At 45.0% G+C, this 133,561-nt stretch overlaps 2 protein-coding genes across 11 annotated transcripts; both read left to right on the top strand.

Moving 5' to 3' along the window:
* Nucleotides 1–45,798: 45,798 nt before the first annotated feature.
* Nucleotides 45,799–68,717, top strand: TIAL1 (TIA1 cytotoxic granule associated RNA binding protein like 1). Of its 10 annotated transcripts, none has more exons than XM_055424538.2 (14): nt 45,802–46,276; nt 48,420–48,469; nt 48,910–48,968; nt 52,952–53,048; nt 59,125–59,274; nt 59,515–59,569; nt 59,724–59,811; nt 61,709–61,784; nt 63,625–63,733; nt 64,061–64,156; nt 64,272–64,356; nt 64,572–64,695; nt 65,038–65,177; nt 66,015–68,717. In XM_055424538.2, the coding sequence occupies exons 4-14, from the start codon at nt 53,037–53,039 to the stop codon at nt 66,139–66,141; spliced, it is 1,062 nt and encodes a 353-aa protein (XP_055280513.1). In that variant the 5' UTR covers nt 45,802–46,276; nt 48,420–48,469; nt 48,910–48,968; nt 52,952–53,036; the 3' UTR covers nt 66,142–68,717. The 10 variants fall into 10 exon arrangements, with proteins under 10 accessions (XP_055280511.1, XP_055280512.1, XP_055280513.1 ...); XM_055424540.2 differs by having other exon boundaries at nt 45,804–46,276; nt 59,176–59,274; XM_088842367.1 differs by lacking the exon at nt 45,802–46,276 and adding an exon at nt 46,696–47,091.
* A 22,338-nt stretch (nt 68,718–91,055) lies between these two features.
* On the top strand, nt 91,056–131,189 carry RGS10 (regulator of G protein signaling 10). The gene is made up of 6 exons (XM_055424542.2): nt 91,056–91,074; nt 91,596–91,694; nt 104,449–104,567; nt 105,741–105,827; nt 116,275–116,418; nt 130,838–131,189. Exons 2-6 carry the CDS (start codon nt 91,646–91,648, stop codon nt 130,982–130,984), a joined length of 546 nt encoding a protein of 181 aa, XP_055280517.1. The 5' UTR covers nt 91,056–91,074; nt 91,596–91,645; the 3' UTR covers nt 130,985–131,189.
* The last annotated feature ends 2,372 nt before the right edge of the window (nt 131,190–133,561 follow it).

The raw sequence follows: 133,561 nt of genomic DNA, 5'->3' as shown, positions 1-133,561 counted from the left end.
AAAATTTTGTGTGCTTAATGAAATGGTGGTTGTACTTGTAACCTCCACCAAGCACCTCAATTTCTCTGGGAGAGAGAGACAGTATGGCCCCAGAGGTGGTATGTTGGGAGGTCCCATTTTAGACTTTTATGCCTGCAGGCTCATTCCCTTCCCCAGAAACATTTTTGAGAAGATGCCTTGGGCAAAAGTAATATTGGGCCCAATATTCCAACTCAAATGCAGAGGACATTCTGGAACCCTCAGAAACACTTTTTTTTGGTCTCGTCCCACCCTCAAATTACTCCTTTTGGAGCAAATGCTGAAGAGACCTGCCAGTCATTTTCAGTGGAATGGGGTCTCACTTACATAGGTCTACTCATCAGCTTTAAAGTACAAAAACTCAGCTTTGTGAAAACCCAGAGATGTTTAAGCCCCGGTACTAGGTTAGTCTTTCCAGGAGGCACAGAGGTAAAGAATCCACCTGCCAACGAAAAGATGCAGGCTTGATCCCTGGGTCAGGAAGTTCCCCCTGGAGAAGGAAATGACAACACACTCCAGTATTCTTGCCTGGAAAATCCCATGAACAGAGGAGCCTGGCAGGCTGCAGTCCATGGGGTCACGAAAGAGTCAGACATGACTTAGTGACTAAACAACAATGACTGACTCAAGTCACCACCAAATACACAAGAGACTGAGGTATAAACCCATGTGCTAGTGCACCAATTTACCACAAGAAGTATTATTATTGAAAGAGCTGGGCCCTCAAGTGCACTAGTCAGTGGGCCTGTTTTTTATTTTTACTTTTTGGTTGCGCTGGGTGGCATGTGGGATCTTAATTCAGTGACCAGAGCTTGAACCTGTGTCCCCTGTATTGGAAGTACAGCGTCATAACCACTGGATTGCCAATGGCTCTCATATTTTTCCTTATTTTTGAAGCCTTGAGCAGAAGGTTGGGCCCAGAGTCCATACTCAATAAGTATGGCTTATTGAAGGTTGATTCCAAGGTGAATGTTTATTTGTATTTTCTTCCTTTGCTCGATTTCACTACAACTACTACATTTAAAGACAGAACATTCTTTGCTAGTGTTAATGTTTGTTTGCTTTTTTGTTAGATTTGCTAGAGAAGCAGGGAAGAAACAGGTTCCTCTGGGATTAACATACCGCTTCTGAGAGTTATAGCCCATCAGGGGTTTCAAGTGGGTTTGTCTACAATGGAGTCATAAATCTTGGAGAACTGTCTAAAAGAAGCTCCTTTAAGCCATGCTGAATAATGAGGCACATGTCTACTCTTGATGGCTTTTTCTTCTTCTAGATCTTAGGACACTCATTCCCCAGGGGCTATAGACTGAATATTTGTGTCCCCCAAAGTTCATATATTGAAACATATTCCCCAATGTGATGCCATTTGGAGGTAGGTCCTTTCGGAGATGCTTAGGTCATGAGGGTGGAGCCCTTATGAATGAGTTTAATGCCCTTATTTAAAAAAAAAAAAACCAAAGAGCTCTCTCCCTGCTTGCTTCCACCATGTGAAGGCACAGTGAGGAGATGGCTGTCCTCTGGCACCTACCAGACACTGAATCAGCTGGTGCCTTGATCTTGGAATTCCCAGTCTCCAGAATTGTGAGAAATACATTTCTATTGCTTATAAACCCCCTGGTCTGAGTTAGTCTGGTATAGTAGCTCGAATGGACCAAGACACAAGGCCTTCTGCAGTTCATTTGCCTATCAGAAGCTGAAACATGACCCTGAATTTCCATTTTTCTCTTTCCATCCCATCATCGAGTCTGTAGGTGGCGTCACCCCGGTGCTGCTTGTTTATGGGGATCCTCTCTTTCTTCAGCACCACCAGCCTAGTCCAGGTCATCCTGGTCCATCATGTGGACCCTGGAAACAGCCTCTTAGGTTGTTCTTGTCCAATCCATTGCCCAAATGGTGGCCAGAGTGACCATTTTCAAGCACAAATGGGCCATGTCCTTTCTCTGGTTAGAACGCTTGAATGGCTCCCCATTGCCCTCTTTATCTCCAAATCCAACACTTGTTGGCCTGCTGTGTAAAAGACCCTTCTTCCGCTCTCTCTGATGCCCACTTTCTTTGCTGGCTCTGCTGGACTACATCATGAGCACAGTCTCTCCTCAGCTTTCTTCGCCACTGCTGACAGCACCCACACCCTTTGCCTGGCTGACTCCTCTCCATCTCCAGGTATCACCTTTGGTATCACTTTCCTTCACCTTCCTAGTCTGGGTCATGTGCCCTCTCTAGATGCTCCCATACAAATCCTGGGGCACCCTATCAAGTGCTCTGCATTGCAATTGCTTGCCTGATGGTCTGATTTGCTATGCACTGAGTTTCTTGAGCCTAGGAGCAGAATCTTGATCGACACTGAGTCCCCAGCCTCTAGCACAGTGCCTGACAATTAATAGTTGTAAAAACAATGATTGTAATGGTGACCAAGTGGCAAGCATTTACTGAATGCCAGGTACTGTGGTATGAGCTTTATGTGGATAATCTCGTTTAATCTGTGATAGTGACTGTAATCCCCTTGCAGGAATGAAGGATCTAGATGTTGAAAACACTGCAGGAAACCAATCACCAGCGTCCTTTGCAGACTGACTCAGCTGATGAAAATTGCCTTGCCCAAGATCACATCTCTTTCTCGGGGCAGCCTGGATCCAGTGACTGTTTGACCGAGGGGGGTCAGGACCCTGTCCTTTGGGTTCGACTCGAGGCACTGCAAATGCGCTCTCCCAGCACCAGAGCGTGCCCCTGGGGTGGGTTGCTACTTGCTTGGGACTGCATCCCAGCTCAGCTTCTCCCTCTGCCCAGTCCTGCTTCCTGCTCTCACTTTTACTGGTGTTACTCTTAGGAGGATCCCTTCATAAAATCCTGTTGGCCAATTTCTCTCTGCCATCTGCTTCTCAAGGAACTAACCCTGGAACAATCCTCCCAGTAGCCTAATGGATACATATTACTAACATTCTCCTCAATTAAGGTTTAAAGACACTAGGTAACCTGCTCAGTGTCCCAAAGCTCATGACTGGAGAGGCGGGATTTGAATTCAGTCAATTGACTCTAGAGCCTATGCTTCTAACCAGGCACTCGATAAATACAGTCAGTGAATTGATGGCTTATTTTCCACTAGTCACCAAGGTAAAAAAATTTAGTTCCTATCTTCCCTAGTAGCTAAGATGTAAAAAATTTGCCTGCAATGTGGGAGACCTGGGTTCTATCCCTCAGCTGAAAAGATAACCTGGAGAAGGAAATAGCAACCCTCTCTGGTATCCTTGTCTGGAGAATCCGTATGGACAGAGGAGCCTGGCGAGCTACAGTCCATGGGGTCTCAAAGAGTCGGACACGCCCGAAACAGAGCTTTGTGCATATAATCTTCTCAATGCCAAGGAAACCAGGGCAGCAGCAGACGGCTGTGGATGATCACAGCCTGTCCTGTCAACGGTGTGGATGGGCTTGGCTGACTCATTGTGCAGGTCACCGAGAAGGGACTCAAGCCCAGCTCTAATGGTGAATTCTAAATGAAAATGTCACCTGAAAGATCTCCGAGTCTGGATGATTTAATCCATTTCTAATGGAACACATGAGCTGGCGTAGAACAGCCAGTTCTCCCCGATCTGGGCAAAACGCTGATTATCCCAGGTTGTTTTTGTTTGCTTTGGGATGTGTTCAGAGATCAACACATGCAGCCATGCACAGCTTCACCAGCCAGGGCCTCCCAAGGGGACCCTTCCACTATGGGCAGCCTAGACTAGGGGAGACCAGGGCCATTAGGAGGGAAACTCTGGCCTCTTGGAATGTCCTGATGGTCAGGTTCACTGGGAGGGGGCCACAGGCAGTCGGTGGTCGAGGGGAGAGAGGAATAGATACCTGCTGGTCTGGTTCTGCTGTAGAGACCTCGAGAATAAGCTCTAGATATATGTCCTGCAGAGGGGGAGGGGAAATCAATATGGTTTAGCTCAAAGTTTCAGATTTCAGCAATAACTTTGCATCTGTTTGTTATTAAAAGTTAAAGTCTGTGCCTGCTCCAGCCCAGCCGCCCTGTGCTCTCTGACCTCCTGAGGCAGGTACATCCTGTTCCAGGCAGCTGGGCCTTTAATCATAAACTATTCTGTTTTGCTGTTTAACTGTCTATGCTCTTCCCTGAAAGGATGGCAGGAGCCTTGGAAATGGGGACTCTAGTGTTAAAGTCTAATTTTTTAAAATATCAGGCACTGGTGCTAAGCACCCCAGGACCTGATCTTATTTATTTCTCTCAGCGATTCTAGGAGGCATGAAGTCCATTGCACAAAGGAGGACACAGGTTTAGAGATGGTGAGTAACTTGCCCGTATTCACATAGTTGATCGGCAGGTGGAATAAGGATTTGAAGTGAAATCTGTCTGATTCTACAGCCTGTGCTTCTCCACCCTCACTGAGACCCTGTTGAGCAGCTGTGCTGGGTTGGATAGGTGGTAGTTGGTGGTTTTGTCCCTTAGTTGTGTCCAATTCTTGTAATCCCATGGACTACAGCCCTCCAGGCTCCTCTGTCCATGGGGTTTCCCCTGCAAGAATACTGGAGTGGGTTGCCATTTCCTTCTCCAGGGGGTCTTCTAGACCCAGCGATCAAACCTGTGCCTACTGCACTGCAGGCAGCTTCTTTACCGACTGAGCCACCAGGGAAGCCCAGCTTGGATAGTGTTCCTCCCAAATTCATAGCTAGCCAGAACCTTGGAATGTGACTTTACTTTGCAGATGTATTCAAGTTAAGATGAGGTCAGGGGATTAAGGCAACCCTTAATCCGATGACAAGTGTCCTTATAAGAGGAGAAAAGTGTGGATACACAGGGAAATCACCATGTGATGCTGCAATGGGAGTGATACCCCCACAAGCCAAGGACTGCCAGCAAACACCAGAAGGTGGGAGAGGTAAGGAAGGATCCTGTCCTGAGACAGTACATTTCTGTTGTTTTCAGCCATCTAGTTTGTAGTGCTTAGTTAAGGCAGCCCTAGGAACCTGACATAGCAGCCATGCTCTGTCTCTATTGCCTGTCCCAAACGTTGCTTCTGTAATCCATAACAAGAACCACCCTTTGGAGCGTAACTGACCTTGTTTCACTTGTCCCTCGTTAAGAATAGCCATGCAGGCAGGAAGACATTCTTAACTCCTTATCGTCCCAAATCAGCTTTCCTTGTCTGAGGAATTAGTTCCTTTGTTGTTCAGTCGCTAAGTTGTGTCCAACTCTTTGTGACCCCATGGATTGCAACACACCAGGCCTCCCTTCTTGTCCTTCACTATCCCAGAGTGTGCTCAAACTCATTGAGCAAACTGTTTATTGAGTCAGTGATGCTATCCAACCACCTCATCCTCTGTCACCCCCTTTTCCTCCTGCCCTCAATCTTTCCCAGAATCAGGGTCTTTTCCAGTGAGTTGGCTCTTTGCATCAAGTGGCCAAAGTATTGGAGCTTCAGCTTCAGCATCAGTCCTTCCAATGACTATTCAGAGTTGATTTCCTTTAGGATTGACTGGTTTGATATCCCTTGCAAAATACTAAATTCTCAATTCATTTGAAGTGAAACACTTGAATGTATTTTGAGTTTCTGTATATTTTTATTATTATTATTATTTATTTGGCTGTGCCCAACCTTAGCTGAAAAAGTTGGATTAAAACTCAACATTCAGAAAACTAAGATCATAGCATCTGGTCCCATCACTTTATGGCAAATAGATGGGGAAACAATGGAAACAGTGACAGACTTCTTGGGCTCCAAAATCACTGCAGATGGTGACTGCAGCCATGAAATTAAAAGACATTTTCTTCCTTGGAAGAAAAGTTATGACCAACCTGCTGCTGCTGCTAAGTCACTTCAGTCGTGTCCGGCTCTGTGTGACCCCATAGACGGAAGCCCACCAGGCTACCCTGTCCCTGGGATTCTCCAGGTAAGAACACTGGAGTGGGTTGCCATGACCAACCTAGATAGCATATTAAAAAGCAGAGACATTACTTTGCCAACAAAGGTCTGTCTAGTCAAGGCTATGGTTTTTCCAGTAGTCATGTATGGATGTGAGAGTTGGACTATAAAGAAAGCTGAGCACTGAAGAATTGATGCTTTTGAACTGTGGTATTGGAGAAGATTCTTGAGAGTCTCTTGGACATCAAGGAGATCCAACCAGTCCATCCTAAAGGAAATCAGTCCTCGATATTCATTGGAAGGACTGATGCTGAAGCTGAAACTCCAATACTTTGGCCACCTGATGCAAAGAACTGACTCATTTGAAAAGACCCTGATGCTGGGAAAGATTGAAGGTGGGAGGAGAAGGGGATGACAGAGGATGAGATGGTTGGATGGCATCACCGACTCAATGGACATGATCTGAGTAAACTCCGGGAGTCAGTGATGGACAGGGAGGCCTGGTGTGGTGCAGTCCATGGGGTTGCAAAGAGTCAGACATGACTGAGTGATTGATCTGAACCTTAGCTGTGGCATGTGGGATCCAGTTCCCTGACCAGGAAAAGAGCCTGGGCTCCCTGCAGTGGGAGTGGGAGTTTTTGCCACTGGACCACCAGGGAAGTCCCCTAAGTGTGTTTTTAAATGAGATTTTTTTTTCTTTTCCTTTCACCTATCAAATTCTCCAAATCTTAGGGTCAGGTTGCAGTGATGTTATTCTAACCATCAATGAACTGATAGCTTATCAAGCCAAAAACAGAATAGAAATGGAGGAAGGGGGTGAAAAATGCCTAGTTACCTAATTATTCATTCACTCTACCAAACACTTGAGGGCCAGTCTCTAGGATCATAATGATGGATGAAATGTGGGCTCAGTCCCCTTTGTGGAGGTGAGAACCTCATGAACAGTTAAGTCACATCACAAAACAGTAAAATGCTGTGGCAGAGAATAAAATGTTCTAAGAGCTAGAAATTCTCCAAGCCAGGCTTCAGCAATATGTGAACCGTGAACTTCCAGATGTTCAAGCAGGTTTTAGAGAAGGCAGAGGCACAAGAGATCAAATTGCCAACATCCGCTGAATCATGGAGAAAGCAAGGGAGTTGCAGAAAAACATCTATTTCTGCTTCATTGACTATGCCAAAGCCTTTGACTGTGTGGATCACAATAAACTGTGGAAAATTCTGAAAGAGAAGGGAATACCAGACCACCTGACCTGCCTCTTGAGAAACCTGTATGCAGGTCAGGAAGCAACAGTTAGAACTGGACATGGAACAACAGACTGGTTCCAAATAGGAAAAGGAGTACGTCAAGGTTGTATATTGTCTCCCTGCTTATTTAACTTCTATGCAGAGTACATCATGAGGAACACTGGGCTGGAAGAAGCACAAGCTGGAATCAAGATTGCTGGGAGAAATATCAATAACCTCAGATATGCAGATGACACCACCCTGATGGCAGAAAGTGAAGAGGAACTCAAAAGCCTCTTGATGAAAGTGAAAGAGGAGAGTGAAAAGCTTGGCTTGAAGCTCAACATCCAGAAAACGAAGATCATGGCATCTGGTCCCATCACTTCATGGAAAAATAGATGGGGAAACAGTGGAAACAGTGTCAGACTTTACTTTTTGGGGCTCCAAAATCACTGTGGATGCTGATTGCAGCCATGAAATTAAAAGATGCTTACTCCTTGGAAGAAAAGTTATGACCAACCTAGATAGCATATTAAAAAGCAGAGACATTAGTTTGCCAACCAAGGTCCGTCTAGTCAAGGCTATGGTTTTTCCCGTGGTCATGTATGGATGTGAGAGCTGGACTGTGAAGAAAGCTGATCGCCAAAGAATTGATGCTTTTGAACTGTGGTGCTGGAGAAGACTCTTGAGAGTCCCTTGGACTGCAAGGAGATCCAACCAGTCCATTCTAAAGGAGATCAATCCTGGGTGTTCATTGGAAGGACTGATGCTAAAGGTGAAACTCCAATACTTTGGCCACCTCATGCAACGAGTTGACTCATTGGAAAAGACTCTGATGCTGGGAAGGATTGGGGGTGGGAGGAGAAGGGGACGACAGAGAATGAGATGGCTGGATGGCATCACCGACTCTGTGGACATGAGTTTGAGTGAACTCTGGGAGTTGGTGATTCACAGGGAGGCCTGGCGTGCTGTGATTCATGGGGTCGCAAAGAGTCGGTCACAACTGAGTGACTGAACTGAACTGAACTGAAGAGCTAGAAAGACAGAGAAATCAACCCAGACTGGTGAATCTGAGATGGCTTCAGGGAGCTTTGGGCATTTATATTGGAAAAAACATTATTTTTTAGTGGGTAATACGTTTGCCTGCTTACACACCTCCAAAGGGTACCCAGGTAAACTATTTTCATTTGCTAGGGTTGCTGTAACAAAGTAGTACAAACTGGATGGTTTAGAACAATGGAAATGTACTGCCTCATAGATCTGCTAGCTAGAAGTCCTAGATCAAGGTGTCTGCTGGGTTGATCGCTCCTAAGAACTGCAAGGGAGAAAAATCTGTTCCCATGCCTCTCTCCTGGCTTCTAACAATTTGCCGAGAATGACTTCAATCTCTGTCTTCATCATCAGTGTTTTCCGTGTGCCCGTCTGGGTCCAAACGTTCCCTTTGTGTAAGGATACATGGCCTATTGGATTAGGGGCCCATACTGCTCCTGTGTGATTTCATCTTAGCTAATTACATCTGCAGTGACCCTATTACCAAATAAGGTCTTGTTTTGAGATACTGAGGATAAGGGCTTCTGCAAATAATTTTTGGGAGTCACAGTTCAGCCCATAACAGTATTAAGAAAAAAGGTAAATCTCATTATTTTTCTCAGATGTTCCCAAGTCTGCTGGGTTTTGGTTCCCAAGTCTGCTGGGTTTTGGTTCCCAAATCCCTGCAACCAATGTCCCCAGGGGTCCTCCATGCATTTCCCATCATGTATGTGTATTCTTCCCACCCACAAATTCTAGCACATCACACGCACTGGCAACCTCCTTATTCTTTTCACTTAATACCCTGCAAAATTTTCCACATCAGTCCACACAGACCTTCCTTATTTCCTTAAGTGGCTGTACAATAGGCTATAATTTATTTCACTGGAACCCTGTTAATAGACCTTTAGAGAGCTATTGCAAACAACAGCACAATGTATATTCTTGGGCACACGTCATTTTGCATGAATATACAAGTGCATCTATTAATACCTGGAGGTGGAAGTGCTTGGTCATCGAACCAGTGCATTTTGAGATGTTTTACCAAATTGTTCTCCAAGGAGGTCAGAAAAGGTCAGCCTTGCCCCAACTGTGTTCACAGTGCCTGCTTCCCTGCAGTGTGTACCTTACTTTCCGATCTTTGCCAATCTGATATATTCCCTTTGTACTTTAAATTTGCATTTATATTATTATGAGCAGAATCGAGCATCTTTTCATCTGTTTAAGAGATATTTGGTATTCTTTTTCTTTGAACAGCCTGTACCTATCCTTTGCCCATTTTTCTGCTGGAACTGAGGAGGAATGAAAAGAATTTTTACAGATGTGGAAAGAGGGAATTTTAAAAGGGACTGGATAATTGTGGGGCACAGGAAGATGAGGACTGGCATTGAAAAATAGCTTGAGGACCTACCACCTCTGCAGTTGCTTGAGATATCTGGGCCAGGCCTTTCCTCCTCCTCCAGCCTGAGTGACAGCCTGCTCAGGTACCGAGGGGAAGTCTGGAAATTATATTCTAGGTCTAGAATTGCAGATTTGAGCTTGGACTGTGAATTGTCTGAAAAATCACTAGGGCCCTCCTCAGAGCCTGGTTTATCTCCAGTGGGCTGATTAAAGTTGGTCGGGGGGGAGGTGGGGGCATAAGAGGTTGGAGCTCGTGGCTTGAATTAGTAACCGATTTAGGAGAGAGGTAAAGCCTGAAACAGGACTGTATATTGTAACAGGACAGTCACAGGCCAAGTTCAGAAATTCCTCCCTAGGCCACAACATGCTTCTGTGTTGTTGTTCTTCTGTCTTTGTTTTCCTGGAAGGTATGACTGAGGATGTCTGAAGAGCTGTTTTCAGAACAGAGAAAGGATCAAGCTATGCTTTGGTGTCTCTGCAGTTACGTGGTTTGTACTCTGGGAATCAGGCAGATGTCAGTCACACACCCTCTATTGTTTCTAGAAGGTGCATGAGGTGGCTTCCAGAGGGTCTGTCAGGTATCATTGTTCCATTCTTCCATTCTTGGTGGATATATTGACAGTAGTCCCTGGGCTTGGCCCTGTTCCTACAGACTCAGACATGTAGAAGCTGACCTGTGCCTTCCAAGCTGTTAGACCCTAATTAGAGGAATAACAGTACTGTGATGGTTAATTGTCTGTGTCAACTTGGCTTGGCCACAGAGCCCAGATACTTGGTCAAACATTCTGGATGTTTCTGTAAAGATGTGTCTTGGATGAGATGAAGGTTTAAAAACAGTGGACTTGGAGTAAAGCAGATTGTCCTCCATAATGTGAGTCGACCCCGTCTAATCCACTGAAGGTCTTAATCAGAACGAAAGATGATGTCCCCCTGAGCAAGAGGGAGTCCTGCAGCAAACTGCGCTTGGACTAAAACTCTTTACTGGGCCCCCAGCCTGCTGGCCTACCCTGAAGCTTTTGGACTTGCCTTTCCACAGCCGTGTGAACCAATTCCTTAAAATAAATGCCTTTCTGTCCCTCTCTCCTCTGTCTCACTCTAGGTAGATAGATAGCTGGGTAGATGGACCCTGTTGGTTCTGTTTCTCTGGAGAACTCTGACTAATGTAATGACTGGTGGGTTGTGTGAGCCTCCAGGCAGTATCTGACTTAGCCCAGGTGGAAAGAGATGCTGATGGGAGGGAGGAAGTGAAGGCCTCAGCAGTCAGAGAGGGCCTTGAGCAGGACCTGGAGAACTGAGGAGGATTCTGAAGCAAGGTCAAGTCTGAGTAGGTGCAGGAAGGGGGAAGGGCCTTCTGGGAGGGGAAACAGCAAGAGGAAAGCTGTGGCGCGAGACCCAAGCAGGAGACACGATGGAGACACAGGAGCTCTTGGCTCCAGGTCCCTTGTCCTCTGCAGCTGTCAGAACTGAACTGGATCTTCTTAGTGGAAGTACATGCTTAATGTCTGACTCCATCTTAGGCCGGAAACTGGTATTTTCTGAGCATGCGTCTTCCCCATGCCTGCCTAGATCCTTCACGAGTCAGTATTAAATAAATATTTATAGAGTGAAGGCATTCACTTTGTCCTCATATTGAATTATAATCTATGGAAGAATGAATTTCCAACCTTGTTCCAAAAGGGGTCAAGGAATTGGCAGTGATGGTTAAGAGAATTACTTTGTCCCAGTGGGGAGATAATTTTTTTCCTTTCTCTTCAAAAAACATACTTGTGAACAACTCAGACAATGCAGACAAATAGAAAATAGAACTTCTGTAGTCTCGCTGCCTGGAAATGAGATGGAAATTAAATAACATTAAATCACCCTTAACTGCCAAAATAATGCCATTTGCAGCCACATGGATGGTCCTAGAGGTTGTCATACTGAGTGAAGTAAACCAGAGAAAGACAAATATGTATCACTTACATGTGGAATCTAAAAAATGGTACAAATGGACTTATTTACAAAACAGAAATAGGCTCACAGATGGAGAAAACAAATTTACAGTTACCAAAAGGGGTAAAAGTGTGGGGAGTGATAAATTGGGAGATTGGGATTGGCATATACACACTAATATATATGAAATAGATAACTAATAAGGACCTACTGTATAGCACAGGGACGTCTACTCACTACTCTGTAATGACCTATATGGGAAAAGAATCTAGAAAAAGTGGATATGTGTGCAACTGATTCACATTGCTGTACAGCAGAAACTAGCACAGCATTGTAAATCAACTATACTTCAGTTAAAAGCAAATATTGTTTTTGGCCACGCAGCATGTGGGATCTTAGTTCCCTGACCAGGGATCAAACCCAAGTCCCCTGCAGTGGAAGAGCTGAGTCTTAACCACTGGACTCCCAGGGCAGTCTCCTCTCTAACAAACAATTTTTTTAAAAAATCACCATTCTTGTTATTATTGCCACATTGTCAGAACTTTCCTTGCTCTTGAACCAGGTCTGTCATATTTATTGTGCACCTACTGCTGTGTGCTAGGGACTGAACACCGAGGTAAAAGACAGACACAGAGTTTCCCTGCCTTCCAGGAGGGTTGGGCAGATTAGGGAGAGTCCCACAGAATCAGAGCCTTTCCCAGCTTGGGTGTTCCTGGGCCGCCTCTTGGCTGCTGCACACACGGTCTTTTGTTGTTGCTGTGCTTGAATACACATTTTCCTTTCCCTTCCACGGCTGTGGGGAACAGACCTCTCAGGGCAACTCTCTGGAGCCATTTCCATTTTATACAAAATGGGGTGTTCAATTTGAAGGACGCTTTTCATTTTTTTCCTTAGATCTCTTTGGAAACTCAGCCTCTTTAGTTTAATGTTTTTTGGGGGAGGGTATTGTTTTTGTGTTTAAAGGTCAAATTCTTCTACAAGGCAGCAACTATTCACCCTGACAGGCCAAACTGGTTTAGTTTTTTTTATCACTCTTCACTCACCAAAAGATGCATTATCCTTAGTAAATAGAGGGGAATAATTAGCAGCATTTCCTTTGTTTTTGTTTGGATTTATTTTAGTGGTGTTCATTTTGGGTACATCAATAATAAATAAGAAAATGTGCTCATGTATAAATGGAGCATTTCACCCCATGTCTTAACCTGTTATTTCTTGGCATTCTTTAGGGTTGTTCTTACAGGTGTAGGCTAGAGCTTAGCCCACTTGTACCTAGCAAAGGGCTTCCCTGGTGGCTTAGCTAGTAAAGAATCTGCCCGCAATGCGGGAGACCTGGGTTCAATCCCTGGGGTGGGAAGATCCCCTGGAGAAGGGAAGGCTAACCACTCCAATATTCCGGCCTGGAGAATTCCAGTCTATACAGCAGCCCATTGGGTCACAAAAAGTTGGACACAACTGAGCAACTTTCACTTTCACCTAGGAAAAATCTGTTTTAGTTTTCCAAAATTTTTTTGTTTCCCAGGTTAATTTTATTCATTTTACCCATCGAGCTATTCCATACTGTTTGTTGGCCACAAGATACCAAGACCTACTTGGGAACTGAAGCAGGCAGTTTTTACCTTCACAGTATCTGCAACCAATACTCTCTGGAATAGGCCTGGTGGGCCCCTGGGAGTCCATACTGTGTTCCTTACCCACAGCGCTAGGCTGGTAAAGGTGCATTTGAAAACTGGGAAAGGATTTCCCTGGCAGTCCAGTGGTTAAGACTCTGAGCTTCCAGCGTAGGGGGCGCAGGTTCCATCCCTGGTCAGGGAACTAGGACCCCATATGCCATGTGCTGTGGCCAAAAAAATCCCTTTAAAACAAAACGAAAAACCCAAACCACTTTATAATGTAAAAAAATAACAAATTTTAAAATATTAAAAAAATAGAACGCATATTAAAAAAAAGAAAGTTGGGAAAAGCATTTGCTAGTTATTAGCAGCTCATGGTCCCTGCCAACAGCAGGCAAGTCCCAGAAACAAGGGAGGCCAAGCTATGCTCAAGCTGGACTCCATCTCCAACCTCATGTGGGAGAGGAGGCCAGCAGTTAGGTTTCTTTCTTGTCCGTATAAAAAGCAGAAGGAAGAAAAAAAAAAAGCAGAACTAGGTTTTGTGATTCAAATTTTAAAATTTGTATTATTTTCTCTGTAACTACCCAAGCAATTTATATAACTCTGTAAAAGCTGGGAAGTACAGAAGTCTCAGAGGAAAATGAACATCTCAGGGAGGGATGGGAACTTTTAAGGAGGCAGGGTTAAGTTTGAGATGGGGAAGAATTGCTCACAGTTAGGCGTGAGCTCCTGGTCACTGACAATGTGAACAAGGAAGAGGATTGAACAGACAGCCTCTAAATGACTTGCCTGCTCTGATTTTCCAATCGGGCGGTCTGTCCTCAGACTGCTGGCTTCTAGACAATGTGTCTCCTCTTCCTCACCGCTACCAACACAGAGCAAGAGAGGCCAAAGTGAATCAAGGCTCTGAGAATGGCACGGGCAGAAGAGGGTTAGTTCCCAGGAAATGCCACATCTGTTCATTCATTCACAATTCTTGAAATATGTATTGAGTAGTCATTATGGACCATGCACCACGCCAAGGATGTTCCATGAACAACACAAACTCTAGACCAAGTTCCCACATGGGCAGGAAGGTTGTACAGATAAGAATTTAGTCACAATTGTTAACACCAAGAAGGAACAGCCATCCTAGCCCAGAAGTTAGGAAGGCATCTTAGAGGAAGTCACCCGTCAGCTGGTCCTTGCTGGATGAGTAGGAGTTGGCGGGGCTGAGGACTGTGGAGGAGCCGTGTGTGAAGGTCTGTGTTAAGGAACCTTCAGGAAAGGAAACAAGGCCAGTGTGGTAGGTGCGTGGTGGCATGGGGCTCCGCTGCGAAGTGAGCTGGGCCCGATCTTGCAGGGCCGTCGAGGACTCCCTAGGGTGTGGGACCTTATGGTAGGAACAATGGGAGCCATTTGCAGAATTTTAAATAAGGAGTAATATGATCGGACTTGTGTTTATTTACTTATTTAGTTTTGGTTGTGGGACCTTATGGAGCCATTTGCAGAATTTTAAGTGAGGAGTAATCCGATCAGATTTGTGTTTATCTATTTATTAGGGCTTCCCTGGTGTCTCAGAGGTTAAAGCGTCTGCCTGCAATGCAGGAGACCTGGGTTCGATCCTGGGTCGGGAAGATCCCCTGAAGAAGGAAATGGCAACCCACTCCAGTATTGTTGCCTGGAGAATCCCATGGATGGAGGAGCCTGGTGGGCTACAGTCCACAGGGTCGCAAAGAGTTGGACACAACTAAGCGACTTCACTTTTATTTTTTGGTTGTGGTAGGTCTTCATTGCTGTGCAGGGACTTTCTCTAGTTGCAGTGAGTTGCGACTTTCTCTAGTTGCGACTACTATCTCTAGTTGCAACTCTTCCTTGCATTGTGGTAGTTTCTCTTATGGAGCACGGGCTTTTGGTGTACAGGCTCCATGGTTGCAGCCTGTGGGCTCTAGAGCACAGGTTCAGTAGTTGTGACACTTGGGCTTAGTTTTTCTGAGGCATGTAGAATCTTCCCAGATGAGGGATCGAACCCGAGTCTTATCCTTTGGCAGCGGATTCTTAACCACTGGGCCACAAGGAAAGTCCCAGATTTGTGTTTTTAAGAAATCTTTCGGCTGCCATATGGAGACTATCTTGTAGGAAGGCAAGGTTGGAGGTCAGGGGACTAGTTAGGAGGCCAACATGAGCATTTAAGTGAGAGATGGTGCTGCTGGGCCTAGAAGAGGGATAATAGTAATGAAAATTAGGTTTGATTGAATGTATAACTAAGTACCAGGCACCTGCATGATTCATTCAAGTCTCACAAACGCCTGTGAAGTTAGGTGTCATTATTATTGTTGTTGCATTTTTTTTAAGATATTATTTGATATGGACCATTTTAAAAGTCTTGAATTTGTTACAAAATTGCTTCTGTTTTGTTTTGGTTTTTGGCCCCAAGGCATGTAGGGTCTTAGCTCCCCAACCAGGGATCAAACCCGCACTCCCTGCATTGGAAGGTGAAGTCTTAACCACTGGACTGCCAGGGAAGTCATTATTATTGTTGTTTTATAGAGAACACCGAGGCTCAGAGAGGTTAAGAAAGTTGCCCAAGGTCACACCATCGGTGAATGGATAGTCAAGATTTGAACCTGGGCACTTTGAGTCAACATTTGAACCTTACCCAAGGTCACAGAGTAGAAAGTGTCAGAGTCAGGATATAAGCCCAGGCAGGTCCGTCTGGTCAAAGCTGTGGTTTTTCCAGTTGTCATGTACAGATGTTAGAGTTGGACCATAAGGAAGGCTAAGCACCGGAGAAGTGACGTTTTAAAATTGTGGTGCTAGAGAAGACTCTTGAGAGTCCTTTGGACTGCAAGGAGATCAAGACAGTCAATCCTAAAGGAAATCAACCCTGAATATTCATTGGAAGGACTGATGCTGATGTTGAAGCTCCGATACTTTGACCACCTAATGCAAAGAGCTAACTCATTGGAAAAGACTCTGATGCTGGGAAAGATTGAGGGCAACAGGAGAAGGGAGTGACAGAGGATGAGATGGTTAGGTAGTGTCACTGACTCAGTGGACACGAATTTGAACAAGCTCCAGGAGATAATGAAGGACAGGGGAGCCTGGCGTACTGCAGTCCACGGGGTTGCAAAGAGTCAGACACCACTTGGTGACTAAGCAACAACAACAAGCTGGCTGTTAACCATACTAACAGAGGGCAGGCTCTTAACCGTGGACCATGCAGCTTCCAGGAGCTTCTACAACATACTGGTCCTTCTACCCAGGGCCAGGCTTCAACAAAGCCACCCTCACTCCAAGTGAAAGCCCAGAAATAAAATTGGCCCTCAGACACTTAAAGTATAAAACTTGTGACTGGCATCTTTGGACCTAAGTTCACTTACGTAGGAATCGTGAATCTGCTATAAGCTGTTTATTAGCATGGCCTGAGCTTCTGAAAGCATTACTTTCCAGACATTATTTTCTGAATTGGTTGGGAGGCTTTTTGTAGAAGGAGGACAAGTTATCTGATGAGGAGTCCACAGGGAAACTTTTCTCAGACTTCTGATGACATAATTCCATTATGGAGAAGTGGCCTTCTTGGTGTTGAAAAAAAGCTTTGCTTAATTTGGATGCCTATAGAATTATATTTGGAGCAATTGCTATTAAAGGAAACCAGTGGAAGGGCAGTTCCTTGTAAGCATGGATATCTCTGTATAATGGAGACCACAGCTCTCCTCAAAGCATACACAACCCCTTGTGATCTAGAACCTGAAGGAGGTGGATACTCCTGTGCTTAAGTGTTAGTCGCTCAGTCATGGCCAACTCTTTGCAAACCCATGGACTGTACCCCTCCAGGTTCTTCTGTCCATGGAATTCTCCCAGGCAAGAATACTGGAGTGGGTTGCCATTTCCTTCTCCAGGGGATCTTCTGGACCCAGGGATTGAACCTAGGTCTCCTGTAGTGGCAGGAAGATTATTTACCATCTGAGCCCCCAGGGAAGGTCATGGGTTTAAACAATCATTCGAAGGAAACATTATCCCCTGGAGGCACCCACAGGAGTCATTCCTATTTCAAAACCTTCCAGAACTTCCCACCACTCTCAGGGAAGAACCCAAGAACTTCACTGAGGCCCCAGACCTGTTTCAGCCAAACTTGCCAGATTCTCTCCACCTTCCAGCCCCACTACAGTCTCACCTTCCCCCCAAAATATCCTATACGGGTCCCTTCTTGCCAGAAATGGCCTTTTCTCTTCTCTTCATCTGGATCCTCTCCATCTCATCCCTCAAGATCCTGCAGAAGGGTCTTAGGAAACTTTCTTCACTTGACCCAGGTACTACTAACATAGCTTTATTATTTGTTGTTGTTATTTAGTTGCTCAGTCATGTCCAACTCTTTTCGACCCCATGGACGACAGCCTACCAGCCTCCTCCATCCTTGGAATTTTCCAGGCAAGAGTACTGGAGTGGGTTGCCATTTCCTTCTCCAGGGGATCTTCCCGACCCAGGGAAGGAACCCAGGTCTCCTGCATTGCAGGCAGACGCTTTATCATCTGAGCTACCAGGGCCAATAGGATATCGCAAAAGACAGGGTGTGTGACTTCCAACATAGAACATAAAAGACATTGCAGATTCTTCCTTGGTCTCTCAAATCAGTCCCTTTGGTAGAAGCCAGTCACCACACTGAAGACACTCAAGTATCCGTGTAGAGAGGCCCTTACAGAGAGGAGCTGACCAGTATCAGCTTGTGTGTGAGTCATCAGCGAAGTGGATCCTCCTGCCCCAGTCAAACCTTCAGGTAACTGCAATCCAGGCTGACATCATTTTTTTTTAAATTGGAGGATAATTGCTTTACAATATTGTGTTGGTTTCTGCCATACATCAACGTGAATCAGCCGTAGGCATGTATATATGTATATATGTCTCCTACCTATCGAACCTCCCCTGGCTAACATCTTGACTGCATGAGCCCAAACCTCCAGTCAAATTGCTCTCAAACTCCTGACCCATAGGCACTAAGTGAGATAATAAGTGTTTCCTGTTGTTTTAAGCCACAAAATTTGTGAATAATATTTATGCAGCAATCAGTCAGTTCAGTTCAGTCGCTCAGTCGTGTCTGACTCTTTGCAACCCCATGGACTGTAGCACACCAGGACTCCCTGTCCATCACCAACTCCCAGAGCCTACTCAAACTCATGTTCATTGCATCGGTGATGCCATCCAACCATCTCATCCTCCGTCATCCCCTTCTCCTCCCACCTTCAATCTTTCCCAGCATCAGGGTCTTTGGTCTTTTCAAATGAGTTAGCTCTTTGCATCAGGTGGCCAAAGTATTAGAGTTTCAGCTTCAGCATCAGTCCTTCCAAGGAATATTCAGGACTGATCTCCTTTAGGATGGACTGGTTGGATCTCCTGGCTGTCCAAGGAGCTCTCAAGAGTCTTCTCCAACACTGCAGTTCAAAATCATCAATTCTTCTGCGCTCAGCTTTCTTTATAGTCCAACTCTCACATCCATACCTGACTACTGGAAAAACCATAGCTTTGACTAGATGGACCTTTGTTGGTAAAGTAATATCGCTGCTTTTTAATATGCTGTCTAGGTTGGTCATAGCTTTTCTTCCAGGGAGCAAGCATCTTTTAATTTCATGGCTGCAGTCACCATCTGCAGTGATTTTGGAGCCCCCCCAAAATGAAGTCTGTCACTTTTTCCACTGTTTCCCCATCTATTTGCCATGAAGTGATGGGACTGGATGCCATGATCCTAGTTTTCTGAATGTTGAGATTTAAGCCAACTTTTTTCACTCTCCTCTTTCACTTTCATCAAGAGGCTCTTTAGTTCCTCTTTGCTTTCTGCCATAAGGGTGGTGTCATCTGTATATCTGAGGTTATTTATATTTCTCCCTGTAATCTTAATTCCAGCTGGTGTTTCATCCAGCCCAGCTTTTCTCATGACGTACTCTGCATATAAGTTAAATAAGCAGGGTAACAGTATACAGCCTTGACATACTCCTTTCCCTATTTGGAACCAGTCTGTTGTTCCATGTCCAGTTATAACTGTTGCTTCCTGACCTGCATACAGATTTCTCAAGAGGCAGGTCAGGTGGTCTGGTATTCTCATCTCTTTAAGAATTTTCCACAGTTTGTGGTGATCCACACAGTCAAAGGCTTTGCCATAGTCACTGCTGCTAAGTCACTTCAGTCGTGTCTGACTCTGTGCAACCCCATAGACGGCAGCCCACCAGGCTCCCCTGTCCCTGGGATTCTCCAGACAAGAACACTGGAGTGGGTTGCCATTTTCTTCTCAATGCATGAAAGTGAAAAGTGAAAAGTGAAAGTGAAGTTGCTCAGTTGTGTCCGACCTTCAGCGACCCCATGGACTACAGCCTTTCAGGCTCCTCCATCCATGGGATTTTCCAGGCAAGAGTACTGGAGTGGACTGCCATTGCCTTTTCCGCCATAGTCACTAAAGCAGAAATAGATGTTTTTTTGGAACACTCTTGCTTTTTCGATAATCCAACGGATATTGACAATTTGATCTCTGGTTCCTCTGCCTTTTCTAAATCCAGCTTGAACATCTGGAAGTTCACGGTTCATGTATTGCTGAAGCCTGGCTTGGAGAATTTTGAGCATGACTTTACTAGCGTGTGAGATGAGTGCAATTGTGCAGTAGTTTGAGCATTCTTTGGCATTGCCTTTCTTTGGGATTGGAATGAAAACTGACCTTTTCTAGTCCTGTGGCCACTGCTGAGTTTTCCAATTTGCTGACATATTGAATGCAGCACTTTGACAGCATCATCTTCTAGGATTTGAAATGCAGCAATACAGCTAACTAATACAGCTTTTTGTTGATCAACAATAAAAATTTCTTTACAATAAAAATTCCCTGTGTTGGCTTGTGTGTAAATACTCACTGTTTACTCACTGCTGCCTTGTGTCGTTGGTAGGTCTCATCCACATTCTAGGGACAGCCTATGCCCTGGGATTAGCAATTGCTCCATTGGAACCATAGGGCTTCCCTGGTGGCTCTAACAGTAAAGCTGCCTACAATGCCGGAGACCCAGGTTCGATCACTGGTTTGAGAAGATCCCCTGGAGAAGGGAATGGCTACCCACTCCAGTATTCTTGCCTATAAAATCCCATGGACAGAGGAGCCTGGTGGGCTACAGTCCATAAGGTCACAAAGAGTAGGACATGACTGAGCAACTGAGCATGCAATCCCAATAGATTATGTTGAAACATTTGCATTAATACATGGATAAAAAACTTTTTGCAATTCTTTTACATACATTCACGATCAGTAGGGTTTGTTTACTGAACAAATGTTTATTGACTTGCTACTATGTGTAAGGAGTTAGAAAATATACAGAAAGGAATCAGAAATTATTCTTGCCATCAAGGAATTTATAATCTAGTGGGAGCATTATAACATGTATATAGGGACTTCCCTGATGGTCTAGTGGCTAAGACTTTGTGCTCCCAATGTAGGGGGCCCAGGTTCAATCCCTGGTCAGGGAACTAGATCCCACATGCCACAACTAAGAGTTTGCATGCTGCAACTAAAGATCCTGCATGCCACAACTAAAACCCATACTGGCCAAATAAATAAATAGATAATTTTAAAAACGTGTATGTAAATAACTAAAATACCAAGTGGAAACTTCTAAAATCCTAACACTTGGAACTGAGCACTGGCCTTCTCCTGAGTGTTGCATTAAAAGGATGTGATATCTATAAGGTGGCGGTGGCAGGGGGGGGTTTGTATTTAACTCTAACACCTGTGACAGTACTTGGCACACAGTAAATATTTCTTCAGTGAATCTCACGGAGTCCTCACAGCCATATGAAAAAAACAGAGTAGTAGAGTAGTTATTAGAGCCAGACATCCTGGATCAAGAAGTCAAGTGGGCCTTAGGAAGCATCACTACAAACAAAGGTAGTGGAGGTGATGGAAATCCAGCTGAGCTACTTCAAATCCTAAAAGATGATGCTGTGAAAGTGCTGCACGCAATATGCCAGCAAATTTGGAAAATGCAGCAGTGGCCTCAGGACAGGAAAAGGTCAGCTTTCATTCCAATCTCGAAGAAAGGCAATGCCGAAGGATGTTCAAACTACCGCACAATTGGACTCATCTTACATGATAACAAAGTAATGCTCAAAATTCTCCAAGCCAGTCTTCAATAGCACATGAACCAAGAACTTACAGATGTTCAAACTGGATTTAGAAAAGGCAGAGAATCCAGAGATCAATTTTCCTACATTCGTTGGATCATTAAAAAAAAAGCAAGAGAATTTCAGAAAAAATCTACTTCTGCTTTACTGACTACACCAAAGCCTTTGACTGTGTGGATCACAGCAAACTGTGGAAAATTCTTGAAGAGATGGGAATACCAGGCCATCTTTCCTGACTCCTGAGTAATCTGTATGCAGGTCAAGAAGGAACAGAACCAGACATGGAACAACAGACTGATTCCAAATTGGGAAAAGAGTCTATCAAGGCCGTATACTGTCACTCTGCTTATTTAACCTATATGCAGAGTACAGCATGTGAAATGCTGGGTCGGATGAAGCACAAGCTGGAATCAAGATTGCTGGGAGAAATAGCAGTAACCTCAGATATGCAGATGACACTACCCTTATGGCAGAAAGTGAAGAGGAACTCAAAAGCCTCTTGATGAAAGTGAAAGAGGAGAGTGAAAAGGTTGGCTTGAAGCTCAACATTCAGAAAACAAAGATCATGGCATCTGGTCCCATCACTTCATGGGAAATAGATGGAAAAACAGTGGAAACAGTGTCAGAGTTTGTTTTTTTGGGCTCCAAAATCACTACAGATGCTGATTGCAGCCATGAAATTAAAAGACGCTTGCTCCTTGGAAGGAAAGTTATGACAAACCTAGACAGCATATTTAAAAGCAGCGATATTACTTTACCAACAAAGATCCATCTAGTCAAAGCTATGGTTTTTCCAGTAGTAATGTATGGATGTGAGAGTTGGACCATAAAGAAAACTGAGCACTAAAGAATTGATGCTTTTGAACTGTGGTGTTGGAGAAGACTCTTGAGAGCTCCTTGGACAGCCAGGAGATCCAACCAGTCCATCCTAAAGGAAATCAGTCCTGAATATTCCTTGGAAGGACTGATGCTAAAGCTGAAACTCCAATACTTTGGCCACCAGATGCAAAGGATTGACTCATTGGGTTAGACCCTGATGCAGGGAAAGATTGAAGGCAGGAGGAGAAGGGGATGACAGAGGATGAGATGGTTGGGTGGCATCACCGACTCAATGGACATGAGTTTGAGCAAGCTCCAGGAATTGGTGATGGACAGGGAGTCCTGGCATGTTGCAGTCCACGGGGTTGCAAAGTGTTGGACACGACTGAGCCACTGAACTGAACTGGGAGTAATTTTTGCATAGAATCAGTCTCCTGAATTTGGATCTGAGCTCCATTACTTGCAGGGGAGTGATCTTGGAGAAGTTACTGGCCCTCTCCATGACTCCATGACTCAGTTTCTTGACACAAAGAGTGAGGGTCATCAGGTTGTGCTAAGTCACTTCAGTTGTGGCCGACTCTTTGCAATACTAAGGGCTGTAACCTACCAGGCTCCTCTGTCCATGGGATTCTCCTAGCAAGAATACTGGAGTGGGTTGCCGTGCCCTCGTTTAGGGAATCTTCCTGACCCAGGGATGGAACCCACGTCTCTTAAGTCTCCTGCATTGGAAGGCAAGTTCTTTACCACTAGCACCACCTAGGAAGCCCAAGGATCATCACAGGCATCTAGTTATATTACCTAATCATGCTATCTCACAGAGTTATCCTGAGGCTCACAAGAGATAGTTTGTGTAAAATACTTGGAACAGTGCCTGACACATAATAAGCGCTAAAAGGTTAGCCCCTGTTAGAATCACTATGATGATGTCTGTTTTACAGACAAAAAAATGGAGGCTTAGAGATGTTAAGTAAGCAGAGGTACATGCTTTTAACTGTATCACTCTAATATTTCCACAGAAGGTGTTAAGGGATGGTAGACCAAGATTAGTGTCACAATATTTTCTTGTAAAGTAAAAAGGTAAAAGAGAGTGAGGGGTTAAGACTCTGAGCTTCCACTGCAGGAGGCGCAGGTTTGATCCCTAGTCCAGAAACAAAGATCCCACATCCCATGCAGTTCAGACTGGGGGTGGGGGATGGGGAGGAGAGTGAATTCTCATCTAAAGAGGAGATAATCAAGTTAATGGAGCAACTCTTCTGAAAACAATCTGTTCTAAACGAAGGTCACTGGATTCTGGCCACAAGTTACTTTTGCTGTTATGACCTCCCTTCTCAGGCAGCTGCTTGTTTCAGAGAAGACCCCTGGGGTTGGGGAGTGGGAGCCTAGGCTGCAAAGCCGTTTTTTGCGCAACTCACCAGGCGGTTCGCAGCACAGCTGAGAAACACCAGGGAAAGCAGGATTGCTAATCACGCTGTCTGCTGATGTAAACTCTATTTGGATCCGATAATGTTTTTAAATAACCTCAAACACAATTAGCACCCTGAGTGGGGGGGATGGTTGAATGACTAGAGAAATATCATTCAGATGGTTCATTAACTAATTACAGCGCCCCACAAACAGTGTCTGGGAGGCAGGGGGCTGTGAGCTGAGTCACAGGGCTGAGTTAGGGACCACAGTGAGCTTCAGCACTAGCATCAGGAGGTGGCTTTTTTTTTTTTTAATTTGGCTGTGCTGGGTCTTAGTTGCATGTGGGATCTTTAGCTGTGGCATTCGGGATCTAGTTCCCTGCCCAGGCACTGATCCTCAGCCCCCGCACTGGAAGCGCAGAGTCCCAACCACTGGACTACCAGGGAATTCCCAGGAGGTGGCATTCTTAGTTGACAAAGAGGAACTCTTCCTTTCTTGCTAGCTATCTCCCTATCATCAGTGGGAAGCTGGTAGGGGAGGCCTGGAAATACTTCCATGCTAGGGATACAGGGCTTCAAAAGCTCTGTTCCTCTCCATGCTAACTCCCTGCATTCACAACCCAAGTCAGACTCTCAGAGAGCTTAGACAGGGCAGGCCAGTGTCGGGTCACTCTTTCGGTTAATGAATCTGTTGTCTCCTCCTTCTTGAGCACTGGGTGGAAAAATGTATCCCGGGGAGAACAGGGCACCGCTGTCCTCCTGCAATCTTGCAGCCCGAAAAGCTTGAATTCTCACTGCATGGGACAGAGGTGGCCATGCAGAGGCAGGGCTGGTTGTATTGCCACCATGGAGAGGTTAAAAAAATTGTTTGAAATCGTAGAAAGTGTTTGCAAAGCACGTACGAATGCCTGCAACTTAGGACAGGCCACTCTTTCCACACCCTCTTTTGACTGGGTTGGATCTTTGTTGCCCCATGCAGGATCTTTAGGGCTTCCCCAGTGGCTCAGCAGTAAAGAATTCACCTGCAATGCAGGAGACGCAGGAGATGTGGGTTCAATCCCTGGGTCAGAAAGATACTCCTGGCGAAGGAAATGGCAACTTATGCCAGTATTTTTGTCTGGAAAATTTCATGGATAGAGGAGTCTGGTGGGCTAAAGCCCATGGGATTGCTAAGAGTCAGACACGTCTGAAGAAACTGAGGTGCATGTATGCAAGATCTTTAGTTGCAGCATGTGGATTCGAGGTCTCTCACCAGGGATCGAACCCAGGACCCTTACATTGGGAGTGCTGAGTGTTAACCGCTAGACCACAAGGGAAGTCCCTGAGCAGGCCACTCTTTGAATCTTGGTTTTCTGAGCTGCAAGGGAGTTAGTATAATAATCTTCAAAGAGTCATCGGATCAAATCATGTAAAGGATGTAGAGATTTTAGCATGGTGCTTGGCAAGAAGCCAGGACTGAGTCAGTTCTCCTTTTTGTCATTTGGTCAGTTGCCCGCTGTTACTCACATCCTTCGGAGGAGAGCAGATTCAGACCTCGGCTCCTTCCCCCAGGCATTCTCCTCTAGCATTCAGTCAGCATTCAGACTCCTGATGTTTGGCCAGCCTTGTGATGGAGCTAAAGACTGACTACTCACAACTCTTTTTCTGAATTAAAAAAAAAAAATCAGTGTCAGTAGCAGACTATTAAAATTGGCAACCTCCTCCCCCAGCTTTGTTTTGAAAACAGCATTCTTTTAGAGGAATATAATTAAGCCAAGCTGGCTATACGACCCTATTTTTCTATTTTCCTCCAAAGAGGAGGCCAGATATTTCTGGGGCCAAAGACAGGATTAACATTTCTTAGCCTAGTAAACACACCCATCTGGATGCAGCATGGGGAGCATTAGCACTCCAACCGTTTCCTGTAATCAGCTTGAACGATCCAGGCCACAAGCTTGGAAATTGAATTCTAGAAGTGATTTTCCCATCGTGGAAGCTATTTCAATTACGGCTTCTGCAGATGAAACTCAGATAAGCCGCAAACACAAGCCTTGCACACTTATGTAACATGTCTACCCAATGGGAACCTTGTGCTGCACAAGGAAGAGGCCACCTGGAGGTTCAGAACACAGGTGCCGGCCAGGGCCACCTGCCTGCTCTGAGCGGCCGTGGCGAGCCAGGTGTCAGGTGAGACTCTCTGAGCAACCGCGGGTGACCCGAACTCGGGCCCCATCCTTAAATGCTGGCAGTGCAAAGGAGAAGACGAGATTCACTGCAGGAAGTTGGCATGGCGGTTAACTCTGGTGCCGTGAAAGCAGTAGCTCAGCTTGGAGTTGAGGGTGTGACATCTGAACTTAATTCCCAAGGGAAGGGAGGGCATTTCAGGCAGAGGGAAGAGCAAACCCAGAGGTATGAAACATGTGTGTGTGCCCGTGTCTCCAGGCCGCCCCGTGTTCAAGTTGGGGTGGCAGGAGACTAGCTTTGCCCATCACCATCATTTTTAGCCTCAGAAAGTCCTTTAGGAACTGCCCCAGGAGCTTATGTCCAAGACACCAGACTTCTAGGGCATGAGATTCAGAGCTCCATGAGCCCTCCCAAGAAATGCAGAGGCCACGCTGCTGCATTTCCAAGCTGGATCTCTAGAAGGCCTGATCTCTAGAGTGCTGGATCTCTAGAGGACTATGGGGCCTGAGCATTATTAGTATCAGAGTCTGTGGGTGCAACAGTGGCCAGTCCATGGAGGCTGAGGCACCAGAGCCCAGGTGGAAATTCTAGGATACAGCTGTCAGCCCGGGAAGGTCTCAGCTGTAGTTGGCAGGAATAAGATTCAGGGCAGTTTCAGAGGTCATTAGGCAGGTGGCCCTTGGGCGATCTGGGAGCAGAGGCCAATTTGCCCAGCGATCCTTCAGTGAAGAAGACTCGAGAGCAGACAGAGGCCGGTTCGTGAGGTGGGGGAGCCTTGCACTTGTTCACTTTTTGTGTCCTACACAATTTGGATGAGGGATGCTTTGTAAGGGGATTCCCATGTGGCTCAGTGGTAAAGAATCCACCTATCAATGTAGGAGACTCAGGTTCGATCCCTGGATTGGGAAGATCCCCTGGAGAAGGGAATGGTGACTCATGCCAGTATTCTTGCCTGGAAAAGTCCATGGACTTTTAGGTTATAGTCCATGGGGTTGCAAAAGTCAGACATGACTGAGCGACTGAGCCCGTGTGCTATGTAAGTAGTGCTAAACCTATGAAATTTGTGACACCTGGCTACCATCAGCTCATCATGGGAAGCCCACAGTGGGAGTTCAGAGGGAAGCAGATAGACCTAAATTCAAGTCCTAATCTTGCAGTTTGCTGTGGGCCTTAAATTACAGAGTTTCATGAAGTGCCAGATTCCTAGGTGTTAAAATGGGGTTTAGGGAGTCCAAGGGTTATTGTGAGTGTCAAATGAAGTGTTAGTGGAACATCTGGCATCATGGTGAATATTGGACGGTAATGGGTTTTATCCAGGTGCCCCTGGGTAAAAGTTTGCAGCCAGTAGCTAATCTTGCATTATTTAGGGTACTGAGAGACAGTGTTAACCTTCAGTTTTGAGGCCTCCTTACTGTCACTCTCATGGCAGTGGGGTCGATTCATCTATAATCACACGCTAAGGAAACAAGATTCAGGGGCTCCTGAAGGGCCTCCCACTGGCCTCTCCTCTTTCCTGCTCCCACTGAGACCCTTCTGATCACCTTCTCCATGCAAGGCTGCTGGGAAACAGTACATGCAGTGAGAAGTGATGCAACTTGAAATTTCACTCACTGTCATAACAGAACTTGTTGGGATTGAACCTTTTCACTGCCCTTCTCAGTTTCAAAATCCAAGAGGCAAAGATTTTATGAGAGAAATAATGTAGATTCAAAGTTAAAAAAAAAAAAAAGAACCTAGGACACTGAAACTGAGTTGCTTTTCTGCTCCTGGCCTCAGTTTCCTAGTCTGTAATTGAGAGATCATAGTAATAGCTTCCTCTTAGGGTTCCTGTGGAGAGTATTGAAAAATGCTTGGTGCAGGGACTTCCCTGGTGGTCCAGTGGTTAAGATTTCATCTTCCAATGCAGGGGCTGCAGGTTCAATTCCTGGTGAGGGAGCTAAGAGCCCATATGCCTCATGGCCAAAAAAACCAAAGCACAAAACAGAAGCAATACTGTAAAAAATTCAATAAATATTATTAAAAATGATCCACATAGAGAGAGAGGGGAAAAAATGCTTGGTGCAATGCCTGGCAGAGAGCAAGCACCTCACATATGTTAATGATAGTCATCATAGCCATTCTACTCCCAGACATGATGGAAGGTCTCTTTCCAGAAATACTCTGTGCTTACAAGAAAATGTATCTGCGTACACATCCACACAGAGAGATGTTACACGTAATGCTCTGCAACTTGCTTGTGTTCTCTTAATAGGCTTGGGCATGTTTCCACGTTCAAGCATATTGATTTCCCACATTCTTTTTAAATAACTGGGCACTATTTCATTGAATGGTACCATAATTTATATGACCAAAGGAGAGCATTTAAACTATAATGCTTGAATTATAGTTCAAGAGACACAAGAGACATGGGTTCGAACCCTGGGTCAGGAAGATTGCCCGGAACTTGGGGACTTCCCTGGAGGTTCAGAGGTTAAGACTCAGCGCTCCCAATGTAAGGCACGCCAGTTTGATCCCTAGTCAGAGAATTAAGATCCCACTAGCCAAAAACTAAATTAATAAATAAAATAAGCTATTTCCAAGCTCTCTGTAAAAATCTTTATTAATTGAAAAAAAAATTTAAATAAAATATATAATTATAAACTTGTCCAGAGTTTCTATATTTGAACATACATGAAAACAACCATTTGAATAATTCAAACATCCTCGACAACATTTACAAAATCTTATAGTTTTGACTCACATTGTGTACCCAGAGTGGGGCAGAGAGACAAGCTGGAACCTCAGGTCAAAAGCGCTGTAGACTGGTCTGGACATGCCTAATGGGGCTGCTTAAAAACTGTAAAGTTGCTATATTTATTCCAGGTTAATTTGGAACAGAATCAAGATTAAAAGAAGTGTAATAGCTGTTTGTTTACACTTTTAACGACAATGTAAAAGGACCAGTGGTTTTAGTGTTATTTTTCCATTTGGCTTCCTGGCACTTCGAAATTCAATCAGTGTCCTGCTGTTCAGAGGTATTTTGAAGTGTGCCAAGTCTTAATTGAAGTGGAAGTGCCTGAAACCAGAGTTAATACTGTGAGCAACAGGGAGTCAAATTTATGGAGGTAAACTGTTGCTGGCTCTGCATTTCAACTCCTTCTTGGCTCCTGGGGTCCATTTAAATTTTGAGAGTATAACTGGATGGTCGGGAGCTGGACTGAGCCAGAGCAGCAGCTCTGGTGATTCTGCTGAGCTTTGGGTTATCTTCGATTATAAGGAAAGGGTCTGCGACAGGGCCCAGGGCAGACCTCAACCTGACATGTGAAGCCTACTGAATGCACTGGGCACTGCACTGAGAGCCAGAGACGCAGTGGACAGAAGAATGAGACCAGCTCCCTGTCCTGTGAGAGTCTAGCTGGCGTGTGTGCTAAGTTGCTTCAGTCGTGTCCAACTCTGTGCAACCCTAGGGACTGCAGACCGCCAGGCTCCTCTGTCCATGGGATTTTCCAGGCAAGAATACTGGAACAGGTTGCCATTTCCTACTCCAGGCAAACTTCCCGACCCCGTGTTCGAACCCATGTCTCTTGTGTCTCTTGCATTGACAGGCAGATTCTTTGCCACTGTGCTACCTGGGAAGCCCTGGAACCACTATTGTACTAATTGATTCAAGGAAGAATCATCAATGAGAGCTAAAACCACTGGCAAAATAATGTTGGGGGAAAGGATATTTACATCCACTCAAATGATCACATCATGAATTACTTAATAATTACAAACAGTAAGAAGTGTCTTTCAAAGGAGAAATCTGGTGGACATCTTCACCAATTATCTTCTTCACATCTTCTTTAATATGGCCAGTAATGGGACAGATCAACACCAGGACACAGCATCACCTACAAGGAATTCCTACCAAAAATATTTAACCTGAATGTAATTATGAGAAAATAATGAAATAAATCCAAATTGAGGGCCTGAATACTTTAAAAGTGTCAATGTAATTAAAGAAGAAACAGAATTGTGATAAATTAGTACTTGAAAGCAGAAGTGAATGGAAAAAGACTCAGCCTAAAGCCTCTTGATGAAAGTGAAAGAGGAGAGTGAAAAGGTTGGCTTGAAGCTCAACATTCAGAAAACAAAGATCATGGCATCTGGTCCCATCACTTCATGGGAAATAGATGGAAAAACAGTGGAAACAGTGTCAGACTTTATTTTTTTGGGCTCCAAAATCACTGCAGATGCTGATTGCAGCCATGAAATTTAAAGACGCTTGCTCCTTGGAAGGAAAGTTATGACCAACCTAGATAGTATATTAAAAAGCAGAGACATTACTTTGCCAACCAAGGTCCATCTAGTCAAGGCAATGGTTTTTCCCGTGGTCATGTATGGATGTGAGAGTTGGACTGTGAAGAAAGCTGATCGCTGAAGAATCGATGCTTTTGAACTGTGGTGTTGGAGAAGACTCTTGAGAGTCCCTTATACTGCAAGGAGATCCAACCAGTCCATTCTAAAGGAGATCAATCCTGGATGTTCATTGGAGGGACTGATGCTAAAGCTGAAACTGCAATACTTTGGCCACCTCATGCGACGAGTTGACTCACTGGAAAAGACTCTGATGCTGGGAGGGATTGGGGGCGGGAGGAGAAGGGGACGACGGAGAATGAGATGGCTGGATGGCATCACCGACTCTGTGGACATGAGTTTGAGTGTACTCCGGGAGTTGGTGATGGACAGGGAGGCCTGGCGTGCTGTGATTCATGGGGTCGCGGAGAGTCGGACACGACTGAGTGACTGAACTGAACTGAGTTTAAACTACCCCTTAATTTAAAGGAGTAGAGATTGGATGAGAGAAGAGGGAACATATGGATAGAGAAACCTGGGGGTGGGTAATATACTAATTCTTAGGTGGGGTGGTAAGTATTCACTTTATTATCCTTGACACTGTCATATATATTACATTCTTTAGTATGTGTTACATATGACATCATGTTTTAAAATGGTATTTTGGTGATGACTTGGGTAGGATGAGGGGATGGGAGGGAAGCTCTTAGAAAGGTGGGATATATGTATGCATACAGGTGATTCATGCTGTTATATAGCAGAAAATAACACAACACTGTAAAGTAATTACACTCCAATTTAAAAAAAATAATTTTTGAAAAGTGGAGAAGCAGTAAAAAAATTTCAACTTAAAAAAAAGGCATTTTAGTTAGGGCAAGTCCAGAAGTCCCAAATTCTACCTTTGGCCTATCTTCTCTAACTAGTGAAAGTGAAGTCGCTCAGTCGTGTCCAACTCTGCAACCCCATGGACTGTAGCCTACTAGGCTTCTCTGTCCATGGAAGTTTCCAGGCAAGAGTACTAGAGTGGGTTGCCATTTCCTTCTCCAGGGGATCTTCCCGACCCAGAGATAGAACATGGGTCTCCTGCATTGAAGGCAGATGCTTTACTGTCTGAGCCCCCAGGGAAGCACTCCTCTAGCTAGACCTAGTTCCAAACAGAAGGCAACAGCAGGTAAGTGAGAGGCCAAGGAATCATTGACTGTTTGATCTAAACCCCATGGCAGAGAAAGGAGTTAAGGCGGGCTGCATGGGTACTGCCCCTGTTGTCCGTGTTGGTTGGACCCCAAGGCCTGCTTACAGGTTCTAAGTCTAGTATTTCTAGACCAGAACTTAGATTTGAGTGTCAGACTTTGCAGTCGTGATAAGAGGAAAAGTCAGCTTTCACGCAGATCATCAGGGAGAAATGCAGCCAGTGGCAAGAGCGAGGGAGCCAAGTGCAGAGCTGGTGCAGGTCTGGAGAAGAAAGGGGAAGGGAGGAGAGGTGGTTTGGTCACGGGCTCTTGGGGAGGGCACAGGCCTGCCCTCTCCTACTCCTGCTATCCTTTCACAGGAAGGGACAGAGGCAAGAGCCACAAGGTCCCTTTAACTGAGTAACTGTCCACTGGCAGGTGTGGCCCATCTTGAGTTCCAGAGAAACGCCTCTTGACCTCGGTGGAATCAGGCGTAGGGCCAGAGGAGGACAGGAAGGACACTGAATTCCTTCTCTTGGGGGACAGTCCACTCCAAAGAGAGCAGCTCCAGTTTATAATATTTTATAAGCAAAATTGACAGAGTTCTGGAGCCTTCATAAATGTTACATGGCTTCCTTTCCCCTCTCCTCCAGGAGCTCACAATCCCCTCTGTCCAAACCTTTCAGATGGGGAGAAGTATTGTTACCCTTGCTCTCCACTGGGTCAGCTGGCGGGGACAGAGCTCCCTCTGCTGGCTCACACGCTGGAGACTTCCAGATGTTGAACAGAAGCCTTCCTATGTGACATCAACTGCAAATAATTGTCATCATAACAATCTGTAACAATTTGTTTATTATCTAGTACAAGTATCTATTGCTGTAGAAGAATACTCCAATATAAAGTATAGCAAGGACTCTGGAATCAGTTCCGAACCTTTAACTGTGACCTAGTTCTTAATTTCTGAGCCTCAGTTTTCTCATCTGTACAATGGGTATAATAATACTGGCTTAGGATCCAGTCAGCAAAACAGAAATTACATTAGTTGGTTTAACAAAGAGAAGTTGTTACACATGTTGGAGGACTAAAAAAGACAAAAATATGTATTTTGAAGCTACAGATAATAACCACAAGCAGCAGCTACCATTCCTTCGGTGGAGAGAAGAGGTTGGGGTCATCAGAACTGCCTCAGTCATCTATTGCTGCTCAACAAATCTCCTCAGAGCTTAGAGACTTCACACTACGTGGGCTGGCTGGACAGTTCTTCTGAGGGTCTCGCCCGGGCTCACTCGTGCTGCAGTCTTTTGCTGGAAAGCAGGCTGAGACATGCTGATGGGTTGGCCTGCCTCTCTCGCTCTCTTTGTTCATCCTCAAGGAAGCTAAATGGCGCTTCCTCAGGGAAGCCTGGCTTGCTATAGTCCACAGGGTCGCAGACTCAGACACAACTGAACAACGTCCTGGTGATGGTGGCAGCAACAGTCCAAGAGAGTGAGCCTCAAAGTGCAAGTTCTGATCCATCCTCCTGTTAGCTGATATCCCACCAACCACAGCAGATCACTTGGCCTAGCCCGAGTTACAGTGGAGGGGACTCCACGAGGGCACTGACCTCAAGAGGTTATCATCCCTCAAGGGTCACTGGTGTAACAATTGATCGCAAAGACCTATGGGATCTCCAGCTACCGCTCAGGACCTTGGAGGAGGGCCCTCATGGAGCTGGGGTGTAGACAGCTGAAAAGTGGGTACCACCCAGCCATGCTGGGAATGTGGAAAGAAGTTGGGAGTTGGAACCATCAGCTGTTCCCGGCAAGCAAATAGGAAGAAGTCCCTTCTACCTTCCACACTCCCCCTTGTGGCCCTTTTTTGGCCAGCTGTGAGAGAAGAACTGTAGCTTGCAGAATCCCGGTCCTGGCATGAATCAGAGCCAGGGCAGAAGGGTGGGCACTGAAACAGCACCTCCCTCTCCTCGCCGGCGTGGTGAAGACGGGTACTGTCTGCACAGCCCAGAGGAAATGTTCAATTCTGGGTAACTACTTTAAGATGTTTTCTTGATGTGGACCATTTTTAAAGTCTCGACTGAATTTCTTATAATATTACCTCTGTTTTGCTTTGGCTTTTGGCCACGAGGCACGTGGGATCTTAGTTCCCAATTGTTGTTGTTCAGTCACTAAGTCGTGTTTGACTCTTTGTGACCCCAAGGACTGCAGCACTCCAGGCTTTCCTGTCCTTCGCCATCTCCCAGAGTTTGCTCAAACTCATGTCCATTGAATTGGTGATGTCATCCAACAGTCTCATCCTCTGTTGTCCCCTTCTCCTCCTGCCTTCAATCTTTCCCAGCATCAAGGTCTTTTCCAATGACTCAGTTCTTCGCATCAGGTGGCCAAAGTATTGGAGCTTCAGCATCATTCCTTCCAATGAATAGTCAGGGTTGATTTACTTTTAGGATTGACTGGTTTGATCTTTCTATCCAAGGGACTCTCAAGAGTCTTCTCCAGCATCACAATTAGAAAGCATCAATTCTGATGCTCAGCCTTCTTTATCTCACATCCATACCAGGGATCAAACCCATACCCCCTGCATTGGAAGATGAAGTCTCAACCACTGGACTGCCAGGGAAGTCCTGGGGATAACTATTTTCATGTTTTTAATTCTTTTTTCATCTTTCTTGAGCACAACTGCTAAACTCTCACTGTACTAAACTACACTGTACCAAGCTCTCACTGTACTAAGTACTACACAGTGAGATAAAATTTAGAGATAGCTGAGGTTTTTGTTTGATCACAGTATTGTGTTACTGCCTTGTGGCCCTTATCAAATGCCATGATATTTATCATCTCAAGTTTCCCAGGTAGCTCTAATGGTAAAGAATCTGCCTGCCAACGCAGAAGGTACAAGAGACATGAGTTCAATCCCTGAGTCAGGAAGATCCCCTAGAGGAGGGCATGGCAACCCACTCCAGTATTCTTGCCTGGAAAATTCCGTGGACAGAGGAGCCTGGCAGGCTACAGCCCATGGGGCCATGGAGAGATGGACATGACTGAGCAAAACAAAGGCTATTTATCATCTCAGGCCAGAGTGTGTCAGGAACTAGGGCTGTCATAGCAGTTCACAGAGCATCTGAGTGGATTTTTCAAACATGTAAGACACTGGTCTTGAGAGCTACACTTTTCAGTTGCAAGAGCTGGGTTTATTGAGAGAGGAAAGATTTCCTAAGGTCTCAGAGACCAAGAGCCTGGAAGGACTCAGAATACAGAGCTCATACCAAAAGGCACAGAGAGGAAAGGAAGCCATAAGGTCTCTGGAATAGTTTTTTTTGTTTTGTTTTGTTTTTTTCCTGCTCCAAAGGAGATGGTAGCGACAAACTACAGGAGAGAAAGAATCAGAGGGGCTTAAATGGATCTGATATGTGGGGCTGCAGGAGAAGCCCTGTACTCTGGCCTTACCAGGAGTCATAAGGGTTTACACAAATTGCCATGGGAATGTCAAGGATAGATTTACTTATTCTGTCTCCAAAAGCCAGGAACAGCCTCATATCTGCAGGACACAGACAACACTCAAACTGGGAAACTGAAATGAATCAGGGATCTATTTACGAAAGTGTGGGCAGGGTTTAGTAGCAGCCACAAGGAGGAGTTGCTACAGTACCCTAGTACTAATAATAACTGGGAGCTATCAACTGCCACTTTTAGGCCTGACGGAGCAAGAGGGAGGACCAATTACTAGAACCTGGTGAGCTGTATGTTGAAGCTGCTGGTTATGTTTTAGGGGACATGACCAGCTGAGGGTAGCAACCCAGTGGGTAGGAAGTTGCGGAAATAAATACTGTCTTTTCTTTCTTCCAGCCTCCTAACCATAAGGGTTGCTAGATTACATGGGAAATACCTATGCTAAAATATTGCTGAAATTCAAATTTAACTGGGTGTCTTGTATTTTATCTGGCAAGACTAGCCAGTACTCCCCATTGGCTGAACCAAGACAGAAGCCAGAACCCAGAAAAAGCTACTGATGCAATCATGGGTCCCTTGGGGTTTTATTTTGTAGACAATAGGGATAGTGGTAGATTTTCAGGAAAAGGATAAATATTAAGTAATACTTTCTTTAATATTCACAGCAACACTACTTGTGAGAGTATAGTAAACGTGTTAGTCGCTCAGTTGTGTTCACTCTTTGCAACCCTATGGACTGTAGCCTGCCAGGTTCTGCTGTCCATGGAACTCTCCAGGCAAGAATACTGAAGTGGGTAGCCATTCCCTTCTTTAGGGCTCTTCCCAACCCAGGGATTGAACCAGGGTCTCCAGTATTGCAGGCAGATTCCTAACCATCTGAGACACCAAGAAAGCCCAGTGACAGCATAAAATGCACATTAATGAAAGAATGAATAAACTGCAATAGTCACAAAGGGGAATGTAACACAGGAGTGAAAATAAACTAAAGACACAAGCAACAACACGGGTTTTCTGTTGTTTTTAACCATCTCAGTTTATTGGTATTTGGATTTTTTATAAAAACATCTTTAAAAATAGCTAAACAAAAACTAAGTATATTTAACTTATGTAGGGTACATATCTTAAATTTAGTGTACATATTATTTTATATACATATTGTCTTATGTTGATATCCTAACCAAGCCTGAATAATCATTGGAAGGACTGCTGCTGAAGCTGAAACTCCAATACTTTGGCCACCTGATGCGAAGAGCCGACTCATTGGAAAAGACCCTGAGGCTGGGAAATAATTGAAGGCACAAGGAGAAGAGGGCACCAGAGGATGAGATGGTTAGGTAGTATCACTGATTCAATGGACATGAAGTTGAGCAAACTCTGGGAGACAGTGGAGGACAGAGGAGCCTGGCATGCTGCAGTCCATGGGGTCACAAACGGTCGGACAAAACTAAACAATTGAACAACAAAAAGTTTTTTTTTAAATTGTATTTATTTATTAATTTTGGCTGTGCTGGGTCTCTTGCGTGGGCTTTTCTCTAGTTGCAGAGAGCGGGGGCTACTCTAGTTGTGGAGCATGGGCTTCTCACTGCGGTGGCTTCTCTTGGTGGGGAGCACGGGTTCCAGGGCTTTTGGGCTTCGAAGCTGTGACTTGTGGGCTCAGCAGTTGCGGTTCCTGGACTCTAGAGCAGGCTCAGTAGTCGTGGCACACAGGCTTAGCTGCTCTGAGGCATGTGGGATCTTCTCAGATCAGGGATTGAACCCGTTTCTTCTGCATTGGCAGATGGCTTCCTAAGCACGGAGCCACAAGAGAAGCCCAACAATTATTTTTAACATAATTATTATATTCCAGATTCATTCTCAACTCTATGTATCATTAAGTAGGAAGTTTTGTGTTACCATACAGTTTCTTTTCAGTAATTTTCTTTACATGATTTCCTCTTGTGCATTTTTAGCATATTTTTATGATGGTATAATTATTATGCAGTCAAGTAACTATGACAACAGATGAGGAAACAGTGGAAATAGTGACAGATTTTATTTTCAGTTCAGTTCAGTTCAGTCGCTCAGTCGTGTCCGACTCTCCACGACCCCATGAATCACAGCACACCAGGCCTCCCTGTCCATCACCAACTCCCGGAGTTCACTCAAACTCATGTTTGGGGGTATCCAAAATCACTGCAGATGGTGACTGCAGCCATGAAATTAAAAGATACTTACTCCTTAGAAGAAAAGTTACGACCAACCTAGATAGCATATTAAAAAGCAGAGACATTACTTTGTCAACAAATGTCCATCTAGTCAAGGCTATGGTTTTTCCAGTAGTCATGTATGGATGTGAGAGTTGGACTATAAAGAAAGCTGAGCAGTGAAGAATTGATGCTTCTAAACTGTGGTGTTGGAGAAGACTCTTGAGAGTCCCTTGGACTGCAAGGAGATATAACCAGTCCATCCTAAAGGAGATCAGTCCTGAGTGTTCATTGGAAGGACTGATGTTGAAGCTAAAACTCCAATACTTTGGCCATCTGACGTGAAGAGCTGACTCATTTGAAAAGACCCTGATGCTGGGAAAGATTGAAGGCAGGAGGAGAAGGGGATGACAGAGAATGAGATGGTTGGATGGCATCACTGACTCAATGGACGTGAGTTTGGGTAAACTCCGGGAGCTGGTGATGGACAGGGAGGCCTGGCATGGTGCAGTCCATGGGGTTGCAAAGAGTCAGACACGACTGAGCAACTGAACTGAACTATTACAAAATCAAGCTGTAAAGCAATTCTATTATACCCCCAAATCTCCACAAACTCTTTTACAGTCAACTCCTCCAGCCCTCAACCTCTGGCAACCACTAACCTTCTTCCATTCCCACAGTTTTGTCTTTTTCAGAATTTCATATAATGGAGTCACACAGCATGTAGACTTTGGAACCTGGCTTCTTTTGAATGAAAGAATAGAGCATAATGCATTTGAGATTCATTCCTGTTGTTGCACGCAAATTTCATTCCTTTTCATTGTTAAGTGGGATTCCATTGTACGAATAGTGTATCAGTTTATTCAGAAGTTTAAGGACATTTAGGATATATATCAATCAGGACTGATATGTGTCAATCTCCAGAAAAACAGATCCAGTAGGATACATACGTGTGTGTGTGTGTGTGTATATACATCTCTATTTCTCTCTTGCTCAGGTGTATCTCTTTGTGATTCTATGGACTGTAGCCCACTAGGGTCCTCTGTCCATGGAATTCTCCAGGCAAGCATACTGGAATGGGTTGCCATTCTCTTCTCCAGGGGATCTTCCTGACCCAGGAATTGAATCCAGGTCTCCCACATCGAAGGCAGATTGGTTACCATATGGGCCATCAGGGAAGCCTATATACACACATATATATGTATATATATTTATATATATAATACATGCAAATATACATCTATCTATCTATCATCTGTATCAATATCTGCATCTGTGTCTATCAAGAAAAAGAATTCATTCTGAGGAATTGGTTCATATGAGTGTGAGACAAGTCCAAAATCTGAAGGGTAGGCCAGCAGTCTGGAAACACAGGCAGGACTTCTATGTTACATTTTCAAGGCAGAATTTCTTCTTCTCTGGGAAACGTCAGTGATTGCTCTTTAGACCCTCAAATGATTTAATGAGGCCCACCCACATTATTGAAGATGATCTCCTTTACTTAGTAAACTGTAAATGCTAGTCACATGTACAAAAATATCCCCACAGCAGCATCTGGACTCATGTGTGACCAAACAACTGGGTACTGCTGTCTAACCAAGTTGGCACATAAAATTGTCACAAGATATGTCCAGTTTTTGATGACTATGAATACAGCTCTATAAACATTCCTGATACGGGTTTTGTGTGGGTATAAACTTTCATTTCACTTGAGTAAATAAATCAGAGTGGGGTGGATGGATCATATAGTAATTTTTGTGTTTAATTTTATAGGTAATTGCTAGATTTGTTTTCCAAAGTGGTTAGAGGTGAGAAATTAAGGTGGAGTCTCTTAACTGATGATTGTGTTCAAGTTAGGGTCCTGATCTAACAGACATGAGATGGGGGAGCGAAGGACTATAGGAAAAAGCATCACGTTAAGGACTCTGGAGAACCTAACAGACCCTGGTCCCCACTGTCACAGACCACAGACTTGAGGACCCTTTTCATCAGATCAGAGGTTGGTGGCTTTTTGAAATTGTTTCTAAATGACTTTGCACACAGCAGAGGCTGAGACTGCTATGGGCTGGTTTTTCAATGGGTGTATGTTCCTCATTTGTCTGATTTTAACTTAGACCAGCCTTTTGCTACATGTTTTAGTTGCTTGATTTTACAAAAAGTAAAGGTCTTTCATCATATACACCACCCTCTTAGGTCTAAGGCTTAGCACTGGGGAGGAGAAGGTTAATTTTTCCATTGGTCCAACCATGCTGATGCTTTATTTTCTTTGTAGATGAATTCTAATTTTTATCAGATCTATATATGTAGTATTTAAAATATTAACATGTATAAGGCTTGTCAGGAAACCAGAAATTCTGGAACCTGTTCCATTTCTTCTTCCCAGAATCATCATTTTCAGTATTTACTCCCTATCTTTAAATAGCTTGACTATATTGCCATTTCCCGGTTCCTCAGTTCTAGGTATTATCTATTGACTTCGGCTATAAAAGATAAGAATTTATCTTTCACCCCTCATCTACCACACAAACACATATTTTGCTGTAATATAATTTTGGTTAAATCAATTTTCAGTGCCTTTATCATTATGACCATGTAAATGTTATGCACAGCTGAGCCAAACAATACAATTACTTCTCCGATCCAATATAGCTTCCTTTTCATGAGATGGTAGATGTCTGATTTTCTGTTCACTTGGTCTTTCATGTAATTATTGACATTATCTTCCAATTCTCCCTCTGTTGTTTGCTCTCCTTTCAGTAAGAGCGAACAAACCAGGTATTCATTACATGTCAAATTCCTGACAAAATCTCTCTCAGACTCTTAAAGGATTGCGGTAGAATATATATAACAAAATTTACCATCGACACCATCTTTAAGTGTACAGTGCAGTGGCATTAAGCACAGTTGTTTTATACAACCATCAGCGCCATCCATCGCAGCAATGTTTTCATCATCTCAAACGGAGACTCCATCCACACTAAACACCGGCTCCTCCTACCCAAACCCCCACCTCACCCTTCTACCTACTCTCTGAATTTGACTGTTCTAGGTCCCATGGATGGAGGAGCCTGGTGGGCTGCAGTCTGTGGGGTCGCTAAGGGTCGGACACGACTGAGCGACTTCACTTTCACTTTTCACTTTCACACATTGGAGAAGGAAATGGCAACCCACTCCAGTGTTCTTGCCTGGAGAATCCCAGGGATGGGGGACCCTGGTGGGCTCCCGTCTATGGGGTCACACAGAGTCGGACACGACTGAAGTGACTTAGCAGCAGCAGCAGCAGCAACAGCAGGCCCCTCCTAATAAGTGGAACTGTACAATACTTGCCCTTTGAGACTGGCTTATTCCACTTGGCAGGATGCCTTCAAGGTTCATCCATGTTGGAGCATGTGTCAGAATCGCCTTCCTTTTTAAGGCTGAATAATAATTTCATTGCATGTATCGGCCACATTTTGTTTATGCATCAACCATCAATGGGCATGTGTGTTGCCTCCACCTTTTGGCTGTTGTAATGCTGCTATGAACACGGGTGTATGGTTTCTCTTTGAGATCCTACTTTTAATTTCTTGGGGGTATATATTCAAAAGTGGAATTGTTGACTCATATGGTAATTCTGTTTTTAATTTTGAGGAACTGCCATACTGTTTTCCACAGTGGCTGCACCATTTTACATTCCCATTACGGGGCCCAAGAGTCCCAATTTCTGCTCATCCTCACCAATACTTGTTATTTACTTTTTCTGGCATTTTCCATAGTGTCCATCCAAATGGGTCTCGGGTAGGAGCCCTTCCTTCTGACTGATCTTTATCAATTTTGTAAGGTCGTTTCTTTGATTTTCGTTATGTGTTACTGTCCTCTCACATTCTCAGCCCTCCTCCCTCCCATACCCTCCCCAGGGGACGCTTTCTCTCACCTCAGACCTCAGTTACACCTACAGATATCTCACTCCCATAGCTAGTCTGGGTCCCTGCGCTCTAGACTTCCATATCCATTTGAATGCTGGGCAGCTTTAGATATGTGTGCAATCACGGAGAGCAAAACCAAACGCACTTTCCCTAAAACCTGTGTTTCCCTTCCTGTGTTTCCTGACTCAATGAAAGAATTCACCATCTGGGAAGATAGGCAAGCCATTAACACTGGAGTTCGCTTGGTTTGTTTCCCTTCTCCCGCCTTACTGCCGCCCTGTTATCTTATAACTTTGTCTTTTTCATTGCTACTGCCCAGTCAGTTCAGTTCAGTCGCTTAGTCGTGTCCGACTCCTTGCAACCCCATGAATCACAGCACACCAGGCCTCCCTGTCCATCACCACCTCCCGGAGTTCACTCAAACTCATGTCCATCAAGCTGGTGATGCCATCCAGCCATCTCATTCTCTGTCGTCCCCGTCTCCTCCCGTCCCCAATCCCTCAGTCTACTCAATTTGTAACTCCTTTTCTCTGACTTGTTGAAATTTAGCCCAGAAGCTCTCTCAGCCTGAAATCTTTCATCCCTGTGATAATCTAGACACCTGCTTGAGTTTTCCTGCTCCAGTATAGGCCTGATACTACTCCTCTACTTAAAACCTCGGAACGTATGTGGAAGAAAACCCTGGTTGGCCCAGTGGTAAAGACACAAGAGACCCAATCCCTGGGTCAGAAAGATCTCCTGGAGTAAGAAATAGCAAGCTACTCTACCCGATTCAGTTAGTATTCTTGCCTTGAAAATCCCATGGACAGAGGACCTGGCAGGTTACAGTTCATGGGACTGCAAAGAGTCGGACACAATCGAGTGACTGAGCACAAAGGGACTGAGAATAGATGGATTCTTCTAGAGAAAAGCAGAAAGGGGAAGACTAACCCTATGATTTGAACTTCTCATGAAGATAAGAGTTTTGTACTGACAACAGGCATAGACTAGAGAGCCTGGAAACAAACCTGTGCATGCCAGAAACTCTGGCATAGGACTCTGGTAACCATGAAGGTTCAGTTCAGTTCAGTTCAGTCGCTCAGTCGTGTCCGACTCTCTGTGACCCCATGAATCACAGCACGCCAGGCCTCCCTGTGAATCACCAACTCCCAGAGTTCACTCAAACTCATGCCCACAGAGTCGGTGATGCCATCCAGCCATCTCATTCTCTGTCGTCCCCGTCTCCTCCCGCCCCCAACCTTTCCCAGCATCAGAGTCTTTTCCAGTGAGTTAACTCGTCGCATGAGGTGGCCAAAGTATTGCAGTTTCAGCTTTAGCATCAGTCCTTCCAATGAACACCCAGGATCGATCTCCCTTAAAATGGACTGGTTGGATCTCCTTGCAGTACAAGGGACTCTCAAGAGTCTTCTCCAACACCACAGTTCAAAAGCATCAATTCTTCAGCGATCAGCTTTCTTCACAGTCCAACTCTCACATCCATACATGACCACGGGAAAAACCTTAGCCTTGACTAGACGGACCTTTGTTGGCAAAGTAATGTCTCTGCTTTTGGTACCTTATTCAAAATTCCCTCCAAGAGAACCTGGGGCTAGGAGCACAGTTAGTGGACAACCTCTAGGTCTTGCCCAGATTTGAAGACAGCAATTTTACAGCCATGGCAGCATTTGTGTACAGACCATGCTCTCTCCCAAGGCTGCTTTGAGCCAGTGACTGAGACAGCAGGGGTACAGGAGCGGAGCCATTTCTGTCTGACATGGGTCTCCACTAAGAGGCAAACTTTTCTCTGAAGGTCTCCAGTGACCTCGTCAATTTTATCTCCGAGTTGCACCAAGTTGGAGGCAATTCCTAGCCAACCCTCCTTGCCCACTTCCCTTTTCACAAGTGTCCAACATGTATTGTGGGATTTTTGCCTATTCCTGTCCTATTTCACCCTTTACAAATTTTCCTTCAGTGCATCTTGATCTTCTAAGGACCCAAATGACACGATGACACAACGAGCATGTCAGGTCAAATGGGAAACACTGTGTGGAACTGTTCAATGAATGGAATTTTAAAATAATGATTATAAATGTGGAAAAATATGAAATTGGATCTCTACCCTATATTTGTAGAAAACTTAACTCCAGGTAGCTGAATGACTTAAATTTCAAATATTAAGTTTAAAAACTTTTAGTAGACTTCATGGATGAGTATCTTTTAGAATCTGTGATTTAGAAGCTGAGGTAGGAAAATATTTCTTAAACAAGACACACATACATACTCCAAACAGATTTGACCACTTTAAGCACTTTTGGGAATTCCCTGGTGGTCTAAAGGTTAGGAATCTGTGCTTTCACTGCTGAGGGTGTGGGTTTAATCCTTGGTCCAGGAAATAAGATCTCAGAAGCCATGAAGTGAAGTGAAGTGAAAGTCGCTCAGTTGTGTCCGACTCTTTGCGACCCCATGGACTATATAGTCCATGGGATTCTCCAAGCCAGAATACTGGAGTGGGTAGCCTTTCTCTTCTCCAGGGGATCTTCCCAACCCAGGGATCGAACCCAGGTCTCCCACATTGCAGGCGGATTCTTTACCAGCTGAGCCACCAGGGAAGCCATGAGGTACTGCCAAAAATAAATAATTTTAAAAATTAAGCACTTTTGTTCATTAAAGGCATTTAAAGAGACAGCTTATAAACTGGGAGAAGATATTTGCAATATACATAACTGAGAAAGGATCAGCATCAAGAATTCCTTAAAACCAATGAAAAAAAGCATATATAACCTAGTAGAGAAATGGACAAAAGATATAAACAGGCATTTTTCAGAAGAGGAAACACATATGGCTATGAAATATGAAGAGACACTCAATCTTATTATTAAATGCAAATTAAGTCCACACTGAGCTAACATTTCAATTGATAAGTGTAAAAAGTCTGACAAAGCAAGTGTTGAAGAAGTTATGGATCCACTCATAAAACCTTCTATATAATGCTAATGGGAATGCAAATCTGTGTATCCACTTTGGAAAAAAACGTTTGACATTATCTTCTAAAATTGAATACTCACATACCCCATGACTCAACAAACCTTTTACTCATAGTCTCAAACAAACCAAAGAAAGCTCTTGTAAATCTGTAACAGAAGAGTACAAGAATGTTCATAGCAGCATTGCTCACAGTAGCAAAAACCTATAAGAAACCCAAACGTCCATTCATGAGAAATCAGACAAAATCTGGTATATTCACCAGCTGGAATCTTATACAAGAGTGAAAATTAATGAACTAAATGGCTGAATACATAAAATATGTGTGAATTTCATACAGTGTATGAATGTTACAGTGTATGAATGTTACAGCGTATGAAAAAAGTTCAAAAAGATACAAAAATACCATTTCCCCGCTCCCACTTTGTAATGGACTTTATTTCTGAGCAGTTTTAAGGTTACAGAAAAATGGTGCAGAAAGTACAAAGTTCTGAAACATCCTCTCTCTACCACACAGTTTCCCCTATTACTACTATCTTGCATTTATGTGGTACATTTGTTACAAAAAATGGGCCAATGTTGACATATGATTACTCACTAACAGTTCATAGTGTACATTAGCATTCACTGTGTTGTACATTCTATGGGATCCACCATTACAATACCAAACAGAATAATTTCACCACTGGGTAAAAATGACCTGTGCTCCACCTGTTCATCCTCATCTCTTGCAACCATTCTTTTTTTTTTTTTTTTTTACCAGTCCTGCCAATACCTTGGTTATAGCCCAGTGAAACTCAGTTCAGAACTGTAAGAGAATACCTTCCTGTCGTTTTAAGCCACTAAGACTGTTAGAGCAACTGCTGCTGCTGCTAAGTCGCTTCAGTCGTGTCCGACTCTGTGCGACCCCATAGACGGCAGCCCACCAGGCAACCCCGTCCCTGGGATTCTCCAGGCAAGAACACTGGAGTGGGTTGCCATTTCCTTCTCCAATGCATGAAAGTGAAAAGTGAAAGGGAAGTCGCTCAGTCGTGTCCGACTCGTAGCGACCCCATGGACTGCAGCCCACCAGGCTCCTGTCCATGGGATTTCCCAGGCAAGAGTACTGGAGTGGGTTGCCACTGCCTTCTCTGTTAGAGCAACAACAGGAGATAAATAAAGTGGGCCAGGCATGGATCCATGATAAACTGCATTATGATATATACAGTCCTGTACCCAGGTCCAGTTAAGAGAATAAATCCTTTGAATAGCTTTTTACGGACTAGAAGACAAAGCCCAAACTCCTCAGCCTGGTGTCAATCCTTAACAACATGGTTCTATGAACCCCCTGCTCTTCCTATCGCCTTATCCGATGAGTGAACGGATGGAGAGATCTTCGAAACTTGTAAAGCAATTTTCCCTGGGGCTTCCCTGGTGGCTCAGTGGTAAAGAATCCGCCTGCCAATACAGGAGACGCAGGTTCGATCCCTGAAGAAATGGCAACCCCATTCCAGTATTCTTGCCTGGAACATCCCGTGCACAGGGGATCCTGGCGGGCTACAGAGGTCGCAAAGAGTCGAACACGACTAAGCACGACCCCCAAAGCAATTTACATGCCGCCAACCCAGGTTCGAATACCTATTTGAGGGAAAACGCGCCCACAGGACGCGGCTGGCAGTTGGGAAAGTCGCAGGGGGGACCCGGCGAGCGTAGCTTGCAGCTCAGCGCGGGTACAAGGTCCACTCTATCCCCTTCGCCCGTCGCGCGGGGTAGCGGTTGATGACAGGAGACCGGCCGTTGTGGTTAATAATGGGGGGCCAGAGAGCCCCTGAGGGCTCGGACTCCACGCGGAGTCAGAGCACTGCCTTTAGCCGCAATCGAAGAAACCGCTCTCACGCTGGATGGAGGCGGAGCGGCAGCTCCCGCGGAGCCAACAGAAGAGCCTTAAAATGCCAGGAGCAGTGCTAAGACAGCCCCCAGGGCGAGGCACTCTGGGACTTGTAGTCTACCTCCAAGACGGGGCTTTCCCCTACCTCGTTTCCCCGCCTCTTACCGTAGCTTTTATTCTCCGCCCGCTACCCTCCCAGCACGCCGACTTCCTGGTCGCCGCACGCCTCACAGACGACTACACTACCCAGAAGTCTCTTCTCCGCGTCCCAGCGCTCCGCTGGTGCCGGCCGTCTCCTTTGGACTACAGTTCCCAGAAGTCCTCGGGAGAAGTGATTCCCTCTCTCATTTCTAGGACCACAATTCCCAGACACATCAGCTTCCCGGCGGTTCTGTTTTTTTTTTTTGACTCGAATTGGCAGGCTTTCGCCGACGGCCGGCGCACAGCGACGACGTGGTTCGCCGTGACACCGCACCGGGTTCCCCCAGCGGCCCGTCTTCCTCCCCTCTTAGCGATCCCCCTTGCGGGTCGCCGCCGCCGGCCCGAGCGGTGACCCGGCGGGCCGCGCCTGCGCTCTGCCCCGTTTCCTGCCTGGCTGGTGGCGGCGGCCATTTTGTCCATCCTCCTCCTCCTCCTGCTCCTCCGGGTTGGAGCGCAGTGTCCGGAGCGGGCTGGGGGGAGAAAGCCCTAGAGCGGGGTTCGGGGCCGCTTCCTCTGTCCCCAGCCGGTGCCCGGAGCCCCCCTCCCCTTCCTCCCCGCCCCCTCCCCCCCCGGCCCTGCCCTCCCCCTTGTCCCGGGATCGCTCCGGCGCACCCACCATGATGGAAGACGACGGGCAGCCCCGGACTCTGTGAGTACCCGAGGCGGAGGGGGCGCCAGGCGCGGGGAGGCCCCCTGGCACCGCGGGACGCTGTGGGAGGGAGCAGGAGTGCGGGGCCGAAGCTGGGACTTCCCGGTGGATCCCTGGCCGCGGTGGCGCGGACGCCAAGTGCATTCCTCATCTGTCCCTTTTTTCCTTGGAAGGGAAGCCCTCCCTTCCCCCCCAAACACAGTCACTTCCTGGGGTCCGGGGCTCGCTTCGACCTTTCTCTCTCGCGCCCTTCTTTGCACCCCCTTCCTAAGCTGGGTTCCTGCACGGCGGAGCCTGTCAGGCCCGGGAGAGCGCCTGCTCTCGGTCTGCTTTGGGAGCCCGGGGCTGGGCCGGGAGCTGCGGGTCCCCCCCACCCGCGCCGGGCCGTGGGGGCCGGGCCTGCTGGGGGTGGGCCTGGGGGTGGGATCGCAGCCACCTCCCCTTGTGGGTCGCGAGGAGTCGGCACTCGCGCCCTCCACGTCGCCGGCTCCAGGCGCTGCCGGCTCTTCTCCCTAAGTTGAACTCCGGGAGGAAGCCGGACGCTCGCCCGGAACTCTAGCCCCTACTCTGTTTCTGCCCCACGTGCCCGCGCCCACGCTGTCAGAAACACTCGCCCAGCGCCCGCTACTTTGAGAGTGAGAAAGGGATGCCTCTTGCCGCCGAGCATCTTTTCCCTTCTTGGATGATGAAGTTTACTTTGAGCGCTACCTACGCTAAACTGACAACCAGTTGTTAAACTTGCTTTTGCTCTCATTGGTGTTACCTCCTCCTAATCTGTTTCTTGGGTCGAGACCTTCAGTGTTGGATAAGTAGAGGTTTGGTTTTGTTTTTTTAATCAGCTCTTCGATGTGTGTCTTTTGAGCGCTCTTTCTTCGATCTTGCTGTTGCTCTTTACCTGAAGCCCAGTGTAATGAATGAATTTCATCTTCCAATCGCTTCTTCGAGTTTCCTTGCCTTTCTACTGAAGTGATGACTCAGCATTTGCATTCCTTTGCAAATAGTGTGGCACTCCTTTCTTTTTTTCCTGCAATTTTTTTTTTTTTTGGAAGTGTGAGTAATTCCTAGTTAAATGTTTAAGTTGGGTACCTTGGGTTTTCCTGACGTTTCGAAGCTCAGCACACCTGCCTGCAGTGCAGGGAGTCCGTCAGGTCGCTGCTTTGTTTTCTCTTGCCTCTGCCCGTATTGATAGGATCATAGTCCACTTGGCTCTGCTATCTGATGGGGAAATTTGGGGGGAATGGACGAAGGTGGACGGGTATTCAGGAAGTTTGACCAGTTTCTCTTCTCTACTCCTAGCGAGAAAAGTGTGTTCGGTCAAGAAGGTAGATATCTGTGTTCAACATTGGTACAAGATTGGCTTCTTGTCTTATTGGGATGGGGGAGATTTACACTTTTTTGTTCCTGTTTCTCTAATGTCTCCCTAAAGTATCCGCTATTCTTTTTGAGAATTTTATGAGGCCAGCTTAAGCACTTCAAATGCTTGAATGAAAAGCCTGCCTAGTTTTCAGTGTATGTTTTGTGCTGTCTTCCATTTCTGCTGTCTTTTCCCAGAAGAGAGAATTGGGACAAGCTTGAAATTTGTCCTCTTGACATCTGTTGAAGCCAAGACTTGGGATTTAGTTAGCAGTGTGTTCTTGGAAGCATCTGGGAAGGCTGAATTTAGGCCTTGCAAGCATGTATTTAACAAAGAGAAAAGTTACATTGCATCTGAAACTCTGAAATGTCATCATTGCATCATAATAGCTACTGAATAATTGGTAAATTCTTGAGGCATGTTTCACTTTAACTGTATCTGTTCCTTACGAAGAATTCCTGGTTTTTATCATGCTAAATAAAATGCTACTGCAGTACCCTTAATTCATATAACTACTTTGCATCTGCCTTCTCTTCCATCCCTATCAGACCTTACTCCACAGACTGATTTCTTTGTCACTTACGAATTCTTACCTCGACCTTCTCCAAACTCCTGTTCTTTCTCAGTATGTTTACAGCTGTCTAAAAATGTGACATGTATACATATAAGTACTGAAACATCTTGAGCTTGGTTGTACGTTTTATGTCAGATGTCAGCACATGTTTGCTCTTCTTCCTTTTTCCTTCTCCCACTCTTCTCCATGGGAAGGTTTGTTGTTTTTTTTTTTAGACAAGGACTGCTACATCTTCCTAGGTCTTACCCTGCCTGGAACGTAAGAGGTACTCAAATATTTTACAATGATTTTACTTCTTTTCACTAAATTTAATATTAAGTCCGTTTTTAAAGAAATCCTGATTGATTTAAAATTATATATAGGGAGACATGGTCATACGTGGTGTGCTCTGTTGATTTATATATATGTATTTTAAACCTCAAACGTACAATTTTGAGATAAAAGCGAATGTTTCACAGTTACATTTTGTCAGATTTTAATAAAAGTAATGCATATTTTACGTATTAAAAGGTTCTTCTAGATGCAAGTAACATGATGAAAAATTTGAAGGTGACTTGGAGATCCTTCTTTTATTTTACACTGTGATCTTTGGTTTGGGCTTTAAAGTGGTTGGTATGTTTTAAAACAATGTACTCTTAACAAAGTTTATCTTAAACTGTTTCCTTAAAATGCCTGTGTGTTACTAGTGAGGTTTTTTTCCTGCAGACACACACAAGCTAAGACATATGGTTCTATCATCAGAAAATATGGTGTTTATAGCCTAGGTAGGTCTTTAAATATTCATTACCTACAGTATTACTAATTTATTTGATGGTATTTAAAGTGATACAGAATTGCTTTGATGTTGAGCCTAAAGTTTGTCATATAGTTGCTTTGAAGGTCTGTTTTCTGATGTTCTTTGTTCTCATTTGACATTTGCGGGGGTGGGGGGAGCTAATATAAATTGGGTAATTTGGGATCTAAAAAAACAAATGAGAAAAATTCTGTGTAAAACTGGTGTTGGAAGTGGACTGCCCAACACCTATCTTGTAGGACTCATGTTTCAGATTTGTATTGTGGGTAACTTCGAGTGCAGTGATTTGATCCATGGTATTTCTGAATCTGTTATACAGCATTAAATTGTAACGGTGTTCTACTGTAGTTTTATTTTCTTCATCTATTCCATGTACCACAATGAATAGGAATTGTGGATCTGGGATTATACCATGTTGTGCAGAGCCATCTTTTAGGCTGTTTTCTTCCTAATAGAGACTCAGTCAAAAGGAGGAAATAAACCGTTGATTTAGAGTATAATCTGACCATCCAAGGGCAATAGCAGAAGTAAATACTATTAAATACTATTATAAAATTGATTAGCTGTACCAAGGGTTTGGCTGTATTGGACCTGTAATTAAATTAAGCCTCTCATTCAATTTAATCATATTCTGTTTCTCTAAAATGTATGTGTGTTGATATTCCTTATATAGTTGGTCAGTTCACATATACCTCCTGTACCTTTCTTCTGCCCTGCCTCCTTCCTAAAATGAAATATTGATAAATTGATCAGTTCATTAGAGGCCCCTTGAAGGATATTGTTGCAAAATCTTCTCTTACATAAGAATTTGTAAGAACAAAACCAAAAATGTTACTTAGCCATAGCATCTTGTGTAAAAGTGCTGATAATTTTGGCCTGTGTAGGGCTAATCTTTTCAGAGTGAGAGCACAGTCAGTGATGGAAAGTGTGACTGGTCTTCTGAAAGGCATGGTGTTCTTAAAATTCTGCCCAGTTCGACATAGAAAGTAGTTTGGCGATTTGGACTTTTGCCTACTGTGAAACTGCCAAGTTCTAGTCTCAAATTTGATTTTAACCCTGATGTTGGGGATAAAGACACCATTTCCCATTTTTAATGTGTTAATTCCTACAGTTACTGTTCTTAGAAGACAAAATAGACCTAATGTATGCTTTTTCCCCACCTTGAGTTAAAAAGTGTTCCGAGTTGCCTAAGTATTTTCTCTTTGAATTGTCAGGTACAAACCTTTGAGCCATTTGTCTTTTTCTGTTATTCTGTGTTGATCAAGTAGAAATTTTATTTTTAAATCCTTGGAATGTTAGAATATGTTGACTGCCTCATAACCAAAGCAGAAAGAAAGTGTAGAAATGACATATAATTTAGAAGGGAAAAGGGTAATATTTCAGTATACTGCCAAGGCATGATATTTTTGCCAGGTCAAGCCTTGAATATTTTTGTTAGTATTTATTTTGGGACAGATAACTTTATGATAATGTCAAGGTACCTACTTAAGCTGTATAGTATAGTGTTTTAAAAGTTATGAGCTATTTCTGTATTAAGTTGTATGGAGGATGAAGGCAAATGTAGACGAATGAATTACAGAACTCTGAGTGAAGGAAAAGGCAGTCTTGAGATTTGGGTATAATTTAGGTGAAATTATGTGTTGAATTATATCCTTTTTATCCTGTCAGATTCTGTGTCCTACATGTGGTTAGGGAGGGCCATTTTTGTATTAGCTTCTGGAGTTTGCTGCTTTACCACTGAATTTTTTGTGAAAATATTTGAAAAATAGGAAACCTTAAAACTGGACTTTTTCTATAAGTATTTCATGACATTCTAAAATTAACCTTTTGCTCTTTGTTGCTCATAATGTAAATTAATATATCTAAATGTGCTTCTAGAAATTCTTCAGAATCTCTTTGATTAGAAATAGATTGACTTGGAATAAAGATCCTGTGAAACAGGATGCCCATGCAGTTTTTCCTGGAAAGATGTTTAAACACTCATACAAACTTAAAATTGTTTAAATCATTTACAGTTTGTTACATAAAAGCAATAATTTTTACTTTGTTACTAGTTAGCTTTGATACGTGAAACTCCTGTTCTCTTAGAAATGAGCTGCTGCTGCTGCTGTCACTTCAGTCGTATCCGACTCTGTGCAGCCCCATAGACGGCAGCCCACCAGGCTCCCTTGTCCCTGGCATTCTCCAGGCAAGAATACTGGAGTGGGTTGCTATTTCCATCTCCAATGCATGCATGCACGCTAAGTCACTTCACTCATGTCCGACTCTGTGCGACCCTATGGACAGCAGCCCACCAGGCTCCTCTGTCCATAGGATTCTCTAGACAAGAATACTGGAGTGGGCTGCCATTAACTTCTCCACTTAGAAATGAGCTATTACTATTTTAGGTTCAGTCAGTTTTAACTCTTCAGAGACCAATGTCACTGTTCTTTATAGCTAGGTCTACCTTGTATAAAAAATTCCAAGGATACAGACTCATAAACCCCTATGGGTTTAAAATAAAAAAGAAAGGAGACAGGTAATTGTCTGGCCGGCTCAAAAGTCTGTGATGCAGCTTTCACTGCTGCTGGGAGTGTGTCCTGCACAGCCTGCTTGTGGGTCTGCTCTACTTTAAATGTAACGAAAAAGGCAACATAGTGGACCTGAACCAGTCTGTCACTTGTTTAGTTTTCCATTCAAGTAACATTGGACTTATGTTTCATTGTTAGAGTGTGTTAAAGTTATTAGGACCCATTACGATGAAATTCTTAGGTAAACAAGAAAATTGCTGTTCATTCTTAATCAGATTTTCTTTTTTCACACTTAACCTTACCTTTCTCAGTCTTGTTTTCCCTTTCAGAGTGTCCCAACTTAAACTGTGGCAGCTGTAGATGCAAGGCTTATATTGGTCTCAATATGTTGTTTCCAGATGTTATATATTATAGTTAGGAAAATAAAGTTTATTTTCTTTTTCATAAGAAACAGTGTTTAAGTTTTACAAATATTGTTTGGATTATGAGGATCATAACAGATGTGAGTTTTAGGAATTATACACTGAGTACCGGAAAGACTTAAAAAGTTTATTCAGCTAAATTGAGATAGGTCCATGATACAAGGTGGTCATCTTTGAGTGGCAGTGTTCTTTTCTTTTAAACTTAACCTGTGTATTAAATTTCTTACACAAAATATATATATTCAACTTGTAATTTTAAAAAAACCTAATTTTTAGATATGTTACAGTCAAAAGTATGCCTGAATTTGTCTTTAATTTTTTCTGAATTTCTATGGAAATCTTTATATTTGCTTTGTTATCTACATAAAGATGTATTTTGTTGATTCTGATGCATTTTAGATGAGGAAATTTTGTTATTTTACCCTGCTCTCCTGAAACGAAATAATGAAGACATACCATCAATGACAGTCTTATTACCAGGACAGAACAAAATCCTTCAATCTCTTGTGTGTTTTGCTATAACTTTGATTCTGTTCTTTGTTCATGTAATTGCTTTGGTTGAGGGTCTAAGATAAACTAACCTTATATGTGATACCCCGCTATGATTGGGTGTTTTAATGAGTCAATATTTGTGGTACTGTGTGTGTTATACATTATTTTGAATTGTGTTTCACATCTAAACATTGTAGTTTTCTTGAGACTGGTTTAAATTATTATTTTTATTCTAACAGATGAGAAAATGATATATATAGGTTACAGAATAATATGCTTTTGGGGGTATGCAAAAATCACATTGTTTTGTTCTTTATAAAGACTTTTGAAGTGATACTTTAGGGCCCTCAGAACACTTTTGCTTTCCTAGGTGAGAGTTAATCTTACACACAAAAAATCAGGCTTAATTGGAAAAATTTTATTGAAGAGAGAGGAAGTTGAAATAAAAGATGATGTGTAAATGATAATGCTTTAGAGCCAGAGCTGAAGAGAAATTGCTGATAGTTTTTTTTTTTTCTCTTCCTATACAGATACGTAGGTAACCTCTCCAGAGATGTGACAGAAGTTCTTATTCTTCAGTTGTTCAGTCAGATTGGACCCTGTAAAAGCTGTAAAATGATCACAGAGGTAAGAGCTTCCTGGTTCCATGTGCTGACAGTTAGCATCATGTTTAACGTTTTGAGATACTTGAGTTGATTTGTATCATTTTAAGCCTCAGGTTACTAGATGGAGAGGTTAGTGTTTGTGGTGTTGACTTGTTTGGTTTGACTGACAAACTCGGTCTAGAAGTTGAGAGGACAAAATTTCTGTGCCCTTATTTTCAAATAGTCCTTCATGATGATGCTGTCTTCAGGTGATGCTGCTTATAAAAAGTTGTTAGAGCAGCTTATCTCAAAATACTGAGAAACTAGGTGATATTTCATCTGTTTACAGTAAGAGTGTTACACCTGACGTTTGGGGGGTGGTGTGTGCAGAACATTGGTTATTATGACCATGTGCCACACGGGCATCCTGAGCATTTTTAGTAAATGCTGCCTGAGCAGCTTGATGAAGACAGGAGTCTGAATTGGATTGTTAACTTGTTTTCCTTTCCCTCCCCCACCTCAAAATCATACTTTTGGTCAGTGACTTGTGTTTCAGTTTATTCTTTTCTTCTTTTTTATTTGTTAACGTTTCTGTGTGTTGTTTTGTTTGTTGTTTTTTTTTTTTTTGAACTATTCAGTTTGTGCAAGGTACCATGGTAAGTGCTAGGGATACAGTGATGAATAAAATAGTTCCTAGCCCCATAGAATTTTCCAGTCTGATGAGGGAGACAGAGGAGTTAACAGAACAGTGTCAGACTTTATTTTTCTGGGCTCCAAAATCACTGCAGATGGTGATTGCAGCCATGAAGTTAAAAGACGCTTACTCCTTGGAAGGAAAGTTATGACCAACCTAGACAGCATATTAAAAAGCAGAGATACTACTTTGCCAACAAAGGTCGGTTTAGTCAAGGCTATGTTTTTTCCCGTGGTCATGTATGGATGTGAGAGTTGGACTGTGAAGAAAGCTGAGCACTGAATAATTGATGCTTTTGAATTGTGGTGCTGGAGAAGACTCTTGAGAGTCCCTTGGACTGCAAGGAGGTCCAACCAGTCCATCCTAAAGGAGACCAGTCCTGGGTGTTCATTGGAAGGACTGATGCTGAAACTCCAATACTTTGGCCACCTCATGCGAAGAGTTGACTCTTTGGAAAAGACCCTAATGCTGGGAGGGATTGGGGGCAGGAGGAGAAGGGGACGACAGAGGATGAGATGGCTGGATGGCATCACCGACTCGATGCACATGAATTTGGGTAAACTCGGGGAGTTGGTAATGGACAGGGAGGCCTGGAATGCTGCAATTCATGGGGTTGCAAAGAGTCAGACACGACGGAGCGACTGAACTGAACTGAATGATAATAGGGTAGTAAATGCTGCGGAAGCCGACAGTTTCAAGTGCTTTAGGAGCATATAGGTCCACACAGTCTTCAGTCAGGGGAGGATTCCGTGTCTCAGCTGAAACCAGAAAGGACAGTGGAAACTGGCTGGATAGGAATCTTAGGAAGAAGGGAATCCAGGTAGAAAGAAGAATGTTGATCCAACCCAGTAGACAGAGAGCGGGAGTTTTTGTGAGATTAAGGGAAAAATAAAAACCATAACGTGGTTGAGTTTGGAATGGGATTTGTCTTCTGAGATGCCAGAAGATGAGGCAGGAGCATTCAGCAAGGGCCAGAGCTGTGTTGAGTTTGTGTGATATCCCGAGACGGGAGAAACTGTTAAAAACCTGTAAAGCAAAGTGGCCTTTTGATCTCCTTTCCTAACTAACAGTGATTATCTGTCTGGTATATTACCTCTTCTTTCCTTCCTTTGATTATTACTCATTCTCTCTTTTCATTCATCAAACATTTCCTTTATACTTGGCACCGTTCAGAGCACTGGGGACATACTGCAGAGCTAGACCAGCAAGGTGCCCAAGAGTTCATGTATTAATGAGAAAATTGTCAACAACAGTAAACTGTTGTGGAAAACCGTGAACAGTAATTCTGGATAGGGGTAAGAGCTTTGAAGAGAATGAAACAGTTCGCTGATGATGAGTGGAGTGTTGGTGCCATGTAGCCTGGGTGGTGAGGGGAGGCGTCCTGCTGCCGTTGGCATCTGTTTTGTGAATGTAATAATAAAGGTTCATAAGGAGACGGGCACAGAAGTTGCCTGATTGAATGTTGAGGCTTTTTGGTTAAGGTCTGTGATCCAGAAATCTGTCAGCGAGCAGTTGACTCAGCCAAATTTTAAAGGATCAAATGCGTCTTTTTCAGACTGGATGTTGGGTATGGGACCAGCCTGGTAATGATTGCTGTCAGAAATCATCTCCTCTTTGAGCTGAGGTGGGAATAGCAAGATGGTGCTGTCTACATTAAGAGCTGGAGGCAGAGGGAACAGCCCGTACAAAAGCCTTGAGTTGGTAGTTAGCTTGGGTGTTTGAAGAACCAAAGACCAGGGTGGCTGGAGCCTGGTGAGTGGTGGGAAATGAGTAGGCAGGCAAGGTTTGGAATCAGTAGGGCAATACTGGCCATGGCAGGGTGCTTGGGTTTTATTATGGTTGTACCCGGGGCTTTAGGTAGGGTGGTAAAGTATTCCTATTTGATTTCAGGGGAGGGACTGTCCTGGATCTTCATTGCGGGGCTTGGACTTTCTCAAACTATTACTGTCATTTCAGTGTTGAGGAAAGCCTGGCGTGCTGCAGTTCACAGGGTCACAGAGTCAGACATGACTTAGCAACTGCTTATAAGACTTTCTCCAGTCTTATGTGCATTTTAAAGGTGACTGGAAAGTGACTGTTGTATGGAGGATGGATTGTAGGGGGCAAGGACGGAAGGAGAAGGAAACTAGCTGTGTTTATTTCACTAGTCAAGGTAAGAGATGCCGTGGGGGACTTGTTCTTTAGAGTGGTAGCCACAGGAGTAGAGGTAGATAAATTTGAGATGTATTTTGGAGGCAGTGTCGATAGGACTGGATTGGCCGTGGGACACAAGGAAATGAAGACACCAAGAAGAATTCTTGTTTGTGGTTGTGTGGATGGTAATGCTGTTTATTTGCTAAAATGGGCATGACTGAAGGGGGCGCGGGATGAATGGGGTAAGTGGTGGGAATCATGCTCTGCGTTGGCAGTGTTAAATTTAAGATGTGTTTTAGACATATATCAGTAAATGGACATTATATGTAAATATTTTGGAACTCCAGGGAGACCAGTGCTGATGATACTGACTTGCAGTGATATTTGAAGCCATGGGACTGGATAAGATGTGGTTTGTAGATCTAGAGAAAGCGCTGAGAGAGGAGAGCGTGGAGGGGGGCCTAGGCACGAGCCCTGGTGCATCTCCGCACTTGCTGTTCAGTCGATAAGTCATGTCCGACACTGTGACCCTGTGAACTGCAGCACGCCAGGCTTTCCTCAACACTGAAGTGACAGTAATAGTTTGAGTTAAGAGGGAGAAAAATGCCTTCAGAAAGATTTCCAGTGAGGAAATAGGAAAACCAAGAGAATATGGTGGAATCTAGAGGAGAATATTTAGAAGAGGAAGAGAGTTCTCAATTGTGTTGAATTCTGCTTGAAGGTCAAGATGAGGAAGAAAAGGGATCACAAAGAAGGCAGAGAGGTCATTGGTGAGCTCAGCACAAAGTTTCCTTGCTGTGGTTGGGTTAGAAACTGACTGGAGGGTGTTTAGGAAAGAATGGAATGTGAGAAAGTGGAAAGTCACTAGAAAATGTTTTGAGAAACATTTGATTTTTTAAAAAATTAACTTATATGCACAATCAGCCACTTGAGGGTGGAAGGGTGTGAAGTGAACTTTCATAATTTATCCATATTCTACAACTCCTACACTTGAACTTGTAAATAGTTTTAAAGTCTCATATTTCTCTGCTTTGATATTTATGTCATCCAACAAAAATTGGTGACAAGACGAAGGTAAGGACACAGTCGGTTTTAAACTTTTTTTCTTCCCTTTGGCTGCACAGCATGTAGTATGTTAGGGATCTAATCCATGCCCCTTGCATTGGAAGCGTGGGACCCCCAGGGAAGCCCCCATAGTGTCCCTTGGTAGTGGTGTAAGTGGAAAGCTTTCAAAGGCCATGAACTCTACTGCCGACTATTGGTTTCCTTTCATAAATTTCATTTCAGTGTGTGAGAAATCTCTTTCTTGCCCTTACGATGTTCTCCTTTAGATACTGTATCTTAGACTCTAGCTGCTTTCCCTATACACATGTGTGTGTGTGTGCGCTCAGATGCTGTGTCGTGTCTGGCTCTTTGCCACCCCATGGGCTGTAGCCCGCCAGGCTCCTCTGTCCATGGGAGTCTCCAGGCAAGGATACTGGAGTAGGTTACCATGCCCTCCTCCAGGGGATCTTCCCAACCCAGGGATCAAACCTGAGTTTCTTGAGTTTCTTTACCACTAGCGCTACCTGGGAAGCTCCACCTCCATCTATTATAATAAGTGTATATTACCAATTCTAAGGCAAATGTTAAAAAATTTTAACATCTCTGACAGTGACAAAAAATATCAATGGTGTCTTAAGTGAGATGAAATGCAGTGTGATACAAATATCTAAAAGTGTGTGTACACATGTATGTGCGTACATTGAATGGCATCTGGCCTTAGATAAATTTGCAGTCAGTATGCACAAGTAGACTAGTTACCTGAAGCCTGTCATAGTCATTCCACTTCCACCATTGGATTCCTGTACAGTTTACTAGTTATCCATGTTTTCCTTTGAGACCATCAGGGCAAAAGAGGTAGGATGAGGGGGAAAGCTGACTAGCACAGTGTTAGCTTCTTACTTACTTTGAGATCCTTTCTTCAATGAATGTTACTGGTAAATGTCAACTCTTTTTCACAAAAGGAATTTGAATATTTATTTCTCTTTGGAGTCTTTACCCCTATTTCCTTTCTCTGCCTGGCACGTACAACATTCACGTTCACGTGGCTACAACAATAGGATTTTGAATGAGAGCCCATAGTTTTCTTGTCAGTATTAACGATTACGCTTTTTTTCCCTCAAGGAAATGCCTTCGGGTTGCTTCACCACTATTGTCTTAGACGTCTTATTTTGGTTTTTCTTCTAAAACTTTCCTGGAATGCAAAACAGTGGTTGTTGAAAAGAGCTTTATTTTATCTGGTATTTTTAATCCCTTGTAAGTGCAGCTGGAATTGCCACATTTTAAATTTTATTTTTAGTGTATTTTACATTGAACAGTGATGAATATTTTTAGCCTACATAAAAAATAAATTTGTACAATTGTATAGCTGTTCATTATAGGTTGCCATCTTATAAAAATTCATTTCCATTTTGGTTCATAGGTGATATAGTTTCTGTAATTTAGGTACTTTCTTTTATATTTTTTTTGTTGTTTATTATTGATAGTTTTATGTTGTTTATTTAATGTTTATTGGCATTGTATTAGACACTCTTATATTGGCATTTTCTGATGTAAAATCATAGCTTTGCCTTGGAATATTTTATTCAGACACATTTTCAGAAAACCTTTTCTTAATCACTGGTACATTTTTCTGGCCTTTGGAAGGCCAAATTCAAAGTGTATAGAATCTCCAATGTTTTCAAAGCTTTTGAAACGGATTTCATTTCAACAGTTGGTTATAAATCTGAAATTTTTCGGTTTCCATTCTTATTCCTTCCTTATCCAGAGAAATACATAATCTTGTCTCATCATGTATAGTACTAATCCTAGTTTCAATCAGGAGTAAAGTTTGTTAAGTTGGTTCATTTCTTTATTTTTTTATAGTCATGGGATACAGTTTATGAAGGATTATGATGCATAAATAGAGTTCATCCCTTTGAAAATAATGTTGGGAGAGGAGAGCAGTGGTAAGGAGTGGTCCTCATCTCTCAGATCTGAGCTTGAGGTTTTGTTTAGTATAAACTTCTGTTTTATATTTAACATATTTCACCAGAATCCTATATTTTTATTTAATACTGACGATCATGATTCTCTACTGCTTTGTAGTTCTGTTTGAGTACAACAATATTCTGAGGTGCAAGGCCAGGTATAGGTGTAAATCTTATAAAGTGTTAGGCTTTGTAAAGTGTTAGGCTTTCATAAGCTTATACAGTCTCACTTCGTACATTCCTAGCTGTCAGTAATGTTTTTTCCTGGATTTTCTTCTCAGCAACCCGATAGCAGAAGGGTCAACTCTTCTGTTGGATTTTCTGTTTTGCAGCATACAAGCAATGACCCATATTGCTTTGTGGAATTTTATGAACACAGAGATGCAGCTGCTGCATTAGCTGCTATGAATGGGAGAAAAATTTTGGGAAAGGTAAGATAATAAATGATGGCACCTTATGAGTATATCTATCTTCATGTCAGATTAGTTTGCGTTCTTTCTTAGCAAGTTTTTAAACAAATACTCAGCTCTGCCAAGTGATGGTTTTGTTTTCTTCAGCTTAGTGCTTTTACCAAAATTCATTCTGCTTTATAAATGATTTAATAAGTGGTAAGTGTTATGAGTCATAATGACATGCCTAATAATTTTATGAAATATAATCTTTATTTTTAGGAGGTCAAAGTAAACTGGGCAACAACACCAAGTAGCCAGAAAAAAGATACTTCCAGTAAGTACTCCTGCTGCATTTTACCGAAGAGTTCTGAAATTATCCTGGCAGCATTACCAGCTCACATAGGGCTTTTTCTTCCTTTTAGTGTTGCCTAAAAAAGGTTTAGTCCCTGACTTCTTAAATATTTGATTACTAAATGCTTTGATTTCAGATCATTTCCACGTGTTTGTTGGAGATTTGAGTCCAGAAATTACAACAGAAGATATCAAATCAGCATTTGCCCCCTTTGGTAAAATATCGTAAGTATCATAATCAATACTATATTCAATAGCAGTAGGCAAAATTGTATATGATGAACTTGTATCAGAGTTAAGAGTTTCTTTCCCTAGTTAGTGTGATTTTTTTTGTTTGTTGTTTGTTTGGTTTTTTTTGATTAGTAGATGTTGTTGAAAATGTTAATGTCATTTCAATGTTTTGGGGTCTTGTTTTCATCTAATCCTGTGTATAACATGTGAAAAAATTTTAAGTGACTCTATTTGTTATCTTTAAAGCAGATGTTTGGGTGGTAATTCCTATTATGAAGTCTAGCTTTTGTCAAATGTTTTCAAAATTTGGTGGTTAAAGATACAGGTTAACCAAAATTAAATGTGATTTCGGTTGTGTATTAAACTTTTATAGAAGAAATTTATAAGCGGGGGAAAAGTAGGGAAATCCTTGGGTATATTGTGAAATTAGAAATGTACATGTTATTTTAATGATAAATGTGTTTTGATATTTTAGCTGAAAAGTAGCACTATTACAGTATTAAAATGTTTCAATGTCTGAGCCATAAATGTGGGATTAATTAGTAGATTATTTTTTGTTAGTGGTGTTTGATTCTGCTAGTTAGGACCGAATTGTGGTTTATTTATTTTTTTAAACAAAGTTTATGCTCAGATTTTACTGTATTGTTACTTGATCTAATATATTGGATAATTAAAAGTGCTTACAAGTTCTGTAAAATGTTTATCACAATTTATCTAATTAAAATCACATTATTTTATGTATTTATTTCCTGTAGATTTAAGTTAAATGTTTTAGTACTTTACAAAAATATGTTTCACCTAAGAACAACAATATTTCTCTCTACAATTTGTTGTTCTGTAGATTTTATTTGATAGATGTAATTCTTAATTTTCTATTTTGATATTTGCTTTGCTTTTTAATCTCTAATAAATGTGGTAAGTAGTACTGTTTTAAAAATCAGTGTAAAAAATAATACAGGTTGCTGTTTTTCAGTCTTTATTTATACCTGAGACCTGCAGTTTTTCTAAAGTCCAAGTCACAATTAAAAGTAATAGCATTCTGGTTATTTTGCAGAATTGCTCATAAGAATGGACAGGATCTTGAAGGCTAACTGCAAGGAACTGTGCACACTGGAACTCAGTTGTAGATTTTTTTCTCATTTCTATTTATTATTATTATACATTATTTATATATACATATTTTAGTATTTACATTTTAACATTCTATATTCAGTGGAGTTCTATATTTCCAATCATTTTAACTTACTCACTAAAATTTCTGTGTAAATTTGTTGTTTTCGTACTGGTGTGCTTAGCATTGTTGTTAGTTTTTTATTCTCCTTTCTTAAATTTCTGAAAATGTCAATTTTTCAAAATTTACAGCTGCCCAAACTCCAAAATGATGGTAGAGAATTGACCAAGAAAAATAAAGAAATCTGTTAACAGGCCATGTATGCCTTTTTAATTCCTATTTTTTCCTCTTTTTCAATTTTTTAATATTTCATATATTTTGTATCACTAGGCAGAAAACATTTAACTATTTAGAGTTTGCATGGTAAAGTAGTTAGCATTGTTACAGTAATTTATAGAACCAGTAAACCTTAGAGGACACTAGCCAATAGAATATTAGCAAAGGAAACTATTGTTCCTATTAATCTTCAGATTTGAGCATTTAGTTTAGAAAGCACAGGCTATTTGATTAGGTTGCATGTTTATTACATGTTTTTGTCCTACTGCTTTTTTCTAACAGGTAAAGAAGCGTTAGGGAGAGTTCAGGAATGGCTATAGTTAATTAGGGCTAACTGAAATTTTATTTAAAAAAATGCTCACAATACAGTGTGTGTGGTTCCTTTTAGTTTTTATTTTGAGGATGACTCTCACTTCCCTCATTTAGCTGTGCTTCTTTTCACAGGGATGCCCGAGTAGTTAAAGACATGGCAACTGGAAAATCCAAAGGCTATGGCTTTGTGTCTTTTTATAATAAACTGGTATGTTCTTTCAGCTCAATTTGAATTTAATACAAAATTCAGTCATCAGTAAATGTTTTTGGACGTTAACAACAAACATGATGATTGTGTGATTTTGTTCGTTTGAGTAATAGGGCATGGTTCTTTTTTTTTTCCCATAAGCTTGGAAATAAATGGGAAAAGATAGACTGGTTATAAGGTGATTATAAGGAAGAATATTGAAGTTTGCAATTGTGACTTGGTATGGGTAAGATGTGTTAGAAGTAAAACTCAAAATTAGGACACATGAGCTAATCTCAGAATTTGGAGGGAAGTTAAATTATATTTGTCATAACCATGAAAATCTCAATTTTAACTATATTATCTGTATTTTTGTAGCTGGGATGGTAATGACTACAGCAAGTTATGTAAATGAAATTTTAGGCAGTTCACATTGATTTTTGCTTGTATTTAAGAAAAAGGCACCAAATATCTAAGCATTTGCATTAACTGTAACATCAGATAATATATGGGCATTGATATTAACATTTTGGAACAGTTTCAACAACAAATTGCACGTTTTATTGAAGCAGTGAGATAAAGGGACAAGAATTTTTTTTTTTTTTTTGACTGTTCTAGGACTTAGTTGTGGCATGTGTGATTTCTAGTTTTCCCTGTGCATGCAGGCTCTTTTGTTTGAGGCATGCAGAATCTAGTTCCATGACCAGGGATTGGTCCCAGGCCCCCTGCATTGGGAGCCCGGAATCCCAGCCACTGGGCCGCCTTGGAGTCATATTCTTTTTTTGCTTAGATTCATTGCAAATGCACGTTAACCTCTATAATCTAAACTCATTTTAGGGGAATTCCCTGGCGTTCCAGTGATTAGGACTCTGCAGTTCTACTGCAGGGCGTTTGGATTCGATCTCTGGTTGGGGAACTAAGATCTTGCATGCCATGTGGCATGGCCAAAAAAAAGGTTTTTTTACAGCATTCTAAATCAATGCAGAAGTTTTTTGTCTTAAGCTTTAAATCTTGCGTCATAGTCATGTGTGCATGTGTATGTGCTAAGTCACTTCAGTCGTGTTCAGCTCTTTGTGATCCCAGGGACTATAGCCCAACCAGGCTTCTCTGTCCATGGGATTCTCCAGGCAAGAATACTGGAGTGGGTTGCTGTGTCCTCCTCCAAGAGATCTTCCTGACCCAGAGATCAAGCCCTTCTCTCTTAGTCTCCTGCATTGGCAGGCAGGTTCTTTACCACTAACATCACCTGGGAAGCCCTGTCATAATCATAATCCATTGCTGTTAGAATGTAGATTTGGTAAGGGGTAAGGTGATTCACTGGTGACTCAGAGGTTAAAGGGTCTGCCTCCAATGCGGGAGACCCGGGTTCGATCCCTGGGTCGGGAAGATCCCCTGGAGAAGGAAATGGTAACCCACTCCAGTATTCTTGCCTGGAGAATCCCATGGACGGAGAAGCCTGGTAGGCTACAGTCCACGGGGTCACAAAGAGTCGGACACGACTGAGTGACTGAACGGAACGGAACGGAAGATGATTTAGACCATAATATCAAGAGTTTTTAGATACTCTACAGTAAAAGATATGTTACAGATCAACAAGATATTTAAAAAAAACTGTGTCCCTTTTCTTGGTTATCAGTGGGATTGTAATTTTTCTCCTTGCATGTTTGAATTATAAATTTCCCTTGATGCTTAAATGCTGTTCCTAGTATCTTAAAATCTATAAATAAACATTGCTATAATGAGTCACTTACTGATAAGATTTTTGTATCCAGAAATGCCAGCATTTTATTTCCTCTTAGTGAGTCTTGTATACCGTTATTTTCTGTGTTGGTAATCGCTGTTTTCTTGTTTTTCTTCACAGGATGCAGAAAATGCAATTGTGCATATGGGAGGTCAGTGGTTGGGTGGTCGTCAAATCAGAACCAACTGGGCCACCCGTAAACCACCTGCACCTAAAAGTACCCAAGAAAGTGAGATGCGTCTGCTTTTATATGTTTTTAAGGGCACTTCACAAGTCATCTATTAGTAGAGTCTTCATTTCTTAAAATTTAATTTTGTTAGCATTGTAAGACTCATTTAATTTTCAGTATATTTATCTGAAAAAAACTGGGATTTGATGTAAGTATATTTGAAGCTGTGAACCAGCTGGTTTTATAGATCAAATCAATAGTGTCAAGGAGAAAAAAGTTCTGTTTCTCCCCACAGTGAGGCATATCTCATATCTTTATAGTATTACAGTAACCCATTTTATAATTCTATATAACCGTCAACACTTTTTTCTTTCTTTCTGCATACAGATAACACTAAGCAGTTGAGATTTGAAGATGTAGTAAACCAGTCAAGTCCAAAAAACTGTACTGTGTACTGTGGAGGAATTGCTTCTGGCTTAACAGGTATAGTGTCTCTTTTCCTAGTTGCCTTCTCTGTGGTGCTTCATCATCATTAGTAGTAATTTCTTGATAGCATGAACCCTAAATATTTTACATTTTTTGTATGTTTATTTTTCAGATCAGCTTATGAGGCAGACCTTCTCACCATTTGGGCAAATTATGGAAATCAGAGTTTTTCCAGAAAAGGGCTATTCATTTGTCAGGTATAATTCTACCTCACATGTGATCCATTCCTTTCAGTTACTTTATTTGATCCCCTCAAGTATGTGTTTGTTGTTTCAGTACTTCTTTGCAATATAGAACTTTAAACTGCCTACATGATGTGCTTTAGGAAAATACCAAGTTGATAGGTTTAAACTAAGAGGTTTCTGTATTACTAAGTTTAAAAAAAAAAAAACCACCTCTCTTCCTCTCTCAGATTTTCTACCCATGAAAGTGCGGCTCATGCTATTGTTTCGGTGAATGGTACTACAATTGAAGGACATGTTGTTAAATGCTATTGGGGTAAAGAATCTCCTGATATGACTAAAAACTTTCAACAGGTAATTCGATTTTTCATAGCACTTTTTAAGGTTTCCATATTACATATCTACATAAGAGCTTTAGAAAGTCTGTAAAAGAAAGCAAACAAAAAGTAAAGCATATAGCTGCTTTCAGTTGATTTTATTAATGCTATTTCAAAAGTGATTATTTTGCGGTATTAACTGAATCTTAATACTTTCTTTTCACAGGTGTCACCACCCCAATAAACTTAGACAATGATAAATAACAGAGTCCTATTCACATAAGGGTGCTTACTTAGTTTTTCTCTTCCTTGTCTCCCACTTTCTTCAAATACTGTGTTTCTTACTCGTTTCCTAAAACAGTAATTTGCTTTTTCCTAGGTTGACTATAGTCAGTGGGGCCAGTGGAGCCAAGTTTATGGAAACCCACAGCAGTATGGACAGTATATGGCAAATGGGTGGCAAGTACCGCCTTATGGAGTATACGGGCAGCCATGGAATCAACAGGGATTTGGAGTCGAGTAAGTTGTTTGAGTTTTTCTAGTGTAGAAACAGATAAAGTTCCAACAAAAGGAATCTAAAAGTATGTTTTCCTGGGGAGAATCTTTTAAAATTAAATGCATTGAACTATGTGGTATTATAAGCATTGTAGAAACCTTATGGAAAATGCTGAAACTTTGCTTTTTATAATCTCAGTGGGAAGGGAGGTTGGGATAGCATTTGATGTGTCCTACTATCTCAGCAGTTGGTAGAGTTTGACTTATATTTCCATTACACCATTTTATCTACTTATTTACCTTTGCATGGAAAAGATCTTTTTTCTTATTTATGTGGAGAAATTTAATGCTTTATGCCTATTACCTTGTGTGAGAAGTCTCCCAAGATTTATCTAATACAAAGCAGTTTACCCTTTTTGTTTTATGGCTTGATTGCTTTGTTCCTTGTACTTTTTCCCCCTGGGCCAGCCTAGATCTTTATTCTCAGCAGTTGTTCCTCCCCCTTCCAATATAAACATGTGTTTTTTAAATTGCTTATAAATTGATACACATATCTACCATGTGTGCAGTATTTGGAGGGTAGATGTGTTGAATCATTTGTTATTTTTTAAAAAAATCAGCTTTGAGATATTTATCAGACAACATTATGTTGTCTAAACAAAAATTTAAGACTAATATTAGAACATATATTTTGCATATATGGCTAGATACGTAACATTTATTTCTTTGCTCTTTGTTGTAGGTATCTTGATTTCTTGTCTATTCTGTGATTAGGCTCTGCTTGATTTCTGTGTAAATGTGTAGATGATCTTTTTATTTGTGTTTGCTGAAGTTTTTTTTTTTTTTTATCTTTCTTCCAAGTCAATCACCTTCAGCTGCTTGGATGGGTGGATTTGGTGCTCAGCCTCCCCAAGGACAAGCCCCTCCCCCTGTAATACCTCCTCCCAACCAAGCTGGATATGGCATGGCCAGTTACCAAACACAGTGAGCGGGGACTCTAAACAAAATGTAATTCATGATAGCTTCAATTTCCTTGTGACACTCTGAAGACATGAAAGTAGACATCGGAAAATGAAAATATTTATTTTAAAAATTGAAATGTTTGGAACCTTTAGCACAGCTTTGCTTTGGTGAAGGACACATGTCTTCTAGTTCTGCCTTTTTAAGTTTTTGTTCATGATGGATATGAACATGATTTTTCTTTGTGTATAAAAACTAAAATAAAGTAAATAAAAAATTCTGACTACAATTTTGATATAATAGGAGAAATGGGTAATACATTTTGATTCTTAGATAATATTCCGTTTTTATCTTGCTGTTCAGTATTTTAACTCACTGTGTTTTTAAAAGAGCAAAAAAGGGAGGATCATGAAAAACTGGGAATCACATATAAGTTCATCCTGAATTTTGATACTCCCCTCCCCACCCCTGAGGTGGACCACATTCGAAGTCAGCAGGAAAAAAAGTGATATTGAGAAGAAATGTATGATTTTGGAGTCGCTTTGGAGGAAATACTTTCTCTGTGCCTAAAGAAACTGAAACCAGACTGATAAAAGAAATTTTGTAACCCAGATAAGGAACAGCATTGTCTGACTGGAGCAAATGTTGGTGATCCACATTAGGACATATTTTTAAAACTTTAAAAAGTGTTCATAATTAAAACTGTAGTAAACTACATTTCATTTTGGGGGGAAAATCCCAAGTATGGTGTTTGTATTAAAGTCAGACAGTCATACCTATGCTTTTACATGAAGTTTAAATGATATACATTGTAAATATTGAATACAGTGTTTTCAAAGCATGCTTCAACATAGAGGTAGCAACAATGTAATTATTTGAAGTAACACTTAACACACTCCACTGCATTGAATGCAATGGATGCGTAAGAATGTTAAAGACTGACATTTCCAAGGTTGGCTACTATGTAAGATTAAAATCATACAAATGACAGAAAAAGCCTTAATTTTAATTTCATACAAACCTGATGCATTAGTACATTTTAAAATGTCATTGGAAATTCGATTTTTTTTTTCTTTTTTCTCTTTTTGCTTTACATCATCTGGTATGTAAATACCTTGATTAAAACCTTGTAAGCCTATTTCAAGGTTCCTATAAGTTGTATAGTACAAGCGTTTTTAAAAAATCTTGGGGTGTTTTTTAAAATTAGATATATTTTGCCCAAGAATTTTTTTAACAAGATTGTTAAAACATCTTATTTAGACAGTTTGATGTACCAATTTATAATTGGATATTCAGCTTAAATAGTACACAGAGTTGTGATTTTTATTTTTAATTTTTTCCTTGTGGGTAGTGTGCATGGGATGACAAGTCTGAACAGAGGCTGAGTTGTATGAGTGCAGAATTTGTAAATGATTCATTTGGGTAAGATTAACACTTGATTCTGAGGTATTTTTCAGGCCATGTGCATAAAATCTGCCTCAAATTTCTATCATAACAGGAATGTAAAAGAAAAATTCTATCTATTTGAATTCTGACAGCTAGGGGGTGCAAATGTTTAGGCAGTGTATTTGAAATGTTTTGAAGTCTGGGCACCAAAATGAAAAAAACTATAGTTATACTATAAGATACAGTTAGCACTCACAAATTACTGGTTTTTAAACTTTTGAAGTCTTATAATTAGCTTTAAAATAATGGTTTTGTAAATTGGTCTCCACAGTAATTTTGGTATTTTCCTTCTTCCCCCATTTAGAAATTTATTAAATATGAAAATTTACAGAGTCTGAAGTTGTTCGTCTTCAGGCCAAATTTTTTATGGCACTTTAGTTTTAACCACAGTACTCATTTATTACTTTCATCCATTATAAAATTTACCCTTATTTCTTTTGTTCATGATTAGTATCTTTGGGGGATGTTATGGAAAATTTACTTTATATTTTATAAGGAGAACACTCAAATTATATCAATTAATGCCTCCTAGTTAAAATTTTCTTAAATATATGTGAAACTTGAACTAAACTCTCAGTTTGCCTTTTTTGGTCTGCCAGTAAATTAAGTAACTTGTTGCAACACCAGACTAGTTAATACTGCATAGTAAACATATGACTGAAGTCTTTTCATCTTAATCTGAAAGAACAAGATTACATGCTCAGTTCAGTTAATGGAAATTATTAATATTTATTAAATGGTTTTTAAAATACAAAGCTACTTATCCAAATGCAATGTACCATTTTAAAATACAACTATCAAGCTAACACAGACTCAAGACTATTTTATAACAGAGTGAAGTCAGTGCTATCTTGATCCAATTTAAGCCTAAGAATCGTTGCCTTTTCCATGTTCATTAAAAACAGCAGCAAAGATTCTTTGGCAAGCAAGAAAATGTTTATTTCCTAATCACTTTGAGGTTTATTTTTGGTGATGTGTTTCTGACTACCACCTTCTTTGCTCTGATCTCTCTACTAGTATTTCCCCTCATGGCATTACCACTTGATTTTCATGTCTGCTGGCAGTGAGAGGCTGAAATGACTGGCCAACTGAAGCCAAAGCTGTAAACCACAGTTGAAGTTAAGTCTTTCAATAAAGACTAGACTATATGATGAGTGACTTTTTCTTATTGTCGTTTATTACATAATTATCCTTCCAGGCTGCCATGAAATAGGCAGTTCCATTTTGTTTTATGTTATTAGTTAAGGTATATGAAGTTTACATATATTCAGGACCTATTTCTGTGTTCTGTATAAGTGATAAATATCCATTTGCTTTGCTGGATTAAAATTTAATTTCTGGATATGGAGGAGTAGAAATTTGAATCCTTCTAAAAATGTATGTTCTGTTGAATATTCAGTTCAGTCGCTCAGTTGTGTCCAACTCTTTACGACCCCATGGACTGCAACATGCCAGGCTTCCCTGTCCATCACCAACTCCTGGAGCTTGCTCAGACTCATTTCCATCGAGTTGGTGATGCCATTCAACCATCTCTGTTGAATATTAATATAGTAAAATCTCATTAGAGTCCACAAGTAATGGGAACTATAAGTTTACCATTTCTGGGTTGATCTTTGGTAGTGCTATTAGTAAAGATTATGCTCAATAAACAGAAAAAGCAGAAAAAGAATTTAATAAATTGTCTAAACACCTTTCTAACAGGGTGCCCAAATTATATCTTACTTATTCATTGAAAAATTAGCATTTGGGCTTCCATTTAATACATTATAAACATTGAATTTGCATTTTTGTATGTATTGAAAAGGTAAGTGATTTAGACTTTTACTATTTATATAACCCTTCAGACCTCAAATGAGTGGGTTTTGTTAAATAAGAATTCTGTGTGTAGTAATAAAATGTCTTACTATGCTCAGATAGATCACTACAGATTGTATTACCATCTCTTCCACTTTCAAATAAGGAAATTATGTGAATAATTATGACATTTTAAAAATGTGTCATTCCAAGTTGTTAATTAGTGTGGTATTTAAATGCCATATGAAACCTAGACTTGTGCTTACCTGAATTGGGGCTATTTTGGGAGAGGGGCTATTTTTTAAATAACTGCAGATAAATTAGAAACTATAATTCACAAAGTACTTTGTATAAATATCTCTTTGAGGGGCATGGATAATTTAATTTTAGAATTGCCCAAATGTGAAGGAGGTTCAGTTTATATCTAGAAAATAGAGGACAGGGATTTATATGTATTTGTTTGTCTTAGAAAAAGGGAGTGTTAATAATCACTGACCCTTTTGTTAAATTAGACTTGTTTGAAGGAAGAGAAGATTAATCCACGTAACAAACATAAATTTGGCTTTTGAATGATGTCAGTTAGGGTAACAGGTGATGAAAGGTACATATCCAGTAAATGAATCCCTTAGTGTTCCAACTCAGTTCTAATACATAATGCTGAATTTTCACTTTTCCAGATGGTTGCATTTTTCAAAATGCAGTAACCATGTTTCTTTGAGATAGTCGTCTGAGAAAGTGACCCACATTTAATATTTTGAAGTCAGCTTGAAAAGTTAACCAGACATGACTAAAATTGAACTGCAGTTGGATAGCTGTCAGAAGAAAGCCGGGATGGTTTTACACGGAAAAGTTGATTTTGCAACTGGGCTTGGTTTGCCCATGGACCTCCTATTTTGACTCTGAGTCACCCTTGTGAACTGACGAGAGTTTGCAAACAGCTTGTTATCAGGTGGTTCTGCAGAATTGTTTTTTTGAGGTAAATCAGGTTTTCCTATGTATAACTTGTATCCTAAGTTTCCCGACCATGATGTTTTTTTCCCTTCTGTTCCTGTGTCTTTCTTCTTGGGTTACAATACACCAATGCAGAGAAGTCCACAAAACTGTCTGGACGAAATGGGCATGAAAGGTATAGCCATATGCAACTGTGCCTGTTCTGAAAATTGATATTAATACTGTATAAATTTCAGATTTTCACAGTTCACTTTACTGATTAAGAGTTGTGAGTTGAGTTGTTCCATGTGTGGTGTATATGATTGCTTTTGCTCATGAAAAGAAAGCCAATTCACAGGTCTTAACATAGCTAAACAAAGCATTTAATAACTTTAGTCCTTTTTGAAAAGGGCTAAACTTGGAAGAACATTTTTAACTAAATGGGATAGGTTATATTAATATTTTGGTATAGGGCCCAGTTCATCCTCGGTTATCTGTTTAACGAGGTTGGGAAAGAAGTAGTGACTAGAGTGATAAAGATGGGAGAAGTCCTTGATTCTGAAGAGTGTTAACACGGGGATAAGATAGTCCTGGGCAGGTGTGTAAACCATGCCTGATGTCAGCACTTGGTGCTGATACTCAATATGTTAGCATACACTCTGCACATTTTGTCAAGAAGACTTGACCAGGTTATTGAAAATAAAGTATTACCAACATATTTGTCTTATTTACTGGCCTTGATCATTTCAGCTTCCTTTAATGTGTATTTTTATTTTTGTATCTATGTGTGTATTAAAATATTGGGCACATGCTGCTGTCTTAATGTATTTTAAAATATTTATTTATTTGGCTGCACCAGGTCTTCTTTGCAGCATGTGGGACCTAGTTCCTTGACCGGGAATTGAACCCAGGTGTCCTGCATTGGGAGCTCGATGTCTTATCCGCTTGACCACCAGGAAGTCCTGCTGCTGTTTTAAAATATTGCCTTTGAGCATTTTCAGTAAAATGGGATTAAGATATCCTTCAAAATCCATATTTAGTTTGTCATAACCAGGAATCTTTTAATGGATAACCTTGTTCCCAGGTTGCCTCACTATTTTTCTATCTTTGGATACTTCAGTTTCCCTCCATTAGAATGTAAGCTCCATGGGGGCAAGGACCTTCTAATAGTTACACAAATCCTAGGACTTAAATAACAATATTTGGCACATGGAGGATATTCAGTAGATGTTTATTGCATGAATGTGATTGAGGAAGTAAAAGCAAATGAGTATTTTAGTCTCCCTCGTAGAACACTACATGAGTAGGCCTTGATCAGAATCAGCCGAGTGCTTGATAATGCAGACTGTGAGAGCCCACGGTTGTGGCTAAATGTAATCTGAGATAAAATTAATTGGTGTAGGTTCCTTTCTTCCTTTAGCTCTTGTCAGGGGAAGAGACTCTATGGGCAATGGTCACAAATTTCCCAGAAAAATGAGTATTTTAGAGTGCATGATTACTATGATGGTTACCCAGTATAGTGTTAAGCATCTTTCAAAGGTGACTAGAATGTACGCCTTGTGGTAATGTTACCAGGTAGGGACCATAGGTGTTCCTGTATAGCTGTCTTCAAGAATGTGAATGATACTGGGCCACGGTATCAGATAGTTTGGGGAGCATTTTTTCAGAAGAGGGGCTACCAGCGAGGCAGAATTGGGTTCCTAGGCAGGCAGCATCTGAGTGTAATAGACTACTTAGAAATGACCATAGAAAGTGACAGAGTTGAGATTTTTGAAGTAGCAATTATTTATATGTTTATAATTGCTATATATATGTCATAGACATCTAAAGTCTGTGTGCTTCAGCAATACTGATAAACAAGGACGTTTCTTAAATTGCTTAAGTGAAAATTAGTTTGTGAAAGACTTGTAGGGAAACAGGAGGTAGTTTTAATAGTGTTGATCTCTCATGGTATCACCTGTGAGTGTACATTTAAAATACTGTGTTACTTAAAATTTGATCTGCCCTCTATCACAAAGGGTAATGCCTTATAGTCTATATTTTTAGTTTGATTAGGTATTGAAACTGAAACTGCTAGTCACTCAGTCTATGGCCCGCAAGGTTCCTCTGTCCATGGAGTTCTTCAGGCAAGAATACTGGAAGCAGGTAGCCATTCCCTTCTCCAGGGGATCTTCCTGACCCAGAGATCAAACCCAGGTCTCCTGCACTGCAGGTGGATTCTTTACCGTCTGAGTCACCGGGGAAGCCCCAAGCAAGCCCTTCACTTGATTGGGTCTTAAATGTGCCCTGAATCTAGTGCTGTCAAACACAAAGCTTTTAAATTCTAATATGTCTGGAAATTACTTGTGTTTACTCCCAGGAATTTACAACTGTACTCAAATTTGTTATCTTTTTCAAGCAAATCTGCCTACAATGCGTCTGGTTGGGAAGATCCCCTGGAGAAGGAAATGCAATCCATACCAATATTCTTGCCTAGAGAATTCCATGACAGAGGAGCCTGGTGGGCTACAGTCCACGAGGTTACAAAGAGGCAGATATGACTAAGCAACTGCACTTTCTTCAAACAGATACATTGTCTTGACATTCAGTTTGCTGATGCCTTTCTTAGACCTACAGAGACTTGAGACAAAATGCAAAAGCAGGAAAAAAAAATACATCTCAATTTGTAAATCTTGTCTTCACTTGCTCTCTATTCTTACCCAAGCTTGACCTGCCATCTTTTTTCATCTGGAATACTACAGCTTCCTCCCTGGAATATATGCTTTAAAAAGTTAGGACATAGAAAGGTACACATGTGTACAACTCTGAGTTTCGAGCATACACATTTATGTAGTGCCACCGAGATTGGGAAGGAGGCATTGACAGCACCCTAGAAGCCTTCACGCTTTTTTATCTGGTCTCTAACCTCCACTTTCCCCCCCTAAGATAACCACTAGCCTCATTTGTATGGTCTTAAATAGTTTGTTTTTGAACTCTGTGACACCTGCTGCTTGGAAGAAAAGCTATCTACCTGCTGTCTACCAACCTAGACAGCATATTAAAAAGCAGAGACATTACTTTGCCAACAAAGGTCCGTTTAGTCAAAGCTATGGTTTTTCTAGTAGTCATGTATGGATGTGAGAGTTGGACCATAAAGAAAGCTGAGCGCCAAAGAATTCATGCTTTTGAACTGTGGTGTTGGAGAAGACTCTTGACAGTCCCTTGGACAACAAGGAGATCGAACCAGTCAATCCAGAAAGACATCAGTCTTGAATATTCATTGAAAGAACTGAAGCTGAAGCTCTAAGACTTTGGTCACCTGATTCGAAGAGCCAACTCAATGGAAAAGACCCTGATGCTGGGAAAGATTGAGGGCAGGAGGAGAAGGGGACGACAGAGGATGAGATGGTTGGATGACATCACTGACTCAATGGACATGAGTTTGAGCAAACTCCAGGAGATAGTGGAGAACGGAGGAGCCTGGCCTGCTGCAGTCCATGGGGTCGCACAGAGTGGGACATAACTTGGCAACTGAACAACAATAGCAAATAATGATGAAGTAGGGACAGAAGAGAACTAGGGGCATGGTGTACAAAACTGGAGCAGCAGTCTGGTTAGATCTATTGATAAGGGAAATGCATTGCTTTGGGAAGCAATACGGGTCATTCTCTTATTCAAGGCACAGTTGCTGACCTCCCAGCTTGTCACTCCCAAAGTCAGGTGGGCCACTGAGAGCTTCCTCTGGCGGTCTAGGTAGCTACTGCTGGTGGTGTGAGCCTCTCAGTTTTCAGCTGTTTGGGGAACAGGCAAGTCAGCTGCTTTTCAGGAGCTCCTGTTGGTGTTGATGAACATGCTTGTGGCAATGACTGGAGAGGGAACCTTCAAGAGGGAAGCCAGGGAAGTCGCGCAGTCATGTCCGACTCTTTGCGACCCCATGGACTGTAGCCTGGTAGGCTCCTCTGGTGGGATTTTCCAGGCAAGAGTAGTGGAGTGGGTTGCTATTTCCTTCCCCAGGAGATCTTCCTGACCCAGGGATTGAACCCAGGTCTCCTGCATTGTAGGCAGACGGTTTACCGTCTGAGCCACCAGGGAACGTGCAAATCTGAGTCTTCCCTTCCCTCCTGTCGTCATGTCCCCCTCAACCCTGTCTCTACCACTGGCAGCTGTTCTATGTTTGCAGTTGAATGAGTCCTTAGTCATCTTTTCCCTGATCGCTCAGAATAAGGATGGGGTGTTCAAAAGAAAAAAATCTAAATAATTTGGAGTTAAATTTTTAAGTTCTGGGAGCAATGATCTAGTTGACTATTTACATTTAAAATTTTTGAAAAGTTTTAGACAATTATTTCCTTTTTTTTCACCCAACTTTCATTCTTACCTTAAGCTGAAAACTACTGTAGATGTAAACTGTATATATGCTCAGTCGTGTCCAACTCTTTGCGACCCCATGGACTGTAGCTAGCCTGCCAGGCTCCTCTGTCCATGGGAATTGTCCAGGCTAGAATACTGGAGTGGGTTGCCGTGTGCTCGAGGGGATCTTCCCGACCCAGGAATCGAGCCCAGGTCTCCTGCATTGCAGGTGGATTCTTTACTGTCTGAGCCACCAGGGAAGCCCCAAAGAGTGAATAGTTTTGTTTTTTAATCCAAAAGAAAAAAAGCAAACCAGAAAATAACATATGTTGATGAGGATGTAGGGAAATTGAAACACTTGTGTGCTGTTGATGGGAACGTGAAACGGTGTGACTGCTATGAAAAGCGGTCTGGAGAGTCCTCAAAAAATTAAAAAATAGAATTTACCATATGACCTGCTAATCCCATTTCCAGATATATATCCAAAAGCACTGGGAGCAGATTCTCAAGAAGATATTTGTGTACCCATGTTTATAGCAGCATTATCCACAAAGCTAAGAGATGGAAGCTACTCAGGTGTCCATTGATGTATGAATGGATTATGCTAAATGTATATACATACCACGGAATATTATTCAGCCTTTTAAAAGGAAGGAAATTCTGACACACGCTACAGCCTGGATAAAGCTTGAAGGTGTTGTGCTAAGTGAAATAGTTCAGTTCAGTCGCTCAGCCGTGTCCGACTCTTTGCGACCCCGTGAACTCAGCACGCCAGGCCTCCCTGCCTATCACCAACTGCCAGAGTCTACCAAACCCATGTCCATTGAGTCAGTGATGCCATCCAACCATCTCATTCTCTGTCGTCCCCTTCTCCTCCTGCCCTCAATCTTTCCCAGCATCAGGGTCTTTTCAAATGAGTCAGCTCTTCACATCAGGTGGCCAAACCAGTCACAAAAAGAAAAATACTATGTAATTTTGTAATTCCTCTTATATGAGACATCTAATGTAGTTGAATTGATGGAGACAGAAAGGAAAATGAAAGTTACCAGGAGCTGAAGGGAAGAGGGAAAGGGGAATTGTTTCATGGGGATAGTTTCAGATTTGCAGGATGAAAATGTTCTGGAGATTTCTCAACAATGTGACCCTACTGAACTGTACAGTTAAAAATGGCTGAGATGGAAAATTTTATGTCGTGTATTTTCAACACGATAAAGTATGTAACTTTTGAATTTTATGGATCACATTAAAAAATAATAATAAACAAGAGAATGATTATTGTTTGGGCCTAGCCACTCTTTTCCTTTCAGATTTGTCAGTGCTTTCCGAATTCTTCTCATTTTCTCGCTGACAGAATTAGATCCTCTGTGTAAATTTACTCCGTGTTCTTCTTGTTAGGTAACTGTCCTTAGATACTTTTCCTCTTGAGAAATAGTACCCTTCCACTGTTTTTGCTTTGTCAAATCTACGTTTTATGTAACTGAACTTAGTTATTTAAGACGTTAGGTGAGTTAAGATCTCAGCTAGTCATCAGCTTATTAGTGAGTTTCCTCTTGACTTAAACTGCCTTAAGCTGATTTTAGTCTACTGGTATTTCTTAGCCAGTGGCATAAAAATATTAGACGTTAAGAAATAATTTAGGCCACCAACTTCAACAACACTAGGAGAACAATGCATGCAAAATGTAGCAGATAGCAATCTGATCCTCAATTGCTGCATATCCGTTTAGCCTATGAAGTTAAGAATGGTATGTTTGCCCTCAGAGAATTTACTGCTGTTTATGTTAAGGGTGAAAAAATCCTGGTGACCCTGACTTAAAAAGGTTGAGGGTAGTGGTGGCTGAGAATAGACGTGGTCTCAGCTGTTAAGTTTGTTTGAGGTTGCAAATAGTGCCTGGCAACAGATTTTACCTGTATCTATAAATCCCTTCAAAACATGGACCCCAATCCAAAATGGCACTTGATAGCCCATTTTATAAATGTGTGGGATTAACAGTTCATTAAAGAAAGTATTTTGGTATTTATAACTGGAAGCTTGTAAAAATAAGTCCTGTTAGTATATTCTCCTGTCTTTATCAGTAGAGATCACCTAACAAGACTGATAACCAGAAATTTGTGGTATTTGCCTCCCTGTAAAAGTAACTCCTTTTTATGGGCTTAAAACTTTGGGTCTGTCTGATGATTGCCAGATCTCTGTGTGGAACTAATGCCTACTCCTAAGAAGTGTAGCTGTGCAGACTAAGGTGCATTTATCCACCTGCTGGGCTAACAGCTCTCACTGCTTTCAGCTTGCTTACAAACGCATTTAAGTGTGCGTATGTAGATACATGTTCATTTGTGTATGGTGGCAGTGATTTAGTCACTAAGTCTTGTCTGTCTCTTGTGACCCCATGGACTGTAGCCCACCAGGCTCCTCTGTCCGTGGGTTTACCCAGGCAAGAATATTGGAGTGGGTTGCCATTCCCTTCTCCAGGGGATCTTCTGACCCAGGGATCGAACCTGGGTCTCCTGCATTGTTCAGTTCAGTTCAGTTGCTCAGTCATGTCCGACTCTTTGTGACCCCATGAACTGCTGCATGCCAGGCCTCTCTGTCCATCACCAACTCCTGGAGTCCACCCAAACCCATGTCCATTGAGTTAGTGATGCCATCCAACCATCTCATCCTCTATCGTCCCCTTCTCCTCCTGCCTTCAATCTTTCCCAGCATCAGGGTCTTTTCCAGTGAGTCAACACTTCTCATCAGGTGGCCAGAGTATTGGAGTTTCAGCTTCAACATCAGTCCTTCCAATGAACACCCAGGACTGATCTCCTGCATTGTAGGTGGATTCTTTATTGACTGAGCCATCAGGGAATCACCCTCATTTGTGTATACACACGTTTATTTTTCTACCCAAAGTATCTTCAAGATCTGAGTTATGACTTTGTGTATTATTTCAGTTTTTTTTCTGATTTAGGGTACAGAAACAAACATGTAATGTTTAGTTTTTAATTTTTATTGGATTATAGGTGATTTACAGTGTTGTGTAAGTTTCAGATGTACATCAAAGTGAGTCAGTTATACATATACATATCCACTCTTTTTCAGATTCTATTCCCATATAGGTCATTGCAGAGTACTAAGTAGAGATCCCTGTGCTCTATAGGAGGTTCTTATTAGTCATTTTATATAGTAGTGTGTATATGTCTCTCCCAATCTCCCAATTCATCCCACCCTCCCACCTTGGTAACCATAAGTCTTTCTATATTTAATGTTCCTTTAATATCTGATAAAAATATTAAACTGGTGAGCTAAAGTATACTTTCTGAGAATTTGGTCAATGAATATCTAAGGAGCAGTGACTCAAGAGTTTCTGACTAAAAGAACAACATGATCTACAGTCCCTGTATTTTGTCAGATGAATTTCTTACGTGTTTACCACCATTTTTTAACATTTTCTTCAACGACATACAGAACAGCTATAAGATAACTTTTAGGTGAAACTTGATGGCTGATCAAATGGTACTTGGAAAATGGGAACGTCTTGATAAACAATCTATCTTTTGAAGACTGCTTGCAACTTTCTTGGTTGGGTTTTATAATTTTTAATAGCATTCTGGAGATTATATGTATAGAGGAATAATCAGAAGACTTTTAATTGAAATCATTAAAACTTTTGTATTTTTCAGTATCAATTAGGCTTGGGTTAAAAAATGATTTGTAAATGTTTTTCATTGAATTCTAAGTGGACTGATTAGTTTACAAAATGTCCATTGTTTTTACTAAGTACCAAGGAACATTTGTGAGTATGTTATATGATGGCCATAAACTTCACTAATGTAACTTTTTTCTTTCATAAAGTGAAATTAAATTAAATTAAATTTCTTTTAATCATGACAGATTTTATATATCCAAAATGTGAAGAATATGCTTGTCTTAAAAAGTAGTCACCCATAATCCTCTTCCCAAATGTGGATTCTTTTTTTTTTAATTTATTTATTTTAATTGGAGGCTAATTACTTTACAATATTGTATTGGTTTTGCCATACATTGACATGAATCCACCCTGGATGTACATGTGTTCCCCATCTTGAACCCCGCTCCCACCTTCCTCCCCATCCCATCCCTCTGGTTCATCCCAGTGCACCAGCCCCGAGCATCCTGTATCATGCATCGAACCTGGACTGGTGATTCATTTCACATATGATAATATACATGTTTCAATGCCATTCTCCCAAATCATCCCACCCTCGCCCTCTCCCACAGAGTCCAAAAGACTGTTCCATACATCTGTGTCTCTTTTGCTGTCTCATATACAGGGTTATTGTTACCATCTTTCTAAATTCCATATATATGCATTAGTATACTATATCCAAATGTGGATTCTTATGAAGTCATTTTCGAGAGTAAATTGGCCCAGCTATTTTAGAGCTGTGTCTCACCACTAGCATTTCACCACTGGATCACCCTCCTCATTCTTCCGCTTTTCATCAAATAGCGTTTAGCAGTTTCCTAACACTAGTTACGTCCACGTTGTTTGCTGTTAGATATACCCAAGCAGAGGTTTTTTAAGTGGCAGCACCCGGTCGTCTCAGGAGAGCGTCTGCGGGACCACACTGAAGGGACCACACTTAGTGGGAGCTGGGTTGCAATACAGTTGTTCAAAAAACCCAGTTTTACTATGTTAGTGGCTCAGTTGTGTCTGACTTTTTGCAATCCCATGGACAGTAGTCTGCCAGGCTCATTTATCCTTGGGATTTCCCGGGCAAGAATACTGGAGTGGGTAGCCATTCCTCTCTCCAGGGGATCTTCCTCACCCAGGGCTAGAACCCTTGTCTCCTGCATTTCAGGCAGATTCTTTACTGTGGTCGTGCCTCATATGTGCATGTGTGAGTTTGTGTGCACTAATGCACTTCCTTCCACCTTTTCTTTTCCTTTTTGGCCTTTCAGAGAGCATTTTTCATCCTAGCTTTAAGGGTTTAAAGGTTTAACCCTTAATTTCAAGGGTTTGGAAATGCCAAACCATTTTCTCTCTTAATATTTAAAAATAAGATGAGGAAACAGTGTTACAAAGTAGACACTAGGGATAGCAATTTTAAAAATCAGTTTTTCATACATTCAGTTCAGTCACCCAGTCATGTCCAACTCTGCAACCCCGTGAACTACTGCACATCAGGCCTCCCTGTCCATCACCAACTCCCAGAGCCTGCTCAAACTCATGTCCATCGCGTCGGTGATGCCATCCAACCACCTCATCCTCTGTCATCCCCTTCTCCTCCCACCTTCAATCTTTCCCAGCATCAGGGTCTTTTCCAATGAGTCAGTTCTTCACATTAGGTGGCCAAAGTATTGGAGTTTCAGCTTCAGCATCAGTCCTTCCAAAGAATATTCAGGACTGATTTCCTTTAGGATGGACTGGTTGGATCTCCTTGCTGTCCAGTGGTCCAGATCTCACATCCATACATGACCACTGGAAAAACCATAGCTTTGACTAGACAGACCTTTGTTGGTAAAGTAATGTCTCTGTTTTTTAATATGCTGTCTAGGTTGGTCATAGCTTTTCTTCCAAGGAGCAAGTGCCTTTTAATTTCATGGCTGCAATCACCATCTGCAGTGATTTTGGAGCCCAGAAAAATAAAGACTGACACTGTTTCCACTGTTTCCCCATCTATTTGCCATGAAGTGATGGGACCGGATGCCATGATCTTAATTTTCTGAATGTTGAATTTTAAACCAGCTTTTTCACTCTCCTCTTTTACTTTCATCAAGAGGCTCTTAATTCTTTGTTGCTTTCTGTCATAAGGGTGGTGTCGTCTGCATATCTGAGGTTATTGATACTTCTGGCAATCTTGATTCCAGCTTGTGCTTCATCCAGCCCAGCGTTTCACATGATCTACTCATAGGAGGCACATGTAGAAGAGCACCAGGAACCTGAAGACCTTCATTCCAGTCCTATTTTTTCAGTCTTTTATTTACTTCCATATAACAAGAAAGATATACAATTCTGCTGTCTCTTAAGGCAACCATATTAGAAAGCCTTACCACACTGCCCAGCATCTCTTACAGGCACTTTGCGTGTCTTTGGGGTTGGGTTCCCTGTTCCCATAAGCCTGTGTTTTCCTTTCTTTTTGCATTTTCTCATATTATAGGGGCTTCCTGGGTGGCTCAGACGGTAAAGAATCTGTCTGCAATGCAGGAGACCTGAGTTCTATCCCTGGGTCAAGAAGATCCCCTGAAGAAGGGAATGGAAGCCCACTCCAGTATTCTTGCCTGGAGAATTCCATGGATAGAGGAGCCTGGCCAGCTACAGTCCATGGAGTCATAAAGAGTCAGACATGACTGAGTGATTTTCACTTCACTTCATATTGTTGTAGAATATCCATTAGTTTTCCAAGAAGTTCAATGACAATTTCTTTCTTTTTTAAATATTTATTTATTTGCCTTTGCTGGGTCTTCATTGTGGCATGTGGAATCTGTAGTTGCGACCTGCAAACTCTTGTTGCTGCATGGAGGATCCGGTTCCCTGATTGGGGATAAAACCCAGGCCCCCTGCATTGGGAGCGTGGCGTCTTAGCCACTGCACCACCAGGGAAGTCCCAACAATTTGATTTCTGAATCTTTGTATGTGAGCTGGTTTTGATCTTGAAAAAAAAATTATATATTTATTTATTTTTGGCTGTGTCTGGACTTAGTTGCAAAACACAGGATCTTTCATTGTGGCACTAGGGCTCTTTCTTGCAATGTGGGGGCTTCAGAATCCATGGGCTCAGTAGTTGCAGCTTGAGGGGTTAGTTACAGTGTAGCTTGTGGGATCTTAGTTCTCCAACCAGGGACTGAATCCCATCTCCCCTGCATTGGAAGGTGGATTCTTAACCACTGGACCACCAGGGAAGTCCCCTGATCTTTGTAATTAAAAACTTGAACAGTTTTTTTGAGATAAAATATATATACCATAGAGTTCACCTATTTAGAGCATAAAATTACATGACTTTTAGTATATTTACAGAGCTGTGCAGCCATCACCATAACCTAATTTTAGGACTTTTTCATCATCTACCAAAGAAAGTTTGTACCTATTAACAGTTAATTAACCCCATCTACTCTCTGCGGCTCCTTTGGTGGCTCAGGAGTAAAAAATCCACTTGCCAATACAGGAGATGTGGGTTTGATCCCAGGGTTGGGAAGATCCCCTGGAGAAGGAAATGGCAACCCACTCCATTATTCATGCCTGGGACATCCCATGGACAGAGGAACTTGGTGGGCTACAGTCCATTAGGGTTGCAAGGAACTGGCACAACTTAGCGAGAAGGCAATAGCAAGCCACTCCAGTACTCTTGCCTGGAGAATCCCATGGATGGAGGCGCCTGGTAGGCTGCAGTCCATGGGGTCGCTAAGGGTCAGACACGACTGAGCGACTTCACTTTCACTTTTCACTTTCACACATTGGAGAAGGAAATGGCAACCCACTCCAGTGTTCTTGCCTGGAGAATCCCAGGGACGGGGGAGCCTAGTGGGCTTCCGTCTATGGGGTCACACAGAGTCAGACATGACTGAAATGATTTAGCAGCAGCGACTCAGCAGTAACAATAATCTACTTTCCATCTCTACAGATTTGACTATTTTGAAATTTATCTAAATGTGATCATACAATATGTGGTTTTCTGTGATGGTTCTTTCACCTAGTGAAATATTTCTTTAGGTTTCTGCATGTAGTATATGTCAAAGCTTCACTCCTTTTTGTTGTTGAATAACAGTCTATTGCATGGTTATCTGTGTATCCATTCAACAGCCGATAGACATTTGGGTGGTTTCCAGTTTCAGGATATTACAAACAAAGCTGCTGTGAATATTCATGTATAAGTCTGTTATGGACATATGCTTTTATTCTTCTTGATTTAATGCCGAGAAGTGGAATATTTGAATTATATGGTCTATGTATGTTTGACTTTTTAAAAAATGTTCATATTCCCACCAGCAGTACACTTTCCATAAGCTTTTTGGAAAGAGCTGTTTTAAAATTTCATGCTGGTGTATTTTGTTGTAGGTATATCATTATGCTCACTTTGTGGGCTCTTTTAGTTTGGAGATGAGATTTCTTCCATCTGGACAATTTTGTGGGATTGTAGCTTTCATTTCCTCTCTGCTATTTTCTCTGCAATGTCTTTCTAGAACTTCTAGAACTCCTGTTACTTGGGCTGATTCCTCACTAGTTTTCTTTCTTTCCTATTATACATTGTTTCATTCGTTCTAATTTTTAGGAGATTTGTTTAACTTTTTCTTCCACCCTCCTTTAAAAAATAATTGTTTTTATATTTATATTCTAAGCTCTGTTTCTTTTATGGATGCAATAGCTTCTCTCTCTCAGGTAATTACAGTTTTTAATAAAGATTTGTTCTACTGTCTCCATTGTCTTTCCTCTGAATTCTTCTGTTTGTTCTGGTTTCTCTCTCAGGCTGGAGGCATTCCTTGAATGTCTGTGATCTTCGCATACCCCTCATATTTGAGACGGAGATGTCAAAAGCTCTCAGAAGCTGCATGTGGATGGTGTATTTCTCTATGATTGGTTAGATTTGATACCTTTGGGGAATCCCTAAATATTAATATCTATTGTGCTTTGTTTGATATTTATTTGGAGGGAGATATTAAATGTGTCCAGGGCTCCCGACTACTGGCTTTCTGGGTACAGGGAGGGAAAGGGGCCTCCCAATTCAGGATGCAGAACTTCACTTCACTCTCGTAGAGCCCAGAATCCCACTTGCGCGTCAACTCAGCCCCTGGTCCCTAAGTCCACAGCCTCTGTGCCTCCACATTTCCCACAGTCATTTCTGGTTTCCTGGGCTGGGGTGGGAGGGAGCCTGAGGCCTCCTTGGAGATTGATCCCAAACCCATTTCCAGCCCTTGCCTGGCCTGTAGTTGGTGGCCCTGTGCATTTTGGTTCACAGCTCACAGGTGGCTCTGCAGGGTACACTGGCCTCCTGCCAACACCCAGCTGCCCACATTGGGTGGAAGCTCCTTTCGCTTGTTGAAGCAGTTTCTGCTGCTCCATCGGCTTTCAGATTGGCTGGCATTTTATAATATTGTAAATCAACTACACTTTGATTAAAAAAAGAAGAAGAAATCTCTCTTCCGTTTTTGCCTCCTTTCTTGTACACCTCATCCAGGCAGGTTTGTACTTAAAAAAATTTTTTTTTAAATTATTTATTTTTGGCTGCACTGGATCTTCGTTGCCGTGTGCAGGCTTTCTCTAGTTGTGGAGAGCGGAGGCTTCTCTCTAGTCGTCGTGTGATGGCTTCTCGTTGTGGTGGCTTCTCTTGGGTGGCTTGGGCTCCAGGGTGTGCGGGCTCAGTAGTTATGGCTCCCAGGCTCTAGAGCACAGGCTCAGTAGTGGTGGTGCCTGGGCTTAGTTGCTACCTGGCATGTGGGATCTTACTGGATCAGGGATGGAACCCGTGTTCCCTGCATCAGCAGGTGGATTCTTAACCACTAGACTACCAGGGAAGCCCAGGTGTGTACCTTATTATCGAATACACCTTATTTGTAATGTCTTTTCTGTCATCTTAGTGGAGTTTAGGGAGAGAGGGGATAAGTATTTCTCCTCTGGATTCATCAGCGCATTGGTGTTCCCTGTGTGACAGGCACTCCTCCGGGTATTGGGATGGCAGCTGACATTCTAGGGAGAATGGAGACTAGGGTGTGTATAAGGACTCCATGGAGAACAGACATACATAGTAAATAGGTAAGTTCCAGTGTGTTAGAAGGGGTGGTGCTACAGAGAGACAGGGAAGGGATGGAGGAAAACGGAGCGTGGAAGTTCAGGGGTGAGGTTGCCATTTGAAACACTGAGAAGGTAATATTTGGATAAAGACCCGAAGAAACCGAGGGCATACACCATGCATACTCGGGGCAGGCTGCCCCAGACAGAGAGAAGCATCCCAGCAAAGGTCATGAGGGGGGGTTGTTGGGGGTGAGGGGTGAGGGGTCAGGAGGATTTGCAGGAGCAGACGAGTGAGGGGAGAGGACAGGAAAGGAGCTCAGAGAGGTCCCAGTCACGTGGGGTCTTGTCGGTCTTTATAAGGTCTTGGGCTTTCTCTTCGGGCCACATGGGGAGCCACTGCCATTTTGAGCGGAGGGTTGATGGTGAGACATCCCTTATTTAGAAAGGCTCACTCTGGTTGCTGGGTTCAGAACAGACCATGGCAATTGGAAGCAGGGTGACCTGTCAGGAGGCTGCTGCAGTGAACCGAGCAGTGGATGGTGGCTTGGATGGGGGTGATGTGGAGATTGAGATGGAGCATGGGCTTCTGGATTTATTTTGAAAGTAGAACCTTCAGAGTTCCTTGGACTCTGATGTGAGGTGTGCGAAAAAGGATGATCAGAAATGACTCCGAGATAATTGGCCTGAGCAAGGGTGGAGCTGTCTTTCGCGATGGGAAGGCTGCGGGTGGGTGGAGTGGGTGTGGACGGGAAGAGGAGGTTCCGTTCCGGACACACTTGGTTTGCGATGTCTTAGTTGGCTTCCGAGAGGAGATGGAAAACAGGCAAGACCAGGCTAGAGATGGAAACGTGGGAGTCCCGTGTTCTAAGAACGGCATTTCACGTGGGCTTAGGTGAAACTGATGTGTCGATGCAGGTTTGATTGCTTGTAACAAATGAACCACCCTGAGGGAGAAGACTGATGGTGGGGGAGGTGGTGGGGGTGGGTGAAAGGTACCTGGGAACTCTGAACTTTCTGTTTAATTGTGCTGTGGGACCAAACTTCTTCTGAAAAAACAGTCTATTTGTGTATGAGACTTGATGGGATGGCCAAGGGAGTAAGCGTGCAAGACAAGAGATCCAAAAAACCTGCAGTGCCCTCCTTCAGGAGGAAGGAGAGGTGGCGGTGGGGACAGTAAATGTGGCAGAAAGAAGGGTAGGAAAGCGTAGTGTCTTGGAAATCAAAGGAAGAAAGTGGTTCAAGACTCGGGTCAGGATCCACAGGGGCAGATGCTGACAGTGGGTCAAGTAAGACGGAGATAGAGCTGACTGTTAGAATTCCCAAGCGGGATGCCAGTGTGACTTTGCAAGAGCAGTTGAGTGGGGTGGTGGAGAAGCAAGCAGACTGCATCTTAGGAGGGTGAGAGGAGATAGTGACTGCAGGCGACTAATTGAGGCACTTGGCTGAGAAGTGCTGCAGTGAAATAGAGCAACAGAGAACTTTTTTTTTTTTGCTTTGAGATTGGAGAAATGCAAGTATGACCGCATGATGCTATAATTCAAACCTGTCTTTGCTTAGCAGGAATCCCAATTTGAATTTTAAACGTACAGAAAGTCCTGCCTTTTTTTAGGTGCATCTTCATGGATGCAGCATGATACAAGACAGAGAGAGCTGAGTCGGGAAGAACACCTTCTGATGACTCAGGAAAGCAAGCATCACTCCTTGGCAAAGCCATCTGGGTCTCAGTTTCCCGATCTGCAGCGTGAGATGCTGATCTCCAAGATCCAGCTACGATATGGCGTGAATGGGTGACTTGAAAAGCAAGGGAGATCAAAGTTGGGAAAGGCAGTCAATGTCTGCTTGCTTCTCCCATGGGAAATTAATAGTGTAAAGAAAGCACAACTAATGTTGTAAAGATGTGGGCTTAAGTATTTGTAGATTAATGCTAGTAGAGATTTTGATCAGTTTCCAACTACCGAACCCATCCCCTCATTGAAAAGCATATTCACCGCAGAAATTTTATACAATATGAAAATATACTAATGAATATTAAAATCACCCATTATCCCAACATCTAGAGATAAATGGTAGTAACATTGTGGAATCATTTCCTTCAAGCTTTCTATCCATAAATATAATACCATATTTCCTCTCTTCCCCCAGTGAAAAATGCCTCTATCATTGTATCCTGTTTTTTTCAATGACAGCTTCACAAGCATGTTCCCTGCATCACCAAACATTCTTCACTAGTTTCTACAGCTGTTCAATATTCCATCCTAGGAATACACTGTAACTTAGTCATTCTATGAATGGGCATTTATAGCTACCATAAATAGCGCTGATTAACTTTAGGATGTTCAACTTTGCACATAAATCTTTGTACTTCAGGCTTTCCTGGTGGTCCAGTGATTAAGAATCCACCTTGCAACACAGGGGACACCAGTTCAAGTCCATGGTTCAGGAAGATCCCGCATGCCTTGGGGCAACTAAGCCCCTGTGCCACAACTGCTCCCGAGTCCCATGCTCCCCAACAAGAGAAGCCGTGGTGATGGGAGGCCCACGCACCGCAGCTGGAGGGTCGCCCCCACTGGCCACAACTAGAGAAAGCCAGCGCACAGCAACGAAGACCCAGCAGAGTCAAAAAGGTTTAAACAATGAATGAATAAACAAATAAATATTTGCATGTCTTATTCTTTCTTTGGCATAAACAACCAGTTGTAGAATTATTCACTGGTCCAATGGGTGGAAACATTCTCAAGGCTCTTAGGCATATTGCGAAAAACCACCTTAACACATCTGCCTCTCTTACCTTCCAGAGAGGTTTTAACAATTTACTCTCCCGCCTTCACGGTGTGTGTCGATTGCATCATGCTGTTACAAACCCTGCCAACTTCCTATGATTTCTTTTTAAAAGTCACCTTTCACTGACTATAAGCCAAAGTTTATTACTTATTAAAACAGCATTGTAGGGGGAGTGATTCAGATTCCAGTATACTTTTGTGTGCCTACATGCTCTGGACACTGTGCCAGATGCTTTCTTCTTTACTCCTGTTTATTGTGAACACCACACCCTTAGAATGTAGTTGGCATCCTTTCCTTGTCCTATCCTAGGAGTCTGTGTTGAAAGACACACAGTTGGGGAATTCCCTGGCAGTCCAGTCACTAGGATTCTGCGCACCTACTGCCAAGGACACAAGTTTGATCCCTGCTAAGGGAACTAAGGGAGAAGGCAATGGCACCCCACTCCAGTACTCTTGTCTGGGAAATCCCATGGACGGAGGAGCCTGGTGGGCTGCAGTCCATGGGGTCGCAAAGAGTCGGACACAACTGAGTGATTTCACTTTCATTTTTCACTTTCATGCATTGGAGAAGGAAATGGCAACCTACTCCAGTGTTCTTGCCTGGAGAATCCCAGGGATAGGAGCCTGGTGGGCTGCTGTCTATGGGGTCGCACAGAGTCGTACATGACTGAAGCGACTTAGCAGCAGCAGCAGCCAGTGAACTAAGATCCTGCAAACTTTGAGGTGCAGCCAAAAAAACCCAAAAGACACACAGTTGGTCTGATGAATGGTCAAGATCGATACCCAGGGCTCTTGACTCCAAGCTTGACACTTCGGTATTTCCTTATTTTACTATACCTTACCTGCTTCAAATGGCTGAGAATAATCTTATGACTCTAAGCTATATTCCATTTTATCGTGTGTGCTCAGTCCCTCAGTCATGTCCGACCCTCTGTGACCCCAAACACTGTAGCCCAGCCAGGTTCCTCTGCTCATGGAATTTTCCAGGCAAGAATACTGGAGTGGGTTGTCATTTCTTCCTCCAGGGGATCTTCCAAACCCAGGGATGAACCCGCGTTTCCTGTGTCTCCTGTGTTGGCAGGCAGAGTCTTTACCACTGCACCACCTGGAATCAATTTTATTATAGAAGACTAAAAGGTATTCACAGCTTATCAGTTTTTTTTAAGGTTTTGAGAATTAAAAATTATCGCCCAGGGCTCCGATGGCTTTCTCCTCTAACACAAGCAAAATTAGAACCTAGCTTGGTTGGGAGACTGCCATGTGACCACCCCGTGCCCACAGATCTGAGGTCAGCCCAGGTCCTGAAAGCTTGGTGGCAAGAGGGGAGGATGGTCCCAATTGGTGAATTAGGGTCCAGCTGCCACAGCTCCCGGCTTCCCTGGTGGCTCAGCTGGTAAAGATCCACCTGCAGTGTGGGGGACCTGGGTTCGATCTCTGGGTTGGGAAGATCCCTGGAGAAGGGAATGGCTACCCACTCCAGTATTCTGGGCTGGAAAATGCCATGGGCTGTATAGTCCATGGGGTCGCAAAGAGTCTGGCAGGACTGAGCGTCTTTCACGTTCACTTTCACCACAGCTCCCTCTGCAGGTGCTTGGATGAGCTGATCTGGGGCGAAACCGGGCACTGCAGAGGTAGATTTAGGAAGAGAAATTCACATCTACATTCCTTCCACGAGTCTGTCATTCTGATCAATGCGATATAAGTCAACCCTCATTTACTAACAGGTGTAAAATCACGTGTGTCTGTGGACAAAAAAAAAAAAAAATTATCAAGTTCTAGAGTCAATGATAATTCTGAAATTCTGCTTTACCAGGAGACATCCTAGTCCCCTGCTCCTTGCCTGGTCAGAGTGAAAGTGATTCAACAAAAGGTGAGACCGACAGGGCTAGGAAGGGGCCAAACCAATTGTCCTCTTCTTTCCTAGACTGGCTGCTGCTACTGCTGCTGCTAAGTCGATTCAGTTGTGTCCAGCTGTGCTACCCCATGGACTGCAGCCTACCAGACTCCGTCCATGGGATTTTCCAGGCAAGAGGACTGGAGTGGGTCGCCAGTGCCTTCTCCACCTAGATTGGTTACCAGTGTTTGTAAAGTTTGAGATGAGCCACAGAAAGTGGATGGAGAGTATCTTCAGGTACTGCAGACCACAGGCAGAACTTGAATCCTGTGGGAGGTGTATGTGCGCGTGTTTTCTTTTGGCAAGCCTTAGAAACCATGAGGCTATATACTTCTATACTTGGTCTTCTGCACAGCACACATTGAAAACTGGCTGTTGGATCTTCAGACACTTGAGACAAGTATTTATAGCAATTTCATGAGGACAGTCTTTTCATGCCCCGAAACAAATTTTAAACTGTGAACGTTGACCCACGGGTCTTTATTTCTGTACTCACTATCTGATGTGCTAACAGGACAGTAAAAGTGAGTTGAAGCTGTTCTATTTTCCCTTCATTTCAAAAAGGCCTGGCCAGCGTTGGTGGTATAGTGGTGAGCATAGCTGCCTTCCAAAAAGGCCTGGCCACAGTCTTTAGCTCAGAACAGCTTAATATGGATGTCCTAGGCCACGCCAGGTTTTTTTTTTCCAGGACACAGCAAGGGTGCACTTGGAAACTGGCATAACATTGAGCAGTGCCTAACTTTCACCCATTGCCAGTCTATTTCCTGTGTTAGGATGACTTATAATCTCTCCTGAGGAACTTTTGGGGAGGTTCTGCACAATTCCCTGGTTCTTGCTATGATAATGCAGCATCATTTAGATGCTGGACTCTGCAGACTATAAAAGTCCTGCTCTTACAATGGCTGAACCTGCTGCCTATTTAAGCAGGATATTTAAGCACCACGGTTCAATCCTGTTACAACCGAGGGGAAAGAGGAGGCCCAGAGCAGGCTGACAGCAGGAGAGAGGCTTCAAAAAAACCTGAGCTTCTCAGAGGGTTCTCACTCTGTTCCTGGTCATGGTGGTCTCCTAGAATTGCAGCTGAAAACCCTTGTAAACTTCATGAGCTAGAAAAGCTTCTCTCCAGCGGTAGAGGGGCAGGGTGCTTAGAAACACTCTAAGGAAAATACTTAGAGAGGGGAAGGGATAGGAGGGACAGAAATGAGAAGCAGCCATAGAAGCCCAGAGACTGGAGGGGGGGGGGGCGATTGGGAGCAAAACGGTGGGTGGAGGGAGGGAGGAAAAATAAGCAGAATGGGAAGCTCAGAACAGAAGATATAAAAGAAAGTGCCAACTAGTGAAAATCTTGAGAAAGGACGGTTGGAGGGGGGGACCGAAGACTGGGGAGCAGTTGAGAAAAATAGCAATTAGTACTGCTAAAAATAAAGACCAATTTAGAGACAAAGCCAGATACACAGGATTAAAATAGGACTGCCAGAAAGACAGTTCCTCGTAAACCAGATCCTCAAGAAAGTGGGGCTAATGACACCCTCTCTTGGACTGTTTTGCAGAAGAAATGAGATAATAGATTCGAGTGGAGCTGGCCACGCGGAGCAGGTGACCGGCGACGGGAAAGGAGGAATCGGAAGCAGAGCTCAGTGTGGCCCGAGTGATTTCCAGGGTTGATCGCCAAGGCCCTGCCGACAGGTGCACCAAGTGAGTGGCGCCCAAAGTTAGGGTCTCCCGCCAGCCGGCATGCCGGGCAGAGGCACCGCTCCGCGCTGAAACCGGAGGGGGTCCTACGGAATTCCCCCGAGGTCGGCCCTTGGAGCCTCAAGACCAAGGGCAGGAGGCGCCCAAGTTTCGGTGCCCGCGCAGCGCGGCCCGGGAGAGGGCGCCCACCGGCTCGGGCTCGGCTCGCTCCGCCCGCGGACAGCGCGGCCCGGGGCCAAGCGACGCCCCCGCTGGCTTTCGCGGCCGTGGGAGGGCCCAACGCCCAAGGTGCCGGGCAGGCCCGGGAGCGCAGGGATCCTGGATCCCGAGGGCAAGAGGGCGAAGGCCGTGGGCTGCACCTGGGCTTTGCAGAACCAGGAGGTCTCGGCTCTCCGGTCTCGGAACCAGGAGGTGACCCTCACCTGCCTCCCAGCAAAAGCGCGCGGAATCACGAAGCACAGTGCGCCCGAGGATCCGCGCGCGTTTCTCGGGGCTGCAGGGAAAGGGCGGGAGGCCGGGATGGGCGCTGTAGCTGGGAGCCGGGCAGGGCTGGGCGGGGCTCGGGCGGCATCTCTGGAGAACCCCGCCAGGCGGCGAGGGATCCCCGGAACGCGCGAACCGCCGGGGCAAGGCTCCTAAGTCTCCGGCGGCGCGGGCCACTTCCGAGCGAGTGCGCGCCTTCTTGGGCTCTGGCCGGGCTCTTGGACTCCCGGCGTTGGGAGTCACCCGGGTGCGCCCTGCCCGCCCAGGCACCCCGGGGCGGGACCGCGGGGCCCCCAAGGGGGCGGGCCGGCAGGGCGCACTGATCGCGCCACGCGGCGCTTGGCCGGGAGGAGGGCGGCAGGGTGGGGGCCGCGCGCTCCGGGGCGGTGCTGAGCCAGCTCCTCCTCCTCCTCCTCTCGCCTCCTCCTCCTCGCCTTGCTCCGGCTCAGCCGCCGCGCAGCCCGGCTGCTCCTCCTTCCTCCCCGGGGTGCTGGCGGCGATGTTTAACCGCGCCGTGAGTCGACTGAGCAGGAAGCGGCCGCCGTCAGGTAAGCGGCTCTCAGGGCTCCGCGGGCTGGGGATTGGGGCGCCCCCAGGGGCCGCGATGAGCCGCCCGGGCCGGTGCTGCCCGCCCCCCGGACATCCTTCCCTCCTGCCCGGGGTCGGGCGCGGCTCCGCGGTGCCCCGGGCAGGACTCGCCACTTCTCCCTGCTCTGTCCAGCGTCCCCGCGGTCCCAGCCGCGGCGGGAGCGCTGAGTCCCGAGACGCTTGCCGGGGAGGAAGTTTGTCTGAAAGGAGGAACCACAGCCGTTTTCTTTTTAGTGATGGTCTGGGAGAAAAAGGAAATCCAAAACACCTCCAAACTTTGGGGGTAGTATGGGCTCTAGATTCCGAAAGCAGAACGGAGTTCGGGAGGTCTCCGCCTCCGCTGCGGGCGTTGGTGCGAAAGATGCCAGCGCGGAGCCCGCGGAAGGCACGCCCGGACCCGGGGCATCCGACTGGGCGGCCAGGCCTGGGCTGCTGGGCGTCTTCGGTTCTCCGCCGAGGGCGGAGAAGGAGGGTGAATACCAGGTGAAGGGCGCATCTGCAGTTCGCGCCAGGAAACAACAGATGTTACAAAGGATTCAGCTTGGCTGTCACTCTGGACCAGCCTGTCACTCTGGACCAACCACAGTTCGGAGCGATTCGATAGGACGAAGAGCTCGTGGTGAAGATGAAACCATGCCTTTGATTCCAACCATCTCACCCTTTTTGTTCCTTTCAGCTCAGCCCCTTTGAGCGCTCCAAGTGGGACCCAGTAGGTGTTCTGTGAATTCTTTCTTCACCCTTAGGGCAATCCATTGAGACAGGCATTGTCCTCAACCCTCGCCATCAGGGAACTGTTAGGTAACTTGCTCCGAGTCACACTTAGGTGATGGAGAATCTTTCAAACCCAGCTCAGCCTGACTTTGGGATTCAGAGGCTTTCTGCCACCTCCCACTCCAAGAGTCGCTTCTGCTGGTACCAAGAGAGTCTGCACGTGTTGGCCCCTATCTTTTTTTCACCTCGTGTCTTATTTTATGAGGGACACTGTGGTTAAGAGGAGACCCCAGAGACAGCAGCCCACCAGGCACCTCCGTCCCTGGGATTCTCCAGGCAAGAATACTAGAGTGGGTTGCCATTTCCTTCTCCAATGCACGCATGCATGCTAAATCGCTTCAGTCGTGTCCGATTCTGTGCGACCCCAAGGACAGCAGCCGACCAGGCTCCCCTGTCCCTGGGATTCTCCAGGCAAGAACACTGAAGTGGGTTGCCATTTCCTTCTCCAATGCATGAAAGTGAAAAGTGAAAGTGAAGTCACGCCTCCGACTCTTCGCGACCCCATGGACTGCAGCCTACCAGGCTCCTCCATCCATGGGGTTTTCCAGGCAAGAGTACTGAAGTGGGGTGCCATCGCCTTCTGTTAGTACTAGGGGTCATGTAAACCTTTCTGTGTTGCCTGTGAGTCAAAGGATTTCCCTTTTGGGTGTTTGCTTTGAAAGTGATAGTCACTCAGTTGTGTCCGACTCTTTGCGACCCCCAGGGACTGTAGCCCACCAGGCTTCTCTGTCCATAGAATTCTCCAGGCAAGAATGCTGGACTGGGTAGTCATTTTTTTCTCCAAGGGATCTTCCCGACCCAGGGATCAAACCCAGGTCTCCTGCATTGCAAGCAGATTCTTTACTGTCTGAGCCATTCTATTTAGCCATTCCCTATTGTTGGATGTTCACAGGTCAAAGGAGTGGTGGTCAGAGCCTGGACTCTGAAGTTACTTCACTCCTGGTTCCTATCCTGACTCTAGCATTCAGCTGCCTTGAGCAAGTTACTTGACCTCAGAGTCCATTGCTATATGGGAAGTTTGGGACCTGGTTGCTAAACCATAGGTAGCTTGAAATTGGCTATCAGTAGCCAATGCCACCATGAAAATCAGCAGATGTTAAAAATAAAGTTTGTTTCTTTTTTTTTTCTAGGAGAGCTGGTTTACCAGCATACTTATGTGTCCATTTTCCCATTTGTACAGTGGGTTTCATAGAGTTGTGGAACTAAGTATACAGAAGCATATATATATATAATATTATATATATATATGTATATATATATAAAGTCCCCAGTACAGTGCCTGTCATAACAGTATAATGGTTAGTTGTTAATCTTTTCCACCTTTTTCCTATTATAAATAGAGCTGCTTTGAACATCCCTGCACAGGTCGCTTTTGGGGTGAGGTCTTCCAAATAGAACAAATGAATTATGGATCACACATGGTTTTAGGGTGCTGTTGCATATGTGCAGATTGTACCCAAGAAAGACTGGGGACAGTTTTCAGGATACCAGTGGAGTGTACCTCTTTCAGAGTAACACATTTTAAGTCTGATGAAATGTGGTTAGGTTACTGATAGAAAGATCCGTAGCTAAAAATTGTGGACTGATGTTAAATGTCTGGCTTCCAGGAGCCTAATTTCTTTATGATTTTTAGGGTTAACGTCTGTCTCTGGATAGGAAAGGACAAACGAGCCTCTGCCAGTTTGCTCATCACCACCCAGCAGTGAGAAAGAGGGAATGTGAGCCCCGAGGCAAAGGCACTGGGAAGCCAGCCAATGGTCCAGGGGACCCTGGGCTGAACTTTTCTTTTTTTTTCTTTTTTGGTGATTCTGAATTATTTTCCTAAAGTGGCTGTCCAAATTGTATAAGCATCTGGCCCCACAAAAACTCAATCCAAACCTGCTGGACCCTGACTCAGAACTGGCTGCAGTCCTGCCTCCCAGCTCCTTTTACTCCAAACCTTTTCTGTTTTTCCACAAAATCTCATCGGAGACCATGTCTTTAAACTGAGGTTTGGCACTCCCAACCCTTAATTCCAAGTTTCGGAGTGTGATTCAAAGTGTGAATGTTCTCCTTTCTGAGGTTTCTCAAAGTGTGTTCATGAACCACAAGGGGGTGGGGGTGGTCTGATAAAATGCAGCTTTCCAGGCCATGACCCAGACCTTTCCCCTGTCTGATTCTGTCTTGGGCACCCAAGGTGGGAGGGAGTGTTGGCTGTATTTTTGACAAGCGCTCAGTTGATTCTTAGGCCACTGAAGTGTGAGGAACCCTGGACGATTCCCTGCACCCAACCTGCCCCCCACAGTGACTTGTAAGGTTCATGGTACCTGGGATGCTCCTCACTTGAAAAAAAAAGCCAAAGCCAAAGCCTTCCACTGCCCCGTGTGATCAGACCAGGACTGAACCACTGGGGGAATTCCCCCACCCAGCCCCGAGCCTGTTATACATTATCCCATTAAACCTCTGGGACCAACTGCAGATTTATTGCTGGGCTTAAGTTTTTATTTAAAGATGACAGTTGACATAACAATTTAATGTCTTTGTTATAACAACCCGACAGCAGGACTGGCTTGGCTGGTGGGGGAAATTTTCCCTGCAGAACATCACTGGGCCGGCCTGTGGGTTCAGAGAGAAGGAAGGAGAGAGAGAGGATGGCCTGGGAGAGGGGCATCGCTTATACACATGTGTTCCACGCCGGCCGAGTCCTTGGTGCCAACTCTGAACACCGGCACGGGCAGCTTGCAGACTGGTGGGTGCCAGGCCCTCGGGGCGCTTTACCTGTCTTCACAGACTTTGTATTGGAACCGATGTGTTTTTTTCCCTCACTGTTAGAAATTGTGGAAACTAGGCAGGTGCTGGGCTGGGCCATGTCCTCGGGTTTCCTGGGTGAACTGAGTCACTTCCCTCCCTGGGGTTGAGTAATCCTCCTGGGTTCCTGCTGCTGGGCTCTGGGAACTTGCTGTTTAAATTGTACTAAATTTACTCCCACACGTTTCATCTGCTTCCCCCAGATAGCTCTCCAGGGCAGCAACCCTGGGGGTGGCAGTGGGGGGCAGAGGGGCCCACGTGGGCGAGAGCAGCGACTCCCCGATAAGAGCTGTCAGGAGGCATCCACTGGGGTGAAACAGTGCCTTGCAGGCTTCCGGGGACCAGTTTCCCTCCCAACCAAGTACCCTGCTCTCGAGGGCCCGGTGCCTGTGGTTCGGTTCTGCTGCCCTGATCTGGGGTGTGCTCAGGGACCCCCTCATCTGGCCTGCCTCCTCTCCCAGTCCCCCCACCCCCAGCTCTGTTCCTGGGCGGCCAGACGTTCCCCCTCCTCTGTCCTGTGTCCTCCCAGAACTCCAGGAGACCCACTCTTCCAGACCTCCTGCCTCCCTCCCTCTCGGCACCAGAAACACAGCCTGGCCGTCTTGTCTCTGCTTGGACAGTGCAGAGACCGTCAAGGGACAGAACAGTCTGGTGTCGCTTATTTGAGAAGGACTCAGAGCTCTGGCCCGAGCCCAGAGCTGCTGGTGTGACCTCACACAGTGTCCATTTTGTCCTCTTAGCTCACCTGTATTCATATTGAGAGTGAGTGTGAAGCGCTGGCTTTTCTTTTTCCTTCCCTGCCTCCCTGTTGCCTTGCTTCACATCCTTCCTTCCTTTTTTCCTTCTTTCTCTCCCTCTCCAATCAGGACATTAAAAGCCAACACCACCATCGTTAACCGTCCTTCAGTTCAGTTCAGTCGCTCAGTCGTGTCCGACTCTTTGCGACCCCATGGACTGCAGTATGCCAGGCCTCCCTGTCCACCACCAACTCCCGGAGTTTACCCAAACCCATTGTCCATCAAGTCGGTGATGCCATCCAACCATCTCATCCTCTGTCGTCCCCTTCTCCTCCCACCTTCAATGTTTCCCAACATCAGGGTCTTTTCCAATGAGTCATCTCTTTGCATCAGGTGGCCAAAGTATTGGAGTTTCAGCTCCAACATCAGTCCTTCTAATGAACACCCAGGACTCATCTCCTTTAGAATGGACTGGTTTTATCATCCCACATGTCTTTATCATCCCACAAATGAAGGATGTTTCAACCACCTCCAATAGTAGGAAAGATACAATCTCATGTAAAGAACTGTTCTGATAACAAGAATCTTCTAGAGGCTGTTGCTTCTAGCGAGAGGCTCTGGGTTGTTGAGGGACAGGGAAGATAGGAAGACCTGTTCCACTGTAGCTTTTGTCTTTTCTACCATGTAAATAAATGTATTTATTTACTTAAAAAAAAGACAACCCCAGACTGCCCTTACTTGGTCAACACAGCTCACTTGGTAAATATTTCCCCCTGCTCATTCTCATTCCTTCATGGACCAGTGAAGAAAACTTCATGCAGTGTGTGACAAGAAAGGCAGTGGCCATCAGGGAATGCCTGGCCTCATCTTCTCTGTCAATTTTAAGTTCCCTGAGAAAAAGGGCCTGCCTTTTATTTCTTGCATCTTACTCTGCCCTTCCCTTTGAAGCCTCTGCAGCCAGACAGCCTAGGGTTGAATCCTAGCTCATCCAGCTCCTGGCTTGCTCCTTTGCTTGCCTTGGTTTCCTCATCTGTAATGGGCCAGTGATAGACCCAGCCTCCAGGGGTTGTGCTCAGGTTGAGATGCGAGGTAACCGGTGTTCAGTACATGCTGGATCTTTGTACAACCATCATCCTCCTTTCTGAGGATGGATCTATCCTCAACAATCTATCAGAAAACTGTTATCACTGCAAATCTATACATGAATGCCAAGCACTGTGGACCCTGAGGGAGACACAGCTCTTACTCTCAAGAAATACACAGTCTACCCTACTGACACTGGAGAGGAAAAGTTGCTTATTTCCCCAAATGTAGGGTCCGGGGTTGGGGGGTGGGCCTTCCCTGGTGGCTCAGTTGGTAAAGAATCTGCCTGTAATGCAGGAGACCAGAGTTCCATGAGTCAGGAAGATCCTCTGCAGAAGGAAATGGCAGCCCATTCCAGTATTCTTGCCTGGGGAATCCCAGGGACGGAGCAGCCTGGTGGGCTACAGTATGTGGTCACAAGAGTTGGATGCGACTTAGGGACTAAACCACCACCAGGGGCCAGGGGAGAGTGAGGGCACATTTCTGCATACATGTCTAGTCCTCTGATGCTGGGAAAGATTGAGGGCAGGAGGAGAAGTGGGCAACAGAGAATGAGATGGTTGGATAGCACCACCAACTCAATGGACGTGAGTTTGAGCCAACTCTGGGAGACAGTGAAGGACAGGGAAGTCTGGCGTGCTGCAGTCCAGGGGGTCACAAAGAGTCGGACACGACTTAGCGACTGAACAATAACTGGTTCCAGAGGAAGCACAGGGGCTTCTGGAAAGTGAGAAAAAATACTGTCAGGGTCTTTACTTTCACCTCCAGAACTGGGCTCTTGGGGAGTTTTTATTTTTTCTGGGCTTTTGCCTAGAAAGTGAGGACTCCAAGAGGCTACAAATAACAGTCTGGCGTTCTTATTTCCTTCCCTCTGGTAGAAACTGGAAACCAGTGGCCATCTGTTGTTTAGTCCACTCAAAAGAGGATGTTGAGGCTTGTTTTTCCTCCGGACCCAAGGGTGCTCAGGAGCCCCGTAGCCCCTGCCCATCTCATACAACACGTCTCTGAGAAGACGGCGGAGTGTGGGGCTGCGTGGACGTCCCCAGGCGGACCCCAGGGCATGGCACGTAAGGAGGGTTCCCATCCCTGGAGCTGATATGCCCTCCACTCAGCCATCGCTGGGTGCTGGCAGGCGAAATAGGGTTGGGGGTGTGTGGCGTAGTCACAGGTACACAGGAGGCCCTTTTGGGGGTTGCCGAGCACTTGACTTTTTTTTTTTGTGAGGCTTCAGACCTCGTGGGGAAACGCCAGTTAGGCCTTTTTTGAGCTAACCTCTCCAGCCTATGGGCCTGCTCTGGTCTTTGATGCTTTCTATTAGTATGATTATTTCAAAACGTTTTTATTTTTATTTGCTGCTAATGGCAGTTCACGCAAACCTCCCCACCAAGGGAATTGCATGCCTGAAGCGTCGTTATTCTCAGAAGCTAGATACTGGAGCCGATAAACACTTAAGGAATATTTAGATAGAGGGTTTCCATGACCCAGTTTCTCTGGAGCCTTCCATGGATCACCAATTTTAAAAATGTATTTTCTTCTTCTAAGTTGGGATGACTTTTTAAAAAATGTGGTGTTTGGCGTGATGTAGGTGATACAAGGTTTTGAATAAGTTTTGTGGGGTGTGTACTTTCCCTTCGTATTTTAAAGGAGTCTGGTGTGTGTGTGTGTGTGTGTGTGTGTGTGTATTACCGACCACTTCAGAATTTAGAGCTAACGTTTTTGCCTTTTCCTGGGCGTGAATGTTTATTTTTTTAAAATCTGCCATGCATTTGGCGGGGGGTGCCTTTGACAAACCCTTTGAGGATGTAAGTTGACTCTGCTGTTGAGGAAGCTGGATATTGAGATTTTACTAAAATCTTTGGCTTGGGGAAATTGTCTCAGGATCATTACTCAGACCTTCCTGTAGACTAATAGCAAGAATCTGTACTGTAAGCATTCAGTTGTAATGAATGTTAGAGGTGCCTTTTGAATGTGGATTTCCAAGGAATTAATGTCTGGAGAAGGTCTCTGGCAGATATGACATCATAGCATCTATAAATAATGCATCACAGAATTTGCTACAGGCAACCAGCCTCAGGCCTCTGCACCTGGATGCTGCACTGGCTTTGCAATAACAGCTTTTACCGAAGTCAGAGACTGCACAGAGCAGCGCCAACATAAATGAAAGCATATGCCCATTGTATTTATGTGCTGGATGATTCTGGCCCAGTGGTGTGTGGGATTTTGTCTGTGAGGAGTTAGACTCTTAGTTTCACCATCTTCTCCCACATAATTGTTACCATTCTTTTCAAGGCTGGCATGTTCTGGCCTCTGTGAGGGTGAAGATCAGCAGATATCAAAAATAAAGATGGCAATCGAGCCAGTGGCAAATGGTGTGTTGTGCTTTGGAGCCAAGGCTACTTGGGCTTGAACCATGAGTCCCCATTTTCAAAGCTGGGTGACCCTTGCAAGTTAGTGTGCCTCAGTTTCCTCATTTGTGAAGTGGGAATAATCTTAACCACATCAGAGGGTCATTGTGAGAAGATGATTTAACCTATGGAAAAAGCTCAGAATAGCTAGTGCCTAGCATGCTGTGAATAATTTTTAAGTGTAATGGTTACTACTAGCCCATGATAAACACAACTGAAGATGAATTTCTTGAAAAGTAAGTATTGTGCCTGCAAAAATCTGAAAATCTGAAATAATTTGAAGAGCCCAGGAGGTAAAAAAACCTATTTTTTTCATTGCAAAAATGCTTTGCAGCTGATCTAAATGACAACAAGTGCACAGAGCTGAACAAAATGGAAACAAACAAATGTTATCACCAACAGCTCTTTACTAACTTGAGTGGTCTTAAAGCTGCTAGACAGATAGGTTTAACGTTTTTCCTCCTGTGCTTTCTTTTTTTTTTTTGACTGTGCCCTGTGGCATCTTAGTTCTCAGACCAGTGATCGAACCCATGCCTCCTGCTGTGGAAGCACTGGATCACCAGGGAAGTCCCTCTACCTGTCCTTTCCAAACCTAACTTCTTGTATAGTTCATCTAAAATGGAAACTTTTGTCAATGAAAAAGGAAAGAAGAGTGTTGGGCCTTTGTGTTTCCAAGTGCAAGGGACTGGGAAGGAATTGGGAAGCTGGGTACCCTCGTTACAGTTGCTAAGTTGTGTCTGACTCTGGGCAGCCCTATGGACCGTAGTCCACCAGGCTCCTCTGTCCGTGGGATTCTCCAGGCAAGAATACTGGAGTGGGTTGCCATGTCCTCCTCTGGGGGACCTTCCCAAGGGGGATTGAACCCTCTGCTCCAGCCACATCTGCTACATTCCAGGCGGATTCTTCACCGCTGGGCTTTGCTTTATTCTTAAGCTCAGAAGTATATCTGATTGCTATGAAGAAAAGTTATTTCTTTCTCCTGGACATCACTGGACTGATTGTAACATTTAAACCAAGTTGTCTTAGGAAGTCCTTACTTGTATGCATTGGAAAATAGTGGAAGTCTCCTTGTGCAGAGGCTCCTGAGGAACGGAAATGCCTCAGGTGATAAAGCAGCCTCTAGGGCAGTGCCAAATGGAGTGGACCTCTGCCAGGCTCATTGGAAACTGGGGATAATGACTTGGAAAAGAGAGACACCATTAAGTGAATGGAGTTTGCAAATGTTGCTCTAACTAGAGCTATCTATGTATATTGATAAAATGAAGAAGGATTTTTTTTTAAGGCAGAGGCAGAGGCCTTAATCAAAATTGAAAGGCAATCGGGAAGTCTTTGCAAAATTTGAACCAACATTTCTGGAGAAGTGAAAACACATGACAGTAGAGGATTCTTATGGGCTTCCCTGGTGGCTCAGAGGTTAAAGCATCTGCCTCCAATGCGGGAGACCCGGGTTCGATCCCTGGGTCGGGAAGATCCCCTGGAGAAGGAAATGGTAACCCACTCCAGTATTCTTGCCTGGAGAATCCCATGGACGGAGAAGCCTGGTAGGCTACAGTCCACGGGGTCGCAAAGAGTCGGACACGACTGAGCGACGGAATGGATGGATGGAATGGATAGTAAGGACTGTTAGGGCAGAAGGTGAGCAAAAAAGCAAGAAGGAATTCTCTTTATCCAGGGAACCAAAGCCAGAAGGCAATAACCATGGTTATGGGGATACTTACTGTATCTCTGTGTGCTTTCTGAGTTAGCCCTAAAAATTCTGTGCCTTCTGTAACAGTGTCGGCCATAGATGTATTTCACGATATTGATGAAAGGGAAACGGTAGCCCAGGAGGGAACTGAAAGGAAGGGTCATCCATTTGCAAACTCCTGTGTTCCGAGGAACCCTGGGGTTCCGAGGAGGTGGTCCTGGTGGGGACAATTGCCTGTACATTTAAGTCCCAATACTGGTTCCATCCAGCCGTTCCTTAGCTGGTCACCTTACCCTCTGGACCTTTATGTCTCAGACTATTAAATAAGGAGACTAGATCAGATAAGTGCGTTTTGAGTTGTAAAACTTTTGGTCAAGTGGCACAGAAAGCTGGCACAGAAGCCTAATGTGCAAAATGAGTAGTGTGAAATGAAAAGGAAGAGGGAGGAAGTGATTGGCTCATGGTGTCTCATAAGACAGCTATCTTATCTCTCAGTTAACCAGGAGATCTAGCTAACCAGAGCACCCTGTGGGCTAAGTGGGAGTCCACCTACCTTATCTCTCAGTTAACCAGGAGATCTAGCTAACCAGAGCACCCTGTGGGCTAAGTGGGAATACACCTATCTTATCTCTCAGTTAACCAGGAGATCTAGCTAACCAGAGCACCCTGTGGGCTAAATGGGAATCCACCTATCTTATCTCTCAGTTAACCAGGAGATCTAGTTAACCAGAGCACTCTGTGGGCTAAATGGGAATCCAGCAACTATATTTACTTGCAAGACCATGGAACTGTGAAAACCCAAATGTGGTTTCATTTATTATTGAAAAGATTGTCAGAGAGTTTTGGAATCACCACAGGCCAAAGTTGAAAACTTATAGACAAAGGAGTTGTTCTGCCATGGCAAGAGAAAGTTCTGGCTGCCTAAGTTTATTCCTGGAACAGCAAATTGTGTCTCTAATTTATTTACTTAAGAGAAGCCCTGCTGGGGAAGTGGAGAAAACCGTCAAACTGTATTCTTCAGGCAGAGAACAGAGAGTAAATTTGTGAAATGCTTGGCAGAATGAACCCTGCTGCAGAAATTCCTTATGATAATGATCTTTTAATTTGATTTGTACTTCGTTGGGAAGAAACACAGTGTTCAGAAGCTTGCCATTTTAGCTTTTGCGAAGAGAGCAGAGAACTAATTTAATATCCACGAACTGGAGATTCACTTTAGAGAAGCATCAGGTCCATTTGTGATGTTTGAGTCAGTTTGCCTCTCAAAGGAGTGGCTTTGTCCCAAACAATTCTCTTACTCCGTCACCAAAGTGTATTGCTTTATTTAGCCTAGTGGCAAGATGCTGGGAGAACGCAGTCTCTGCTGTTCACAGAAATGAACCTGTGTTGACCTCCAGTAGTACAGGAGAGATCACGGAAACGGAGGTACTTCAAAGTTCATTGTATTCTGGTACAGCTTTCCTCTAAAAGCATTTGAAACCACATGGCCCCCTAGCTACCTGCAGCAATTAATAAGACTTATCCTTTTAAAATGATTTGTTTTGCCGATTTCTTGCAGCAATCCCCAACCTTTTTGGCGCCAGGGACCTGTTTTGTGGAAGACAGTTTTTCCATGGACGGGAGTGGTGAGGGATGGTTTCCGGATGATTCGAGCACATTACGTTTATGATGCTCTCTATTTTCATGACATCAGCTTCACCTCAGGTCATCAGGCATTAGATCCCAGAGGCTGGGGAACCCTGATTTAAAGTTTGTTTTCTGCCAGATTCAAACTTTTCTTTAGAGAGACATAACTATACTTGGGAAAAAAGGAGTGAAAAAAGAAGTATTAGTTATAAAAATATTCACTTGATAGATCATACTTTTAAGGAAGCAGAGAGAAGAACTAGTATTTCTTGAGGGTCCACTGTGAGCATCTAGGTGCTGATGTGTTTCCTTCTTTAATCCTTCTGATAACCCCGAGAGATGCGGAGATTATCTTCATCTTGCAGGGAGTTTTGCCCATGTTCACATATTAATAGTTCAAGGGCTTCCCTGGTGGTTCAGTGGCAAAGAATCTGCCTGCAATGCAGGAGATGCAGGTTCGATCCCTGGGTTGGGAAGATCCCCTGGAGGAGGAAATGGCAACCCACTCCAGTTTTCTTGCTGAATCAATCCGTGGACAGAGGAGCCTGGCCAGCTACAGTCCTCGGGGTCGCAAAGAGTTGGACACAAGTGAGTGGCTGAACAGAACACCCAGGCACATAGTTCAAACTGGCCAAAATGGCTTTGGAACCTGGGCCCATCAGAAGTGACAGTCCATGGTTTTTCCCTTCACTCCAGGGAGGGCCAAGTGAGCTGAGATGTGTTTGTGCTATCGCTTCCTTCTTCAGGCAAGTAGCCAGAGTGTGTTAGTTGGAGGTACCAGCCCCTTTCCTTTAATCAAGAGGCTCTTTTTGGAGGCAAGAGTAAGAGAGTGCATGAGATGGGCACGTGCCGTCATTAACTGATTTAGTCTTTAATCATTGTACCAGTGTGATGCCAAGCCATTCTGGAGTCTGAGAGGCACAGGAAGTCAGTTAAAACAACTCTGTCTTTAGTGTTTTGCTCATTATGGAGTTTTTTGCATTAATTTTGATTTTTCAGTGTATTGCATAAAAATCTCTTTTATCTGATGCCTGAGTTTTTTGGCGTCCCCCTAAAATTTGCACCTGTGTCCATTGCCTCCCTTTCCCCACTCTAGTCCCAACTCTGGTACTTACTTTATGTGCCAGGCAATGGGCTACCTCCTGAGATACAAGATCAAGACACAGAGGAGCTTTCAGACTAGTGAGAGCCGACTGTGCAAACAGTCACAACGCAGCAGGGTAAGACTGTGCACAGAAAGTAATGGGGAGGAGTTGCCGTTGAGTCAAGGTCCCTGGAAGGAGGGCTTGAGGGAGACCTGAAGGCTACCTGTGGGTCGGCCAGTGGATATGAGGGTGGTAGAAGGATATATGGGGAGTGTTGGAAAGTGACAAGTCCCTTCTTGACTCTGAGCTGCAGTTTTCTGCATCTGTAAAATGGAATAGTGGCACCTACTTCATAAGGTTGTTGTCAGGAATGAACGAATGGATGAATTCCCTGTGTTAGCCCAAAGAATAGATTATGGCGTGTAACCTGATACTGTGTCTTAGGCATAGTGTGGTGATGATGATGAAAATAATGCTCCTAATAAGATGACAATGTCTTTGGACCACATACACAGCCTCTGAACTTTGCTTTGCAGACATCCACGACAGTGATGGGAGCTCCAGCAGCAGCCACCAGACCCCCAAGAGCACAGCCAAATGGGCCTCTTCCCTGGAGAATCTGCTTGAAGACCCAGAAGGCGTGAAAAGATTTAGGGTGTGCCTTTTTCCTTGTTGACCGGAATTGACACACCACACAAAGAAGTTTAAAAGCCTGTGGGGAAAACACAGGCCAGTTTTTGATACTGTCCATCCCAACTTGAGAGAAAGAACTTCTCACCTGTCATGACCAACATGGGAACGCTTCCCCGGGTGGTCATGGACCAGCACTGAGGGGCTTACACTGACTGTGTCTGTTGTTTATATAACTGGGAGGGGTGGGGGATGGGGAAGAGGTACTGTGCCCATTGGCAGAATCTGCAAAGAATTTCCAGCTCTGTGACACCTAGGAGGGGGCGGTCAGGGTCTCCCTGATGTGAAGGTTTGTTCTCTCGTGTGTTGGGGCTTCTTAGGATACATTGCTCATAGAGTGAAAGAGCTGGACAACAGCTGGTAAAGTGAAGCTGAACTCAAAGGAGGACAGGCAGGTGTGGAAATGTCAGGACTACCTAGAAATGGCTTCCAGAAGCCCCAGGTGTCAGAAGAAGCTGTAAATTTCAAGAATGCCTGTATCTGCCTGAGCCCCACTGACTTCTGTCTTTAGTCCTGGGTCAGGCCATCAAAAGCCATCATGCTGTTGGTTCCCTTTGCAGGCTCCAGGGAGCAGGCGGCAGCCATTCCTGGACACAGGGCCTTTGTAAGCACCATCTAGGTCTTGGGGAGAAAACTTTTCCATGCACATTGGGATAGCTGGCCATGCTACTGACCCCCAACATTTGCCGAAAGAAAGCACACCTCCAACTTAAAAATAGTTTTCATTGTGGCGTTTTTAGACATGCTTAATATGTTTTCTTTTCTTTTGTTTAAAAAAAAAAAAGAGCCTGATTTTAGAGGAATGTACTTTGTTTAAACGCTGTCTGGAAGGAACTAATATATCTTCCATTTTAATTTACTTTTTGCTAATTTATTGTTAGTTGAGAATTGTTGAGTAGATTCCTGATTCATTTTTACACTTCTTCACAATGTTAAAACCATTAAGTTCAAATGCATATGAAATTCTAGCTGTAACATTAAGCCTAACACTGTTTTGGGGGTGGAGCTTTTACAGAGTGAATGAACAGGCTTATTTGTCGAATTTTGACATATCACTTCTTGCAAGGAAATGCATTATTTGTTTCTTTGTTTTTTAAGTAGAATACTGTTGATATTTTTTTCTTCTCTTCATCCCTAGGAATTTTTAAAAAAGGAATTCAGTGAAGAAAATGTTTTATTTTGGCTGGCATGTGAAGATTTTAAGAAAACACAAGACAAAAAGCAGGTACTTCTTTCACTCCATAATCGTGTACTTGCTAACTTTGTTTCTTTCCTTATAAAGTTACAATTTCCTTTCCAATAAACTTTGAAATTGCCAACAGAAATCCGAACCATATTGGATTTGGGGGAGGATTTAAGATTCAGAATAGCCTACCTTGTGTTGATCAAATATTAACAATTTTTAAAAGAGTGTGTTAATCTATTTTCAAATGGACAAATATTTAAAGTAAAAATAACGATTTAAGTCACTGAGAGTCTGTCATCGAGTATGATTTTTTTTTCATGAATAATTTATGTGAATGCTCCCTCCAGGGCTTGACATGTTGGCGTTTTGTATGGACGTCGTAAAGCAGATGCGTGGTGATAAAAGCACAGGGCGCATCAGATGGATTGTCAATTATTCAATATATCTTTACAAAATATCTTGTAGTTGGCAGGCATCCCACAGAGAAAGTTTCTGACTGTTCTCCTGGGTGAATATGTGCTCTTTGCAGGAGGTAGTCTTTAATTCCAATGTCAGCCGGATTTTCTGCCACTGAAGGTTGGGTGTCAGGGGAGGTGGAGGAGATTCTGGGCAAGGAGGCTTGTGGATTGGGTGTGTTTACAAGGCTCGTGCTTGTGTCTTTCTAGGAGGCTCATGGCTAAATGCCTACATGTGTGTATGCTAAGTGGCTTCAGTTGTGTCCAACTCTTTGCAACCCTATGGGCCTAAGGCCCACCAGGTTCCTCTGTCCATGGGATTTTCTAGGCAAGAATACTGGAGTGGGATGCCATTTTCTCCTCCAGGGGATCTTCTGGTAATAATGTGCATGAAGAAGGTTTTGGGTGTGAGGCTGTAGGGAGTGGTGTGGATTGGGGCATTAGGGGGTGGCCTGTCCTGCCTCCAGTGGCTGGTTGTTTAGCTGACTTTGGCAGCAAATGCCTTGGGATCTGTGGCTGTCTGAGCTTTCCCTGCCTCAGGTTCTACCCACTTAGGTCTTCACTTGCCCCAGAAACCTGAGGGCCCTTGCTTCTTAGGGCATCTTCTCCCATCTTCAGTCCAACCCCTGCCTATTTTTCCAGAGAAGCTGGATGTTTGGATTCTTATGTGAAACCATCCAATCTTATAAATGATGGAACTAATTTTTAAAAAATGTAAAACCTTTCTTGCCAAACAAAACATAGCCATGGGCAGATGTGGCTTGTGGGCTGCCAGTTTTTAAGCCTCTGGCTCCAAAAAGCTGGAATCCATGAAGCCAGAAGCCATTATGTGTTTGCAGAAAATATCTGTCATTGGTTTATTCAAAGGCTTTTCTACCTCACTCTTTCCCCAAGATGGAGTGGTGTGGCCTTTGTTCTATGCCTTCCCTTCTGCAGGGGCAAGGATAGATGGAGTCCGAGATTCCTAGAGCTGGATTTCCCAGGTCAGCCCAGAAAGTCATCCTGGGCATGATCCTTGACATTGGCTTCCTTCTTGCTTCTCCTCCCTGGATGGCTTCCCTGGTGGCTCAGATGGTAAAGAATCTGCCTGCAATGCAGGAAACCCGGGTTGCATCCCTGGGTCATCCCCTGGAGAAGGAAATGGCAACCCACTCCAGTATTCTTGCCTGGAGAATCCCCACGGACAGAGGAGCCTGGTGAGCTACAGTCCTGGGGTGGCAAAGAGTCAGACAGGACTGAGCAACTAACACTTGGGTGTTGTCTCACCCATTGCTCTCCTTGGCCTCCAGCACCCAGCCCAGAGCCCAGGGGCCACTGTTGATAAATGCTGACCTGGGCAATGGATTCATCTGGCCTCACTCTAAAGCCCTAGCTCAGAGTCAAGTGGGACAGATGGACAGATGGCCACTCTTCTGCCTCAGTTTGCGTGTTGGAGGTGCGAGGGGCTGACCAGGCAGCCAGCCACTCCTCTATATGCAAACTGGGCAGCGGAGGTCCCTGCATGGCTGAGCTGGGACTTGAACCTGCCTCCTGAGCCTCCCAGGTGTCCCTGCCCGTGACGCTGACATGCCCCTCCATTCAGTTGAGTTTGCCAGACCTTCACAGCACACCTGCTCAGGGCCAGGCCTTGTAGAAAGCGTAGGTGACACGCGGGGAAGAGACAGCCAAGCCTCTTTAGGGAACAGGCCCTGAGAGCGGAAGCTCCCTGTTCGCCAAGCCTTTGCAAGTGCGAAGAGCCCAGAAATGGGAAGTGCAGGTTCCGTGGGAGCACAGGCAGTCGGTGTCGGGCAGGGCTCTGGGGAAGTGACTCTTCAGCTGACATCTCAGTGGAGTTTGGGGATGGGGGTGAGGTCGGGGGTGGGCGGAGTGTTCCCGGAAGAGGGCACAGCCTGTGGGGAGGAAGCCCTGGAGAGAAGAGCCGAAGGAAGACCAGGCTGCAGGAGGCTTGTGCTCCGGGCGGGCTGGCTTCGCTGTGCCTGTTTGCACGTCGTGCTGGGAGGGAGGTGGGGTCACGGCCGGAGAACCCGGGTGCCAAGGTAAAGACTGGAAAGCCACGGGCTGGGGGTGCACGGGCCCATCCAGCTCCTACAGCCAGAGCCTCCAGAATCCAGCAGCCCCTCTCTGCACCCCCAGCCCTGACACCCAGAGCTTGTGTCCTGAGGTCTGGATTTTGCTTCAGGGCAGTGAACGCTGCCTCGCCCATCAGCTGCCTGCGGATGTGGACGGCTCTGGGACATATGGAGCATCCCATCTGGGAGGCTCATGGGATCCACACCTCCTTCCCGGTCATCACACTTAGCGTCCTGACCGTTCCCCCTCCTCCCAGACACCGGGGCTGCGGTCTGAGAGGTAAGGCTGTGGCTCGTCCACAGCAACCCTCCTGGCTCGGTGCAGACAGAGCCGGGAATGCAGCCCAGCTCTCTGCTCCAGATCGTCTTGCGGGTCCCGCTGCAGGGAAGTAAAACCAGAACTAAGTTCTGCTTCGCTAATTTTAAGATGCGGAGGAGGACATGGCCCAGGGAGAAGTCAGCCCAACTGCATTTCACAATCGGACTCGTCATGTCTGAGCCGGCAGGGAGTTTGTTGACTGTCTGTCTCCACCGTGAGCTAAGGCAGTTGCAAGATGGAGGCCGGTCTCACCTTTGCCTCGGTTTAAATTGGACCTGTGCTGGGTGTTGTGTTCGTTCTTTTACTATCATGATCTAGTCGGATGGCTCCATAAGCTCTTACCAACTTACCTGGTACCTTATATTTACTTATCTCCTGTGCAGTTTGGCTTTCCCTTTATCATGAGGGCCCTCTAAGGTTGGCGAACTTTGTCTGTCTTGTGTCCCAAGCCTAGGATGGTCCCTGGCTCACTGGGTCCTCCCTGATCTCCACTCAGGTCCGCTGACCCCTGAGGACCCACGGTGGGCAGCATCCTGGCCTCCCTGCTCACCTTGAGCTGCAGTCACAGTCTTAGGGGTAGGCTTGAGAGAGGAGCGTGCTGTCTGTTCTGCTAGGGTTTGAATTCGCAGAAACTCCAAACAGTGGACTCATGCTGCGCCTTCACTGCCTCCCCTGGCCTGTGCTTTGTCCCCTGGCAGGTGGGAAAGCAACCCTTTAGTTTGGGAGGGTCTCAGCGCTCTGTTTATGGTGGGGGATGCTGGGGCTTTAGGAAGTTGGGAGGTGATGCCTGCCCCCCTCCCTTCTTGGGGTTCCTGGGGGTTGTAACTGCCAGATGTTCCTATTCCTCAGACAGCTTTCAGAGTCATTCTCTGCCTTGGCAATTTCTTTATGGTTTGACATTTTTCTATAAAGGGCCTCTTCCCCGCGAGTTATCATGGGAGATACATCTACCTTCTCACACAGAGCAACATTCATGTCTTTTAAAACCTCTGAAAAAGCTCCAAGAAGGTGTTTGTTCTTTGGCTATCCCTCAGTCATTCATTCGTTTTCACTCATTCATTCATCAGCCCGTGTATAAAGGGCCTATTTACTATGTGACAGTGATTGAAATGGATACAGCAGCTCCTACAGATTTGTAAAAACCAAACTGAGTGGGGGTGGGGAAGTGGCGTGGTGCAAGATTTCTAATAATCAAAGCTCTGAGAGCATCTTGCACTGGTATTTAAATGTAACAAACAGTACCTTGCCTTTTTATAGTGGTTTAGAGTTAACCAGTACAGAGGGAGGGGTCTATAAAAGAAAAGTGAAGTCGCTCAGTCGTCTCCGACTCTTTGCGACCCCGTGGATTGTAGCCCACCAGGCTCCTCTGTCCATGGAGTTTTCTAGGCAAGAGTACTGGAGTGGGTTACCATTTCCTTCTCCAGGGGATCTTCATGTTTATTAATTTTATTATGTTTAACACTAAAACTTGATCCAGCATTTTAGTGTTTGGTGTTCTTATTTAAAGTAATCGTAAAGGTCTTCCTAAAAAAACTAACACATCTTCTTTACTAAAGTATATATATATATATATTATTTAAAGATCCAAAAGTGCTCCTTATGTGAAGCTCATTCACTTCACAAGTGGATGGAGTACGAAGGTCTCGTTCCCGTCAGCCCTCAGGAGCCTCCAGATTTCCCTCTCTCTCTGGTTTGGGCTGTGTCTTTCTGACCTTTGACAGGGACTTGGCTGGATCCAGGAAGGAGCAGGTAGGAGCTCAGCAGCTCATAGTGTGGTCTGGGGCCCGGTGCGGACCTGGCCTGCATCTCCACCTGGTCCTGGATCAGTTCATCATTCTCTGATATCCTCTACTGATGTCTTTTCACCATTACTATGAGTTTCTACTTACTTTATAGCCCTGTCTACGGCATTTTCATTATTAAAACTTTAATGTGTATTGTTCGCTACTGAGCCAAAGAGGATGCTACAATTACTTTTTTTTTTCCTTGTTGGATCATTTTTTTAAAAGTTTATTTATTTATTATTTATGGCTGCACTGGGTCTTCCTTGCTACTTGTAGGCTTTCTCTGGTCACAGCAAGTGGGGACTACTCTCTTGAGCATGGGTCCAGCAGTTGTGGAGCACGGACTTAGTTTCCCCGAGGCATGTGGGATCTTCCCAGACCAGGGATCGAACCTGTGTTCCCTTCAATGGCAGGCTGATTCTTAACCACTGGACCACCAGGGAAGTCCCTGGACTATTTTTTGCTTTTCTTCTTTTTATACTTTCTAGTAGCCTGTGAAATGCTTCTCATTATGATGTGTCTCAGGCCTCTCGTCATCTCTGCAGTCTGGGTTCCCCTGGGGGCCCTTCCTGGGACCCTCTGACCACAGCTCCCACCCGGACGTCCCCAGGTCTTTCTTTGCTGCCAGTGGCTACTCCCTTTGCCCCTCTCCTGACATCTGGACCCAGGCCCTCGCTTTTCCTGAGTCACTTCCTCATCTTAATGGAGCAAGACCAGTCATAACTTCTTGAGAAAGGGCACACAGCAGGTAGACCTTTAAAGATCTTATTGAGTGAAAATGTTAATTGTTTTCCTATTCTCCTACTTCATGGATAATCCAACAGGGCATAAAATTGAATTCCAGGTTAAAACTTATTTAGAACTTTGAAGCCATTGTCCCGTTATCTTCCATTTTTGTTACGAATCAGTATGTTACATGTAAGCTGTTTCGTTTTCTTTGCTTTTTCTCTCCGGAATAACAAAAGACCCTCTTTTCGTCACCAGTATTCTAAAGCTGTACAGTCAGAGGCTTTGGAGTGGTGTGAGGTTCATTCATTGTGTGGGACATTTTCTAGAGCCTTTTCATCTGGAAATTTGTAGTTCTGGGAAATGTTCTCGTATTTTTATTATCATTGTTTTTTTTTTTGAAACTTCTTTCCTTCCGTTTTCTCTGGTTTCTTTCCCAATGATGGCCCTCCTCCCCTGGACTGAGTCTTTGATTTTCTCTTCTTTCCCTCCTAGTTTTTCATCTTTGTGCCTTTCAGTTCCGACATTTTCTTTTGGAGATTTCAACTTTATCTTTAAATCTTTTATGGAATGTTTTCTGCTTCTGTTTTCTATAGACTGGGGCCCTCTTGTCCTGGTGGTGACAAGCCTGATAGGCTTATAAACTGAACATATTTCCAGTGAGCTGGGTTGGGAGAAATTTGCTGTGTGTCTGTGTGCGGATTTTCAGTTAACCCTTTTATTCAGTTTGGCATCTCTTCCTTTCCCTCCTGCCTTCTCTGTCTTCAAGAGAAGAAAACTCCAGGCTTGGGGTCGGGGTGGTCGGCAGGTGGGGAGGGAGGAGATGACTGCTCAGGGCTGGGGGTGAGAACCTGGGGGTCTAACAGCTTCTTCCTGCTGCCCTCTTCATCCCTCCCGCCTGGGTTCCCAGGTGCCCTTGAGTTCCTGCCATCTGGGGATGCTACTCTGCACCTCCTCACCCCCCACAAGCTTTCTTCCTGCTGCTGTCTGCAGTGGCATTCACTGTCCCTCCAGCTGCTTTCCATTTCCTGAGCCCCTTTGATCTCAAATCGTTCACTTGACCTTTTCCTTGCCTCAGTCTCTTTCTGAAGCTGATAGTAACACAGGTAGTGCGTGGCTTGATCCATGCCTTTTCCTGTGTGTCCTGTCCCATTGTCTGTCTCTGGCAAAGTGATGGGAACAGCAGGGGAGGGGCTGATGGAGGCCAGATGAGCAGGACTCAGTAACAGGCAGGGTGCAGGGATGAGAGGGGTGTTAGGAGATCACCACCCCCAGGTTCCTGGAGTGGATACAGGGGCACCCTCCCAGGCCAGAAGGGGACCATTCCTTTCCTTGGTTTTAGGTATGAGATGTCTGTGGGATATCTAAGCCCACAATTCTAGACACCAGTTATCTGCATGGTAAGTTGCTTGGGAGTAGAGGAATGGGCTGGAATCTTGGGAGACCATGTGGTTAGGAAAGTGGTCAGCCTAGGGCCAAACAGGAAACCCCAGAATTTGCAGGGGTCGGGGGGACAGAGGGACGGGAGCTGGCAAAGGAGACAGAAGCAGCGAGGTGTTGGAGAATCCCTAGAGGGCAATGGGGGTGAGCAGGGTGGGGGCCTGGAGAGCGGTCCAGAAGGGTGTCGGTGAGCCGGTGGGAGGGCAGGAGCCAGGGACGGGGGAGCAGGTGGAAGGGAGAAAGTGGAGACAGAAAATGCACTTGTGCTTTCTTTTGAGATGTTTCAGTGAGAAGTCATGAACTGCAAGGGCATGTGGAGTAAAAGCTTTTATTTCTCCCAGTGGATAAAGTTAAAGCACACTTACTAATGAGGGAGAGAAGCCAGAACGTACCGAGCAGTGCTCGTCCACACTATGATCTGCGAGTGCCTTTGTTCTGGGTCGATTTCTTTTGCTGGGGCTGATGATACTCAAGTGAGTTTGCTTCTCCTAAACGTGCACTTGCTGGGAACGGCGTTTGAGTGCTGACTGCTGCTGGGTGTTGCTCTTGGCTGATGCGCTACTGGGCTGGGAGGAAGGCCCCGGGCAGAGGGGCTGGGGACCGTGTCTGGGAGGCAGACCTGGCTACACACAGCTTCTAACGGGGGGTCCTCAGGTTGATGCCAGGAGTCATCACCTGCACCCAGTGGCAATCCTTTTCCAGCACCTTCTGGGGCAGGGTTGAGAACCGGGCGTGGCTGCTGTCCACGGCGGTGCGGGTGCTCTGGTGGAGGCTGAAATGGCCGGAGGAGAGTGGCCAGCCATGCTTCCACATCACACCCAGGGTCCTAGACCCGGGGGGCCCCCACCAGTGGGGGATGGTCTCACCCTGTCCTGACAGGAACTAGAATAGGGTTAACCACGCTCTGGAAAATATCCCCAAATAACTCGAGAGACCCGCTTCTTCTTTTTTGTTACGCGTCCATCCTCGGCGTGGACACCCAGCTTTCCTGTGACCAGCTTGTGGTCAGAAGTCTCAGGGTTTCCCTTCTCAGTCACGCTTCCTACCCCAGCCAGATAAGCTCTGCCCACAAAGCTGTCACCCTGAGTCATCAGCCAGAGATGAGGGTGGCCCACGTCTGGGCGCCTCGGGGACCATGCTCTCTTCTCTGACAGATGCTCGGGGTGGTCGCAGACACACGATGGGGCTGGGAGGCCCGAGGCCCGTACACCTACAGGCGTCCCCCCCAAACCTGCTTCCTGCTCCCCCCCCACCTCTCAGCCTCAAGCTACTCATTACACTTCTTCTTTTCACCCAAGACAGCCTGGATCCATCTGGAAAATGTGTATGTGAGTGAATGTTCAAGGGGGAGGGGAGGCCTAAAGTCATTTCTTCTTCTAAGGCCCTACATGGAGTTTGCTACTCTGGTTAAAAGTCTGCTTTTATGAATTATCGTTAAAACAGGAAGTGGTTTTCCAAAAACGTTCCTTTCTGACAGAATGGGGGTGGTGGGAGGGAGGCTCAGAACTTCCTGAAATAAGTGGGTCTTGGAGGGGTGGACGGCCCCGATGGTCTCCTCGATGGTCTCCTGGCCTGTCCTCTGCAACAGCCACGTTACCTTAAGGCTCCCACCTGGGTGGTCTTCCCGCACTTCTCCCCAAGGTTTTCCTTCTGGGGGATGGGAGATGGCTCAGACCTCTATCTCATGGGATCTTTTGGCCTGCTGTTTGTAAGTCCCTGGAACCAAAAGAAGTGAAAGGATTGCTTTTCTCCTCCTTTCAGCATCAAGTATTGAAGCCTTCCGGTGGTTTCTATGAGCCCAAAGGGTTTTCAGAGCCTGGGGTTTCCTAAGCCAAGTCCTGTAGCACGCAGGACCCCAGGTGGGCCATCTAGAGACAGTGGAGTTTCCTAGGTAGACCCCGAGAAGGCCCTGGCTTCCCGTGTGATAAATCATAGCTCCGCAGCTCCGTTTCCGAGGCTTTTATTGTCTGGCTTCCTCTGTAGGGTGGGCTACTCCTGAGGCTCTAATGTTTGGAGAAACAGCCTTGTGAGGTGTGAGCACAGGAAGTCAGAGAGCAGGGAGCCCTCAGGGGATGTCCTGCAGGACCCTTGCATGGAGGCCTGCTGTTTGTAAGACAAAGCGTTTGCCATCATTGGAAAAGACCCTGATGCTGGGAAAGATTGAAGGCAGGAGGAGAAGGGGATGACAGAGGATGAGATGGTTGGATGGCATCACCCACTCGATGGACATGAGTTTGAGCAAGCTCTGGGAGTTGGTGATGGACAGGGAAGCCTGGCATGCTGCAGTTCATGGGGTCGCAGAGAGTCAGACACGGCTGAGCGACTGAACAACACGTTCCTGCACCAGTCACTGTTAGGTTTCGGTGCGGCCTCAGTGCAGGCGTGCACACCTTTTCCAACCCGGCTGACAAGCCCTCCCAGGGCAGTGCCTATTTAGGGCTGATGCCTTCTGGCCTGACTGCACTTGGGGTTCAGAGCAGGCGGCAGTGTTCTGTCTCTTGCTAATGCTCATCTCTAGTTCCAGGAAAACAACCCCCAGTCCTGCTGGGCTGACAGTGCATCACCGGAGGCACATGATGTATGTCGCAGGTGTGAAACTGAGCAGAAACGCAAGGCTTGGGCGTCAGATCATCCCATTTCTCTCTGCAGCCTTCATGGATAAGCCATATCGGCCCTCCTGGCCTCTGTGTCCTCATCAGGGACATGGCAGTAACAGGAAGATGGCACTTCGCTGGACTCCTAAAGGATTAAGGAAATTGGACCATAGATGTAAAATGCCTAGCATGCGTTTGGCATTTAGTAGGGCTTGATCACTGGCTGGGATATGTGTTCATGGTTTAACTTGATTTTTTTGGTATTGTGGTAAAATAAAAGGGGCTTCCCTGGTGGCTCAGTGGTAAAGAATCTACCTGCCAATGGCTGTAAAGAATCCGTGGCTTCTTGGGTGGTTCTCCCCATTTCCCCCTCCTCGAGCCGACCACTTATCTCTCTCTCTGTGGAGTTGCCTATTCTAAATGTTTCGTATGAATAGAATCATGTAACATGGAGCCTTTCATGTCTGGCTTCCTTCACTGAGCATAATGCTTTCAGGCTCATCGATGTTGCAGAATGTGTCAATCCTTCATTCCTTTTTATGGCTGAATAACGTTCTCATGGGGCTTCCCTGGTGGCTCAGTGGTAAAGAATCCGCCTGCCAATGCAGGAGAGGCAGATTCAATCCTTGGGTTGGGAAGATACCCTGGAGAAGGAAATGGCAACCCTCTCCAGTATTCTCGCCTGGGAAGTCCCATGGACAGAGGAGCCTGGCCGGCTACAGTCCAGGGGGTCACAAAGAATTGGACATGACTGAGTGACTGAACAACAACAAAATTTTCTCAAGAGGCCTTAATTTGGAGACTTCACAGGATAGTCGCGAATGCTACTGAATGTCCCGCACTCTGGGCTGGGATTCTGTCCTCATTTTGGAATGAATCGTGTAGATTTTGAGGCAGGAGATGCGGCCACAGATGCGTTGAAGGGGAGGGGAAGGGCAGAATGACCATGAGCCCTCCAACCCCCCTGACACCCCCATTCAGCTTAGCTCTGAGCCACAGCCAGATCCCCCAGGGCTCTTCCGGCAGTGGTTCCTTCTGGGCTCCGGCTGCAAGGGCTGTGCTTACAGATGACAGACAGGCTCTCCGTGTCTCCCCGCAGATGCAGGAAAAGGCAAAGGAGATCTACATGACCTTTCTGTCCAGCAAGGCCTCATCCCAAGTCAACGTCGAGGGCCAGTCCCGCCTCAATGAGAAGATCCTAGAGGAACCGCATCCACTGATGTTCCAGAAACTTCAGGACCAGGTAACGTGACTTCCCCAGCTGCACCTTGATGGCAAAATTGACATTTCTGCCCCACCTTGGTTTGGAAGAATTCGGTTAAAACTAAATACTGAACACCTTAGAAGCAGTCCCATCCATCTGGGTGGCCTGAGGCACGTGGAGGGGGCATGGTTGGTGAAAGAGACAGGCTGGCCTGCCAGGCCCAGGATTTGACCCATTGGATCCGCCCTCAGGCCTCTTTACTCTGGGTCTACTCACAGTTTGACTGAGAAGGGTTATCAGTGTTCTCAACCAGATTAGAAGGGAGGCTGGAGCTGTTTGAGGCACCCACCACTGAGGAAGCAACTGATAACTGCTAAAGGTGGAAGCAGCCAGATAAGTCTAAAAAAGCAAGCGCAAGACCTGAAGTGGCAGGGAACCTGAGGCTTTTGTAAAAAATATCCGAATTTCACCGCCTAACTTCAGGTGGCCTGTGGTCCACTTTGCCAGCGTAGTCCACTTAATGCAGGAAAAGTTAGGTTTAAAAAATGGACCTCTAAGGGATAAACTTTAGTTTTCTGGCAAATTGTCATATGAGGAATGCCAGCAATAAAATAGGCAACAGGCTGAAACTGTACTGCAGAGGTTTTTTTTTTCACATATGTGTTTGCAGATGTGACTATTCATAGCAGGTTCTGTTCTTGTGAAACGTTATATACACACCCGTGGACCGTGGAACACTGACAGATTGCTAACTTCTGCTGGCCCTGTTCTTATTGGGAAAGCAAAGGCCTTCTTTGGCACATAGGTGGAGACGAGCTCTTGGCTTAATTTAGCAATCCTCCAACATGAGCAAGCCCAGAGCCACCTGGAGGGCTCGTTAAAAGAGAAACTGGGCTACACCCCCAGAGGTAACTAGCAGACTTGATGGTTTCCAGGTGGGTTGAGACCTTGCTCTCCTAGCAAGCCCCCAGGTGATGTCGATGCTGCAGGTTCTGAGACTACATTTTGGAAACCACTGGTCCACAGCATCAGTTCCCCTTTTTTTTTTTTTGATCAGCTGGAGTGTGCACAGAGCCCAGAGCATGTCCCAGCATCCAGAAGGCTTCATCTGCTCAACATCAGATAGAAAACAAATAGACAGGTAGAAATTACAAACATGAGAATTAACTTGAGAATGTTTTCCAGTTGATACAGTGGCAAATGCAAATTCCACACGAATTTGACCTCAAATTTGGGTGTCGAAGGGACACCAAAGTTAGCATGAGAGACTTGTTGAGGGCCTCCTGGAGGTGGTGATGTTGAGCGAGTGGGAGGGATGCCATGGACGTGGGCTTGTGGAGGGAAAGGAAGGCAGAGTTGAAGGCAGTGCTTGTGGCCACACGGAGGTCTCCACTTCACCCAGACCTCAGAGTCATTTACAAGCTTCCTAGGGTACTGTGAAGGGAAGCCAGGGTGAGACCCTGCACTGACAGCCCTGTGTTCTAGGTGCTTTCCATAAAAACAATGTCCATGCTTCAGGGGTGCCCTTCTGTGTGCCCTTGGCATGTATCATCTCATTTAATCTCCAGTGAGCAGTTGTTCTCCCATTTTGATGATGAGAAAAGCAAGGTTCAGGGGGACTACGTGGTTTGTTAGCACAGAGTCCCACAGGTTTAGGACATGCTGGAGGCCGGTGCACCTGCCTTCAAAGACTGTACTCTGGGGGCTTCCCTGGCAGTGCAGTGGTTAAGACTCTGCTTGCACTGCATAGGGCTCAGGTTCCATCCCTGGTCGGGAAAGTTCCACATGGCATGAGGTGTGGCCAAAGGGAAAAAAATAAGACTGTGCTCTGGACTCACACAGCCCCTCACAGCTCCTCAAAGCCCCAGGAGCTGGAGCAGAGGGATTACCATGTGAATACAGCCCTTTTCTGGGCCTGCAGAAGCCAAGGCAGCAGCCAGGAATGAGGTAGGCTGTTATCACCTCGGTCTCTCAAAGACCCTGCTCTCCTGAGAGAGTTAGGCCTGCGACACATCTCAAAAAGGAGCTGGACTGCTGCGACCAGGGCACCCCCATTGGATTCAGACCTTGGGAGTTTTAGCCGGTACAGAAAGGAGGACATACAAGACCGAGGATGATGTTTAAGTGACAAAAATATTTTAATTTAATTTTGTTTTTTGGCCTCACCATGCAGCATGTGGGATCTTAGTTCCCTGCCTAGGGATTGAACCCCTGCCCACCTCCAGTGGAAGCCTGGAGTCTTAGCCCCTGGACCACCAGACAAGTCCCAAAAACATTTAAAAAATAATTTTTGCTAAAAAAAAAAACTTTCATCTGACTAACTAGAAAAATTATGTGTACTCAACAAAGAAACTTGGGAAACCAAAAGATAAAAATGAGAAAATTCGTAATTTTATACTTGGAGCAAATCACTAAGTAACATCTGATGTCTAGACTTTCCATCATTTTTTTTTCTATAAATATGCATGTGTACACACATCTAACAAATGTGGCACAATGCAGTTCAAACTACTTCCTGTAAAGAAAGTACTTTTATATCCTGTTGTTGAAAGTCATTTACTTGAGGGGGAGAGAGAGTTGCTAACTGTCTTCCTTGGGCATAACTGGATGGAAGCAAGGTACTTGGAGGAGCTTCCCCAGTGGCTCAACGGTAAGGAATCCAGAACTGCAGGAGATGCGGGTTCAATCCCTGGGTTGGGAAGATCCCCTGGAGTAGAAAATGGCAACCCACTCCAGTATTGTTGCCTGGGAAATCCCATGGACATAGGAGCTTGGTGGGCTACACAGCCCAAAGGGTCACAAAGAGTGGGACATGACTGAGCAACCAAGCACAGCACAGGGTACTTGGAATCTGAGTTGATTCCATAGTGAGTCCCTGTGAAGGCCTCTGGGTTCTGTTTCACTTCAAAAAACTGTCTCTCAGGGGCCTTGGTGGTAACCATCAAAATGCATGCTCAGCACGGTTTGTGGTTCTTTGCTCCCCAAAGGCCCCCATGAGAATCCTGTTTTCCTAAGGAGAGTGAAGCAGAGGAGAGCATGTTTGGAACCACAAGACTTCAGATAACTTAAAAACCCTCCTCAGCGGCTCTGAAATTCTCCTGGCGAGAGAGTACTGGAGTGGGTTGCCATTGCCTTCTCCAGGTCATCTTCCTGACCCAGGGATCGAACCCAGGTCTCCTGCATCACAGGCAGATTCCTTACCAACTGAGCTACTAGGGAGGCCCTGACTTCATTCAGCACCACTTGGCTTTATGGCTGAGCTGTCTGAGCAGGCTGCTTTCAGCACCAGCTCACCAGGAAAGCTTTAGGGAGCCTTAACCCCTCCCCATGCTGGACAGTGCTCCAAGACCTGGAGGCTGCTATTAGGGCAGTGTGGACTTTGGAGCACAGCTGAAACCAAGAAGGATGGGAAAATCTTCCCTGAGCATCAGGTGAGATGACCTGACATCCATGAATCTCATATAAAGGAGAGCTTCTTGGGTCTTTGCTCAGGTCCTATTGCTTCTTGGTTTACACACAGTTCTAGCACATTTTGGTTTTTCAGTTCACAGCCTATTTAAAGTGCTGGCAGAGGCTGTGGAGTTAGGAGCTGTAAGAAGCAATGCCTAACAGCCAAGGAGGAGGCAGAAAAATGATACTAAAAACACAAAACCATAGCACAGTGAGTGGGAACCACCAAGCGTGGGGGACCACAGTCCCACATACCACACTGGGGGCATCCCAGTACTGCAGGATGGTGATGCAGTTAGGGATCCTAATGACCCTAAAATGTCAAGCAAAACTTTACATTGCGGTCAGCATCGTCACTGTAGAGTGTGTTAGATGTTTTAACAAGAATTGCGTACTTATTAAAATGATATCTGAAGAGAAGTCTGGAGGCTTAAAGCTTTGTTATCTAGGAAATTCGGCATTGGAGAGATTGTTCTCTGATTTAATTTTGCTCTGCTGATGGGGCCCCGTTGTGCTGCCGAGCACATGTTGGTAAGGCCAGGAGAGGCAAGGATAGTACTGGGAGCATCCTTGGAACTTCAGCCTATAGTCAAAGGCTGTTGTTGGCTAAAGTTAAGTTTCAGGAAGCTGGAAGGGGGAAGAGATGATCTTACAAAAAGTTGATTTCTTCAGCGAATCGCAATTCACTGCAGCGACTTTTTAATCTTCAAAATTCCCCTGGGGGACTTCCCTGGTGGTGCAGTGGTTAAGACTTCACCTTCCAAAGCAAGGGGTGCAGGTTTGACCTCTGGTCAGGGAGCTAAGATCTCACATGCCTAGGGACCAAAAAACCAAAATATTAAAAAAAAAAACAAACCAGAAGCAATATTGTAACAAATTCAATAAAGACTAAAAATGGTCCATGTTAAAAAAAAAAACAACAAACTTTCCCCTGGGAGGTCTATTTCGGTTCTAGTTGGTTTGCTGGTGTGTGAAGTTGTTTTTTCTTTCATTCCTTTATGCTATTAATATTGGTGGGGGGCCTCCTATGTACCAGGGACTGTACTTGGAACTGTGAGTGCAGTGAGGAAATCGGCATCTGAAACCATGAGGACAGGAAATACAACAGGCAATGGGCTAAGAGTGACCGGGAGGGCTCTCGTGATCAGGGAATACTCCTTGAAGATCCGAGTGGCAGAAGGGGGAGCCAGGTGAGAAGACAGCGGCAGGACCTTCCAGCAAGAGTCAGTGGCACATGCAAAGGCCCTGGGGCAGGAATCCACTGGGTGTGTTGGAAGAGGTCAGTGTGGCTGGAGGGGGAAGAGGGAGATAGAAGAAGCTAAGTTGGGAGGGGCTGGCTGGGGTTAGGCCCTGAGAGAACCAGTTTAATTTCAATGGTGACTATTTATGTGCCAGCTGGGCTCATAAGGTTTGGTCCTCTTGAAAGCCAAGCCCCTTGGCTCTGACCTCCCTTGCCAGCTGCTTCCATCCTTCATGGTGGGGAGGGCTGGCAAGGGAATGCAGATGACTCAGTGCAGAGCCATCTCTGCTACTAGAAAGTCAGTTGCACACCCACAGTCTCCTGACCATGGCTCATCTCTGTACCCAATGGCCTGACTCCCTGCCCCCTCGCTCCCCACTCCCTGCTCATCACTTCCTGGACACCGAGCTCACACTCATGTCATCATCACTGTATGTTAGGGTAGGCAGGAGGGGAAGTGCGAGCTTATGATCCAGGACAGCATCCATCCCCCCGTCCCCAGCTGGATCCCGCTTCCTGCTGCGGCCTCTGTGGCCTCATCGGTGACACCGAGCTCTCAGCAAACATGGCTGCCTCTCCAGGCTCCGCCGCAAGGCAGTCCACGAGCCTTCAAGGACCCGGTGTTAAAAAGTCACTCCCTGATGGCCACAACCTTGTGCCCTCAGACCCAACATGTCTCTCTTTTCTTTGATGTGAGCATTTAGCAGCTGTGAAACTTTGGGCAAGGTGCCATCCTTCTCTGAGCTTCAGTTTCCTCGTTTATGAAATGCGGGTTGGAAGGACTGATGCTAAAGCTGAAACTGCAGTACTTTGGCCACCTCATGCGAGGAGCTGACTCACTGGAAAAGACTCTGATGCTGGGAAAGGTTGGGGGCTGGAGGAGAAGGGGCCGACAGAGAATGAGATGGCTGGATGGCATCACCGACTCGATGGACATGAGTTTGAGTGAACTCTGGGAGTTGGAGATGGACAGGGAGGCCTGGTGTGCTGTGATTCATGGGGTCGCAGAGAGTCGGACACGACTGAGCGACTGAACTGAACTGAAGGATGAAATGCACTCGTGTCTGTGAACTGCTAACCTAGTGAAGAGGTTGGCGTGCAGTCCGTAAGCGTTGATTCCATAAGTGTTAGCCGTGCGTGTGTCCTTTAAATTGCCTGCGTGCAGCAGTTCTTACCTGGGGCGGTTTTGCCCCTCTGGGGAATGAGCAGTGTCTGGAGACATTTTTGGTTTTCACAAGTGGAGTGGGCGTGCTCCTGGCACCTAACGGGTAGAGGCCAGGATGCTGTGAAACACCCTGCAGTGCACAGGGCAGACCCACCACCCCCCACCGCCGATGCAGACGTATTCGGTTCAAAATATCAATGGTGCTGAGGTGGAGAAAAGTATTGAAAGTATTAGTCGCTCAGTCATGACCGACTCTGTGTGACCCCATGGACTGTAGCCCGCCACGCTCCTCTGTCCATGGGATTCTCCAGACGAGAATACTGGAGTGGGTAGCCATTCCTTTCTCCAGAGGATCTTCCCAGTCGAGGGATCGAATCTGCGTCTCCTGTATTGCAGGCAGATTCTTTACCACCTGAGCCACCAGAGAAGCAGAAATCCTGGCTTAGTGTGGCTTTCAGAAATGTAGCAGAATTCATGTGGCTTACCCTCACTGAGTCTCAGGGCCCCACCTTTTTTAAAAAAGCACCAGATAATGTATATGGCAGTTTTCTACACTTTAGTGAGTCCTGGGAAAACACTCAGGCTGCACTTCTTCACAGTTTACACACTCTGTGTGCATCTCATTTGACTCTCAAGTGGTCTTGGGGAAGGCAGGACCCAGCACCTCAGTTTACGGGAGAAAGTTCCCTAGAAGGGGAGGTGACCTGGCCAGCCCGAGCTCCCAGAGCTGGGGGGACAAGAGGCAAGCACCCAGTGCCTCTGGTTCAGATGGACTCTTGCTGCCACGTGGTTGCCCTGTGAGGCCCGAGCTCTGTGGGAAGCCGTGGAGTCTCACTGTTCTCTTTCTGGTCTCTGCCGCCTTCTTCCCTTCCTGGGGGCTGGTACGGTGGCATGGTCTTTGGCATTCAAAGACCAACCAACGTGCTTCCCTTCTTCTCTTTTCTCCCCCTTGGCCTTCCTTGCTCAGTCGTCCTCTCCTGTACCTCCAGTTCCAGCTAATTCTAGAGCATTCCCAGCAGTCACTGAGGCACTGAGAATCACCTGCAACCTAAAGGGATCAAACTGGTCACAGCAGCCTAACGTGCTTTTCTTTGTACGAGAAGTGACGGCGCCTGTCTATGCTGGCCCTGACAGCTAGGCATCCTGCTCACCCACTTGGTCAGAGCTCCAGGGAGGAAGGCCAGCAGAGGAACCTGCTAAGCCACCACTAGACACGAGCACATCCTGTTACTGGCTCGCCCAGGATTCTGGACAAGTCAATTTTGTTTTTGACTGCGCCCCACACAGCAGGTGGAATCCTAGTTCCCCAACCAGGGATCAAACCCATGCCCCCTGTAGTGGAAGTTGGAGTCTTAACCACTGGAACACCAGGGAAGTCACCTGGACAAGTTAATTTTTAAAGTTATTTTTAATTGCAAAAAAAGCAAGAGCTGACTCATTGGAAAAGACTCTGATGCTGGGAAAGATTGAAGGCAAGAGGAGAAGAGGGTGACAGAGGATGAGATGGTTGAATTGTATCATTGACTTGATGGACATGAGTTTGAGAAAACTCAGGGAGATAGTAAAGGACAGGGAAGCCTGGCATGCTGCAGTCCACAGGGTCGCAAAGAGCTGGACACAACTGAGCGACTGAGCAACAATTGTAAAATTACTATGTGCGTTGTTAAGATTAAGAGGAGAAAATGACACCATCCAGAAGATGACATGGAAGGCGAAAATCCCCCAGTCCCTGCCTCTTGGCTCTCACTTTCCACCTCATGTTGTGTATCCCTCCGGACCCTGAACGTCTGAAAGTGGAGCACTTTGAAATCTGCTCAGTGACTTGAGGTTGTGGCAGATGAAAGATTTAGAACAGAATTCTGCTCCACAAGTTTCTGGGCACCCATTTGTTTATACGCCTGTCTTGCTCTGAAGCTTCTGGGTTGAATTCCACAGCATAGAATGATGGGTTCCCTGGAATAGCAAGGAGACTGGAGAAGAGGAAATGTCCTTGCTCATGGGACCATGAAAGAGAAGGCTGCAGTTTTGAGGGGGCAGGGGTGCTCTTTCTCCTTCCACAAATCTTAGGAACCCCAATGCCTACACTTAGTGCAGATTTTGAGGCTTTCCAGGAGGCCCTCATCCAGGCTTCAGGGTTGATGCATGCTAAGTCTGGTCTGGGGAGGACAGAGTGGAGGCAGGTTTTTTTCCACTGAAAAGGAAGTCCTCAACCTCTGATGTTTAAAAAAATTAAATAAAATGAAAGACTTCAGTGAGATGTCAGCGCTCCCAGCCACATCCTTGACAGAGAAAGGAACCAAGCACCAGACCTCTTCTTTTTTTTTAAGCAGTGTCATTTCTTTGAATTTCCCCAGACCCCAAGAAGTAAGAATCGCTTCCTTTGTCGACCTCAGTAAGAAGGGCTGGAGCAGCTGGTGAGGACCCAGAGGAGGCGGAGGGGCTGCCGCGCCTACTGGGGTCCACTCCCTCTCCCAGACCCTCATTTCTACAAGTCTGCGATGGTGGCTGGAGCAGGGGTTCCTGGGCACCTCAGTCTTGGTGCCAGCTGACCTGTGCTCCCAAAGATCAAGCCCAGTCCAGAAAATGGCATGTTCCAACGGGCACAGCCAGAAAGAGCAGTTTGTGGGTTTCCACTCAAATGCAAGGAGCGTTGCCACAGCCCTTTGGCTTCTGAAGGTGGGGCAGAAAGGACAGCGTTTGAAATACCTTTTTTTTTTTTACAACTTTAAAATAGTGTTTAAGGGAAGAAGCAGGGAGGGGAGGGGTACCAGTATAGCTCTGAACTCTCTCCATGATAGCAAAAGGCAAGGATAAAACACCTTCACCCCACGCAGAAGGTGTGTCATTTCAGCTTTGGATTTGAGGATTAGGGACTTCAGGAACAAGTGGATGGCCACCTTCTCTGTCTCCCAGCCCCCAACAATGTGATAGCACTAGACCTGTGGGTTTGCGATGGGATTCCACCTGGGGCAGGGGCCGCTGTCTCCATCTGTGTTCGGCCTCTCTCTCGAGTTCTGACCTCACCCTGGCATGTGGTCTACCTCTAAGGGGGCTCGTTCCAGAAGCAGGAGCAACATCCAGGTGACGGAACCTTCTGTGTGGCCTTCCCTGGAGCTTTGGGACCAGGGCCAGCCTGAGCTTTATCTTCCCTCCCGCTCTCCGCCAGCTGCCCTCGGGCCTTCTCTCCCATCCCCGCTTCACCAGAGGGAAGGTGGTCTTTGACCCAGGGGTGGGGGTGTCCCCAACTGTGCCCCTGCCCCAGGAGCCTCTGCAGCACCCAGCTGATCCTTGCATGAGGGCTGACTCTGCGTGATGTGAAGGTTTATCTGTAGTCTCAGTGTGAAATCACATTCTAGAACTGCAATTTGGGGACACTTGTGCACTTTTCCAGTCATTTTCACATCAAAACTAAATCAAGTGCTTGAAGCAAATATGAAATCCCATTAATAAAATTTTCTGTTGCAGGAAAGGTTTCATGTTTTTTCCACTTGGTATCCAGTTGAAATTACATTGGTGGAAGGCTTTGCAGTGTATGTGTTTAGGTCTTTAATGTCCTTGTGGTTTTTGGTTTTTGGGGGGACCATGTCGCATGGCATGCGGGATCTCAGCTCCCCACCAGACCAGGGATGGAAGTCACGCCCCTCGCAGTGGAAGTGCAGAGTCCAAACCACTGGACTGCTGTCTTATCTTCTAAGATGGGTTAGAAGATTTTTTAGTCTTGCAATGTACTTGATCGAGACAGGGATGAAGCTTCCACGGAGGGGCCCTCAAAGCTGGTTAAGCGGCTCATTCTCTACATGACTGAGTTTGTGTCCGTGAGGGAATCCTTTCCAGAGCAGCAGACAAAACAGTCTCAAATCACAGCCCCTCATGGATATTTTCCGTCACGGAAAGGCAAATCCTAATTAGTTGTGCTGTCTGGGGTCTGGGGAGGGTGGAACACCTTGCTGTGTATCAACCTTGAGTTGGGGGCCCTCACGGCAGGAAGCCTCCCTTCTTGATTTTCACTGCAAGTCCCACGTCTGGCAGACTAAGGGTTGGATCCCAAGGCCAAGACACTAAGTGATTTACAGTCCTGGCATGTAGCTCCCAGATGTGGGGCTGCTGAAATCTGAAACCTGCGCGGACACAGCTGTGTTGGCAAAAAAAAAAAAAGGTACAAATGCAACTTTGCTGCCAACTTGGGTTTTCTGCTTGGTCGGCTGCCTGTCTCCCCGAAGGGCTGTCTGCATTAGTTAGAGCTCTGCTCCCTTGGTCTATGGTCTACTGCCCACAGTCCCAGCCCACCTGGGTTTCTACCTTCTTCTTTCGCTTCCCTGTAGACAACTTGACGTGTGTGGTCGGGCTGATGGCTACAGTCCAGCCCTGGTGAGTCCAGTTCTCCCATCAGAGAGTCCTGGTCTTGTGGAGCTTTCTGGAAGCCCTAAGGGCCATCTCATTTTCTGCGCTCAAGCAGGAGTGAGGTGAAGTCAATAATTTACCTGTGTTCATTTCCAAGAGCTGTCGTAACAGATGATTGCAAACTAAGTGACTTAAGAAAACAGGTGTTTTTTTTTTTTTCTTTCTCTCACAGCTCAGGAGGCCAGAAGTCTGAAACCAGAGTGTCAGGCAGGGCTGTGCTCCCTCTGAAAGTTGGAGGGGAGATTCTATTCTTATCTCTTCCAGCTCCTGGTGGCTCCTGGCAATCCTTGATGTCCCTGGCTTATAGCTGCATCCCTCCAGCCTCTGTCTTCACATGGGCTTCTTCTGGTTGGATGTCTCTCTGTGTGCTCTCTTTTTTTCTTATAAGGACATCACTCCTTGGACTTAGTGAAGTGAAAAGTTGCTCAACTGTGTCTGACTCTTTACCACCTCATGGACTGTTGCCCGCCAGGCTCCTCTGTCCATGGGATTCCCCAGGCAAGGATACTGGAGTGGGTTGCCATGCCCTCCTCCAGGGGATCTTCCCGATCCAGGGATTGAACCCGGGTCTCTTGTACTGGAGGCAAATGCTTTACTGTCTGAGCCACAGAGAAAGCCCCCTTGGATTTAGGGCCCACCCTAAACCAGGATGATGTCATCCTGAGACCCTCAGCTAACCCTATTCCCAGAAAAAGTCATATTCTGAGGTTCCGGGTGGATGTCAATTTGGGGGACACATTGTTCAACCTCCTTTTCTTAAATACACAAGCTAACATGTTAGGGAGTGTATTTGGGGTCATTGTTTTCAGTTTTAGTGAACTTGAAACATTCGGTGTTCAGTCACTTGACACTCGTGTTCGTTTTTCCACGTTAAACTCTTTTCACAATCTTCGTTTTTAGCGACTACCTCTCACTCTGCCATTCGAGTGGGGGGATGGCCTGAAGGTAGGCGTGTGGGCTTGAGAGCTGGACAGCCAGTGTTTGCGTCCTGCCAGCCTCTTTTGCTCACTGTCACAGGCTGAATTGTGTCCCCCCTCAAATTCAGATGTCAGACTCCTAAGCTCCAGGACCTCAGAGTGTGACGAGTTGGAGATGGGGGTCTTCAAAGAGGTGATTAAATGAGGTCCTTGGGGTGGGCCCTCTTTCAATGTGACCAGTGTCCTTATAAGGAGAGGAGATTAGGACACAGACACACACAGAGGAGAGACCAGATGAAGACCCTGGGAAGACGGCCACCTACAAGCCAAGGACAGAGTCCTTGGGAGAAGCCAGCCCTGCAGTCACCTTGATCTTGGACTTCCAGCCTTCAGAGCCCCGAGAAAGGAAGTTTCTGCTTTTCAAGTCACCCAGTTGTTGGTACTTGTCATAGCAGCTGAGCTGACAATATACCAGCCACTGGGGCAAAGCAACAAACCTCCTTGGCCCAGTTCTTTCCCGTGTGTGTTCGCAGTCCTCAGGGGTTCAGTTAAGATTAGAGAGGATGCTCCATGCGTTGCCTGGCATGTGGTTTGAAGGCACTCTTACTGGGATTGGTATACCTTGAATTGTTTCACCAGCCCTTCTGTCATTGTTCAGTGGATGGGCCCCGTTCATTCACTGGGTGAACCTCTGTCATGACCATTTGCTCTGTGATGAAGGCTGCTGTGGTCAGCAGCGGGGTAACTGGTCTTTGGCCACTTTCTTGAAAGAGATTTTTAGGACATTCTCTAAGTCATCATTGCTGAGTACCCACGAGGGGCCCTAGGTTGAAGCTGCCTATTGCCATGAACTCCAAGGCCAGTGCCCAGGAGACCCTTTGCTGGTGGCAGTGAAGACCCCGTCAGAGATCCCAGGCAGCTCCTAGCCCCAGAAAATGAGGCTCTTGGTAGCCACATCCCTTTCCTTCTTCAGATCTGCCCCGGTCTGATGCCTCCAGCTGCTACCTGGTGACTCGGTTTCACCAGGAGGCAGGCGAGGGCTCCTGAAGAGGGAAACCCCAGCTCGAGGGCCTCCACGGACACCTCACACCCACCCATGGCAGGGAGTGATCCCTGCGCTTTTGTTAAATAGATTATAGCCCCGTCCCCCTGAGCTTGCTGGCTCCAGGTGTGCCGAAGGGAGAGCCAAGCATCTCCGGGAGGTTGAGCCCCCCTGCTGGAGCCACCTCCCCTCCCCCCTCCCCCACCACCTTGGGCCGGGCGCCTCCAGCCCTGGCCTTTCTTCTTCTTTTCTCGAAGAGCCGCAGCAGGCAAACAGGATGCACCACTCCCACACGCAGAGACTCAGACGAGACACTTGGGTCGAACCGCATCCTGCTGGCGGTGCTGGGTCCCATCTGCTGTGGGCCTGTTTGGGAGGAGTGGGTGGGGACTTGGTTCCCCGGGTCGGGGGCACTCACGAGCCTGGTTTCGTTAGTCACGCTTCGAGCATCATTTCAAACGGTGAACTGGATGGGCATCTCAAAGTCCCTTGCGGAGGCTTCTTGTGCCTGGAAAGGCTGAATAATGCAGGTGGTGATGAGGGATGGTAACACACCTGCACGACATGATACTGGCATTTTGCATCTCCTGCCTCACCCCCACCTATGATTTTTGTATTTTCTGTGAGGTTTTGGACTTTAATGAATACTTTCTCCAAACCTTACCGAAGCAGTCTAAGATGGTTGACCAGTCTGAGCAGGTTGACTAGACTGGAAGGGCACTTACAGAAGGGCAAACAGCAGTTCAAGAGTTTTAGGAAAACTCAAAGCCCAAACTCAGCTGAGAGCAAAACGATGTAGGTGGTTCTCCCGTGATTGGAGCCGTCTTGGGAAAACGAAGGTGTCAAGGCCTAGTTCCAGTTCTTCCAGCCCCCAGCCAGATGTTCCGAGTCCACGGACACCATCAGGCGTTTCATTTGCAAAGTAGTTCATGTGCCTGTGGCGAGAGGGTGGATTTAAAAGATGTTTTACCACCCACTTGGTGACCCCGCCTGGCAGCGAGTGTTTTTCTAGACGCCCCTGGAACTTTCTGTTTGTCGAGCCCATGGCGGTGTAGTCAGTGAAGGTGCCAGGTTGCGTGGTGTGAATTTTCAGTCTGCACAAAGACCTGAGAGTTTGGTGGAAAGATCTGAAATGGAGAGAAACTTCTCCCTTGACAGCCAGAAAGAAAGTGCTTCTCTTCTGTTTCCCCCTGTTCCCACCCCTTGGCAGGGCAAGGGAGGACTGCAGCAAAGCATGGGAGGCATTGGGGGAGGCGGGTGTTGGGAACAGGGACTCTGGCTGAGAAGGGGGAACTCTTTGTGAACTTGGGGTGCAGCAGGTGGCAGTCCGTCAGGGGTCCTCCCCTCGCACCTGGCAAATGTGCATTAGAATGACTTCTTTCCCAGAGAGGCGCTCCTGGGCCTGTGTGAGCGAGCAGGTGTCTGCGTCCTGCAGCTGACTGCTATTTTCTTTAATTAGGGCCTGTTCCCAAAGCCCCTCCTGCCTGAGCTTGTCATTCCACTTCTCTGCCCTGCGCTGAATAAGCCCCATTTTGTTTCTTGGCGTAATAATAGGTTTGTATAAGACCTCGGTTGCCAGACTTGCGGGGATCTAAATATTAGCATCGTCTGATATGATAGTGGCCTTTATTTCATCGTCTCTACAGATATGGCCTCTCTTCCTACCTCAAGTTCCTGGATACCCACATCCCTGTAATATCTAACCCAGATACAGTGGTGATTCTATTTTTTTTAAAAAACGGGTGATTCTTAAAGTACCTCTTGATCCAAGGGTATGCATCAATGCTGTGTGAATCTGGACTTCCATGAAAAATATAGATTTGCCCGTGTGACTCTTTAAGCTCTTATATTCCATTGAGATAATTTCATAATGACCCTAAATATCCAGGAAACCTGCCTGGTCTACCACAAGACTTACTTTAGCTTTCCTTGGGTGTTTGGCATGCATGTACATTCCTTGGCACACGATCGTGCTCATGCTCAGTCGCTCATTTGTGTCCAGCTCTTTGTCACCCCATGGACTGTAGCCCCTACAGGCTCCGCTGTCCGTAGGATTTTCCAGGCAAGAATACTGGAGTGGGTTGCCATTTCCTCCTTCAGGGGATCTTCCCGACCCAGAGATCGAACCCGTGTCTCCTGCGTTGGCAGGAGGGCTCTTTGCCACTGTGTCTCCTGGAAAGCCCCAGCACATGATAGGTAGTTAATAAATATTAAATGATTTATAATTTTCCTTTTCCCCTTAGATCTTCAACCTCATGAAGTATGACAGTTACAGCCGCTTCTTAAAGTCTGACTTGTTCTTAAAACACAAGCGGACGGAGGAAGAGGACGAAGAGTCACCCGATGCCCAGACTGCGGCTAAAAGAGCTTCGAGAATTTACAACACATGAGCCCTTCAGGCGCTGGCAGGACTGGCAGCTTTCAGAATCGAAGGAACTCACTCTCAGGACCATGCAGGGTGCATAATGGCTTTGTTATCTGCAAGGACTGAAATGTACAAAAACCCTTCCATGGGATCTGTGTATTTTATTATCTGCTTGACCAGTAAGTTTTGCATGATGACTAATCTTAGATAAAAAGACAAATAGCTTTGAAGTTTTAGTTCTGTCTCACACACAAAAGTGAAATAGTCCTTACACACTGGACATCTTGAGTATTTTATGGCTTGATTAAACTTCATGCGAGGCCTCCAGGTGAAACTTACAGCCACGTCTTCCCTTTGACGTCTTCACCCTCCCTCCGTGGGTGGGTCACTCGGGTCCACGGCTTCACTTGGTGAATCAGCTTGAGAATGAGTTGATCTGGCATGCTCAGGCCACTGGGGGCTTGTCTCTCAGATGCCTCTTGGGTTAAATACTTCTAGAGAATAAGTTCAGTGCTGGGAAAAGAAAACTCATCGCAGCCTCTAAAGATTCGGGGAGTTGCATGTGAGTATCATCAGAGGGCTCTTATTTCTGAGGTTTGGGTTTGTCCTGGTTTTGCCCACAATCTGTGACATTTCATGCAACACAGATAAATAGTTCATTTTGACAGAAACAAGATCTCAACCAGGAAGAAAGAAAACCGGGAGAATGTTCTGGGTCCCCTCGGTGATGCAAGGTGGTGCTGAATGGGATGGTGGTACTCAGCCCCTGCTGATGATGGAGGGTGGGGGATGTTCGCTCTTCTCACAGCCCATCTGGTGAAACCCTTTTTTCTTAAGCCTACCCCTCACTAGCCTTCTAACTCTGGGCTTGAAACTTCAACCAGAGGATGGAAGTGCTGTCTTTGGAAGCCCCCTCTTGGGCTAGAGGCTGTGAGTGAAGTCCGATGGTCCCAGGCGGTCCTAACCAGCCCAAGTTCCCCTCCAGCAAAGCCCAAGGTCAGGCATGGTTCCCTTCTGCTCACTGTTCCTGCCATCTGCTGCTGCCAGACCTTCTCCAGCATGTTTGCCAAACCTTAAACTTCTGTTTGTACAAACAAAGCAACTAGACTCTTACTTGAGAGCCTTCCAACTCAGACATTCCATTTGCAAAACTCCCTGCTGTTGAGTATGACTCTATGATTTATCAATCAAACCAGGACACTTGAGAGAGAAGGGCAGTGAGTTGAATCATCGTGCTGGGATAGCAGGGCATCAGCTGGTTCTGTTCTGGGTGAAACCCATTCGCATAGTTTCCTTGCTGACCCCCCTCTCCTGGCATGACCACTTGGGCAGTCCCCCAGATTCTCATTGTCCCTTCACTGTGGTCAAATGCCCCCTGTCTTTCCTTTTTGGATCTTAGGGAACCATTGGCTGCTTCCAACCGAACCACACAGCTGAACCTCATCAGAAACAGCAAATACTTGATCTCCCCCCCTCCCAACAGAGGGTTATCTGCCTCCCCTAGGTCATCCCAGACAGGTTTTCTCTCTGCCTGGAATAAGATGGTCGTCCTGAGAACGACACCCAAGGGCTCTGTCATCTGGGAAATTCAGTCCATCTTCAAGCAGAACAGACTGATGTACTTTTAAGAGTAAGGAATTAAAAAAAAAAAGAAATAGATTCTCTAGCTGAACTTACAGTTTACTAGCCAGAAAAGTACAGAGACACAGGCTGCCCCCCCAACCCTGGCCCTGCGCTGTCACAGACACAGGATAATTTCATGGCCCCGTGGAGCTGAGCGAGTGGCCTGTGTGCTGGTGCCTTAGTCGTGTCCGACTCTTTGCGACCCCACGGACTGCAGCCCACCAGGCTCCTCTGTCCATGGAGTTTCCCTGGCAAGAACACTGGAGTGGGTTGCCATTTCCTCCTCCAGGGGATCTTCCCAATCCAGGGATCAAACCCGTCTCCTGCATTGCAGGCTAATTCTTTACCCACTGAGCCACCTGGGAAACCCTGGTCCTCCTATTTGAGAGCTTGTTCCGGGCGGGTCCCAGAGACTGCAGATGGCTGGGAACCCTCTTTCCGGCTTTCACATTTTTACCCCTGGGTTCAGAGACCCTTTGAGGTGGTGATCTCTTCAGAAACACAGAAAGGAAACAGCTAGAGTTAGCCGGAAGGCTGTCTGCCAAGAGAAGAGCCTCTTGCTTAAGAGCTGCCTGAAAAGCTCCCCAGTGGGAGGGGGAACCGCTTGCATTTAACCACAGCTTACTCCCACCAGCATGGACTCACAGCACCTCCCTCGGCTTGCTCCCGCCTGGCTGCCTACATCCCTTCCAAGTGCAGAACCCGGCGGGTACAGAATGCAGCTTCCTAAAGCCGTTGCAACAGTGAGATGGACGTGTAGGGCATCTGTGTCCCCAGATGATGCTTCCACACTCAGCTTTTCACTTTCCCCCTATCCATTTATTGATTAGTACCTTAATAGCATCTGGGGCCTCCCTGATGGCTCAATGGTAAAAAAAAATTAAAAAAAATCTGCCTACCGAGACAGGAGACACAGGTTTGATCTCTGATCTAGGAAGATCCCACATGCTGTGGAGCAACTAAGCCCATTAGCCACAAC

The sequence above is a fragment of the Moschus berezovskii genome, chromosome 12, assembly GCF_049115385.1.
Source record: "Moschus berezovskii isolate FMDL1 chromosome 12, NW_MosBer_1.0, whole genome shotgun sequence".
Taxonomy (NCBI): domain Eukaryota; kingdom Metazoa; phylum Chordata; class Mammalia; order Artiodactyla; family Moschidae; genus Moschus; species Moschus berezovskii.
Note: the sequence above shows the minus strand (reverse complement) of the source record. Positions and strands in the feature narration are given on the sequence as shown.

Coding starts and splice junctions, on each gene's coding strand:
- TIAL1 (XM_055424536.2), top strand. CDS start 46,245: ATGATGGAAGACGACGGGCAGCCCCGGACTCT. Junction 53,049..59,124: donor GCTGTAAAATGATCACAGAG/GTAAGAGCTTCC, acceptor TTTTCTTCTCAG/CAACCCGATAGCAGAAGGGT. Junction 65,178..66,014: donor CAACAGGGATTTGGAGTCGA/GTAAGTTGTTTG, acceptor CTTTCTTCCAAG/TCAATCACCTTCAGCTGCTT.
- RGS10 (XM_055424542.2), top strand. CDS start 91,646: ATGTTTAACCGCGCCGTGAGTCGACTGAGCAGGAAGCGGCCGCCGTCA. Junction 104,568..105,740: donor AAGGCGTGAAAAGATTTAGG/GTGTGCCTTTTT, acceptor CTTCATCCCTAG/GAATTTTTAAAAAAGGAATT. Junction 116,419..130,837: donor TCCAGAAACTTCAGGACCAG/GTAACGTGACTT, acceptor TTTTCCCCTTAG/ATCTTCAACCTCATGAAGTA.